Source organism: Barbus barbus (genome assembly GCF_936440315.1).
Source record: "Barbus barbus genome assembly, chromosome: 24".
NCBI classification, from domain to species: domain Eukaryota; kingdom Metazoa; phylum Chordata; class Actinopteri; order Cypriniformes; family Cyprinidae; genus Barbus; species Barbus barbus.
In genome coordinates this window covers 23,074,869-23,219,047 of record NC_136752.1, presented here as the reverse complement: position 1 = coordinate 23,219,047, position 144,179 = coordinate 23,074,869, and the positions used below count along the sequence as shown (strand labels likewise).

At 35.9% G+C, this 144,179-nt stretch overlaps 7 protein-coding genes and 1 pseudogene across 17 annotated transcripts in view; 4 read left to right on the top strand and 4 right to left on the bottom strand.

The window, feature by feature from the left end:
• The window catches only part of LOC306844313 (multifunctional protein CAD-like), a 23,720-nt gene extending 13,999 nt beyond the window's left edge, over positions 1–9,721 (top strand). The window contains exons 27-44 of one of the 2 annotated variants that reach the window (XM_079376329.1): positions 1,259–1,340; positions 1,430–1,596; positions 2,206–2,370; positions 2,601–2,732; positions 2,863–3,064; positions 3,483–3,673; positions 3,765–3,905; positions 4,197–4,286; positions 4,454–4,610; positions 5,462–5,500; positions 5,808–5,974; positions 6,074–6,148; positions 7,521–7,733; positions 8,082–8,207; positions 8,395–8,550; positions 8,641–8,742; positions 8,827–8,921; positions 9,053–9,707. In XM_079376329.1, coding sequence (XP_079232455.1) covers positions 1,259–1,340; positions 1,430–1,596; positions 2,206–2,370; positions 2,601–2,732; positions 2,863–3,064; positions 3,483–3,673; positions 3,765–3,905; positions 4,197–4,286; positions 4,454–4,610; positions 5,462–5,500; positions 5,808–5,974; positions 6,074–6,148; positions 7,521–7,733; positions 8,082–8,207; positions 8,395–8,550; positions 8,641–8,742; positions 8,827–8,921; positions 9,053–9,152 — 2,400 coding nt within the window. In that variant the 3' untranslated portion in view covers positions 9,153–9,707. Of the gene's footprint in view, positions 1–1,258; positions 1,341–1,429; positions 1,597–2,205; positions 2,371–2,600; positions 2,733–2,862; positions 3,065–3,482; positions 3,674–3,764; positions 3,906–4,196; positions 4,287–4,453; positions 4,611–5,461; positions 5,501–5,807; positions 5,975–6,073; positions 6,149–7,520; positions 7,734–8,081; positions 8,208–8,394; positions 8,551–8,640; positions 8,743–8,826; positions 8,922–9,052 lie in introns of both variants that reach the window. The other variant, XM_079376330.1, reaches the window with a different exon arrangement.
• Positions 9,722–10,459: 738 nt separating this feature from the next.
• Positions 10,460–25,329, top strand: LOC306844312 (dnaJ homolog subfamily C member 5-like). Of its 6 annotated transcripts, none has more exons than XR_013781905.1 (7): positions 10,715–10,881; positions 15,058–15,191; positions 15,892–16,105; positions 16,853–17,012; positions 19,167–19,249; positions 21,428–21,739; positions 24,797–25,329. XR_013781905.1 is itself a non-coding variant. In XM_079376327.1 (7 exons), the coding sequence occupies exons 2-5, from the start codon at positions 15,067–15,069 to the stop codon at positions 19,244–19,246; spliced, it is 579 nt and encodes a 192-aa protein (XP_079232453.1). In that variant the 5' UTR covers positions 10,715–10,881; positions 15,058–15,066; the 3' UTR covers positions 19,247–19,249; positions 20,616–20,654; positions 21,428–23,462. The 6 variants fall into 6 exon arrangements, 4 of the variants coding, with proteins under 4 accessions (XP_079232451.1, XP_079232453.1, XP_079232452.1 ...); XM_079376327.1 differs by lacking the exon at positions 24,797–25,329 and adding an exon at positions 20,616–20,654 and having other exon boundaries at positions 21,428–23,462; XR_013781906.1 differs by lacking the exon at positions 19,167–19,249 and having other exon boundaries at positions 24,797–25,228.
• A 2,768-nt stretch (positions 25,330–28,097) lies between these two features.
• Positions 28,098–46,261, top strand: LOC306844305 (tripartite motif-containing protein 54-like). Its single transcript, XM_079376317.1, has 9 exons — positions 28,098–28,384; positions 29,546–29,712; positions 31,518–31,692; positions 33,972–34,067; positions 34,855–35,088; positions 39,149–39,171; positions 42,942–43,066; positions 43,190–43,296; positions 46,106–46,261. Exons 1-8 carry the CDS (start codon positions 28,217–28,219, stop codon positions 43,276–43,278), a joined length of 1,077 nt encoding a protein of 358 aa, XP_079232443.1. The 5' UTR covers positions 28,098–28,216; the 3' UTR covers positions 43,279–43,296; positions 46,106–46,261.
• A 2,167-nt stretch (positions 46,262–48,428) lies between these two features.
• LOC306844294 (UI) lies at positions 48,429–48,866 on the bottom strand (the record flags this gene model as incomplete). The annotated part of the gene is made up of 1 exon (XM_079376302.1): positions 48,429–48,866. One exon carries the CDS (start codon positions 48,864–48,866, stop codon positions 48,429–48,431), a length of 438 nt encoding a protein of 145 aa, XP_079232428.1.
• Positions 48,867–50,540: 1,674 nt separating this feature from the next.
• Positions 50,541–73,464, bottom strand: LOC306844293 (mitochondrial inner membrane protein Mpv17). 2 transcript variants are annotated; one of them, XM_079376300.1, is made up of 8 exons: positions 73,227–73,464; positions 71,720–71,802; positions 64,199–64,314; positions 62,246–62,338; positions 59,704–59,799; positions 52,857–52,889; positions 52,693–52,745; positions 50,541–52,172 (listed from the first exon to the last, which is right to left on the bottom strand). In XM_079376300.1, the coding sequence occupies exons 2-8, from the start codon at positions 71,790–71,792 to the stop codon at positions 52,103–52,105; spliced, it is 534 nt and encodes a 177-aa protein (XP_079232426.1). In that variant the 5' UTR covers positions 71,793–71,802; positions 73,227–73,464; the 3' UTR covers positions 50,541–52,102. The 2 variants fall into 2 exon arrangements, with proteins under 2 accessions (XP_079232426.1, XP_079232427.1); XM_079376301.1 differs by lacking the exon at positions 62,246–62,338 and having other exon boundaries at positions 73,227–73,360.
• A 276-nt stretch (positions 73,465–73,740) lies between these two features.
• On the bottom strand, positions 73,741–103,611 carry LOC306844362 (uridine-cytidine kinase-like 1; annotated as a pseudogene). Its single transcript, XR_013785986.1, has 15 exons — positions 103,495–103,611; positions 101,424–101,620; positions 98,958–99,064; positions 98,317–98,487; positions 95,971–96,042; positions 90,239–90,428; positions 89,202–89,263; positions 85,418–85,437; positions 83,997–84,095; positions 80,038–80,131; positions 79,730–79,792; positions 79,020–79,142; positions 78,124–78,231; positions 77,304–77,460; positions 73,741–75,534 (listed from the first exon to the last, which is right to left on the bottom strand). The product of XR_013785986.1 is annotated as a uridine-cytidine kinase-like 1 (transcript).
• A 987-nt stretch (positions 103,612–104,598) lies between these two features.
• Positions 104,599–113,574, top strand: LOC306843437 (proton-coupled zinc antiporter SLC30A2-like; the record flags this gene model as incomplete). Its single annotated transcript, XM_079374943.1, has 8 exons — positions 104,599–104,678; positions 107,887–108,095; positions 109,800–109,946; positions 110,370–110,523; positions 110,908–111,127; positions 112,113–112,218; positions 112,511–112,645; positions 113,429–113,574. The coding sequence occupies 8 exons, from the start codon at positions 104,599–104,601 to the stop codon at positions 113,572–113,574; spliced, it is 1,197 nt and encodes a 398-aa protein (XP_079231069.1).
• A 4,152-nt stretch (positions 113,575–117,726) lies between these two features.
• LOC306843861 (general transcription factor 3C polypeptide 2-like) lies at positions 117,727–137,357 on the bottom strand. Of its 3 annotated transcripts, none has more exons than XM_079375556.1 (19): positions 137,181–137,357; positions 136,449–136,613; positions 136,047–136,266; positions 135,414–135,705; positions 135,226–135,299; positions 135,042–135,119; positions 134,863–134,961; positions 133,711–133,938; positions 133,477–133,588; positions 133,259–133,370; positions 127,904–127,935; positions 127,171–127,300; positions 126,914–127,058; positions 125,153–125,314; positions 124,979–125,066; positions 124,781–124,900; positions 124,530–124,700; positions 120,849–120,956; positions 117,727–119,467 (listed from the first exon to the last, which is right to left on the bottom strand). In XM_079375556.1, exons 2-19 carry the CDS (start codon positions 136,573–136,575, stop codon positions 119,237–119,239), a joined length of 2,529 nt encoding a protein of 842 aa, XP_079231682.1. In that variant the 5' UTR covers positions 136,576–136,613; positions 137,181–137,357; the 3' UTR covers positions 117,727–119,236. The 3 variants fall into 3 exon arrangements, with proteins under 3 accessions (XP_079231682.1, XP_079231681.1, XP_079231683.1); XM_079375555.1 differs by having other exon boundaries at positions 118,088–119,467; positions 135,226–135,302; XM_079375557.1 differs by having other exon boundaries at positions 118,088–119,467; positions 137,084–137,328.
• Between the last annotated feature and the right edge of the window lie 6,822 nt (positions 137,358–144,179).

Below are 144,179 nucleotides of genomic sequence, written 5' to 3'. Positions count from 1 at the left end.
TGTGGATGTCATTCCTGAACCGGCCTGGGCCTGGCTAAGCACTCCAACTGCAGCAGGGCTGACATCGGGGATTCCATGACTAATGAAATGGGGGCAACTGCATCCCCCTCTAATGTCGCCCGTGTCAATGCTATATGATTGCCGATACATACCTGCATCCACTTGATCTGAACAAATTACCATAGACCTCAATATATGCCGGCAGAAATACTAGAACCAAGGCATTATCTCGCAGGCTACAAACCAAATCACACTTTCATGTTTGTCGTAATTACATCTATGTCAATAACCCAAATACATCTTTAGAACAAACACACATATATATGCACTCTATACGCAATTCTTTTGTGTATTGTCTAAAATTCTGCTAGAGCTCCTAAGGTGGTTCTAGAGCTCCTGCTAGAGCATGGCTGAAGGGCCACTGTCCTGCAGAGTTTATCTCCAGATCTAATCAAAATAAATTATATACGGCCGAACACTGCTTCAATAAAAAATAATCAGCATTACAACTGCAAAAGATTGTTGTTAGTTGGGTTTTATTAGATTTTCTGAAAAACCTTTAAAACAAGTAATCATCATTGTAATTGCATATACAGTACTGTTTTTCACATCATACAGTAAGAGCTCTTAAACTGAGCACACATTTCCTGTTCTAAACATTTAAACCTATTGTCCAACACGCCAAAACTAGGTTATTATCAATAGTAATGCATTTTAACAGTGTTATATAAAAAAAAAAAACCCAAAAAAAACATTTTTTTAAATGCAAGCGTTATGGATGTTTACAGTTACAGGTTATTTTTACATTTAAAAATACAGGTAACATTTTTATTTATTTATTGTCTAGCTTGCTAGCTAGATTCAGACATCAAGTCCCTGCTGTTCTGGACAGAAAAAATGTGTTTCCTGTATGAAACATTTAAAATGACAGATGCTTTTCCTGTGTGTGGTACTACATGCTTTTGGCAAGCTGCTTTTTTTCAGTGGCTTTCAAAAAATAGTGAGGACAGAATCGAATCGGAATTAAGAGAGGAAGCACTCCTAAAGCTAGTTTCAGTTTAAGGTATAAAACAAGTCCATGCCCCATTTGGTGGATGTTCTGGGAAGTGCAAGGTTTTTTTTCTCTCTCCTCGAAGATACTGGTCTGACTAGTCTTGTGCCATTTCGTGGTCCTTGTTATACCTCAGTTTTGGCCACATCTGTTTATGCTGTTGTACCTCTAAAAATCTGAAGATTGTAATGTATGTGGGCTTGGCAGGCGCTGGGGCAAATTGGTCATGCACCTCATGTAAAGACTCATATAGACAGCATGACCTCGCAGAAACTCATCCGTTTACCTGGTGAGTATGGCCACATCCTTCCAGATGTAATTGAGTTGTCAGAACAAATTACATTGAGATTGATTCCATTTCTTCTTGTATGTCTAAAGGTTTAATTGATGTCCATGTGCATCTGCGGGAGCCTGGTGCCACCTATAAAGAGGACTTCTCCTCGGGCACAGCTGCTGCCCTGGCTGGAGGAATCACTATGGTGTGTGCCATGCCCAATACCAACCCTGCCATCATTGACCCCAGCTCCTTTGCTATGGCACAGAAGGTAACGTCAACAAATTACATATTGGCTTGGTTTTTTACATGAAATCAAATAGGGAAGTTGCAGTGGTGTAAAGCAAATTTGCGGAGCCCCCCGGGAGGGTATGTCGCAATATTGGAAATTTCTGTTTTAAACCATGAAGGCAAGCTAATGATAACACTCAAGCATCTTGCAAATTTTGTGCAAGAGTTATGCCGGTGAACATTTTAACTTCGGTTAACTCACTATACAGAAAGTGAAAGTAAAAACTGACAGAGCTTTCGGCATGTGACGCTGCATTAACTACGTCAACATGCTGATAACTGTAGGTATTTCTCTTGTGTACATAGTGGAACAAAGAGAAGAAACGGGTTTATAAAGTTGTTTTTGAAAGTGGTTACTTGAAATAAACCTGCTCTTTTCACTAATGACTGCAGTGTTAATAAATTTAATTATAGGATGAAATTCATTGTAGAGTAGACCTGCTTTAAAATAATTTAAACATTTTCAATGAGTAGTAAGCTAACAGCCTAATCTTTTATTATTCTCATCAGTTATGCGCTATATTCGCTAAGCCACTGGGAAGTTGTTTATGGACTTTTTTTTCTTCTTTTCTGTCATGAATATGTCTAGCTTGCCAAGGCTGGGTGCCGCTGTGATTATGCTCTTTTTGTGGGGGCGTCATCAGACAATGCTACACTTCTTCCATCCATTGCAAGCTCTACAGCTGGTCTGAAGATGTACTTGAATGACACGTACTCTACTTTGAAAATGGACAATGTTTCTCTGTGGATGGAGGTAAGGAAACAACAAGGTATACAACAAATACAACTCTTTTAATTTATTTTGTAATTAAATGGGGTTTATTTTAAGTAGATTTTAAATAAAAAATTTAAAGTTACTTTTTTTTTTTTTTTATATACATTCATTTGTATTTAAAAAAAAAATTTAACATTTATTTTCAATGATGCAATTTATCACATTTTAGTGTCATGATAGAATTTGATTACCATTTTATTTCCATGCAGCACTTTGAAAAGTGGCCAAAGCACTTGCCCATTGTGGCACATGCAGAAAAACAGACAGTGGCTGCAGTCTTGATGGTGGCGCAGCTGTATCAGCGACACGTTCATATCTGCCATGTTGCCAAGAAAGAAGAGGTAAGAATCCTTGTTCCATGTCGTGGTCTAATAACTGCATTTTATTTTATCTTCATGGTAAATCCTCCATCCGGTTTCTTTACATGTTCCTGTGATTTGTGACTAACTAAAATCATGCATTGTTTCTCAGATTCTGATCATTCGTGCTGCTAAACAAAAGGGCATCCAGGTGACATGTGAAGTGGCACCCCACCATCTCTTCCTGTGTGAAGATAATGTGCCTGTCATTGGAAACGGCAGGGCGCAAGTGCGACCCATGCTTGGTACACGTGAGGACATGGAGGCATTGTGGGAAAATCTAGACATCATTGACTGTTTCGCAACAGACCACGGTAATAATGGGATCAAATATCTCTGTTGAGCCTCACCTCCGTTTAAAAATGCATCTAATTTTGTTTGCCTGACAAACAAGTGTACAAACCGGTTTAAAAATCCCTAATTTGAGACCCAAATTGTCAACTTAAGTTTCTGCTTGAGTTTCAAGATGCATCCAAACTTTATACAGAACTTCAGCCTCTTCTTTCCTGCTATGGCATATATTTTCTAAATGATTGGTCAGACATGCGTGCTGTGCCTGACCAAAAAAAGACTTTAATGCAGTCCTACAAGATGATCTCATATAGTAAAAGTATATGAAATTATTCATTTCTTAAAAAAACAAAACAACTGACACCAAACCTAAATGGCCACATCTGAGCAGTTCTTGGAAGCTTTTATTTATTCATTAGTTTGTTTGTTTTTAACTTCCAGCTCCTCACTCAGTAGAGGAGAAAAACTCTGAGAATCCACCTCCAGGTTACCCGGGTCTGGAGACTATGCTGCCTCTGCTGCTCACGGCTGTCAGCGAGGGTCGCCTTACCATTGATGACATCATCAAGAGGCTCTATGAAAACCCCAGTAAAATATTCTCTCTTCCTGCTCAAGAAGACACTTATGTAGAGGTATATCAGTTTTGACAAAGTTCAGATGGTGAATGGCTGCCTAAAAATTTAAAATGTTTTCAGATTTCAAAATTATACTTGAATTTTCCAGGTGGACTTGGAGCAAGAGTGGACTATTCCAAAGCACATGCAATTCACCAAGTCAAAGTGGACGCCATTTGAGGGCATGAAAGTGAAAGGAAAAGTCATGAGGGTGGTACTCAGAGGAGAGGTGGCCTATATTGATGGACAGGTAAAGATCTGATCTGGAAACCCTTTTTTTTTTTTTTTACTTTTTTGGGGGGGGGGGGTTGAATAGTTGGAACATTTATTTGAAATAGAATTTTTTTTGATCAATGTAAAAGTCTTTACTGTCAATTTTGATCACTTTAATGCATCCTCGCTGACAAAAAATACCTTTGAACAGTAGGGAATGTGGTTTGGTACCTTTTCTCTCACATCTAATGAACCGCTTCCCAGCAAAAGGGGTCTGGAGCACGTTTGTCATTAATTTCAATGTTCAATCATTCCTCTTTCTCTTAAGGTATTGGTACCTCCAGGTTATGGCCAGGATGTGAAGTCATGGTCAACACCCCCGGCAGGAACAATCGAGGTGATAAAGGATGCTCCTAAGGTAATGCACTGATCCTTGGTTATAATCAAAAACCTGAACATTGTTAGCTAGTACACATTAGAAATCAGAAGTTGAACCATAAACGAAGTCAACCATCCATCCATTCTCCAAACGGCTGATCCTTTTTAGTTTCATTGGAAGCAAATAACCATGCTTGTCAATTACAGCGTGTGAGTGAGGCAATGACTCCTGAGCGCCCCCGTCAGGCAGCATCTGTTGATGTGGTCCGTAGCCGTGCCCCGAGTCCACGCCGTTCAGCTGGGGACGGACGCTTCATTCTCCCGCCTCGTATCCACTGCACGTCCGATCCTGGTCTGCCTCCAGGTACATAGAGTATTCCACAGAGCTTGTGCACGAGGTTATGTGCCAAATGAACCACTGTACTGGAAATAATCGGTTTATAGTTAAATTTAGGTATTTTTTTATTATTTTAATTAAGTTCAGTTGGATGTCAGCTTTTGTTTTGCTAGCATTAGTTGTTTGTTTGTTTGAGCTTGTATGTCCCTTGAACTTGCAAATGGTTCAGCTGAACCATTTGCTGGTCCAATATGATCATATCTCAAGCAAGGTATGTTTTTATATGCAGGTTTCAAAAGATCTACCATACAACGCCAAAAGGCATTGGGTAAAGTCCATGTGATGTGTATAGTTTTATCAAATCTGTATCCAAGTCTCATGATTCTGCAACTGTGTCTGTGAATTGAAAATTAATATCCATATTTTCAGTCTTCCTTATTTTCACTCGATCAAGGTCATTTAAACAATCTTTTTTGAGCATGTTTCTTAATTGAACAAACTTAAAACCTCCAGAACTAAATATTTCGAACCTTAAAATCAGCTAGGAAATAAAGAATAATGCAAAATACTGCTAAAACCTCATTTGAATAAAATGACTAAATTGGTGATTCTTATACATTACATATTGGGGTACGACAAATAGTTAAATCTGTGTATATACACTTTGTTGCTTTATAATAGTAATAAATTACATGATACAACTTTACACTCTTTGGAAATATTTTACCAAGTTTCAGATAACCAACTTTTAAACCCTTTTTTTGGAAAACTGCATTGACAATTATGATAAACATTTCTCTTTTTTTTAAATGTTAAAATTACAACTGTACAGTTACTAATGCATTGTTTTCAAACTTTGTGCCTCAATGTTTGAGCAGCTGAAGAGGAGGTGTCATTAAGAGCACCGTATGATACAGGTTTGACGTTTGTAGTGATGTTTACCAGAGCTTTGCCACCCTTACCTTCTGTTCTTTCTGCCAATCTGTGTTTGTTCCTGGATTCGTTTCATGGGCATATTTTAGTCTTAAGCATAATTGAAACAAGACATGACGGTCTGTTACCCTGTGCTGCCCATGCTTTGCATGCATGCTGTTACTTGTGATTCAGGTTGATCCCATGAGCTCTTATGCTATGTTCAGTTTATTGGCGTAAAGTCAGATTTACTGATACATGGCAGTGATGCATTGGTTGCTGATTGTGACTCTATTCTGCTTCCATTATCAGAATTGGCTCCCCCAATGGATACATATGCACACCCTCCTCCCCTGGCCAGGATCCTGTCACCTCAAGCTGGGCAGCAGCAGATCCTGCCCCACCCTCAGACCTCCCCACTGCTACATCCGCTGGTGGGCCAGCACGTCCTGTCTGTGCGCCAGTTCAGCAAGGAACAGGTGACACCATGTTATCTATCCTGTTGTCGAGCACAGGAATGTTGTATTTGTGTATTTACAGTGGCTCATCAGTCTTTCTTGTCTGTCTTGGGCTTTTAGATGTCACACTTGTTCAATGTGGCACATACTCTTCGTCTGATGGTGCAGAAAGAAAGACCCTTGGATATTTTGAAGGTATACTGAGTATTAGACTTTTTTTTTTTTTTTTTTTTTTTTTTTTTTTTTTAATATATACACACATCACTAGATATTTAAAAATAAAAATGTCTAATTAGTGAATTACTCTCGTTTCCGAATCTTGAGCTGGTTCTTCTCAAAGAATGTCAAAAAGGTTCAGATCAATTTCTTATGAGTTATTAGATTGAATCAGTTTAATGACTCTCGCTGACCGAATCATTCAGAGTGGTTATTGTCTTATTGAATCACAAGTCAATACTCTCTGGAATTGAAAACATTTACTGTGAGAACAAATGGTTCTGTCATAAGAAACTTTAAAATGTCATCAAAAGGTATTGTTTTTAAATGAACTACCGTTCAAAAGTTTGGGGTTAGTGAGATTACGTTGGATGGATGGATGGAGAAATAGAGAGATGGATGGATAGATAGTGTAGATAGACAGATATCAAATAAATGCTGCTCTTTTGAGCTTTGTAGTCATCAGAGATTCCTAAAAGTATAACACAAGTTTCCACAAAAATTTCAAAATATCAAGAAATTATGATCCACACTCATGAGAACGGTCTTCTTTTTCCGTTTTATTTAACGAACATCACCAATGGGGAAAAGACACAAACGTTTCGGCTGCCAAGCTTTCCTCAGTGTGTAAAGCAATTACATGTTTATCAGTTTTCAACATTGAAGAATATTAACTGCTTTTTAATAGCAACTCATGGCTGACAGGTTACAGCTTTGCATCATAGGAATTTTACATTTTAAAATATTTTATTTAAAATTCTAATATTTCATAAATACTGTTTATACTGTATTTTAATATAATAGATGATGCCTTAGTGAGCATTAACAAGATCTTGCAGACCTCAAACTTTTGAACAGTAGTGCGTGTATATAATCTACAAGAGTGAAAGCTAGGGTAAGTTGCCTGAAGGTAGATGGTGAGTCTCATACTAATTGAATGGACTTTGGAATGGAATTATGGATCCAGAATTCTTATTTGATAGTGTGGAATGAGCAAATTGGACCTTGATTCAACCTGTAGACCACAATACCTTTTAATTACTCCGATTCATTCTGTCCAATACTAGAATAGATGTCACTGGATGATTTATAGTTTATTACAGCCCACCTTGAGCATTCATTACATAAACCTCCCCAGCAGGAGTATTTAACTGCTCAAGTCAGCAGCAGTCGGGAGACAGGGTGTTGTTCAATCTGGCAGTGACGTGTCAGTTTGAAGTAGATCTCTGCCTCAATGGGCATCTGTGGCCTTTGGAAATGGAACCTGTTGTTGAAAGAGATCTCTTAAACATAGATGAATCAAGTTGTTTTAAACTCTTTCTTTAATTCCATTCTGCTCATCTTCTCCCAGGGTAAAGTCATGGCCTCCATGTTCTACGAGGTGAGCACTCGCACCAGCAGTTCATTTGCAGCAGCCGTGCACCGTCTGGGAGGGTCGGTGGTGCATTTCAGTGAGTCCACATCCTCCACTCAGAAGGGCGAGTCTCTGGCTGATTCCGTTCACACCATGAGCTGCTACGCTGATGTCATTGTTCTGCGCCACCCCATACCTGGAGCTGTAGAAGTGAGTCAAATGTTAATGCATTAATGCAAGTCATTACTCCAGTATTCATAAATGCTGTTTATTTGTAATAGAAAGCATTCGTAGTAGAAAACGGTAGTTTGTAACATCTTTATAACTTTTGATCAATTTAATGTATCCTTGATGAATAAAAGTATAAATGTTTCCCCAAAAAACCTTTTAAAGAGTAGACATGACTTCAAAATTTACCTCGCTTCCTCATAAATATCACATGGCTTTCTGTGTTTTTTTTCTTTTCCCATCAATAAAATTCATTTATACATGTTAGGGTTTGCTAAAACAACTTGGTTCTGAGCGTCAGTCTAAACAGAAAATGCTTCTGGTTTGTAGAGTGCAGCAAGGCATTGTCGGCGGCCAGTGATCAACGCTGGTGATGGGGTTGGAGAACATCCAACTCAGGCCCTTCTGGATATCTTTACAATCCGAGAGGAGCTGGGAACAGTCAATGGCATGACTGTGAGTACACTGGGGGAAAAGTATTGTCATCTTAAACTATCAGCTTGTTGGGATTTCCACTTGGAGCTGAAGTATGACATTTCTGTGCCACTAGCCTCTCCAAACAGAATGTTGCAGTGTTACTCCGGTTGCGATGCCCAGTTATGATTAGTCTTGTGTAATTTTTGGATCTTTTCTTAAATCTCAGATTACCATGGTAGGCGATCTGAAACATGGCCGCACTGTGCATTCTCTGGCTAGACTTCTCACTCAGTACAGGATCACCTTGCGCTACGTAGCCCCCAAGAACCTCAGCATGCCTGCCGAAATCATCGATTTTGTGGCCTCCAAAGGCATTAAACAGGTGTTTATATAGACCATACTTGAGTGCTTTTCATTTATTTGCATTGCTTTTTTTCTCTTAAATGTCTAAACGTCTCAACTATATCCACAGGAGGAGTTTAACAGCATTGAAGAGGCCCTTCCAGAGACTGATGTTCTGTACATGACCAGAATACAGAAGGAGCGTTTCGCCTCTGAAGAGGAGTACAAAGCGGTGAGAGATTTTGCTGAGAAGATCATGGCATCTGCTTTTGTCTTAAATATCAGCATATTATAAATGGTTTACTCTTTCTGACAGTGTTTCGGCCAGTTCATCCTCACCCCACATATCATGACGGGAGCCAAAAGGAAGATGGTTGTTATGCATCCTCTTCCCAGAGTCAACGAGATCAGGTTTGCTATTCTTAATTCAATACATTAAGATGAAATCTAATTTTAAGCAGGCAAAGTAGGACGTTACATGAACTGGAGTATTATATACAGGTTTTTGTTTGCAGTCTTTCCTAATCGTATTTTGTTTTTAGTGTGGAAGTGGACACGGATCCTCGGGCTGCTTACTTCCGACAGGCTGAGAACGGGATGTATATTCGGATGGCACTGCTGGCTACCGTGCTGGGTCGGTGAAAGGACCATCGTAGTCTATTCTTGGACATTTGGCAGTAAAGGGAAATATTTTGTTAGCAACATTGATTCCATGACTGGTGTTTATTCTATGTACTCTCCATATAGATCCAGCAGGTGAGATGAAGTACCCAGATTTAATGTTTCTTTCAGTACTGACTGCAAAAAAATTCCATATATTGAGCATTAAAGCAACCATCATGCAGTGTGGTTAAACTAGTTTCATCCTAAATATCTGAGATAATTACATTTTAATGTAGCACTTGAAAATGGCAGGTTGCTCAGTCATTGCTCTTCATTTCACTTCAGCAAAATTTAGCAAACAGTTATACAATAAACAATTGTACTACATCACTAACTGTTATAGTATTAATGTAAATGCTGTATTTTTTTGTGCATTTACAACCAATACAGACATTTGAACATTCCAGTAGGGGACCAGACTTTTGTAACTCAATCTAGTTTGTGCGAATACTAGTGCAGATACGGTATGGTAGGAAGATTGTTCTTCATTACAGAGTAAAACTTTTGTAATTTGTAGTTTTAGACAATAAAAAAAAAAATGCAATCTCAGATCTTTCTCTGCTTTTTCATATCTGTGTCATTCTGTGTACTGGTACAAATGAAGGGAGAGAATATCAATAAATCACCTGATCTGTTGATTGGTGGTAAAATGGAATAAATTAACTCTTTTACTCAGTTTTCTACACTATTTATTTTTTGGTGATGTTGTCCAGGGGGGCTGTTTCATAAAACAAGTTTACCAAACAAGCCAGGCTTATTTCTGACTTCTTTTGAATCAAATCAACTGACAATAATTCAGACTAACTGGAATAAACCTGGTTTATTTGGTAAACTTGTTTTATGAAACAGGCCCCTGTACTAATTAAAATGCATAATGAAAATAAGTGCAAGAACACAAATGATGTCTGTCAAATTGGGAAGAAAATGGGTAGTGTTGCTTTAGGAACTGTCAGGATCTTGTGTTCTTGCAGTTTACATCTTGTCTAATGCTTAAAAGTAAAATTGAGACTTTACACTATCCCCAAACTCAAAAGAGAGTTCATTACAAAATCATAAATGAGCATAAATTGCAATACAATAATTTTCACTTTCATTTTATATCATTTAATTTTTTTATTGCAACTATTAAGTTGTGTAAATAAACCGAAACCCACTATTCTTAAAAAATAAAACAAAATACGCAATTACTAAACTAGGTGCTTCAAACTTTTATTTTGAAAAACGGAATTAAACTACATACAGCCTGATTTTTTTTATGTGATATTTACTCCGTATAATTGTAAATCATAAATTCAACTCTTGCTGCGTATGTGCGGTGCGTTTAATGTGTATTTTTGCCTTGACTAATCGTAACCATTTATTCGTGATAGAATCGGTCCGGAGTCATTTGCGTTGATCAAAGTCAAAGCATCGATTACGCCCAATGGCATTCTACGGTAATAATCATTAAATGAGAGTCGACTCTGCTAAAGAATCAATTCTAATGAATCAATCGTGCCCTACGCACCCTCTTTCAAGGGAGTCGAACATGTTGGCGATTCAGTTCAAAGAGTCGACTCCAATAATCGAACGCGTCCTCGGAGCGCTCTACGCTTTCAAGGGAGGACGTGCAGCGAAAGCAATGAGGAGCTATATCTAAAGAACCAATAGGCTGAGTCCTCTATGATTCGGCCACAATTGATTATATCACATTACCACCCAGTTCAAGGTGAGTTTAAATCGACCGTGTTTAAATTCCCGGCTCAAATTCAACGGAAATCTGTAATCGTGGCTAGGCGTGCTAATGCTAACTGCCTAGTCAGCCGTTTGCTTTATCGATAAAAGTAATTGCAAATTCTCAACGAACTCATAAACCAGTCAACATCGTGTGTGAATTTCATAATAGGTGTTTAATAAATGTAAATCCATTGAAGGTTATATATTCAAAGTGGTTTTGTTGTCACTAGATGTGAATTAGCCAATCGAGTCTTCTGCTTTCATCTCAGATCCGTCTAGATTTACCAATAATCCCGAATAAAGATGAATTAACTTCATGTTTACCTGTGTTAACTGAGCTTTAGAGATTGTTTGTAGTTGCTCTTGTCCAGGTCAAACCAAACAGGTCATGGTTAAACTGAGATTGAAGGAAAATACAGGGTCTGAAGGGGATATTAATCTGTATTGGATTAGGACTGGATTATAGTTTTGCAAGGACACACGCCCGTTACAACAGCCAACAAGTAGTGTAAATATGATGACTATGATAATACCTCAGATGCATATCCACGACAGGATAAAAGTAACCATTATCAATGGACACATCACGTCATAAGACATGCAGCGAACTGGAGTTAACGCGTTTTTCTTCAACTATATGTGTTTGTTGCAAGAGGTCCTCGCTGCAGCCTGTAGCACGATGATTTTTGGATGTTTGACGCGCATGCGCTGTATAGGTCTCGAATAAATTCATATTTTTATTTACATTTAATCATTTTGCAGACGCTTTTATCCAAAGCGACTTATTCTAAGTGAAGTCTAACGCAGTACATGTAGCAAGGGATTTTGACCTACATTGCAATACTTTGTAAAAACTTTAATGCCTAAATTCATCATGATGTTTTGTCTTTACTGGCTACTTAAGTTTTTTTTTTTTCATTTCATATGTTACCGCCAGGATGCCCACATCAGTGCTGTATCCATTATTATAAGGATACGATAAGCACTGTAACATGATATGAAGAGTTTATTTGCAAAATTCCGTTTTTTATTATATTTTTGTTAATTAGCTGTTTTTTTACCTAGTCACAATAACCAACTGCAGTTTGATTGAGATTAATTGCAATGCACAATGAAGAAACATGATTTCTGAGAAAATTTTAAAAACGGAGTTATGTGTTTGCAAATGAACTCTTCATATGCAGACACTGCACTGTAAATAGCTAATTATAAAGATATCTTTATAAGAAAATATGTCTTTTTGATTATATCCGTCATGTTTATTTACATTTAATTGGGGATGTTAAATTAATGCCCATCCATTTTGTTTATTTAGATTTTATATTATTCTACTATAGCTATTACAAACATTTTCAATAGGCTAATAATAATAAAAAAACAACATTATATTTATATTAAGACTTTACCTCGCTAATAAGGCCTCAGTCAGGTATAATAAATGTTTTATTAGTTGCTTTTCACACATCGTCTGATACAAAACACTCAAAAAAAAGTATCCATAGAGAGAGAGAGAGAGAGAGAGCTCATTAGGTCTATCTATCTCCAGGGATTTCACTTGCATATGAATAACACACAAAAAAATAGAAATGGTCGTCTTTGTGTTAATATATCTTGTAATATACCATGTGTGTATTTATTTGTAGGACATAGGATTGACTGTAAAAACCCGGTAGCCTATAACCCGGGATAACGGGTCTGGCTAATGGAACCTCGACTGACAGGATTGTTTTTCTTCGTTTTATTTTTATATGATATAAAAAAGATGTCTGCGTATTTTAGTAGGCCTATAACTTTTATACTCTGTCACGTAGGCCTACAGCACAGAGAGTGAGAGCGAAAAATAATATTTGATTCATGAAAAAATTATTGAGAGAACTATACGACTATTATGGAGAAATAAAGACAATAGAACCCATATTTTCATAAAGAACAAACTAAATTGTAATTAGTAGATTTGTATTTCCAAAACGAATCAAACTGATCAAATATAACTCCTTCATTCAAAACTATGCTATACGTGCTTAAATAAAGTTTGAATAGCCTGCACTACTGGTTTAAAATCACAGTATACTATAATTTGTGTAAGCCTATGAAACACACCTGTATATCTCGTAATTCATTTACATTTAATACTAGCTTTAATGTCAGCCCCACTTTGCACGAGCATTAAAATCCAATACTGCGCATGCGCGTCAAACATCCACTACATATTGGATCTGATCCAGTATGTCATCGTGCTACAGGCTGCAGCGAAGACAGACTCGTTTGTTGACAAGTGCATAGAAACTATTGACGTAGAACTGTTGTGAAAGCCAAGGAAGTTAAGCAAAGGATATGGCTATTTCTAATAACTAGTGTTTTCTTCGTCTTTTTGACCGGCTGTTTTGAGAAGTATCATCGTTTTTGAGACATGTCATCAAGGTTGGACAAGAAGGCACATGCTTACCTGGTCTTTGAGAGGGGAAGTAATGATTTACTCCTAGTGCTGTTTGAGTTTGACAGATCGACCATTTATCGGAAGCCACTCTAGAAAGAATCAAGTGCAAATGAAATTGAAATCCGTATTTTTTATGTTTTGATTAAATCACCCACTGGTCCTTTTAAAAGACCCACAATGGTGCTAAAGTAATGTTAAAATAAAAACATTTGAAGTGTTTTAAATGCCTTAATTCCAAGGCATTTTTCATTTATGTTTGAGTGCAAAATACAGTAATATTGTGAAATATTATTACAAATTAAAATCACTGTTTTCTATTTGAATATATGTTTAAATGTAATTTATTTCTGTGATGGAAAAGCTGTATTTTCATCAGACATTAATCCAGTCTTCAGTGTCACATAATCCTTCAGGAATCATTTTAATATGCTGATTTGGTGTTATGTTAAACATATTTTAGTGGAAACCATGATACATTTTTTGTAACATTATAAATATCTTTACTGCCGAATAAAAGTATTCAGCTTTTTATTAGGACCTCAAAGCAGTCTTCAAACATCTGGCAGAATTATGAAAATCATGTTATTATATTAGCTACCTTGGCTTGTAAAGAGCTTGTTGTTCAGTTTCTAACAATTTTGTGCTGCCCAGTAAGCTTCATGAGGTTTGAATCGGCGGTTGTGTCAGCTTCATCATGTCAGACTGCTTCGTTTTAGGAGCACTGAGCCAGTTATCATCATCTGGAAGAAAGTGAACTGTGTGATTAGTGTGCTTTCTCATTAGACGTGACACAGCCGCTAGATTCATCTGAAATACATTGAATGTGGAGTTCAGCTTGGGATAAGCTTACAGCTCGATGAACATAGGTTCATCTGAAACTCACACAGCTGCAGTCTTAAACGAGTGATTGTTTGGCTTTCTAGTGTAGTGGGTTCTTTAATGAAGATGTGAATCTGTCTTATGATTGTTTTAGCAGCCTGTGATACCTCTGGCAGTGTGATCATCTGTTAACTGCCTCCAACCTTTTCTTGAATGAATGAATTGAATTATGTCAAGCTTCAAAAGTCACTTTGGCTTAGGAGTTTGGAACAGGGAAAGATGGAATAGTGCAGCACTAGGGTTTTTAGTGTAAAATCCAATTATTTACTAAAGAAACATTTGTAAGACTGTATAAAGAATGAGTTATGTCTGTAATGGCAAAGCTGAAATTTCAGCAGTCTTTAAACATTGGTTATTATTATCAATGTTGAAAACGGTTGTGCTGCTTAATGTCTTTGTGGACACCATGAAACATTTTTTTCAGGATTCTTTGAGGAGTAGAAAGTTAAAAAGAACAGCATTTATTTGAGAGAGAAATCTTTTCTTACATTTCAAATGTCAAAGGATAAGGAATGTGTGCAACGTTTAAACTTGAGAATTATTAATTGCAGAATAGGGGTCTCATTGCATGAGAGGAAACATCTCATAAAAGTTTTCTCTGTAGTGTTGATCATTTCCTGATGGAAACTGCACCTGTTTTTTCAACATTAACACAGGATTCACCTTCGCCACACCTTGTGTTCGCACAGTGTGTTGTTAAACTAGAGTTTAGTGCTTTCTGCTTGCTTTGGCTGTGTACATTGTTCTATATGTCAATAATGTGATGCTGAGTTCTTTGAAGAGCAGCTCCCATTGGACGCTTTTTCGCTTAAATATGCAAATGCATAATTGTCTCTTTTTCCTGTTCTCCAGCATTGAATCATGGCAGACGCCAAGCCGCCCTCTGACAGGCCTCAGAGGAAGATGTCCACTACAGGGGACAGTTTATACAAGGTGCTGGGACTGGAGAAAGGGGCCACAGCAGAGGACATTAAAAAAGCTTACAGGTACACTAAACACTGTCACATTAACTTGCAGTTATTCAGATTTCTGTTTAAACCTGTTTATAAAAATAAACAATAAAAATAAAAATAACCTGTTTATAAAAATTCTAGACTGCATTTACCAGTGCTGCTATGAGACTGCCAATTATTGCACTGTGTGCCGCAATTATTGCACTATAATATCAAAATTTACCATTTATTTTAGTATGTCAATATTATAATAATTTTTTTAATATTTATTACAGTATTACTTTATACAACTGATTTAAAAATAATAGTACTAAATTGTTTTCTTTATTTATTATTTGTTCTTATTTAATTAAAAAATTAAACATAAATTGTAATTACAATTAGCAAAAATTGTATAGAAATTAATCAATTATTTTAACATGTTTCATGTTCAGCATTGTATTATTTCTAAATCCAACCAAAATATTTGTATTTACGTATAAGCAGTTAGAGCTTTCCTAGATTCTTATAAAACTTCTCAAAAATTCTGACTACTTCCATTATATGTGTATAATGAGATGATTAATCAAATTGTGCTTTTGTATACCATAGTTCTGCAAAATAAAAAACATGTATTTCATTGTTTTTTTCCCTTCATTTTAAAAAATATATATTTTGCATAACCATGATATTCAAAATTTGATTCATCATTTCAACGGAGTTGTAAGGACTCACAAAATTCTTTGTTTTACAGAAAACTGGCTCTGAAATTCCATCCAGACAAGAATCCAGACAACCCTGAAGCAGCAGAAAAGTTCAAAGAAATCAACAATGCCAACTCAATCCTCACCGATGAGACCAAACGTAAGATCTACGATGAATATGGCTCCATGGGGCTCTACGTGTCCGAGCAGTTTGGAGAAGAGAGTGTCAAATACTACTTCCTCATGTCAAAGTGGTGGTTCAAGGTGAGACCTCATTTACCTATAAATAGCTTTAATATGCATCAGTAAATAAAGGCTCTATGTTACCGATTGTCCTTACTCTGACATTCTGAAGGGATGTTAACTTACCCACAGATTCCGTTTTGATGAAATAAGGAATTACGTAGTTTTGCTTGGTATGAAGGTCTTTTTTTTAATCTGTTTATGAAGTATTATTAGAAAGATGATCAAATATAAACCGTGTTTAGCGCTGTAGGTCCTTGGTGGGTTTCTGTCACTAGAAGTGATGAGTGGGCAATGGAAATTGAATTGAGAATAGAGCAGAATGATTGCAGAAGGAAATTGGTGTCACCCCAATCTGCTCCGATAATCTGAACAGAACATACATTATTAAGCGAGCTTTGTTCTCTTTTAGATGCTACATTTTGAATTTACTTTACAAATGATAGTGGCTTTTGATCCACATGTGATCATTTTCTCAAATAGGCTGAATGCAGAAAGCAAGACAGCTGAGCCTGCTTAAAGTGCATCAGCCTGTTTTGATCTACAAAGCTATAAATAAATGCTGATGTGCTTTGTTTTTGCCAATCATTTCCCTTGTGTTTCACCTTCGGGTCTTTCAAACAGCTCCTCGAACTTCCTAGCGTGACAAATATTGTAACTTACTAGTAGCCAGTTGTAGCATGTTGCAAACTTCTCCTGTCACTGTGGCATTAAACATGTGCCTTTCCGAGAGAGACGTCTCTGATCTGAGGTCTGTCTTTACCACAGGCTACGGTCATGTGCTGTGCCGTTTTCTCCTGTTGCTGCTGCTGTTGCTGCTGCTGTTTCTGCTGTGGAAAGTGCAAACCATCAGAGGAGGATGAGAACTACCAGTACGTGGACCCAGAAGACCTGGAGGCCCAGATCAAAGCAGAGCAGGATGGAGGAGGTGAGCCATAAATTGGTTAAGAAGGGGTGTGTGTTTTTGCCTTGATCTGAATTGCCATTGTATCAAATGAATTGACCTGTATCTGAATTGTAGAACTGCAAGTTAATACTTTCTGATATTTGTGCTCTGTATTACTATTTATGTACACTGCCAGTCAAAGGTTTTTTTGTTTCTTCTCTCGCTCGTCAAAGCTGCATTTATTTGATTATAAATACAGTAAAAACTAATATTTTGAAATATTAAAATTTAAAACAACTTTTCTCTATTTGAATATATTTTTAAAATATAATTTATTGATTTGATGGCAAAGCTGAATTTTCACCAGCCATTACTCCAGTCTTCAGCAGTACATGATCTTTCAGAAATCATTTTAACATGATGATTTGATGGTCACAAAATTATTATTTTTTTAATTGGTAACACTTTATTTTTAGCCTTTATGTATAATGCCTTATAAAGGGTAATTAAAGGGTATAATGCATTTTAATTATTCATGTGCATTGTAATACATTATATCTAATTATAATAGAATTTAAAATACATAGGGTAAGTATTATAATGTATTAACTGTGGTTACAAATAATCATGAGATTGTACAATGCATTATAATGTGCATTACAAGGCATAAATAATGCATTAAGACTGCTTTTATAATGCATTATACATAAAGGCTTCAAGTAAAGTGTTATCAGCATTTCTTATTGTTATCCCTGTTGGAAGTTGTGCTGCCTAATATTTTTGCATTTATTTAAAATAGAAATCTTTTGTAAAGATTATAAATGTCTTTTGATCAGTATAATGCACCATCATTGCTAAATAAAAGTTTTTTATTTATCTGCTCCCAAACGTTTGAGTAGTAGTGGATCATTTAGGCTAACCTTTTTAAATATATAAAACTCTTAGGCAGACATCATTGAAAGTAATAACTTGCAGTTATATAGTTAAATACACTTGATCCATTTATTAATATCTAGCACTGCTGGCCATATAACGCCTTTATTTTACAAGGGAATACAAGGTCGGCTTTGTTAAAATCAACGCTGAAGCCTCAGCCGCAGTTGAGAAGGTGTCTCATCTCGGTAGAGACACGTGATGTTGCTCAGGTGGCATGAACAGCAGGAACAAATTTAACAGATGAAGGAAAAACACTAAACATGCAGCTATTTATAACTCTGATTCTGTATAGATGTCAGTGCTTTAGTTGGGTCGCCCTCTGAGATTGTTTATTATATTTGCTCATACTTGAGGTTAGGGATTTCAACATCATAAATTAAAAAAATAATAATTTAAAGAACAAGTGTGATCAGTTCTGATGGTAAAAATGTGCTTTTTTATACTATAAGTCCTTTTAAATATTAGATAAATATCACTGAGGACATGTTTTGTAGTCTAAAAAGAAGAATTGCCTCAGATTCATATCAAATTGAGTAGTCAGAAACACCTATCATCTTCAAATGTTGCTGTACAGCATTTTATATTAATGGTCCATATCTGTATTCTGGTCTAATCTAGTTTTTGAAATGACTTGAAGGTGTATGCAGTTTATCTTCATGTTCAACACTGAAATTAATAATGTCAAATAAGACGGGACTCATTTCACTTGTCTGTCCTTGGCCATTTCCCTGATAGACATTTTGAGCGTTCAAGTGATGTATGCATCAGTCATCTAGGACATTGGGTATTGAGCACCTCTTGTCTTCCTGATCCTAATATAGCTTTTATATTATTTATGGAGTGCAAGCACAAGGTGTTTGGTCAATTTTGTTGTGTCTAAATTTAGCACTGGCAAATGTATAACAGTCAAGTTGAGTAGACAAGAAATACTGGCATATTTTTTTACATATTCTTTTATTCTTAAAGATGCCAACTAGGTATAGTGTTGTCTATACCAACTAGGTATAGTATTTGAAAGTGTCGTCTTTTATATTTATGAATATTATTACAATATAGCCTTTGTAAATTGCACAGGTATTGACCTTAATGTGTAGTAAGTGCAACCTAAGTGAATGTAAATGATGTTTACATGGTTGAAGCTCAATTTTAAAGGTATAAATCAATTTTTTGGCCATTCTAAGAGCTGTGGAAGAATACATTACAATAAAATCTTTCATGTGACCTGTAATATAAGATGATGGTTTCCCTTTTACTCAACAGGTGAAACAATAGTTATTGTCCAGCCTATACCTAGTCCTGGTCCAGAAATCTGCAGCGACTCTATACCGGATACAAAATGACTTGTAAGGTTCTGAATGTTCATCGACAGCATGAGTCACTTCATTGTGATTGTCTAACTACACAACCCTGTGTTTGTCTGTGATTCAACCACATTGTCTTTCACTAACATTTGGATTACTGTGCAGCATTTGCTCTAAGGAAGACTGAGTTAGTCATTGGATATGGTTTTCAGACTTTTATTAAGACCCAGCCTCTTGGCAACCTCACTAAGGCTTATTAAACGGTGCTAGTATCTTCACAGCTCATTAAGTAGATCAAATGTTTTCCTTATTAAGGAACTTCATGCACTGAAAGACTATGCAATGAACTGAAACCCAAAGCCAGTGACCTGCGTTACAGATCTTGAGATCTCAAGTTGTGTTTGCTTTACTAGGCCCATGCATGAACCTAATGCTTTGCATGTGCGTGCTGTGGATGTCCTTGTTTTGCATGTTGTCAGGCCAAGCCTTTTTCTGCCAAGTACTTTGAACCTCCTGTAGGTTTTGGAGTTTGTTGACCAGGAGGTGGAAGGACACCATCTGACCCTGTAGTTTATGATTGAGCCAGACCACACAGTTGAGACGTTAATAACTTCATAATATGTAATAAATCAGTAATAATAACATAATTGTTTGTATTTATTATTAAAAATATAATTGTAAAAAATAAATTAGAAATGTAAATATTAAAGAAATGGATATTTTTATTCAGAAAGGATGCATTTTTGTAAAGACATTTACATTCTTGCAAAGAATAAATGCTGTTCTTTTGAACTTTGATAATAAGAAATCAGATCAGCATATTAGAATAATATCTGAAGGATCATGTGGCACTGAAGTAATGGCTGAATTTTAAACTGTAGTGTGTATATATATATATGCAATGCAGTTTTAAGTAGATCTTTATTTAGATTAGGAATTTAGTCCAATAAAAAGAACAAGCTACACAAGGTAAATACATTGTTACTTTTGTTTTATTTATTATTACATACAAAAAATTTGTTTTATTATCCAGCATTAAAACCGTTATGTTAGAGGATGTTAGAAGGCCAGTGAGTGTGAGGATGAGTCAGCAGGAAATGGGATTTCTGTTGAGAAGGTTGCGTCAGCAAGAAGCAAATCTGTCAAAGCAGCTGCATCTCATCGATATAAATGCAATCAACACAGGCTGTCTCATACAGAGGCACCGCTGGCCTGTCATATAGCCATCTGTTCAGCAAATTCAACTTCATCTCACTTCACTCCTCTATTTTACCATCCCGCTACTGTTTTTTCTTTTTTCTTTATCTCCCTTTTTTGCATTTTTAGTGTATAGCTAGGATATAAAGAATAAATTCATTAAGAAATCCTCTATTTTCATTCTTTGCTACACATGGATGCTGTCTGTTAGTGGGGCGGTGATTCAGAAGAGCTGCATCAGGGAAGGGAGGTATGTTTCTTAGAACAGAGCTTTTACCACCTTTGGCCTTATTCCAAGGAAACAACATCTGATATGCTTCACTATAGAGAACAGTGTAGGCCTAGTGTGCATATCTCCTGCTAGGAAATCCCACATATCCCTCAGACCATCAAAACCTACTGGCAGTGCATCTCCAGTAAAACTGCATGTTCTGTACCTTTGGCTGTCTAATCCGCAAAAGTGATCATGCTTCATGCAAATGAAAGGCAAATAGAGTCTGTGTTTATCTGCTTGAATGCATGCCGCACACAATTTACTTCAACTTTATAGTACTGGTAGACCGATTTGCCAGCTGATATTTGGCCATTTTGAGCTTATCTTCCTTCCACTTGGATGTTGAGCAAAAGTGGTAGTTCTCTCTTGTGGTTTTAAAAATGACCAGCAATCATGCCAATGGATAATGCAAATTTTCTTTTTAACAATAGGCTATAGTTTATAAATAAAGTGTGTGTATGTGTATGTGTGTGTGTGTGTGTATATATATATATATATATATATATATATATATATATATATATATATATATATATATATATATATATATAAAATTATTTATAATTTTTATTTTTTTACTACAATTATGTGATATCTATTTTATCACCTACTCTGATCTTCACATTGCCCAAAACTCATTGGTCGACCATTGCTTTGTAGTTTTGCTAAAGCCATTAAAGTCATGATATTTAGATCCTAATTCTGTCCTTTATTATTTTATTTATTTTTCTATCCTTTTTTTTTTGTAGGCTCAAATGTCCTTATTATGATCCAGCCCAGTTCCACCGTCAACACCTCAGAGTCCACGCATTTCGCAGCCAGCCAGTCCACATACAACACGCAGAAATGAGCTACCTGCCTGGTCCTGGTCCCGGTCATTACAGAGGGGGTCCTGCTGATGGACTCTAAGGCCCCTGATGTAGTGTGCTGACGGCAGGGCATCACGGCACCAGGACTAAACAGTGCCACTGCGCCATACCCTGACTTTGACCCACTGGAATCGAGTGGCAGTTTGCCAAAAGACAAGGAAGCCTCTACCAATCTCATCTGTGTCTCCATTGGTGTGTATGTATGACTGTTCGTATATATAACTACACGTTCATTTCAAAATAATATAGCTATGAGACTTTTGCCACTGGGCAATGCTCCAGGTGGGAAGTGGGTTTTACTTTTGGGGTGTTTCTTTTTGGTTCTGGCTATTTATTTAATTTTTTTACTTTTTTTTTTCTTTTTTTTTATGTGTTAGAAGCATGGTCGTGAGTGGAATGATCATGTGAGTGCATGCAAAGCAATAACAGCATGCCACTACTATACAGCATAGAAACGTGCAAGAACCCCTCCCACTTATCTTCATCCAAATGCGGAGCCACAACATGGCACCTTTTTTTTTTGTTTGCTTCTTTAGATGGCAGTGTTTTCCGTTCTCAAGTTTACAGTCATCTGTTACATTTGCATTATATTGCATTTCATTTAAGATCAAATTGGTCAATCATACGCAAATGACAAGACATGGCTGCGTAATAACTTTTTCTGCCCAAAGCGAAGGTAGACGCCTCAAACGTCAGCTGACGTGCCGTGTGCAATGGTCATATATTTCCCTAAAATCATAACACTTGAATATGCTGGTGAAAGTTGTTTTTCTATGCACTTTTTGCCACTACCTTCATTGGAGGCTTCTAATGCAAATCAAATGGCTTCAGCCCTTACAACTACTTCTACTGCGAAAGCAAGAAAATCTGCAAATGTGAAGTTGTTCAAAGGGGCTGAAATGGGATCAACCCTATTTTTGGTGAACGCTAAGCCAAATCGAGTAAACCTATGCTTTCTTTGTGCTCTTAGGACATATGATGACAAAACGCAAATATTTTTAATGATCTTATTTATTTTTAATATCAGAATTGAGATTAATGTGTATGACATGTTCTGAGAGAAACGATGTGAACACTGTGTAAACTTGATTTCAAAATTTGGATCTGCAAGAGCCTCATGATTTTAGCAATAAGGAAATGCCCGTTGTGTTAAATGTGAAGGAATATTCAATAGTCAGGTTACTGTTAGAAACACTATATTAGAGTCAGTACATTAGATGCCAAATGTTTTCCCTGTAAATTGTTGTTCCAAATGCAATATTATATATATGGATTGTACACCATTTTGTTTCTGTGTGCAAATTGAAATGTATGTAATAATTTGAAGTAGTATATGGTCACCTGTCTGTTCTGGTTGTCATTTTGGGGGGCATTTTCTTATAGCCAAGAAGTTTTCTTTTATTCCGTAAAAACTGGATGGTACTTTCAGAGAATAAACTTGCCAAAAGAAAAATAGATAAAGCCAGACATTCATTAGAAAGCATTGGGATATGATCTGCTTCCAAACCAACTGTTACTTTATTTAAGAATTAAAAAAAAAACATTTCCATTGGTACATTTCCATGCTCACTGGATCACTTAATTTAATTGCACAAGGCCCATTTCTGCAATCAACAGTTTACTTTTTTGGCACTTGTTTGGGGTGCAAATGATAACTATGATTTTAAAGCATTTGAGAGGTTTTGGCCTCTTCAGCAGTGCACATATTAAGTTTTATGATGCTAATAACCTGTTTGATGAGGGGGGAAAAGCCCAATCTGGTCTGAATTTACCAACAGCCAAAAATGAGCTTAGAACCACAGTACTACATTGCTACTTTCCTCCTGATTTTATTCAACATGGTTCGTAATGCATCACAAATTTCATTGTCTGTTTATATTATTGAGTCTGAATTAATTCAATAAATGGGGATTTGTAAAAATTTGCATTTGAGTGATTCTTATCTGCAATTGCATGAAGGTTACATTTGTAAATTTACTACCATATCGACAGGACATTCAGGTTTTAATTTTTTGATTAGTAAAACTGGTCTGTTCGGAGTTGAATTGGTAGCTCAGGCCTGCTATGGTTAACATCACACTGCAGCTTCATGTGCTATAGTTGTACCCATAAGCTTGTAATCAGCTTAGCGTACAACTCCATACGCTCATTAACAGCGCGGTCAAAATACTTAATCAGAAGTGCACAGTCAGATTTATTCATGGTGATGGTCATGTGGAAAGATTTGATTTCAATGTGTGATGACACGACAGCTGTCGGTCTAATTATTTGGCAAATTTTCTGGACGTGTGGGGAAGGTCTGCTCGTTAAAATATAAGAGCCTGTGCTAATTTGTAAATACGGTCTGGATGCAACCCCATTATCTAAGGCTGCATTCATAATATTTAGCATGACCTAGAGTGTTTTTTTGCTTTTCTATAAGCTACAATAACAATATTAAAGGGATAGTTCAAAGTATTATTTACTCAACTTTGTAATTTCAAACCTTTATGCATTTCTTTTATCTGAGGAACATGAAAGAAGACATTTTGAAGAATGTTTGTAACCTAAAAGTTATGGTTACCATTGATTTCCATTGTATAAAATGGAAATACGATCTATTCCATTTAATTAGATAAGTAATCAAGTGAAGGTGGACAGTGAACAGTAATAATGATCATTGGAAATGAAGCTTCAAACTGATTTGACCTTACACATTTGATGTCACACATATAAGAAGTCTTAAATTGATTTTAAAATTTGAATGATGCACAATACATTGCATAACTGCCAACCTCCAACATTTAGTTTCATAACAGTATTTTTTGAGTTTCATTTATTACAGCAGTCAGGACTCTGGCTCGCGAGCCATAGTTGTTTCTGGATGTTTTTTGGTCATTTTTAACATTATGTTGACTGCTTAATTAGCCGCCTGTGTCAGACTATTAATAGCTAACTTTAGCTATATCGCTAGTAAGCTGTGAAAGCTGAGACTTTATAAGAAATCAAAGTTTAAAAGGATTTTTATCAAGTTTTAACTTGTATTGTAGTTTATATCATAAACTAAATTGTGTTACGAGCACTATATGTACAGTGAGCACTTTGACAAGACCGTGTCAGACTGTCAGGATTAGAGATGGAGCTAAAGCATCTGTCTTTAATTTCACTACTCATTTACAAAGAGTAAGTTTATCCACTAGATTATAAGGATTTCATAGCTTATCATAAAACTGTGGACTGATTATATATATTTTTTTTTTTTTTTTTTAGCCAACTGCAAACAGGACAACGCAAGCCTCGAGGAGATCTGAAGAAAGCCTGTACTCTGCATTTCCAAGAGACTAAACCTCCACAGCCTAATGTTGTATTTGTACTAGTTAAAGCCCAGAACAGCCCTGAATGAATGGCCAGAATGACCCTGATCGTATTCAAACCACACTCTCTCCCCGGAACAGACTTCCAGGAGCATTTTTAACCTTTGTTTAACCTCAATCAAACAAGAGAAAGAAAAAAGTGTCAAAGGTTTCTATTTATGTTTACATTTGAGCAATGTAGCCAATCAAAGACATAGTGTTGATTTCTTGTAGGTAATGGCCAGTTTAATTAAGAGGCATTTAAGAGATGTGAATGATGTAAATAAGAGATTCATTTTGTAACAGAAATAGGACAAAATGGTAAGTAGTCACATAAACACAGTTGATGTAAGCCCCGTGTAAACACTGTGCATTGTTCTTCACTCATTCATTATCTAATACAAACACATGAAGGGGTCATGAACTGAGAAATAAAAATTCCCTTGATATATAAGAGGTCATTGTGCTATCAAAACATTCTGCAAGTTTCAGGACGCAAAACTTTCTCAGTCTAAAAACAGCTTATATTGAAGCCAATCTACCAAAACGACAGGTTTTGGAATGTGCCACTTTATGACGTAATAGTGTGGTTAAACACTGCCTTTGCAGAAGATGATCAACACTTGCTTGTATGTCTCTGCCTGTTTAGCCCCGCCCACCGATTCATGCACATAGTAGGTAAATGACAAATTCTACACACAAACCAAACAATAAACTTTATTTGTAATCAAGTGCCAGACCCCGTCAGTAAGAACCTCGTCCTTTGTTCACTTCATTTTACTTCAGATTTGTTTACAAACAAGACATAATTCGATGCAGGATTTTCAGAAAGACATGATGCTGTGCTGAGCTGACTATATTGGATCCGACAGTAATGTCGCACCACACAAGTGTGAGTAACTATTTCCAGTACTTGATCACTATTGCTTTGTCTCTTATTACAGATCGTTTGATATGTATTTATGTGTTTTTAACCTAAAACACAACAGCGTCCATCTAGGAAGGACGTAGGCAGTCAAACATACACAACTATTAGCCAATCATACCAGTGGATGTTGACTTCCAAGTCTAAAATCCACCATGCCAATTCAAATGGAGTGTTCCAAAAAGGGGGGCCAAAACAGGAAAGAAAATTCTAAATAATGGGGTTTAATGTAAAAATCTTGATAACATTATACAGGTACATCTCAACAAATTTGAATATTGTGAAAAAGTTCATTTTTTTGTAACTTATTTTAAAAAGTGAAACATTAATATATTCTAGATTCATAACATGTAAAGTAAAACATTTAAAAAGTTTGTTTTAATTTTGATGATTAGAGATTACAGCTCATGAAAGTCAAAAATCAGTATCTCAAAATATTAGAATATTTCCTAAGATCAATCAAAAAAAGGATTTGCCAAATAGAAAAGTTCAAGTATGTTCATTTATGCACTCAATACTTTGTCGGGGCTCCTTTAGCACAAAAATCCCAGCATCAGCGAGGAATGGCATGGAAGCGATCAGCCTGTGGCACTGCTGAGGCAATATTGAGCCTTCAGCTCGTCTGGATTGTTGGATCGACTGTTTCTCATCTTTCTCTTGAAAATATCCCATAGATTCCATATGGGGTTCAGGTCAGGCATGTTGGCTGGCCAATCAAGCACAGTAATATCATGGTCAGCAAAGCACTTGGAAGTGGTTTTGGCACTGTGGGCAGGTGCTAAAGTCCTGCTGGAAAAGGAAATCAGCATCTCCATAAAGCTTGTCAGCAGATGGAAGCATAAAGCGCTCCAAAATCTCCTGGTAGACGGCTGCATTGACTTTGGACTTGATCAAACACAATGGACCAACACCAGCAGACGTCACGGCACCCCAAATCATCACTGACTTTGGAAACCTCACACTGGACTTCAAGCAGCTTGGATTCTGTGCCTCTCCAGTCTTCCTCCAGACTCCAGACCTTGAATTCCAAATGAAATGCAAAATTTACTTTTATCTGAAAAGAGGACTTTGGAGCACTGAGCAACAGTCCAGTTCTTTTTCTCCGTAGCCCAGGTAAGATGCTTCTGACGTCGTTTCTGTTTCAGAAGTGGCTTGGTAGCCCTTTTCCTGAAGGCGTCGGAGCGTGGTGACTCTTGATGCACTGACTCCAGCTTCAGTCCAGTCCCAAGTGTTTGAATCGGCTTTGCGTGACAGTAATCTCAAGCTTGCGGTCTTCCCTGTTGCTTGTGCACCTTTTCCTACCCAATTTCTTCCTTCCAGTCAACTTTGCATTTAAAATGCTTTGATACAGCACTCCTTGAACATCCACCCCTTTCAGTAATGACCCTCTGTGACTTACCCTCTTTGTGGAGGGTGTCAATGATTGTCTTCTGGATCATTGCCAAGTCAGCAGTCTTCCCCATTATTGTGGTTTCAAAGAGCAAAAGATACCTCAAATTTATACTGTAGGGATGGTCATTTAAGGAAGCTCAAATATAAATATTTTGAGATACTGATTTTTGACTTTCATGAGCTGTAAGCTCTAATCATCAAAATTAAAACAAAAAAACTTTTGAAATGTTTTACTTTACATGTAATGAATCTAGAATATATGAAAGTTTCACTTTTTGAAATAATTCACAAAAAATTACTTTTTCACGATATTAAATTTTTTTTAGATGTACCTGTAAGTGGACCTCAGAGAACAGTATAACAAAAACAACAAAGGCAGTTCATGACCACTTTAAAATAATATTACACAATTTTTACTGTGGGTCTTTTGGAAAAATGCATTAACAAAAAATGATTTTAAAAAAGGCTCTTTGGTCAAAAAAGGTTTCCGACCTCTGATTTAGTATATGGAATATGTGAACATTTGGTTTGCAGGTATTCTATTATTTTATGCCATCCAGTGACAGAACTCGTGTGTTCAATGCACTTAGATTTTGTTTTAAGTGTCTTATGTCATCGGCGCCAGCTCAGGCTCATGGGCCGGTTGTCCCACTAGCCTTTGAGCCGCACACACCAGCTGCTCTGTCTCCTCTTGCCAGTCCATCCCACTTTCTGCTCAAGTTACCAGAGATAACACAGCACAGAGGAATCTGTCCTCCTACCCCTCTCTCTCACTTGGTCCCGGGCCCCTGAGATAGAGCACTAAGTGGGGACTTTTAGTGATATCAGGGGGTGTGCAGTTTGGACAGTAACCCAAGCCAGTTCAAACAGCCCAAATATATCCACTCTGTGGTTTATATCCACAGTCACTCTGTGGTTGGGGATCGAGTGGGCATCTGGATAAAGACTGGCGCTAGAGTAAAGGCCAAAGAATAACAGAAGGAAAGAAAGTTTATAATCTTTGTTTTATCTTTGTCTGGGATGAACTTCACTTTGGGATTTAAACCAGCGATGGGAGACTCAAGTTCAGTGGAGAACTTAGAGAAACAGCTCATTTGCCCCATATGTCTGGAGATATTCACCAAGCCTGTGGTCATCTTACCCTGCCAGCATAATCTCTGCAGGAAGTGTGCCAATGATGTTTACCAGGTATCGGTTCATTCCTAATATAGTGTGGAAGTGTACTGTTTTTCAGGTTGAACAATCATTCTCTTTGCAGCATCCAGAAACTTCATTAACATAGAACTGTTCAGTTTGTAGTCCTAAAACCTGGAAGATAATCAACATTTTCAAGCCATCCATTCCCTCTAGAATTCATAATGTTTTTTTGGAATAGCAGTTTAGCTTTTATGAGTAAAATAAGTTCTGTGGTTAAAATAACTTGAAGAGAGTTTCACATTTTGTTCTACAACATATGTTTCCTCAGATTAGCTTAAATGTAATTGCTTACAACAAATACAGCAACCATAACAAACTACATCTACCATAAGGATGTAAGTTCTTATGAATTGTGCAACTGTTGCATTCATCATGTACAAACTTGTTAGCATCAGGTTTTTAAAAATGATTAAGACATTCCGTGAAGGTATTGAGAACAGCATGATTGCATAGTGGTACAAACAGCAAAATCTGTCCGTTAACATGAACCGTCCGCTGCACAGCCAAACAAATCCAAGAACCTAACCGGGACTAGCTGTATGTTGACACGGAACGAATGTTGATAATAGTTATCGTATGCCCTGTTTGGGCTTTATTTGGGTTTATTAAACTTACTGAAGCTATTTTTAGAAGCTCTACATACAATATTTCTCAACCTAATTTACTTTAAAAGGCATTTTATGAGCTGAATTCTGAATTGTGAGAATGAAACATGACCTCAGAGGCCCACAGCAACTGTCAAATAGAGATTAATGATCCATTTAGCCGTTCTTATTTATGCCAAATCTCTTTTACCTTGCTCCTCTGAGGATATGACATCTCATCATCAAGAAGTTGTTCAGCTTTCAATGGAGCCATTAATATTCCCTCTGAGTGGAGTGGATGCCATTGGGCCAGACTTTAACATGATTGAGCGCTGCTATCCATCCATCCATAATAATTTGCATCTTTTACTTTCAACAATTACCCGAAGACAACTGACAGACAAATTATAGTTTGCTGGGCAGAAGTGTCCATTCGTTCACCCATTAATTGGCCACAAGTATTGCCTTTAACAGCAGGCCTGCTCTTTTCTTTATTACATAACAATATAAGTTTATTTTATTATTAACTACTTTTTTTTATTTCATATTTTATCCTTCAATGGTTCAGGCCTCCAACCCTCTTTGGCAAACCCGGGGCCCTGTATCTACAGGGGGACGTTTCCGCTGCCCATCTTGTCGTCACGAGGTGGTATTGGACCGGCACGGTGTATATGGCCTTCAGAGGAACCTGCTAGTGGAGAATATCATTGATATCTACCAATCAGAATCTACCAGGTTAGTTTCAAATTGGATGCCTCTCCAAAGCGCTGTTTTCTGGACCTGTTCCACACACAGAGAACAAGCATTTCTGTTCTGGAAGAGCTGATATGAATGAAAAGCTATTTGTTGTACATACTTCAAAGCAGTCTTCTCTGTATAGAGATCCAGCAATGCCCTGAGCTCCACAAAAAGACACTGTATGCCAACAGATTTTAATTGTGTTTCAAAAGTCTTGTGACACACCACTACCCGACACTTGTTCTGTTTCATCAATGAGGCTTAAATTCTGTGTAGTGACACAAATATGTGATTTATCCGTGTGTGGGAGATTTTCTGCCACGTCACGTAAACGCAACATAGACATGGGACCTGAGGCTCTGGTGACTGCTCCAATCCTTTGCCAAACCACTAAATATAACTAGGACGCTTTATCCCTGTGGCAATAAACAATGTGTCATGAGACCTTCCATGAAAAATATACGTAATTGGGTATAATAAGATAGATAGACTTTGAGGTCTTTTGTAACAAACGCTCAGGTGCTTTTCATGAATACGTAATGTTACATGGTTATTAGGGTCTTTGACAAAAAGCAGGTCACCTGAATGTAGAGGTTGTTTCAAAGACACAAAAGATCAAGTGTGCGTGTATTATACAACTCTATATTTATAAGAAAAATTTAAATAGTATTGAAATTAAAAGTGACTGTATTTCCTTATTTAATATACCTTCCCCGTACATTATTTTAAAGAAAAATAGTTTGTCTTTGCAAACTTTCATCTAACCCGTTCTTTCTTTCTTTCTTTCTTTCTTTCTTTCTTTCTTTCTTTCTTTCTTTCTTTCTTTCTTTCTTTGTATTCTGATCTCAGCTATGTCTTGTCTTCTTTTTAAGTATAAATCATTTGAGGAAAATGCCCATGGGCTAAGAAAAATAAATCTTATGCTATTTTAAGTAAATCTGTTTTGGTTTATCATTGTTATTCATTAAAAACAAGACAAAAATGCTTATTTTACAAATATTATTGTAAATAGGCTCTGTTCTAGTATGAATTTTCCCTTCACTTTTTTATTTATTTAGGTTTCACTCTGAAATACATTACATTTTAGAAGTAAAATGTCTTATATTTATATATTTTAAGGTATTTCAAGAATATTTTCAGACATAATTTTTTATTAAATATATATTATAAAAAATATAATTTATATCCAAAAATATATCCATAAGATTTACGTTTTGAGATCACTTAAAATGGTTTTCTATATAACTGCCTTGTCAGCAGATACCCACTGGATGGCAGTCTTTCATAAACAGTCTTTATTTTGAACCAGCCTGCTGCCAACACAATGCACATACAAACCATCTCTTTCCACTTGACAAGACAGATGCTTGTTGAAAAGCTCTGTGTGAGTAATGTATTCATTTTAGGACAGAATATCATATTAGTTGCATCAATCACTTTTAAATGCAGTATCTGGTGTAAATGCCTTTAACATCAAATTTTTGCATCTGCTCCCTTTATAGTGAGTCACCTCAGGGGAAGTGATATTGTACCTCTTCAGTCACAAAGAAAGAATGCTGGTTGTGTGTAGTTTATCACTGCATACACATTTAGACGGGTATAAGAATGTCATTCGCCATTCCAAGTTGAATTGTGAATGCCTTTTAAAATTTGAATTTCAATTGAGGTAGCCAAAAGGACGTGGAATTCTAATTCAGATTTTAGGTCATTAAAAAATTACTGTAGTTTTATATATAGTTTATATGTGGTATGACGTAACCTTTACATCATACCATAAATCTATTTCTGTTTTGACTCTACAGGCCACTCCTGCCCAAAACAGAGCAACAGCAGCTGATGTGTGACCAGCATGAAGAGGAGAAGATCAACATCTACTGCCTCACCTGTGAGACACCAACATGCTCCATGTGCAAAGTGTTCGGGGCTCACAAGGACTGTGATGTGGCTCCGCTGCCAGACGTCTACAAGAGACAGAAGGTAGAGGATTCGTACAGTGTCTTCATCAACCAGACAATTTTGTTTTACTTTGTTTGTTTGGTGTAAATGACCTCAGAAAAAAATCACAGGCTGCTCAGAGGCTGTGGTTTTTGACGCTGTGAACCAGACAGATGTGTGTATAACACATTGCCCAGCAGGTTTCACACATTTCAAGGAGCTCAATCTCACCTAACTTCTCTAGCATCAACACCCACCCACGTGAACACATATACAGACCACCAGCAGCCCTGGCTTCTGCCTTAACCAACAGCTGCCTTATCTAGACTGTCCTTCCTTTTTCAGATTCAACAAACAAGATTTTTACATTTTCAAAAGAGATTAATCATGTAAATTATTCAAAGTCAAGTTTAAAGGAATAGTTCATCCAAAAATAAAAATGTACTCATCCTCAGGCCACCCAGTATGTTTCTTCATCTGAACCGATTTGGAGCAATTTAGCATTACGTTACTTGCTCACCAATGGATCCTCTGTAGTGAATGGGTGCCAGACGTCTGATAAATACATCACAATAATCTGCAAGTAATCCACACAACTCCAGTCCATCAATTAACTTGTGAAGCTGCGTGTTTGCAGGAAACAAATCCATTATTAAGATATTTTTAGTTTCAAACCATTGCTTCCGGCTAAACATGAGTCCTCTCTCCAAAATATAGCTTTTTCCAGTGAAAAGCTAATCTCATCTGAAGCAGGAGAGAAATCTATGCATGACTGTTTACAAGTGAAAACTGTCTAAAACAGTTTTAAATAGATATATCAGTGGATTTTGAAGTAAGAGGACAGTAGGGGATGAACGTTTTCACTTGAGGAAGTGTTATTTTGAATTATGGACTTGTAAGTTGAAATGCCTTGATGGATTTGCTTCATATAAACATGCAGCTTTTTGTTTTATAAGACATTAATTGATGGACTGGAGTCATGTGGATTACTTGTGGATTATTGTGATGTTTTTATCCACTGTTTGAACTCTCATTCTGACGGCACCCATTCACTGCAGAGGATCCATTGGCGACTAAGTGATGTAATGTTACATTTTTCCAGACCTGTTCCAATGAAAAAACAAAATCATCTACATCTTGGATAGCCTAAGGTTTTTATGGGGTGAAACTATTCCTTTAAAAGAGTCCTCCCCCCTCTCTATGAAATTCAATCAAACTACAGTATTAATAACACACTTATCAACAAACCACACAATCTGAGGTGTCATTCACGTCTGTAGCACAAATGATGCGGGGTGAATCACGTTTAATCCTCAGGGTTAAAAGTTTTTTGACATCACTAACCCTAAGTGTAAGCAATTGCAATGAGTTTTAGGAAGCACCAATAATTACACGTCACAGAACAGACAATATGTCTTAAAATAGGTCCAAGATACTTATGTGTAAGAAAATAGACCAGGTGAAATTAACAGGACAAATGCGTTTCATGATGCACAAAAAACATGTAGCATCACAGTAACTTTCTCACTTTCCGATGCATTCTTGACCTCATGGTATTGAGATCTTGACCTCCTGCACCTCTTGTGGTATGGCTAGTAATGAAGGTCTTCGTACCAGGGTGCAACTGGCCCTGAGAAATGAGTCACTCCTCCCTGTTGTGTTTGAGTCATTGCAGCTTCTTCTGGTCTTTACTTTTTTGTCTCTCATTTTTGTCCTCCGTAACTGCCTGTTCTCAGCTCTCTCGCTCCCTTCAGCAACTACCAGATGAACAATGACTAAACCTACCAGCCTTTCCCAATAGAAAACCATGTGCATGGTGGACACCATATGTTGATCTGTTATTTGCAGCATTCCTATGCTGAAGGTCAGTTCTCATTGAAGGAAATAGGTACTTCTTACAGTACATCTCCTTCTGTGGCTCTTGATTTTTTGAGGTACTGTACCTGAATGATGTAACGCTCCAGGGTCGTAGGGTGGCTGATGCCCGAACCGGGTCCCAAAGAGCCATAATCTCTGCCAGGTGGCTATGATGACATTTTCTCTTTTAGTCATGGCCCACTATAAACAGTGAATCACTCATTTCAAATGCAAATCATCAAAGTTTGATCAGTCATGACTGGTAACATTCTTACAATCTCTGTCTTTAGTTCACATGCTGTTCTCTTGTTTGTAAGTGTGGTTCTCACAAGTGGCATAGCCAAGTCTGACATGGCTTTCTTGTGAAAGATTACAAGTTGAGCGCATTGGTCATTTGTGTTGTCTTTTTTTCTTTTTATGAGGTCCTGTCACATTTAGGTATGTTCTACTCTGTTTTGTCTCAGACAGAGCTAAGTGATGCCATAGCCATCTTGGTGGCCGGAAATGACAGAACGCAGGCCCTGATCTCACAGATGGAGGATATTTGTAAGACAGTCAAGGTGAGAAAGAAATGGTACACTAAACCACAACAATTATGATATTGTGTGAAAGGACTTGGTGATATATTGAATATTCATAATATAGTCATTATATTTATTGCATTAAATATTTTGAGTCTGCTTGGCTGCAATGGCTCTTAAGTTATAATGATGGATCCTCTGATTCACAATTTTTAGCCATTTCAGACCAAATACATAGATTACATCAACATATATATCAAATACAGTCCAGAGTCAAGCCAAGTCAAGCATCATTTTAAAGCACATGTTCGTCACATCTGTAGTTGGTCCAAAGTGCTTGAATATGAAATAGAATCAGAAAAAGAGAAGGAAGTATACAATCAATCAAAGTAAATATACATACAATACATCCATCAATCCATCTAAAACACAACTAGAGGATAATTTTGGGATCAAAATTGAGGAATTAGTTTTTTTTTTTTTTTTTTAGGAAATATAATTTTTATTCAGCAAGGATACATTAAACTTATCAAAAAAGACACAAAATGACATAATGTTACAGAAGACTTATATTTGAAATAAATGCTACTCTTTTGAACTTTCTATTCATTCTTTCTATTTTATTCTGTGTGTGTATATGTATATGTACGTACATATATGTGTATTTTATTTTGCTCAGCCTTAGCCAATGATGATAAAATATTATATTTAAAAATTGTAAATAGTCTAACCTTTCAAAAAATATTTAAATATATTTTAGAAGCTATTGGTGATTTAAATGTAACACTTAATTAAAACTAAAACAGTCACTGGTAATCCTTTGTAGGAAAATGGTCACCGGCAGATGCAGTACATCTCGGATAAGTTTGGTGAACTTTACGCCATCCTAGAAGACCGCAAAAGGGAACTAATAGAGACTGTCGGCCGTGAGCAGGACCAAAAACTGGGCCATGTGCGCTCCCTTATCCGTCGCCACGGAGATCACTTGGAGATGTCCGTCAAACTTGTAGAAACAGCTATCCAGTCCATGGAAGAACCTCAAATGGCTTTGTTCCTGCAGGTACAACAAGTACTCCTCCATGGCACTGGTGCCATGATGCCAGGAGTAGTTATTACACTCTTACAAAATTAAGGATTCAAAAAGGCAGTGATATGGCTAGGAACTATACTCTCATTCCGGCGTAATAATCAAGGAACTTTGCTGCCGTACCATGGGTGCAGCAGGCGGAGTGATATTACGCAATGCCTGAAAGTAGTCTCCAGCTATATCATAACTAGTTACCTAGCTCGGGACATAATATCATATCACAATATCATTGCGCCTGCTGCACCCATGGTAAGGCAGCAAAGTTCTTTGATTATTACACCGGAATGATATAGTTCCTAGCCATATCGGCCTAGAAAATTGCAACTTTTCATTTTCCGTCAGTCTTAGTACACAATGTAACTACAGAAGAGTCAAGTTATAAATAGGAAAAATGTAGAAACTCTTTGGTCATTTTTGTGCAAGATGCTAACGGTCTAATCAGATTCTATGATCTATGCTAAGCTACGCTAAAAATGCTACCGCCAGACCCGGAGATCGGCTGAATGGATTCGAAAATGAAAAGCCCTTTCCACCACCAATTAGGGGAAGTCGTGGCCTAATGGTCAGAGAGTTGGACTCGTAATCCAAAGGTTGCGGGTTCGAGTCTCGGGCCGGCAGGAATTGTAGGTGGGGGGAGTGAATGTACAGCGCTTTCTCCACCCTCAATACCACGACTGAGGTGCCCTTGAGCAAGGCACTGAACCCCCAACTGCTCCCCGGGCGCTGCAGCATAAAATGGCTGCCCACTGCTCCGGGTGTATGTTCACGGTGTGTGTGTGTTCACTGCTGTGTGTGTGCACGTTGGATGGGTTAAATGCAGAGCACGAATTCCGAGTATGGGTCACCATACTTGGCAGTATGTCACTTCACCAATGTGCAGCATCCACGGCAGCCATATTGCGCCAGAACGCCCACCACACACCAGCTTATTGGTGGAGAGGAGAGAGAGTGATGAAGCCAATCAGTGTATGGGGATGATTAGGAGGCCATGATGGTCAGAGGCCAATGGGGAAATTTGGCCAGGATGCCGGGGTTACACCCCTACTCTTTTTCGAAGGACATCCTGGGATTTTTAATGACCACAGAGAGTCAGGACCTCGGTTTAACGTCTCATCCGAAGGACGGACGAACAACCGCCCAATAAAGCATTACAATAGTCTAACCTTGAGGTCATAAACGCATGAATTAGCATTTCTGCATTTGACGTTGAGAGCATAGGTTGCAAATCACTATCTGTGTTTCTGAAATGAATGAGGGTGCTTGCCATCTTCTATTCTGACATATCATATTTTGTCCAGTCCATAGTTATAATTATCACAATGTCATTGCGATTTCGGGAGAATATGCGGCTGTCACTTCCGAAAGTTTGTTGCAAGTACGCCACATTGGTCCTCTTAGCAGCATGAAAAACTAATCTTTTATTCAAATTCTGAATGGAGAATAGGCTATAGCTATACAGCAAAGAAAGCACACAAAGTGCGCTTCCTTAAAAAGCTGTCAGTCATTTCAGTTTATCGCAATCTCTAATTCCGCTATAATCAATGAATCTGTCAACACAGCACAATTAATCTCTTGTTTACATCACCTACACTTTGTTCTTTATAATCAGAGGATTCATGTCGCGAGCTTCCAGAACTCTGGACTGAACAAGAACACTCGGGCTCTGAGCGGTGAGTGAATTCTGACTCACTAAAACTCCTCTGATTGGCCATTGCGTTATAGAAATCAACAGATAGGTCTCTGATTTGCTACAATGTACAACGCCCGCAAAAACAGAGCGCAAACACAAATACACATTTGATTCTGACCTGAGGCAGTTGCCGGTAACTTTCGTTTTGTTGTTTATGTTGTTTAGTTGCTTCTTTCCTGAGTCTTGAACTGCTTACATACGTTTTCCTTAAATCATCCTGGCGACCCATTTTTTAAGTCTTGAGACCCACCTGAGGGTCGCGACCCAGGGTTTGAAAACCACTGTTCTAGGTTATTACATGTGGGGTTTATAGGTCCGATAATTAACACCTCTGTTTTTTCAGAATTTAGCAGTAAGAAGTTATTCGTCATCCAGTTTTTTATATCGACTATGCATTCCGTTAGTTTCTCAATTTAGTGTGTTTCACCGGGCCGTGAAGAAATATAGTGCTGAGTATCATCAGCATAACAGTGAAAGCTAACAACATGTCTCCTGATAATATCTCCCAAGGGTAACATGTAAAGCTTGAAAAGTAACGGCCCTAGTACTGAGCCTTGAGGTACTCCATACTGCACTTGTGATCGATATGATACCTCTTCATTCACTGCTACGAACTGATGGCGGTCAGATAAGTACAATTTGAACCATGCTAAGGTACTTCCACTAATGCCAACAAAGTGTTCTAGCCTATTTAAAAGAATGTTGTGGTCGATAGTGTTGAACGCAGCGCTAAGATCCAGTAGAACTAATAAAGAGGTACAACCACGATCAGATGATAGTCTCAGTACTATGATACGGTCTAAATCCTGACTGGAATTCCTCACAGATACCATTTTTCTCTAAGAAGGAATATAATTTTAGGATACTACCTTTTCTAGTATCTTTGACAGAAAAGGGAGATTTGAGATCGGTCTGTAATTAACTAGATCTTTGGGGTCAAGTTGTGGTTTTTTAATGAGAGGCTTAATAACAGCCAATTTGAAGGTTTTTGGGACATATCCTAATGACAATGATGAATTAATAATAGCCAAAAGAGGATCTATGACTTCTGGAAGCAGCTCTTTTAATAGTTTAGATGGAATAGGATCTAACATACATGTTGTTGGTTTAGATGATTTAACATGTTTATACAATTCTATGCGTCGTCAAATTATGTCGCTTAGCGTTTAGAAGTATTTGGTCTGTGTTGCATTCATATTTAATTCGAACTGCACCAGAGTTTGTTTGGAAGCGGACCGAGACCTATCTTTTTGTGTATCACTTAGAAAAGTAGCACACATTTCCTTAACAAGCCGCATGATTTGAGCTATCATTTATATATGATGTTTTATTAACAAAGTTTGGGAGGAGCACGTCAGATACTTAGCCTAATTAACACAGGAGGTTCGCACTCAAGTTAATCAATGCACGGCTATAAATACAGCTGACATACCTCTATTCATTCGACGGTTAATCAGCATCCCTCCACCACCCCTTCTCCACTCAAGAGGTATCACTAGAGTTCTCATCACACTATGGGGGGGTACTCTGGGTTCGGGCCATTCCTGAGCCTGGAACCCTTCCCCGGGACAGCCCGCCAAATACGCATTACTTTACTCGTGCTAAATATATGTAAGTGTGAACTCGTGAACTGAATAGTACACTAAAGCTGAATACTTAAAAGTATCTAGATTTTCAGCATCAAAGTAGTTCGCAAAGCTATTACCGTGTCTCGAATGGTCACTTTCTATGTCTAACTTGCTCAAACCTCTGGTGGCAGTGATCGATAGCAGTACAGGTGCTTGTGAACATCTGACGTGGTCTTATTGAGCTATGTGGAGCTAATGCTGCAACACCTCACCGGGGATGCTGGCAGCAGAGCTTGTCGCTTTTAGAGCCCCTCCAGAGAGGCTTGATGCAAATGATCCAGCCTTTACATATGCTGTTTGCTGATTGACACCGGGCCTGTTGCTACATTTCAAGCATCCTTTAATGACAACGCCCTGGGGGGGCTGATATTGATTAGCAGAACCTCACGCAGCTGGAGACCCCTGTCCTTTGACTAGTGGCTCAAACGGTCAATACTTCACCACGGCCTGCAGAAAGAGACTTTAAACGAAGATGATGGAGAGGTGTAATTGTTTTTTGAAACAGCTTTCAATATAAAGTGCAGCACTGCTATTTTTTAACTAGCACTTCTCAACGCAAACAGAGTGTCAAAATAAGCTGCATAAAAAGTGCCAGTGATTTAGTATGTACCCTTTTTTGTGTACGCAGTGAAACTCTGATGAAGAGGACTGCAGGTTTTATGTTTTAAGCTGCTGCTAGTCCTAAAATGAGTGTTCTTCTTTGCTGTGTTCACAGAGTGCAAAGGAAGTGTTCAAGAAGTAAGTCAGCTGTGAGTGATGTGTTTAAGAGTGTCTTAAAGGGATAGTTCACACAAAAAATAATTTTCCCATCCTTACGTCATTCCAAACCTGTGACTTTCTTAATGACAGAATTTTTTTAATTTTTATGTGAACTGCCCCTTTAAACTAAACCATATTCAGCATGTGTGCTTCATCAATAACTGATGCCTCCTAAAGACTAACAATCATGATTAATAACCTCACAGGCAATGACTAAACCAACTTCCCACCCAAACAACCCACTGTATTATGCATTGCTTCATAACTTTCATCTGCCTCAGTATTGTGGGAAATATTCTGTATTGTAGGTTTTGAAATCCCTTATGCAACAATAATTTATTTTCTGCTCACTTCTGAATTTAGTTGAGCTCCAAATGCTTATTGTGTAGACTCATTGAACAGGTTTTGTGAATAAATTCATAATTTCACTGAATTGAAACATTTCACTAACCCTCCTAATTTTGAGGTTGGTTGGATATTTTTGAAAGGCTCCTCTAATGCTCAACTGTCTGCATTTTTTGATAAACAAAAAAAAATGATCATAAAAATGTTTTAGAAACAAATGTCTTTACTGTCACTTTTGACGCATTAATCTAATGCGTCCTTGCTGAATAAAAGTATTAATTAAAAAAAGAAAATAAATAAAATCAAATAACAAAGAAAAGAAAAATATACAAACTCTGTATATTTTTTATACTGTAGTGTATGTCAAAAGAAATTGAAGACTAAAATACAATATCCCTCACTGATAGGTATTGGGCTTTTTAAGGATTTATTCCATATTTGACCCCTTTTAACCGAGCTATTTTTCTCTGACAGTCTTTCCAATATATCACTGTTGACTAGTTAATATTTACTCTTATCATGACCTTGACAAGCAATATTTCAACTCTGTTACAGGAAAAATCAATGCAGATTTATACATATGTATGTGTGTGTGTGTGTATACAGTGCCCTCCATAAGTATTGGAACAGTAAAGACAAAATTGCTCTGTTGGCTGTGGAGTCAAGACATTTGCAAATATGATTAAAAGATGAATATGAGACAAAATTACAGAATGTCACATTTTATTATTAGCTGTTTCAACACATAGATGTTTTACCAAATAAAAAGAACTGCACTTTTAGAGTTCATCCCACTCAATGATGTGAGCATAAGTATTGGGACAGTTGAACATAAGGCAGATGTAAGAGATTAAAAGCTATTATTTAGTTGCAGATCCCTTGTGCACAATCACAGCAGTGAGTCTGTGACCCATAGACATCACCAGACTCTTGGTCTCATCCTTTGAAATACTTTTCCCAGCCTTTAATGCAGCCAATTCAAATTGTTGCTTTTTTGGGGAGTTTCTGCCTTTACTCTCCTCTTCAGCTGGTGAAATTCATGTTCAGTCGGATTTAAATCTGGAGATTGACTTGGGCAATCTAAGACTTTCCATTTCTTTGCCCTTATAAATTCCTTGACTGAACTGGCAGGGTGTTTTGGGTCATTGTCCTGATGCAATATGAAGCACTTCCCAATGAATCTGGTGGCATTTTCTTGAATATTGGTGGCAAGATGGTTTTGTACCCTTCCAAATTCATTCTGCTACTGTCATCATACATTAAGTCATCAGTAAATTTGAGAGGGCCTGTTCCAGAGGCAGTCATGCATGCCCATGCCATGACACCACCTCCACCATGCTTTACAGATGAGGCTGTATACTTGGGATCATTTGCAGTTCCCTTTTTTCTCCACATTTTTGGTTTCCCATCATTTAGATAAAGTCTCATCGGTCCATAAACACGGTTCCAAAACTCTTCTGGCTCACCTTCGTGCTTTTTTGCAAACTCTAATCTTGCCTTTCTATTTTTGGTGCTGGTCAGAGGTTTGCATCTTGCTGTGTAGCATCTGTAATTCTGTGTCAAAGTCTCCTGAGGACAGTAGATTGTCAGAGCATCACCCCAGCTTTCTGGAAGTTGTTGTTGATTTTACAGACACATCTTTTAGGGTTCATTTTCACAGCTTTTATGATTTGTCTGTCATCAACTACTGTTGTTTTTTCAGCTGATCAGGTAGTTGTTGGTTGCTGGTGTCGTTGGTGGTTTCCAAACTGTTGATTTCTCCATGCCTTTGTTTTTGCTATAGCTCTAATTGTCTTCCTCTTTTCTTTTAGCATCCAAATTGCTTGCTTTTCTCTCAAAGTCAGCTCCCTCATCTTCATCCTGGTTTGTGTGTGTCATCATCGAATGAAAGATTCAGAATACAGAAGTAATGGATATAACTGAAGAATTGATATATTCTTCAGTTAATATATGCTTTTAATATCTGAAGAATTAATGCAACAGGACACAGAAATGATCTGATGACTTAGAAAGACCTGTGAGGCAACTGTTCCAATACTTATGCTCACATCAGATAGAGGGATGAACTCTAAAAGTGCTGAACTTCTTAGCTGGTAAAACATCTATGAGTTGAATCACCCAATAATAAAATGTGACATTCTGTAGTTTTGTCTCATATTCATCTTTTAATCATATTTGTAAATGTCTTGACTCCACAGCCAACAGAGCAATTTTGTCTTTACTGTTCCAATACTTTTGGAGGGCACTGTATATTTATTTATATATATATATATATGTATATATATATATATATATATATATATATATATATATATATGGGTAGTTGTCGTATCAGTGTGTCCTATGGTGTGACACCAAAAATGTAAAAAAATTATTAAATAACCTCTAACATTGAAGATAAACCTCTTTCATGCTATTTGTAACTCTAAGAATGAAGATACATTTTTCTCATTTTATTTGTATGTTAAGTTTTCACACCATAGGACACAGTCCAGTTTTTATTTGTGAACTACCCATATACAAAAATATAATTTTTCTTTCAAACTGTAAATGTCATTTTTTGAGGCACATTTATCTATTCAAATTATAGCTATAAATATTGGTGGTAATAGTTGAAGAATCAGCTATTGGAAAAACTTAATAGTTGAGCACAAATCTGAATGTTATGGAGTTCTCCCTTGTAGTCACTGGTTTACTGGTTTCTTTGGTAACTGTGAGCCTGACAAGGGGAAATGTGTTTTGAAAGTTGAAAGTTCAGCATTAACTTTATAGCATGCAGTGCTGGGTAGTAACTGATTATATGTAATCTGGATTATGTAATCAGATTCCAAAACTAAGAATTTGTAATTAGATTATATTGCATTTTAAAATGCTCATAATCAGATTACAGTTATATTTTAATGGATTACACTATTACAAATTATTCACATAATGGCAGTAAATTATTCAGAATTTATGAATTATGTCAACACATTACTGACTACAAATATCAACATGTAACATATTACAATTTGTAAGTAATCCACCCAGCTCTGATCACAGGTGTGTCCTTCTGTAAATGCAAGCTTTCCATTTATGCCGCTAGACAAACATGTTGCCTCCAAGAAGTAACTTTCTTGTTTGTAGAATGAAACTTTATGCAGTCTGTGCAATAACATATGCATCAACATTCATCACATTTTTCCCCAAACCTCTAAGTGTTTAGAAAAATGCTTACGCTTACAACACTGTCTAGCTGTGTCTTATATTTCATGCTTGCCTCCACCTGCGGAGACGTCGCATGATGTCTCGTGCACCTGCGTCACGAGCAGCCGCAGGGAGACGGAGGAACGGGACCTAACGTTATCCGTCACTTTTATATTTGTCCGAGTTCCGCCGTGACTTCACCGCTCTGTCCTTGACAGGATCACAGACACTGCCAAGGCTTCCAACATTGAGCGGACGGAGGCGGGCTACGAGAGCATGGCCCACTTCATCATCAACACGGAGGATGTGGCCGGCATGCTGAGAGGCATCGACTTCCAAACAGGTAACGGCTTCACAGGTATGACGACACCATCTTTGTCACATATACATTCATGTCTATTTGCATCTGTAAGTTGAAGTTGCGTTGCGGTATATTTAGAAAATGAAGCATGTACTTTTGCTGCAGGTGAAGATGGGGAAGACAGCGGTGATGAAGCCCCTGAAGACCTGACCACCTCACCTGGTCAGACTGGTGAATCAGGGAGACGCATATAAGTTATTTTTAAACCCAAGGTAAGTTTCAAAGAGCATGTTTCCTTAAAGGAACGGTTCACTCCAAAATGAAAATTCATTTAGTCACCTTGTTCCAAATCTGTCTGTCTTCTGTAGAATCAAACACCAATGGAGCCCAGTGACTTCTATTGTATGGACAAAAAAAAAAAGAAGTCCTTTAAGGGGTTTAGACTTTTCTTTGTACTTCTTTACGTTCTAACTTGTATTTATGCACATGATGGTCTGAAAACTATTTTGAACTGAACTCTAAAGCCTGCTGTATCATATTTGATACACCAATGTCTAAGGCCCCTAAATGATCCATACTTAGCCTTATTGTACACAATCTGTTACACACTTTCTGTCATCTGTTTATAGATTTTTAGCAAGTACAAGGCCTTTTAGTATAATTCTGAAAACATCCACCTTCTGGTGCATGTGTCTTTTAGCTGTAAAACCCTGCTGTGAAATCTACTGATTTTTATTAAGTAAATGTAAGAATAATTTGAATATTGTTAGTAATATTTAAAGATGAACACTTACTGGACTGAAGCAAGTCGGTTTACTTGATTATCCACAAGTTATTTCTTTTATAGAAAATTCCTGTTAAAATGTGAGTATCAAATATTATGCATCAGGTTTTTGAGTAAGGTTTTTAATTGCAAATCTCTCAATCATCATTGCGTCATATTATATGTCGTGCCCCCCACAATACAAACTACAGAGCTTTGATCATAAAATTAAACATTTAAATATCCTCTTACTAAGATATTATTTGGAGATAAAGAGTGATGACTGATTTATATATGTTTTATGGAAGTAGTCTGTTATTCTTTTTTGAAAATCTTATTGATTCACATTACAAGCTATCAGAATTTGGACTTACTTTTTGGCAATATAAATATCAGCAACAGCACCAAATTACATATTTTTGCTCAGTTTCGGCGTTACCCTTTTTAATCCTTAATTATGAGCTTCATATTCTCCTTTATCATAGTATACGAGGCATAAAAAACCTTATGTATCAAATGTGATACTTAACAAAAAAACATGCAAACCTTTTTAATTAAAAAAAGATTATTTCATATGTCAAACTTTACAGGGTTAAACTATTACTGTGCAGACGTCCCATCCTGATGACGTGATGATTCTTGGCAACATTGACACTCATTGTGTTATTGAGTACACTCATCTCCCAACAAACCCTATTAAATATTCGCTGACTAAAGCCTCTGTAAAGCCACCAGAAACACTCAGATCTGTTTTATTCTCTTTTATAGACATGAAATACTTTGGACATACTGTATGGGGACACTTAAGTCACACTTAAAAATGTAAAAACAGTTTAGGCCTTAGGTGTATATAACAAAAATAGGACATTATTTGAAAGAAATGTAGCAAAACATACTTTTGAAGTAAAAGATTTCACAAAAGTTTGTTTTAAATAATAAAACAGTAGAGGGTTGTTCAAAACTAAATGTATTAAATAAAATTTCAACATTAAGGGTCACCAAAGGATGTAGAGCTCCAAAATGAACAAAAAACATCTTAAAATTATTTCTTCAAAGAGAATCTTGTCAAAATGCATTGATTTAAATTTCAATATCTTCATCACTCTTTTCAAGCTTTCATATGGCTTTAGTGAACTAGAGTGCATAAGTAGACCAAATAGACTACATTTGGTGTGATTTATTATTTAGTTAGTTACTCAACAGCCCCTGATCACCATTCACTTTCATTATGTATTTTATCATTTTTGTTTATCTTCATAATGAAGTAAATCATATTTTGGACAACATGTGGGCGAGTAAACATACAAAACTTAGGAACCAAGGTGTAAAAGTTGTTTCTAAGAGGCATACTACAAACAGGGCTTAACTTGGAAAATAGCATTTGCTCAAAAGACATTTCCTGTTCTTTGAACGGTGGGTATCCTGTCTTGCAGGGGCATCCCCACCTGTGCATGCTTTCTTTAAATAACCGTTCCTTTTACTTCATTTTAAAGGTCAGAAACCTCGGTTAATCAGGGTAGCGAGCGCCAGGACAGCATGCAGCTTTCTCTCTGGTCCTTTAGTGATCTGATAGGACCGTGTGTCTGTACAGTAAGAGCAGTGTTGAAAACAGGGCTAAATCGCAGTGGCAGGCCCTCGGCTTCCGACGGTCCGTCCGCCCCCACCTGTGCTCGAGCCGTGAGTCTACATCTACCCATTACTTAATAACCACTCGTCTCTGTGCCACCAGCTAGGATATATGGCAGTGCAGATATATGACATGTGCTCACCTTGTCACTCGTGCTGTCAGCCCACTGATCAATTCATGGAGGGAAAGAGAGCGAGAGAGTCATTTGGTGAAGCAGGATTCGGTCTGGGTATGAGCTCAACAACACATGGAGTGCTTCCACTCGGAATGAGGATGGATATTATTTTGAGGACGTGGTGCGTCACAAGCTGACGTACCGGCCGTCGCGTAATTTAAAGATGTAATTCTTCCTAGAATAAGATTATTTTTTTGGGTGTCAGAAGCAGGATGGAGAGCCAATCTGCGGGATGAGACTTGTTTAACAGTTACTTGATCTTAATATATCATGTAGAGTTTCCTTTCTTCGTTTTATGCTTAAATGGCTTTAGATATGAAAAACAAACAGTTTACGTAACATGCAGTTTCGCACAATGGCACTTCCTAAGAAATGAGTGTTCAGTCAACATACATTCTTGCCAATGCAAAGCACACACTGTCCTCTCCCACTTGCCCCATTTATGACTAAAATAGACTCGGTGTAAGTGGAAGATTATAGAAGACTTAACTCATATATTGTATTTTTCATTTCCAGGGTATTTCCTGTGCTGACTTGAGAGAGACTATAAGGAGGAGGTTTTCTTTAATCCTTTCAACATGGCAAGAGCTTCTTTCATCTGGTATTTTGTGGTCGTAAAACTCTGAGCTATAGTTCAGTAAGAGGAATTAAACATTTCTTCATAGCTTCTACAGCCTGGATGTTTAAAACTGCTATTTTTTGGTCCTTTTTTATCTTAAAATGAGCTGAGAACTTAGGAAATCAGAAAACATTAGTGGTTTGTCCAAATATATATATATATATATGCAAATTACCATTCAAAGAGGTTAGTAATTTTTTAAAAATGTTTTTGAAAGTCTCTTATGCTCACCAAGATTGCATTTATTTGATTAAAAATACAGTAAAATTATCATATTGTGAAATATTACAGTTTATAAATAATTTTCTATTTTAATATATTTTAGTGTAATTTAAATAGCTGTATATAAATATAAAAACTGAATTTAATCTTTAAGAATAGAAAGTCCAAAAGAAAAGCATTTTTTAGTCAATGTAAAAGTGTTTAATAAAAGTATTTAATGCTTCCTTGATGAATATATTTAAAATGATACTTTTAGCAAATAAAATCTTATTACTAAAATCGTATTCATCAAACTTTGAATGGTAGTGAATATATATATATATATATTTGGATGTTTATTTTTTTGGCAATTTGTTTGTTTGTAGCTTTATAGTTTATTTTTTACTTTCAAATAAAGATGCTTCATATTTTCATTAAAAGTGGTGAATGATTTGTATGACAGACAGGCTAATAATTCTACATTTATCTGCGAATACCTTAAGATGTCTTATTTAAAAATAATGATAAATCACTACCTAGATCAACTAGTGGACTCGCATGTAAAAAAGCTTTTTGGATTAATACTGTTACAGCCATTCATTTCATTACATGCATGTAACATTTCAAAAGAACGCACAGTAATTTCCATAGTGGCATCTCATCTGTTTTTATGTTCTGTGTGACGTTAACACCTGTGTAAATGTCAGTGATGCTGGCTTCCTATAAACCCGTGTCTGCTGTGATCATTACCACTTTTAATGGGTGATAATGAGGTTTACATGTTTGCAGTTACTTGTAAAAGGCATATAGTCTCATTTATTTCTGCAGATTCATGTTCAAAATACAAAGTCATGTTTATGCATTTAGATGCAATATATATGTAATTTACATAATGATAAGCAATATACAATGTACAGTATATCTCAAGCACTTTGTAATATTGTCCAACATTATTGTCACAAAACGTGGGTAAGCCTCTTGGTTGAAGTGCTACAGATCATTGTTTCCCACCATGTGAGGAGAACGTACTTTTGCACTTAGTATACAGTGAGCATCTGGCATTATAATATTGGTAATATTACCAAAGTATAGCATTTTTATGTCATGAGAACACTCCCGTTGGCAAAGTGAGAGGATGCAACCAAACCAGCCAAACAGAAATTAGTCTTAATAATGGCCTTCTTTTACTTCATTGCGAATAACTTAATTAGCAGGATTTGTAATGCTTTAGTAATACTTCTTCCATTTATACATTTGAAAAAGAGGGGTTTCACAGCAATGACTTAGAAGAACCTTCTAAACCTTTCAGTGACCAGTTCTAAAAAGAACCTTTTCTTTCTTAGTATGAAGAACATTGGAATAATCTAAAGAGCCTCTATAAAGGTTCCATGGATGTTAAACATTCTGATGCCAATTAAGAACCTTTGTTTTTAAAGAGTGTAACTCAAGTAGGAGGCCAATAACTGTAAACACTCAAAGGGCACAAGTCAATTGTAGATTGATTCTTTTCTCGATTTGGTTACACGTGGACCACCCTGACTGATCATTTGCCGTGGGCAGAGGTCCTGGTAGGTCTGTTGTTACGTGTGCATGTGGTTCCTGGTTCTAAAATGGTCCAGAGGTGATGGAGACAGCAGCAGGTCACCAGAAACTCTTCTGGTGAACAGATAGATGCCACTCTTAAAAATAAAGGTTCCACACAACCCTGATGCCACAAGTGAACCTTTTAGAAGAACTTTTTTTTTCTGTAGTTCTTCAAGTTGGAACGCAGAGACCATCAGATAGCCTGATCTGAAGAACCTTTTTTTTTCATTTCCAAAGAACCTCAGCCAACTCAAGAACGAGAAGGAGGTTCTTTGCAGTGGCAAGGAACCACTGAAGAACCTTTATTTCTAAGAGTGTGGGTCAGCAGGAGGCATCGGTGAATGTCATATGCTTTAGCGAGAGTTTGGGGATGTGAAAGAGTGCATTGAGCTTGTTCTTTACTCGCCGATCGAAAGCATCATCGTGGAGCTACAGCTACTTCCCAACCTCATCTAGATATTTGCGGTTCAGTCCCGCCTGTTCCCTTTGATTCTCGATCCGCGCCATTTCGATCATGTTTCTCAGCAGGTGGAAGGTGAGGTCGATGGAGATCGGAGGATCGTCGTTCCGTTTGGAAAACTCCGTCAGCTCCTCTAAGCTGTTGTCCTCGTAAGGAGAGCGCAGCTGCGCCGTGGGGAAGTGCGGGAGATGCAGGACACCCCCTGCCTTCTGCGCTCCGAGGTTTCTTTGCAAATACTGAAGGAGTTTTTCGCCCACGAGGTAGGACACGGCGTCGTCTCCTGCCCTGTTTAACAGCACGTCGTCTAGCTGGCTGTTCATGAGGCTCAGGTAGCGGGGTCGACAGGTGCTCAGCGGGATGTGGGTGGTCAGTAAGACTGAAGTTATGAGCAGGACCAAAGGGACGGGCTTCATGCTGGACACAGCAGCGCGCTTCCTGAGGAAAAAGCCAGGTGTGTTACTACAGCGGCGCGCGGTCAAATCAAACCAAAAGTTTAGGACACAACTACACTGCAAAAGTTTGGAAGTGTTCATTTAAAATACAAACTGAGTTATTTTTATATTTTGTAAAATCAAGTTTATATAGGCTACAGGCCTAGTGGTGATATAAATGACAAAATTCAGATGAAACTTTTTAAATTAAGTAGGCTTCATATATTTAGTAAACACAAATATAAAAGTGCTAATAAAAATGACAAAATTGAGTTGTTTCGGATATTTTGTTCAATTAAGTAAAAGCTATTCACTGTGTAATGTTTTTTTTTAAAATCGTGTATATAAATAAAAAAGTAGCCTAAATGTATATGTATTTTTTGTAAATATTACTAAATAGTGCTAATATAAATGACAAGCTCCGAGATAAAAGTAGTTGTTTTATAAATGAAAACTTTATTTGAATAAGTATAAAAGTGCTAATATAAATTTACAGGATTTTATTACAGAAATGTTATTTTGATTTATTCGAGTAAAAAAATGTACCAAAAGTACTAGTATAAATAATAAAATGAACAAATACAAATATTTTTTTAAAATTATTAATATTAGTTACTAAATTAAAATTGGCTGTTTTAATTAAACATTAGATTAATGTACATATAAATAGACTTTGTGTAACATTAAATTACTGATATAAAAATAATGTCAGTACATATATAAATCGTGCATCAGCTAAGAATTTGCATCTGAACTTATAAAGCAAATAAACTATTGAATAAAAGTAAAACACAAACATGATCACTGTTCTGCGGTTAAATAACTATATCATGCCACTACCGTAATAAATAATAAATAGGCTAACATTTTTTTTTTTATAAAAATGCGTAAAAATAAACAACTGAATTGAGACTTATCGACCTTAATAGCGAAATAACCCGAATCTTGAAATCAGACGCCATATACTCCTGACTGAACAATCAGCTCACTCGAACAATAATGACAGACCTGTTCAATATCAACACAAAATCTCATGCTCGCATCTAAGCTTGAATGGCCTCAGTCAAGAAGTTGAAAGCAAGTCATATAAGGTAACTTACTCGGTCGTCTTCTGTTGCTTCAAAAGTACTTGTAAGGAAGAGTTTGCAGACAGACTGGAGTGGAGCTCCTGGAGCTCAATGGTTATATACATCACACACCGCTCCATTGACGTCAGTCGAGCTGCATAAACTGCTTGTAAATGAGGCAATTCTGAACTGAAACGAAGAGTGGAGTAAAGGAGCTGTACATCTGAAGGACAACGTGAGACGTTTCTTTATCTCTCCAAAGTTTCAATCAGAAAACATCAGCTTGATGTTGTTGCAAAGTCCTTGTTCAAAGACAATATAGCCAAAGTTGTAACAGGCAGGTAATCCGTTAATGTTTTTATTGGCCCTTTGACTGTTAAATCATTTGTTTATAAATGCACCTGAGCAAAATGAGCTAAGGAGCTGCCTTCGTGATGGACTTCTGCATGGATGCTCATCTGTGGTCTGGAGGAGAGCAGAAGGGGACACGAAAGCCTCCGTCTCTGTCCAAGGTGCTGAAATTCTTCAGGACGCAGCCAGAAATCATTCATGGGCTGCCTCATTGACTGCAACAATAATGGGAACTGTAAACGTTGTACATTTGTCTTTATTAAATGATTTCGGTTCCATACACTTCAATATGGCTGTGGTTTGTTATTAGGTACACAAAAATCATTTGAAAATAATCTATATATGAGCTAAATTCACAGTATTAGAAGTAATTTGAGAACGTCAAGTTATAATACACCATGTCATGTAATCATGTATTAAAATGCTTTCTGACTGTAAATTATAACATGTTTTAAAAAAATGCATTCAACAGCCAGATCCAGAGGTTTAGTCACTGTTGACTATTGTTTCTGGCTGGCTGTCAATTCCCCAGAGTGATGAAGCATTAGCTGGACATACTGAGATATTTATATAAGCCTGACACGCTCTCGAAGGAAAATCCTAAATATAGCTTTACCTTCCTGCTCAGTGTGAAGAAACAAATATATATAGAGAGCCTAATAGCAGTAGGTGTGATTAGATTTTTTTTGGAAGGATGTCAGCTAGCAGACACACCACTAGTTATCCAGTGACAGCTTTGTCCAGTCAAAGAGCTGATCTGCAGACTGAAGCTGTGAATTGCAGTCAAGCTGAGGAACAGCCGCCCTACATCCTATTGGCAAGGGCAGCAAAGAACGGACTATTGGTTCAACACTGTGCTAGAAAAAATCTGTAAATTCACGCCAAGATTTCAATGTCAGCTGTTTCCTTTGAAATATAGATCATCTACACCAATTTCACCAGAGCCCATAAATGTGCTAAAGCACATGACATAATGGAAAGTTAATAATGGGTTAACAAGATTCAGACATAGAAATGGAAAAATAAGACATATTTGATAGATTTACCGTCTTAGATAAAATGCTTCCAAGAGATTCAGCTACGAGTCATGTTTTTAAGAAGAACATAGGGCCTAGATTATGGAAAGGCTTGCTACTTGAAATTAAAGAGTCACTGCTAATAAATCTAGTTTTGAAGCTTTGTTGTAAATAGTTGTTTTCTTTGGCTTTTAATTTAGGGTGTTGATGTGTTGTTTTAACGTGATGCATTCTTTTAGTATTTATCACTTAAAGTAACTGTAAAATGCATGCAAGGAACTGAAGGGTCTGGCATCTGTGAAATATGTATTTTATACACATTATTGTATTGTGTTAATCAATGCAATGCCCTAGTAGAAGATGCAACACTTCTGTCAATCACATGTTCCTGAACTTAATTAGTGACCACAGAAGACAACAAAAATGACTCAAAATGCAGTCACATTCTGTAACAAACAGGCCTGCTGTTTTTAGTGATCAACACACCATAATTCACCATCTAAACACGGGTAAATACAGGCATATAAATCAAATGTATAGAATTCTTTACAGAATCTATAAACACAAGTATTACAATAGGGTTATTTGTAAAGGTTAATAAAATGTCAGAGGTCTGAATTACGTTACTGTGAGCTTTGACCTTTGTTGTGTAAACTTCATCTGTAAGATTTGTGCGCCTTTGTGTGAGTCTGTTACTACATTTATTTAATAGAGATCAACTGTTAAAAAACTACAAACAAAAATGTTCCCATGTGTGAGGTAGTGGTCAATCTGGAACATCTCATTAAATCTTATTGACTTTCCAAGAGAGGTAAGAGTTCCAGGCAACAGCCACGACCTGAACAACAGCCAATCTGAAAAACACAAGCATGAACATATTACTGTATTAGAAATCATATGAATGTGACCAAATATCACATTCATGCCAACACATAAATACAGAAAACAATACAAATCCAGATGGTTTCCAGGTGTGTGCGTGCGTGTATAGATATAGATACAGATCCACAGACTGACTAGTTGTTAATCCCAGTGTGGAAATTCAGGTGCCAGAAAGCAGTAACATCAAACAATGCACACACACACACAAAAATCTTTTTTAAAAACTCCCAACAGTCAAAATGAAAATGAGAGCCTAATTAAAAGATTTCAAAAGTTTCTCAGCTTCGTTCCCTTTAATAAGCTTTCATAATGCTGCTGCGGTGCCACACACTGTGTTGCACAGGCACGTCCTGCACGTTCTTTTCCCAGTGACGCCCTTAAATCTCCAGCACTGCTGGATTAGTGCCCTGCTGCAATGGATGCATTATCATTATCAATGATCACTTGACTTTTGAGGCTAAAAAGGTTGTTTTTTTTAAACCAGAGCTTTACCTGTGGTGGAGAGGGATGAAATAAAAATTGGCGATCTGCACCGGAGGCCAAAGCTGGAGAAATGAAGAGACGTTGAATTAAATAGAACATTACTGAATGAAGTGGAGAGAAAAAAAAAAAGGAAAAAAAAAAAAGAGTGTCAAGCACAGCACGAAAACACTTACATAGTAATTGGAGATCAAGGCATCCGTGTAGTCCTATTGAGATATGGAAAATGCAGAGTAAATATTCTTTTTTAATAATAATTTAATGAATATTATTTTTATATATAAAACCATCCACAACACCCATTGTGGCAGAAAACACACATTTTATTCAGAAAACAGTATAAAAAGCTTAGTTCTAATGAATTATTTTCAGGCAAAGTTTCATAACTAGTCTTTGAACTGAACATAATGAAATATGTGAAGCGTTTCTGACCCTGCTGCTTGTTCTGACCAATGTTCCTTGTAATATTTTGAGCAAATTGACATTTCTTCAAGCATAAGCTGAAGGACTATGTGATCACCTTAATACCAAATTTGGAAAAATACCAACATTGGAGTTTGGAGTAATAGCTGCTGAAAATTCTTACATCACAGGAATAAATCACATTTTAAAATAAAATAGAAAACAGTTACTTTAAATTGTAATATTTCACAAACAACATCACTGTTTATACTGTATCATTTATATTTTAATGCAGCCGTAAAAAAATGTACTACTATATATCTATATATATATATTTGCACTGTGAAATTGATTAATTGCAAAATAAAAGTTTGAGTTCACGTAATATACGTGACCCTGGACCACAAAACCAGTCTTAAGTGGCAAGGCTGTATTTGTAGCAATAGCCAAAAATACATTGTATGGGTCAGAATCATAGATTTTTCTTTTATGCCAAAAATCATTAGCATATTAACTAAAGATCATGTTCCATGAACATATTTTGTAAATTTTCTACTGTAAATATATAAATTTTTTATTTTTGATTAGTAAGGACTTCTTTTGGACAACTTCAAAGGCAATTTCTCAATATTTTTATTTTTTTGCACCCTCAGATTCCAGATATTTATATAGTTGTATCTCGGCCAAATATTGTCATATAACAAACCATACATCAATGGAAAGCTTATTTATTCAGCTTTTAGATGATGTATAAATCTCAATTTAAAAAAAACAAAACACTTATGACTGGTTTTGTGGTCCACGGTAACGTGTGTGTATTGTGCATATTTTTAAGTATATATATATATATATATATATATATATATATATATAAAAATACACACCCACTTACATGTACAGTCGTGGTCAGAATTATTGGCACCCTTGGTAAATATGACCAAAGAAGGCTGTGAAAATTAATCTGCATTATTAATCCTTTTGATCTTTTATTTTAAAAATTCACAAAAATCTAACCTTTCATTGGGGAATAAACATTTTAAACAAACCAGTTTAACTGCTCTAAATTTTCTCCTATAATGCCTGATGAGGTTAAAGAACACCTGACGAGATCAGAGACCATTCCTTCATCCAGAATCACTCCTTTAGATTCCGTATAGAGTTCAGGTCAGAGGACTGGAATGGCCAGCAGAAGCTTGGTTTTGTGCTCAGTGACCCATTTTTGTGTTGTTTTTGAGGTTTGTGTTTGGATTATTGTCCGGTTGGAAGATCCAAACATGGCCCATTATAAGATTTCTAACAGAGTCAGTCACTTATTGATTTTTTATCTGTTGGTATTTGATAGAATCCATGATGCCATATATCTAAACAAGATGTCCAGGACCTCCAGCAGAAATAGAAGCCCACAACATTAAAAATACAGCAGTATATTTCATTGTACACATGGGGTACTTTTTATCCCTGTGTTCACCAAACACATCTTGAGTGTTTGCGGTTAAAAAGCAAATTTTTTTAGTTTCATCTGACCATAGAAGCCAGTCCCATTTGAACTTCCAGTCGTGTCTGACAACTGAATATGCTGGAGTTTGTTTTTGGATGAGCTAGGAGAATTTTTCTCGAAACCCTCCCAAACAACATGTGATGATGTAGGGGCTGTTTGACAATATATTTTTTAAAGGTTTTCTGACCCTGAGACTCAATTATTTTCTGCAATTCTCCAGCTGTGGTCCTTGGAAAGTCTTTAGCCACTCAAACTCTCCTTCTCACCGTGCATTAGGATGATATAGATATGCCTCTTCCAGGCAGTTTCGTAACTTTTATGTTGATTCTTTATTCTTTATAATAATTAATAATTTTAAATTATTTCTCTGATGGTGGAAATGGGAATTTTCACTGCTCTAGCTCTTTTCTTAAAGCCACTTCACTAATTTGTGAAGCTCAATTATCTTTTGCTGCACATCAGAAATATATTCTTTGGCTTTTCACATTGTGATGGATGATTAAGAGAATTTGGACTTTGTTTTTCCTCATATTTATATTTCTGTGAAACAGGAAGCCATGGCTGGATAATTTCATGTTCAAAATCACCTGGAGTCCTCGAAATTGTAAATATGAATATACTTCAGAGATATTTTACTCATAAGAATTTCTAGGGTAACCAATAATTGTGTCTAGCGTGTATTTGAGAAAAACATTTATTTCATAATGAGATATTCCCCCATTTTCAATTGTTTTAGTTTAATGAAAGGTTAGATTTTTGTGTAAAAAAAAAAAAAAAAAGATCAAAAGCATTAATAATGCAGGTTTTTTCAGAGAGCCTTCTTTGATCATATTTATCAAGGGTGCCAATAATTCTGACCACGACTGTATATATTTAAGAAATATATGTAGTATACATTTATATTTTTGTATAATGCACAACCTATATAAATATGAATATATACACACCACACACACACACACACGTGAATATTTCTTAAATATATAAATGTATGTATGTTTTGGATGCGATTAATCATGATTTATATATGAAGAGTTTATTTGCACAAACAGATAACAAACTCCGTTTTTGAAAATTTTCAAAAATCATGTTTTTTTAAAATTATGTTATCATATTTAATTGTGCTTTATTGTGTTAGTTAGCTGTATTTTTTAGTTATTTTTTACATAATCAAAATAACCCAACAGCAGTTTGATTGAGATTAATTGGAATGCACAATGAAAAATTGATTATTGAAAATAGTTAAAAAACAGAGTTATCTGTTTTTGCAAATGAACTCTTCAAATATAAAATGTCTTCACTCTGAGTGGTTACAAGTTCTTTTTTCCTCATCGTTTAAAGACCCAAAAGAGCTTGTTACCTGTTCATTCATGCTTTCATCATGTCATGATTAATGATGCTGGTACCTAAATCCAGCCTAAAGGGCTCCACTCAGACAGAGAGCGTGCGCTGTAAAAGCTCCACAGCTCTGTCCCACTGCATCAAGCGCAAGTCAACACCCTTCTTTCCCTGGTGCCATATAAAAATCAAGTCATCTGTAACACGAGGGCCCTTTCCCTGCTAGTGCCATCTTTTGAAAGGTCAACTTAGTGAGATTGAGTGTGTAAAAGAAGCCAGTATTAGAAACTTGTGCTCTTTCTGTTTGTACTCTTTCCCTTAACAGTTTCTTATTAAGAATGAACAAGGCACTGGCCACCTGAGGTGAAAATACTGCGGGGCCGAGACGCCATTATATTGTTTCTCCTGAGCTTGACGTCACAGGAGTTTAGCCCCTCAGGAACAGAGAACGTTTGATTTTTTTTTGGACCGTTTTGAATACACAAAGACACAGAACACAACAGGGATGGTAATATGCTATATCTTTAGAAGTGAGCAACATCAAAGACCAGCCAAATCCTGAATGCCCTGGAAACAGCCCACAGGTAAAAAGCTGCAGGCAACTGTTAACAATGATCAAACCAGAGGTTCAGAACCATGCCGAAGACTTAAATGCAATGACAAATATGACCGTGATCTTTCTGTTATAGCACCAGGTTATAAAGTGTCAAATGGCTCATGAGGAGAACAATAATTTCCAGATGAGTTGTTGGTTCTAATCTGGGCTTTTCTGCAAACTAATGCGCACTTAACCTTTCAATCTGACATCAACAGTGGGGCGCCTCTCCAGACTAACACCTGATGATGGTGATGTTGCACTTGGCGTTATTTGTTAAAGTAGTCAGTGGGGAGATGGCATTTAACCTGACTCCACAGACTCAGTGTACAAGTGTACCGGTGACACTTGTATAAAGTGTAGGTAAAGTTATGTTGAATTAATGCAGATTTGCGGTGTATTTTTACGAAACAACGCATTGTATAAATGTATAACATATGTTATAAAGTAAATATGACTAATATTACTTTTTTTCCCTTAAGGATGCATGTAATTTTCTGTTTTAAATTGAAAAACATTTTAAAAAAGTTTTTTTTTTTGCAGTTCAATTTGGTGAAATTACACACTTTACTTTTAAACTGAACTGAAAAAAAAAAACATCACAATAAAAATGATTTGTTTTTGATAAGCTATTATTTAGGTCACAGGACAATTTTCTTTAATTTCAGGTCAGAATTTCAGTTTCATATCAAAATAAAAGAAAAAAGAAAGAAAGAGAGAAAGAAAAAAAAAGGAAAAAGAAAACAGAAAAGTAACAAACAACAAATGTAAAAAGTAAAAAAAAAGACAAAGAAATAAAAAAATATTTATCTTAATCTTAAATCTAATATTTAAACAAAAGAATGAAGAAAAACGAAAGAAAGAAAAAAGAAAGAATCAAAAAAGAAAGTAAAAACTAAAAAAAGAAAGAAATACAATAGGGAAAAATAAAATAGAAAAGAAACAAAAGGAAAGGAGAATAAAACAAGAATAATTAAGAACAAGGAATAGAAAATAACAGAAAAATGTGCAATAAGAAAAAAGATAAAGAAAGCAATAATTTTTTTTTTTTTTAAATAATCAAAAAGTAAAGAAAGTAAAAAAAAAAGAATAAAAAAAAGTAAAAAACTAAAAAAGTGAAAAAGAGAAAAGAAAGAAAAAGAAAGGAGAGGAAAAGAAATAAAATAAAAAGAGCAGTATAGTAAAAGTAATTAAAGTCATATAAAAAAAGAAAGAAAAAATACATACTGATCTTTCTATAATGGTATTGGCATCATCCATTGAAAAATCCAGATGAGGTGAAGGTGTCTTTTCATTTAGCAGGTGCATTTGTTCTAAAGCAACATTCAGTTCAGCAAGCGAAGTGCAGTTTCCCTGGAGACACCCTCTGGGTTAAGTGCCTCAGACACAATCAGAATACCAGTTCACACATGAACTGTCCAATTCACAGGCCATTCCAACCTGAGATCAAACCCATGACCTTTCCATTGCTCCATCAGAGCCTTAACCAATAATAAGCATCAAAACGCTGCCATTCCAGCAGCAGAGCGTCGTTTAGTTCTGTTTTAAAGGGCATTACTGCGAGCAGCATCCGAACTGTGATCTGTCACTCTTGCCCCACCAACTGCTTGACCTATAGTCATTATAAACAAAGGTAGAAGCCGTCCATGACACGCCAAGAGTTTTAATCAGCACCAGAGAACCAAAAACAGCCCTACTAATAACCAACAGGTACATGTTTTAATGCATCGGAGGGGGATTCTTTAAGTGGAGTCGCAGAGTAGCAACACTAAAGGAGTTTTTAGTGATTGGCTTTCAGCTCACATTTCTTCTGTTTGGGTTAATGAGCGCATTTATTATTAGCTTTCTGTCTTTTCTGACATTTAGGTGACTGACCTTTCAGTCTCATTTTAACTCCGACACCTTTCCTACATAAATAATTGATGGCACCACTCGGAGACAATGCTGCGTCAACCATTGTTCCTACAAGCCCATGAGTCACTCCTTGCAGCTCTCCGTCCCTTCATCCCTCCATCAGCGGAAATACCCTTCAATTATGGAGTGCCAATATAAGGGTTTCAATATATGTACTTTGGCAGCAAGTGCACTCTGTGATCAAAAACACCTTTACACCTGAAAATATCTTTGGTAACTCTTTACTTAAAAGTCTTTATTTATAATGCATTCTAAAGGGTTATTAAAGGATATAATGCATTATAATTATTCATAATGTGCACTGTAATGCATTATATCTTAATCTTATCTCATAAATAATTCTAACCAAATTTAAAATGCATAGTGTAACAATGAATTGATAAGTTTTATAATGTATTAACTGTGGTTACAATTATTTATGGGACTGTACAATGCATGATAAGGTGCATTTATGCACAATTAATGCATTAAAAATACTTTTATAATGCATTATACATAAAGGCTTTAAGTGAAGTGTTACCGAATCTTTTCTTGCCAATCTGTTTATGCAACTTAAATCTCTCTTTGGGAGGAGTTTTGGCATTTAATTTAGCATTAATAAGAATTATTGTTATTTTATTTTACATTTACATTTAGTAGATGCTTTTATCCAAAGCGACTTACAAATGAGGACAATAGCAGCAATCAAAACCAACAATAGAGCAATAATATGTAAGTGCTGCGACAAGTCTCAGTTAGCCTAAGCAAGGTTTTTTATGTAATAAATAAAAAGAAAACAAGTAGATAGAAAATAAAAAATGAACAGGGAACACTAGTGTTAGAGGAACTTTTTCAAAAGAATAGAACAAAAAAATAGAGAATTCTAGTGTTAGATGGCCATTTTTATGATAAAAAAAAGAAAACAAGTAGTTAGGGTAGAAAATAGAAATAGAATAGAGAATGCAAGTGTTCGAGCATCAAGTGTTTTTTAACAAAACAATAACAATAATTAATACTACAAAATATTGAATATTTTATCTCATATTATATTTTATATTTTTAATTAATTACTATATTGATTATTCTGTATTTATTAGTAATTTTAATTATATTTGTATTTATTATTATATCAATGCTGGAGGAAGAAAAAAATATATAATAATAAAAAAACTATTAATATAATAATGTTGTAGTCATTCCAATACAAGGCTAAATTAGCATTTTCATTTTAGGTTTTGTGAAAAAAAACGTAATACTACTCTTTTATTTTGTCACAAGGTTTGTGATGAAAACTGACCCTCTTGAGTTTGGTCACATTCTCTTCCACAGTCAGTCCATTGAGCGCTCCAGATATTCCCAGAAAAGCCCCCAAGAAACACGGAGCAAAGCCCACCTGTGGATATACAAATATCTGATTAGAACACTTATCTACTTTATAGAAACCTTCTCATTCATTTTTAAATGACATATAAATGTACATGATGAATCAAGTTTAATGTTCATAATAAACAAATGGGGAAAGTCGTGGCCTAATGGTTAGAGAGTCGGACTAGTAATCCAGAGGTTGCAGGATCGAGTCTCGGGCCGGCAGGGATTGTAGGTGGGGGGAGTGAATGTCCAGCGCTCTCTCCACCCTCAATACCACGACTGAGGTGCCCTTGAGCAAGGCACCGAACCCCCAACTGCTCCCCAGGTGCCGCAGCATAAATGACTGCCCACTGCTCCGGGTGTGTGTTCACTGCTGTGTGTGCGCACTTTGGATGGGTTAAATGCAGAGCATGAATTCCGAGTATGAGTCACCATACTTTGTTGTATGTCACTTTCACTTCTTAAATACCATTATACATCTAATCCAGCCTAATTGTTAATTTATAGACTACTGCCTCACATATTCACATCTGATGAAATATACATAGCACATGTTGAAAGCTATCAAGGACACAATGAGGGACTGATGCATCCATTTATTATTAGCAGACTAGATCACTGGAATTCCATCCTGTGTGGTTTTCCACAGGACATCCCAAAAAGATTTATTGCAGAAACCAATCAAAAATGTGTCAAGCAAGTCAAAGTGTCCTTTGACTTTTGAGTACAAAGTATACAATTCTTTATGCTTTATAGGTTGAAATATGATTTTATGATTTTATTAAGTTTAATTTGCAAGTGACAGAAAAACATTTACTTATTTTAAAGTGTCTTTGATACAGCGTAATTATACATTTGTACACTGAGTAATATTATTAACTACATGTATTTACTCTACTGTTAGGGTTAGGATGTAATTATGCATATTTTATTTGTTATTACGATTTGTAAGTCCATGTAGTATTACCACATTTTGTTGTGGAAAAATACCTTGGGAACGCATGCAAAGTGGTATAAGGAGTGAAATAAAGCAGTGGACATGCCGACAGTACCTGCCACTTGACCGTGGGAATCTTTTTTGTAAAATACTATTAATCAATCATGCTTAATAGCTAATTGAAATATTCACTTACTTAACATCTGAGGACCTCTTTAAGGTTTAAACAGCTGTTGTAATCCTCTCAATAAAACAAAATTAAATATCTACAGATGAAAGCAACCACACACACAACTTGTCGCTGGCTAAACTGGCTTTTAGAAATTTAGAAAGTGGGTCTCTAAAAATAGCCCTAGAATCTCTTTACTGAACAAATGTGGGAGAGCAAGCTGGCGTTGGAAGCGCTGTTGTTTGGGTGTAATCCGGTGATGGGGAGAGGGCCTGTCTTGCGTGCCTTTGTCCGCTTCATCCTGTACATTCATTCCACCAATCATGTAAACAATGACTTATGCAAACACTCATTTGTTTGACTGCCTATCAGAGGATGGATTACTTAACATGCATGAAGGGAGAGCTCGGATGGGATACCCAAAAGGGATAAAACACGTAACAACAGCAATAAATAGAAGCTCCTAAAGCACTTTACATGTGTCTGCATACTCAACAAAGACACGACAGTCAGCTCTAGGGACAACTTTCCATGTGTGTATTTATAACTAAAGATATTTTGTAACATCCCGAATATTGAGGTCTGACTTTATTTTTGGTGTTTCATTTTAATTTTATTAATACTGTTGTGGAGAGATGATGTGATGTGGAGAAGAGGGAGAACAGCATGGGAAAATGACGCAGGCCAGATCTGAACTCAGATCATCTGAATGAGCATCAGCGATGCCATGGCAGAAGTATTTAAAGGGATAGTTCACCCACAAATAAGAATTCTGTCATTAATAACTCACCCTCATGTTGCTCCAAACCCATAAGGCCTTCATTTTTGTAACACAAATTAAGATATTTTTGATGAAATCTGAGAGCTTTCTGACCCTGCATAGACAGCATTTGATCTACCGCGTTCAAGGCCCAGAAAGGTAGTAAGGACATAGTCCATGTGACATCAGAGGTTCAAACGTCATTTTACGAAGCTACAAGAATACTTTTTGTGCACAAAGAAAACAAAAAGAACAACTTTATTCAACAATTTCTTCTCTTCCAGTCAGTCTCTGCCACCATTCACGAGAGTACCACAACGCATATATATTGAATTCTTTTGGGGATTGTGTATATATTTACATTTATGCATTTGGCAGACGCTTTTATAAAAAAGCGACTTACACTGCATTCAAGTTACAGTTCTTTAAATTTTTATCATCTCTTTTATCAGCTTTTTTTTTATCTCTTTTTTTTATATATATAAACTGAAAGTGACGTTTTGGCCTATAATACACAAATCCATAGAAATTCTGAAAAAAATGAATACCATGTAGTTCTTACACGCACAAAAAATAATTACTGCAATACATTGCGCATGGCTCACCTGGTCAACAAGCATTTTCTTCAGAGCTGCACCACCAGTACCACCAGTAACAAGTTTGTCCAGCACCTTGTACCATCCACCGACCACTGGACCCTTCAAAACACAGAAAACTTCACTAAACTCATCTCAAATATGTGTAGTACTTCAAACACTTCAGTAAACAATCATGAACACGAACCCAGAATCTTGAGGCCGTGCCAGTGGTTTCATTTGTTCATGATGTGATTATGGAAACAGCAGGATGTAATTAGCTCCAATCCTCTGTGAATTAATGAGCTTTCTTTTTGTTTCCCAGTGTGGTTTCAGTCTGGGCCTGATTAGCAAACTGATCAATAAATGTGTCAAACAGTGACTCCCGGGGGTGTTCCAGTCAACAATGACAACTGAATTCTTTGGTAAATCTCTCTTTTAATGCAATTATAATTTGCGCTTTAGCAGCATCAATGTAAAATCACCCACCAATGGCAAATTATGCATATGGGCGTCTTTAACAAACAGCTGTGCGCTTGTTTGAGAAGACGCTTGTCATTTTTCAATGTACAGTGAATATATAGCAGCTCTATACTGTCTTTCTGCATTCTTTCCTGTCCTTTTAGCAAAACAAAAGATGCCATATGACACATTAAATGATTAATACTGAGCTTCTGCTTAATTCGGTTGACTGGGCAATAAGAACTGTCTATAACCCTACACCACCAATATAAAACAGGCACGTCAGAAATGCAACATAATTATAGCTCAATGGACAGGAGATGCAGGACACATTTCACCTGAAGTTCTGACCTGTGGTTCAGTCTTTTGTTCTAACAGCAGTGAAACAGATTTTACTGAACTAATAATAACGACTAAGGTCTGATGTTTAAAAGGCTGAATCGAGTGTGCTCAGGCTTGTAAAAGCTTTGAATCATACAGGCCATTTGCAGATTAGACCTCAAGTCATTTGGACAGTACTAGTGCATTAGTGCTTTGAGTGTGTGTGTGTGTGTGTGTGTGTGTGAGGAAGGGAAGAGCTGGGTGCTCAATATATCAATCACTGTGCAACTTCATTACCTGTTCCAACAAATGACACTCTACACACGTGATCTGTGATGGTCATTACACAACAGACCTTTACACATTTTAATTCACTGATATTTTGCAACAAATTTTTTTTCTATTTTGCCTTTTTGAAATTGTATTATTATCCAAAAGCAAAGAGCCAAGGGTTTGCTAGTTTACATGGGGAGTTGGTAAAACCCAATCTGATTTCATCTGCAAAAAAAAGCTATTTTCATTCCTAGGTTGAAATATCAAGCCCTTAGGAGAATGAAAAAAATCTCATGATTTCCTCAAATGTGCAAGTTTTTTGTAGCTTTAAATCTTTTACATTGTCATACACCACTGTTCAAAAAAGGATACAAAAGAATAAAAAATAAATATAAATTCAGGATGCATCAAAATGACAGAAAAGACATTCATAATTTACAAAAAAATATTTTTCAAATAAATGTTATTCTTTTGAGCTTTCTATTCATCACCCAGGAAAATGTATTAAAATTTGTTAATAAAAGATACTGTTCTTGAGCACCAGATCAGCATATTAGAATGATTTCTGAAGGATCATGTGACTGGGGACTGGAGTAATGATGCTGAATATTCAGCTTTGCCATCTCAGAAAACAAAATTACCTTTAAAAATATATTAAAATATTAAGTTAAGTTATTTTAAATTCTAATAAGATTTTGCTATATTTACTGTATTTTTGATCAAAGAAATGCGCCCTTGGTGAGCATAAAGGGCTTCTCTCAAAAACATAAAAAATCTTACCAACCTAAAAATTTTGAACAATAGTGTATGTCAGATAACTGCGTCAGAAAGGGTCCTATATTTAAATTACATCAGTCCAAAGTAACAAAGCTGGAGGACCTCAGTAGAAACTCATATGCAAATGGAACAGTATAACAGGAGACTTACGACAAAGAAGAAGCCAATGCTCATCATCTTGGCGGTGCGTTTCACGCTGTGATTGGCCAGTCCACGACGCTCAATCAGCTGCTGGGAGAGGACATCACCCACACCCACCAGAGTGCCTGGAAGAGAGGGAGTAAAAATGAGTGAGGGAGGGAGAGAGAAAGAGACAGAGAGAGTGCGCTAGTCAGGCATCTGTTTGTCCCCAATGCCCAGCGTGAAGACTCACACACAGGTAACCACGCCAGGGGCAACTGACAAGAAACACTCACTCAGATTTTTGCCGCCCCATTCACTACCTACTGACAGAGATACGATGAGATGTGCCATATAAGGTCTTGGGTTGATCTACTCTGTGAGGATAACAAATATTGACTTTGTGACCTTGACGCTATCAATCACACAACCTTCCCAAAAAAATGTTTAATTAGTACTATTATTCAGCAAAAAATGCAAGTAATCCAAAATCACAGGAAAGACATTTATGGCATTACAAAATATTTATATTTCAAGTAAATGCTGTTCTGATTTTTCAAGAAATATCAAGGAATTATCAAAGAATGAAAACAAAATAAACAGCACAACTGTTTTCAACATAGATAACAATAAGAAATGTTTCTTGAGCACTAAATCAGCATATTAGAATGATTTCTGAAGGCTCATGTGACACTGAAGACTAGAAACATCTGCTGAAATGTAGCTTTACCTTAACAGCAATACATTTTGAAACATATTCAACAGTTATTTTAAACTGTAATAAAATTTCACAATATTACCTTGATGTGCATAAGAGACTTATGCAAAAAATATCTTACAGACTCCAAATTTTGCATGGTGTTGTGCGTAATCTTTTTTTTTTGTTTGATTCTTTAATTTTTTTCTTAAATTTTTCTACAATGTTTCAAACACTTTTTCATTACTAAATGTATAAAAACAACAGCAGAGGACTCAAAGATTTAAGAAAGACTTTAAGAAATCCATCTAGTCACCCCACAATGACCTTTAAATGTCACATTGTAAATTTCACATTGCATTGAGACCCCCTTATGAACACCACAGGGGGCTGTTTCCTAATAGCAGGGACAGATGTTATCCTGTAAAACACGATTAGTCAGACAAGCCATGCAACACATTTCTGAGAACACTATGGAAACATTTTAAGGTAGAAAGTAAAGCCAAACTCTTATTCATTCATCAAAACCAATTTCAAACATTCCATGATGTGCCTTGACAGAGATGCAAGGTGTTAAAAAATACAATTGCATCATATAAAGCACATTTGGAGCAAAAAATATTTTTTTGATAGACAAAACAGCGTAATAGCTTTATTTACATTTTTCATAAGTTCAATTCTATTAATTTTGACATTCCAACCTTTAATCACATAATTAGACATTTATTTAAAATACTAGACTTTAGCAAAAGCAAAAAGAATTTGGTAAAAACACAAAATTATCTATATTCTATATCCATATCTATATTCACACAGAGGACATCTTAATGAAGAAACCATAAAAACCCATCTTTCAAAATTATTACATTTTAAAAACAACAATAACCCAAACTAAGAGTGGAATAATCAAAGAGTTTCAATATTTGTTAATGAAAAAATTATTTAATAAATTTTAACAACTACAACACAAAATGCATCCCATAACAAAGTTGTTTTAAAAGTTCACACATTCCTTAATCGCATTGGTAAGAAATTATGGACATGGTATATTTAATAATACTATACTATTGGCATATTATAGTACTTAATTTTATAGAACTGAAATGGCATATTTTAGCACCAAAATAAATACAGTAATGTATATAAAATAAAAGAACAGGAAGACAAAAGAAGGGAACAATGTAAAAACAAACAAAACTACCCTAAACTAAAAACAAATATATTAGGCATCAACTGGCGCTCTAAAAAACAAGGCCAAACAAAGCACATAAGATATCTTCAACTATTCTGATGCAATAGAACCTCAGTCAGGTGAATAAACTTCTGATAAGTGAGGACATTGTTCAAAACATATGGCGAGCTGGACAGAAGCCGCTATTGTTCACAGCATGCCATAGCAGGAGGGCGGTGTGAGATGAAATGCCTCAGAGAGGAGGATGCTGGGAACTCTGGTCTCTCTCCAGCAGGTTGTTAACGGGCACAGCGGGGTGATCCACCAACAGAAAGACTGTGTCACGCACTCACTCAACCCCACACAAACACAGAGGGTGTAGCCTTTTCTGATCTGTGAGAGAAACGTGCTGCAAGACTCTCCGATTGCATTTTACGAACTACGACGACTTCTGAGCGTCGTCCTTGTGCTTCACCACAAACACTGACACAGTGACTCAGTGCTATGACATGACTAAGTGTACACAGGCACTGGACTGATGGTACCAGCAGTGGGTTTGTGAGACTAACACTGCTTCTAGATGATCTGTTTCTTCAGAAATACCACTGAGTACACAGAAAGCCCTGAGTAAGCCGCAAGTTTGCAAACCTTTGAAGTTAAGATGAGATAATAAAGATTTTCTGCATTTCACAGAGGTACAATAGAATGAAAATTACAGATGGACACATTGGTATCAGCCAATACTTACAAGGTTTTAAATAAGATATTGGAGGCCTCTGTAATCTGGCCATATTTTATCAGCATTTCCCCCGTGTTTCTACATCAACACCCCTGATTTCTAAACACAGGCAGTGTCTGTTACTCATTATGTTTCACCTTGACTGGCAAAATTGCAGGATCCTTAAAAAAAATTCTTCTGCAGACAAATACAGAACTGCCAGGGAGAAGAAATGGAGCCACACCACACATAAAAAATTGCAACTGCAACTGCCTTTAAATTTAGAGGACAGCTGCTTCCTCGCACTTACCCAAATATCATGGTTTACAAAGGACATTCTGCCTTAACGACAGAGCCCGGCGAAGCAACGTAGCCCCTTTTAAGTGACCTAACCTTTTCATAAAATGTCAAAGAAAGACTAATCCAGTAAATAGCAGATTGGAAAAAGCCAGGAACCTTTGCCATGCTTTTACTGGGTCATCTTATCAAAACAGCACCAGCTTATTGAGCATGGTAGGCAGAACCAGGCAGACAGGAGGGCTGAGTGAGAGCTAACAGCATGTTGTGAGGTGATAATAAACACTTATGTTTTCCACTTCTTGGTTCAACTTGACGTTAACAGGTTGAGACGCACCGAAGAGTAAACTCTTAAAACATCTGTTAAGAACAGACTGTCCTAAGAAGACCCTTTTACATTTGCTTTCATCTTTGGACTCTGAAAACAGGTGGTTGAAAGTTATATTCTGTCTCTGATTACAATGACAATTACAATTTATTCCCATGATGGCAATGTTGAGTTTCCTTCTGTCAATAATGCTATTAACAATGTTGAAAATAGCTGTGTTGCACACAAAAATGAACATTTGCTTTAAATTTACTCACCATCAGTGAATGGGTGCCGTCAGAATGAGAGTCCAAACAGCTGGAAAAAACATAATAATCTACACAGTAGATTATTACTACAAAGTAATCGACACAACCATAATCTATCAATTAACATCTTATGAAGTGTAAAACTGCATATTTGTAATAAACAAATTCATTATAAAGGATGCATTGGTGAGCAAGTGATATAATGCTAAATTTCCCCAAATCTGTTCCGATAAAGAAACAAAATCATCTACAGTTTGGATGATCTGATGGGGGGTAAATTTTCAGTAAATGTTCATTTTTGGGTAAACAATTCCTTTAATACTTTTTTGTGCAAACGATGATATGTTTTTAGTATACTATAATGAATAGAAATTTCTAAATAACTAAACTTATTTGAAATAGAATTTTTTTCTACCCAAATCCATCTTTGGACCCAAAACCATGAAAAATAGGAGCTTAAAAGTTATATTCCAGGTCTCTGATTACAATGAACAAGAAAACAGCCGTTTCAGATGAACAAAAACGTCAATTTATCTATATTCACAAAGACGACGACTCCATCCAACCATAAACATGGTTGTTTGTCATTATGCTGTGCCAAATAAAATGCAATTTACCACACACTCAGGTGCAATCTGCCCCGTACCTCGTGCCAACTGGAGTATGGCACTCATCTATGCTAAATGCATCTTGAAATATGCTGATGTCAGCACAATACTTCCCACCGTCTGTCCTTGAGGGAGTCTCCAGGGAAGAACAGCCCTGATTGACGCATCTTGCGCTTAACGAAATTATCTGTGATCAATTTGGCAGGAATCTATCTGCAGCCAGCACGTTCTCCACAGGGACCAGCGGGCAGACTCTGGCAACCCAACCCATTTAGCTGATGAGACTGGTGTGACATGGCTTACCTGCGTTACAGTAAACGCATTCAAGCCTCATTCGTTCAGATTTGCCCTCTTTGGATGACATTGATTTTTTTGGTTCTACATTTAGCTCAGATTATGGGGTTAATGCATCGTTAATGACTTGAAAACGGAAATGTAGTGCCTTCATCCCCTCCATTCATTCATTTATTCATTCGCTCATTAATCTCTTCCTCTTCACATCTCTACCTGTTATAAATAAATCCATTTATCACTTCAACCAAATGCATCAGTTAAAGATGAAGGGTGCAATTTCTGCACCACTAGTGGCAAAAAACAGAATTGCAAAAATAATGGATACTTTCTTATCACCCTGTATTGTGCTGCAAAGTGGATTTCACAGACAATTCATCAATTATATTAAGATTACAAATCTTAATGTAAGTTCAGTCCAAGTGAACATCAACATCACTTCACAAGAGGTGGTGAGTTTGGCTAAAATAAACAGTGAAAAGCTTTTGATTATAATAATTCATCACAGTTTGCATACAGTTGTTAGTGGGTATAAAGTGTGCATACACTTTTATTATTATGTTTTTAAATGAACAACTACTATTTTTCAGCAAGAAATAAAATCAGGGTGCTAGCATTCATAATTGTATTTTGTGTTAGACTCAGAGAGTAAGGACCTTTTGTAAGAAACTATTTGGCTTTTCATTTTTTTGTATCTCTCTGATTGAATGGCATCAATAAAAATAGTTAAACGTAAAAATAAAATTAGCAAGAAATAAAATGCTGCTCTTTTTAAAATTTAAAATGTAAAAATTGTCACTTTCCATAAAAAAAAAACACAAGCAGCAAAATGTTTTCAAGATTAATACTAATAGAAACATTTCTTGAGCACCAAAACGGCATATTAAAATGATTTCTGAAGGATCATGTGACACTGAAGACTGGAGAAATTATGCTGAAAATTCAGCTTTGCCATCACAGAAATAAATTACATTAAAAATGTATTAAAAGCAATATTATTCACAATATTACTGTTATTTTTTTATTAAATAAATGCAGCCTTTGTGAGTATAAGAGATTTCTTTCCAAAACATAAAAAAACACACACCAAACGTTTGAATGATAAAGTACATCTAATAAAACTAAATAAGATTTATTTTCAAATTAAACATCCCAACAGATGTTTAGCACTCAATTAGGCCTTTCAAATATGACAGATTAATATATTAATTAAATGTTTCATATTAAATGTATAATAATAAATGACTCTATAATTAAACTATAAAACAATGACTCTTTTCAAATATTTTTTAAACAAACAACTCCCCTGTCTGCCATTGGTTGGACAAATAGATAGCTACACCCTAAACTCACCCCATTGGTTAGGATGGTCAAACGCCCTACAAATAGTTGCCTCTTTATATTAAACTGGCAAATGAAAAAGTAGACCCAGTTTAACTTTGGGGGGAAAAAACACACTTAATCCTGAACTTCCAGTTCACTGAAGTTTTTCCACCTTCCCTGAGAATGCCAAGTTTTATTGCATTCAATTTATTTGAAGGTAAGATCACGTCCCTCGCTCTGCGAATAAGCGCTGGACCACCTCACTAAGAAAACATCCAGTTATTATTTAATTTTGAAATAACCCTGCTTCCCTCTCCTTTAAAGCATCTTGCTGTCTAATATTAAACCTATACCCATAGGGATAAAGTTTCTAAAAAAAGTCCTCTTCCTCATGTGGAAAACAAAGCCGATGAATCATAGCTCATGTCTGTAATCTTGATTACATAAACTTGCATCCTCAACCGCTCAGCGACATGAGGCCACTGGTGATTTTAAGCATTTTGGCCAAGTTGTCAGTGCCAGTCTAGCCAAGTACTAATTAATCCTAATGCTACAGTTTGCATGACTCACAATACACCCAGCCGCTTATTTAAGAAGGCTCATTGATTAACAATAAAGTGCACTCTCATTCACTCATTTTGTTAAACAAAATGTGAAAAGATTCCCATGAAATGGGTCTGATTAGTTAATGCACAGCAGTAATCACATGACATTAAAGCTAAAGTGTGTAATTTCAGCCCCACTGGCATCACCAAATGGAACTGCGAAATTAGTGATTGTTTTCAAATAGACTTAAATAGACCCTGTGCCTGCTGTTGCTTAGAAAAAAAACAGTTAAATCTCAGTTTTAACTACAAAATTAGAATTCTAAGTTATTCATAACAAAACTTTTCCCCAAATTGCTTGAAAGATTTAGTATGTTTCCATAGTACATTAAACTCTGACCTCTAAAGATAAATGATTCCTCATGATATGAACACTTAAATCCAGACATCATCATCTGTGTTTGGACAAAAAGAAAGTCTTCAGCAGAACAACTTAATGAGACTTTCATTAATATGTTGTTTTGTGCTTCCATCTTCTGGTAGAATGGTGTAATTGCAGGAAAAACTAATTTTATTTACCAAATAAAAATCAAATGTCTTGAGGTCATAGATAATGTGAGCATTCCTGGTTCACTGTGAGTTAAAATTTACATTTAATAACATTTAAATTTATTTAGTATGGTCAAATGATTAATCGCGATTAATCGCATCCAAAATAAAAGTTTTTGTTTGCATAATATGTGTGTGTTCTGTGTATATTTATTATATATATATATATATAAATACACACACATGCATGCATACATTTAGAAAATATTTACATGTATTTACAGCTCTATATTTATATTATAAATAAACATATTTAATATATAAACATAACATATTTTTCTGAAATATATACATGCATGTGTGTATATTTATATATGCATAATAAATATACATAGCACACATACATAATGTAAACAAAACTAAACTAAAACTAAATTTAATGCAACAGTTAAAATAACCAAAACAACATCCTGAAATAGACTTGCCCCCCTTAATCTATACTCCCACCCTGTAAAACCCACAGTGACAAAGTTCAAGCAAACAGCTAAGCAGTTTGTTGCTGAGAAGGGCTTTCCATTGTTTATTATGTGGTTGATCTATTATTGACGCTCAAAAACAATCTTGCTGTTTAGAAGTGATTATGCTAACAGGAAAGATAAATATTTAATCAATAGCATCTAATATTGAGTTGACCTAAAGGGAATTGGGAACATCAACTACAGGGTAAAAAAAAAAAGTGGTGGAGGGCTTGAGGGTGGAGAGTTTGTTGCTCTTACCAGCAGTTATAATCTGCACTGTCCATGGATGTTTGGCCATCAGCGCCTGATAAGATCTCCAAAGGCCTGCCATGTGACAAAGTCTAAAAAAGACACAGGAATATTAAAATTACTGCCATGAAAACTGCTGCAAAGATAGAAAAATATCTGACAATGGCTAATAATTAGTATGTAGCAAGAATAATTTCAATGTCAGATTATCATTGCACTTAGTTATTGATAGATAAATGGTCAAACTTTATTTTTACATTTTTATCAACAAATGCTAACCAATATTGAATCCCAAACTTGTTACTGACTAGTTTATTAAGCAAGATTTGCTTATGTACTTACATATGATTCACTAAAAATGATTCAGAAGAGCCGTTCATTCAGGATTCCGACTACACTGGCCACGATATGCGTACGATTCATTTAAAAAGAACCGGTTCGTAAGATTCATTTATTTGGGAATGGGACTACAATGGTCGCGCTGTCTGCTTTTATTTACAAAGAAGAATCGATTCAGTGGAATCGCTCATTTGGAATTTTTTAGATAACATTAGATTAGATTCAACCTTATTTTATTTATCAGACTACACTGATACCGAGTTTTTGATTCATGTTTCAGTTTTAAGGTGCTTTATTGGCTTACCAACTATTTTTACATTCGTACTATTAAAGCACTCTGCATTCAGTTAAAGCGGTGCAAAATGACAAAAAAGAAAATCAGAAAGAACTTTAATTGCCATGTATGTTTACACTCACAAAGAATGTGCCTTCGAGACAGGAATTTCCAGTGAAAAAGTAGATTGCATTAAAAAAAGTAATTATATATATATATATATATATATAAAGTATATATTAATTAAACATGCAAGGGAAATATTCTGATTCTCTGAAAAACAAACTGTTTTAAAGGGAGGTAGTAAAATCTGACAGGGTAGCACAAATCAACAGAACACCGGCTCATAAGAGTCATTCATTTGGAACTCAATTTTTGATTCATTAGAAGAATCGGTTCATATGAGTCATTTTGCATTGTACTGTATATTTTGCTGTCAAGTTTGCAGTTTAATCTGTCAAATTTTAATAAGTTAAAGGGATATTTCGCCTCCAGTTGCTGGTCCCCATTGACTTGCATAGTGTTTTATTTTCCATACTATGGAAGTAAAAGGGGACCAGCAACTGAAGGTGAACTATTGTGATTTTAAGGTTCAGTTGCACTCGCACAGTCAGTGATGAGAGTCTCGCGCTTTCAATCATGATGAATTTCCAACTAAAACGTTTTTTTTGTTTTACACAACCGGATAAGGACAATTCTGTTTCTCCCAACGCAGACATACAAGAATCTGTCATCCACTATACACATTTATTTTCCTTTAATTAATCCAATTTGTCTCGTTGACTTCTCTCAGTGCCTATATAACAAGGTTACGCAACTAAAATTACTTTATTTTATAACTCGTGCATTTTATAAGTTTTTAACCCGTACGGAGACTTATGTAATACAGAAGCGTAGTCCTACCTTGTCACGCAAAGAGAAGTGATACAGTGCGTTAAAGAGATGTTGATCAATTAAAGCGGTAACTTATAACTGCTGCTTTCAGAGACTCCAAAGTCAAAGAGGAAGTGACTGAAGTTTAAACTCATTCAGTCCTGTTTGAACTTGTGTCAGGACAACTTGAGAGAAGTTTGACATAATTCATTTTACCCCACTCAACAATTTAACATGCTTGAGATAGTGTGAAGCACAGAGCAAACGCTTCAAAGCCCAACGAAATATTTCAAAATAAAAGTCCAACTCGAGACTTTAACTATTGGAAAATATTTTGGTGTTTATTTGAAAGTTTAAAACCCTCTTAAATGAAAATAATAATTTGAATAATTATAATTACCCCCGTAAATAATTGTGTACCTGGAATTCATTTTCAAAAATGAAGGAAATACTCTTTGGCTAGACTAATAAAATTGACTGGACGTACACTTACATTTTTGCAATGTTTAAAGGGAGAAAAAAAAAGAAAGAATTAAGACAGACTTAGGCACAAAATATTTTATTGCGTTATTTATACGTACAGAAAAAAAATTTCAATAGAAGTGGAATGGCTTACAACACTGGAGGTCAGTTTGAAGCTGGTAAACAGATAACCCAGGGAAATCATACATATACAAAATAATTACAGAATACATCTCTGGAGAAAGAGAGAGAACTTAAGAGAAATATTTTTCCCTTATAATAATGCATATTGCTGCTAATGTAAAGTCTGAAATCCATTATTGAGATTTGATTCAGAATAACATAAGCAGGCCATAAAAACTCTGTACAAAGAATAAAAACAAACCACGTCAGCTCCAACTAGAAAACAAACATACAAATAAAAATAAGACATATGTAAATATTTCATTATTTTATTTTGTCAAGCGGGACCAAATAGACAAAGTAATTTTTTTAATAAATGCCATTGAAAAAATGTGCAACCCTCCCCTTTAGGTGAGAATGTAAACAAATCATTTGATTACCTAAATTTAAGTGCATCTCAGGTTGCTGTATGTGCATTTTGGCACTATTACTCTGATCAGGTTTATTAAAAAATGCATTAGATGACACGTAACAGTGGAAGTTCAGGAGAAGCACATATTTTACTCTCACTTTTGGTTTAATTTCTGCTAAAAGACCTCCATAATGTTCTTCAGTAATTGTTGGCAAATCAATCTGTTGTTGCCTCTCCTCAATCAGGCATGGCAGATAAACCAATGAAAAATAAATATACCTTATCTACATTTTAAAATTCAAGTATATAACAAAATGACAAACCTGATTGTGTTCCCCTCAGTTGCACTGTAGTGCTAAATACTAAAACCAATGATGAGGAAAATTATTCCTTTGGACTTAAAACTGAATTTTATATTAACAAAAGTCCCTTTTCAATACTTAATAAATTCCACCCATTTTTACACATCTATCAAGTAGACTGATACATAGATTGGCACTTCACAACTGTATCGCCTTCAAGACAAAAATGCCAAAACAACAAAGTAAATGTAGACTAAGCAACAGATGTGTTGTTTATGAGTAGAACTACAGCATTGCAGTAAACAATGTTGTTTGACCCAAATCCTATTTTGTGCTTGGGCTACTATTAAAGGTAGTAACATTTACGCACATTTTTAGCAAGGCTGCAGTATTAAAAGCAGGTTAAATTGAAGCAGGCGTATGGAAATGGTGCTTTCACTTAGTGTAAGATGTCAATTTGGTCAAGCACACCAAAAACACACGTATGCCATAAATGCTATACAAAGCAAATTAAGTCAAGACAACATGAAATCAGCTAACAAACATTGAATAAGTTCTGTGTTTGCAATCAATTATATATACTGTTGTATACAGTATAAACTGTATACTCATACTACTGAAAAACAGTAAAAGGGAGTTTGGTAGTATGCCATTGTAAACACACCCATGAAGAAACTGCGGTGTGCCCTTATTATTCCACTCTTATCAGTTCAAGTATTAATGAAAAATTCTCAAATTGTGATGGTCATGTGGGCACTTCAAGGAAAGCTAATGAGCAGGAATCTCCTATGTTTGGGGGTCCGTTGATGCTTTGACCTTTATTTGTAGCATGTAGTATTGCAAGATCGAGAGCAAGAGGCGGCTAAGACTTATGCTTATATAGGGCAGGGCAATGGGTCCACAATCATATATGAGATTAATGCATGCAGATATAGTCGCTCACATACAGGTCTTAATGAAATTCAGTAGTCCATCCCCTCATCACTTTCATACCAGTCTGAAGGAGCATCAGTCCCAAAGTAACGGTCCCCAAAATTACCTGCAAAACAATTGCTTTCGATTACGATATACTGTGTGCCTTTTTTGGGGGATTTTGTTAAAGGAGCAGTTAACCCAAAAATTTGAATTTGCTGAAACTCACATTTGGGCCATCCAAGATGAGTTTGTTTCTTCACTGAAACAGAATTGGAGAAGTTTGCTGACAAATGGATGCTCTGCAGTGAATGGGTGCCGTCAGAATTAAGGCCTTTCCACACTGAGCGCGAAAAAGCGAAACGAATTTCGGACACGACGACGCGCTGGAATCAAACAACAGCTTCCTATGGATGCTTCCAGACAGACCGCGAACATTCGCGCACCGAATTATTTTTTTTTTCGTACAGTCCGACGAATCTTTTCAGTTTAGCAAAGCGAAAACATGGGCCGTCCAATAAGATTTGAGCTAGGATCACGTGACTAGAGCAGCTGCTGTTGCACGAAAGGGTGAGAATGGTGGCGCTGTTTCAAAATCCAGTGTAAACAAACAAAGAAGAAGAGTATCTGGGGGATAAGAGAGTGGATGTTGAGTTCTTGTTATCGTTGGTATTTGAGAACAGATTTATTCTCGCATGTTCTTCATACAGAATATAATTTCTAATAATTCTCCACTGAATCATGTGATCTGTTGAGCACCGTCCGTTTTCTTCCACGTGCGCGAGTGTTATGAGTCGTTCACTCTAGATCTTCCGTATTAAAAAATAAAATAGAGTGAAACATTTTTCTACACATGAAATATGAATGTAAATACATGATTATGAGGATATATTTTCTGTATGTGTTTTGTATGCAGCTCATGGTATTTTTTATAGCAATAAAGGATGCTTATGACTAATATTAACAGTGTAGCGTTATTAAACATACAAAGAGTGCATGTGTCTGCTTATTATTATAGAATCAAAATCAACTATAAATCATAATCCGAAGTCATTACAAGCACTCGATGATGGTTTAAAGTGGGTAAGCAAATACATTAATAATTAAATACATTTTCAAGTGTAGCTTGATGCTAATTGTACTTCTAATTATATTTTAGGATGTAGCCTATTCTTGTAAGCATTATAGATAGCTTGTGTTTCTGGTGTAGAACCAAACTTTGTTTATCTTAATTTAGATGTTAAATCCATATACGCAGATACATATCTGAGGAACAATGCATAGTTGTTCGGCGCCCCCTAGCATGCAGGAGTGAATTAGCACAAGGCGAACATTCGTTTCGCGCTCTGTGTGAAAGTAACGTTCGCGGGCGTTTCGCCTCGCTTTTTCGCATCGCGCTCAATGTGGAAAGGCCATTAGAGTTCAAAAAGCTGATAAAAACATGACAATAATCCACAAGTAATCCACATAGATCCAGTTAATCAATTTTAGCTTCATACCATTGCTTCCAGCTAAAATACAAGCCCTCTCTATTCATAATACTGCTTTCTCATCTCTGAATCGGGAGAGAAATATGCACAGATCAATCACCAGTTACTAGAGAAAACCACTCAAAACAGTTTTACATATGTTGGTGGATTTTGATGTGGAAGGACAACAGGGAATGGATTTTTTCAGGGATTATGGATTATTGTGATGTTTTTATCATCTGTTTGGATTCTCATTCTGACGGCACCCATGCACTGAAGAGTGTCCACTGGTGAGCAAGTGATGTAATGCTACATTTCTCCAAATCTATTCCGATAAAGAAACAAAGTCATCTAAATCTTGGATGGTCTGAAGTTGAGTACGTTTTAATTTTTGTGTGAACTATTCCTTTAATTAAACTGCTCTTACCAATCCCTGGAATGATGTGAAATTCATCGTTGACGTTCTTGTCCACGGCAGTGGTGATGATGCGCACTTTGGGAAAGGCATAGGCCACTGAGTGGACGCCCATCTCCGCCATGAGCAGAGAGAGCAGGAAGATCTTATCCTCCTGGACATCATGATCCTGGAACAGACGAGTTTGTGAATCACCCTGATTTAAACCTGTCTGAGCACTAGCTAATGTAGATATCAAGGTCTGGAAAAACAATATATAAAAATAAACAATAAATAGATAAATAAATATAAAATAATGAAATATAAAGTATATCACCAAGTTAGAATGGTGTCTGTAATGCAATGAAACATTATTGAAATAAATTAATAATTTTGTATGTAATTGTAACGTTATATAATATAATATAGAGTATAAATTTAATAAACACCTGGAGGAACCATAAAGTGCAACGCATCTATATATTTCCAAGTAGCCATGTTGTTAACAGATAGAAGTACTGAACCAAGGCCAGAGAGACAACCATATCTTATGTGAACTTTGCTTCAAAAAAAGAGCAATTTGGTTAGGATTGTTTTTTTTGCAAGAGAGGTCAAAGGTCATGTAGAAATGTGGGTGTTATCTGAAACAGACCTTACAAGACAAGATCAGTTCCAGGGCTCCTATCACTCGTATTACAGATTCAGCATAGTGAGATGTTGACATTTAGTTTACACATCTTAAAAGGATCCAAAATCTACTCCACAATGGCCAGAAAGTATAAAAAGAAATGTGCACAATTGGTCAACTTACTTCAAATGAAATAAATAGGACCTGTCTGCTAAGGTGACTTACAAGCAAGACTCTGACAGCCATAAGAGCTGCTGCTCCTGTAGACACAGTGCTATCCATCAGGATAACATAGTCCTCACTGATGTCCTTGGGCAGACGAAGGTAATGGAGCTGAGGAGGAAATTAGACCGTAATAAGACAAATTCATAGACTAAGCAATGATTTATATAACAATACTGTGCAGAAAACACTAAACTTCAAAATCAGATATATATTTATTTAACTGAAACAGACAGTCTGAACTAATTTCTGTAAATAAAGTTAATCAAATTTGTGTCAATTTATATCGCTGCAAAATCGGTACAAAATATTAGAAATATATATTTTAACACACTGTCATAAACCGTGTTATTTTTTGCTGAGAAAAAAAACTATAAGCATACTACAAAAATGACCAAAAATTAAAGCGAAAATATAATATTAATAAGCACATAACAAAATTGCTAAAACTTAAATAGAACTGATAATATATAACTAAAAGCTAATTTAAAATACTGAATAAATGATATAATAGTACATATAAAAATACTAAAATAACACTAGTCGTAAGCAGTACAAAACTGCACTTAATGCAATGTGAACATACAGCTAGAGGGAGCTGTACGCAATACTCTTACAAAAAAAATACCTGCAAACCGACATCAATCAGAACAGAGCTGTTGAGTTTATCATGTGCATCATGACACATGTTATATGTCAGGTGAGAAGAGGCACAGATATCAAATCTGGCAAAGTACAACGGTGAAACAGACCGTGACCTGACTAGTAGGCAAAGAGTAAATCATACGTGCCATCTCACCAAGGCTGAGAGCACAAGGAAACATGACAACACGGACAACTTTTTGATCAGAGCTTGTTTATAGATGTGTCTGTCAGTTGAATGGGTGAAGATGTGATACCTCAGGCTCTCCTGTGTCATGATTAGTCTGAATGAGGATCTTTCCGAGCCGAATGTCCTTACAAACAGCCATCAAGGCCTGTTCCATGGTCTCTCCTGCCCGTAGAATGGACACACCAGTGATCTATCAAACGAACAAACAAGGAGCACAGCTGTAAAGTCCTGCCATACGGATAATAGCGATACCTATGGAGACGTGTTTCTGCCATGGAATTAAAAAAAATAATGTAACTGTGATTATTTCACAATACAGACTTTTTTCAATACAGTTTATTTCTCACAATTCAAACTTTTTCCTCAGAAAACGGGGGGGTTGTGAGATGTAAACTTGGAATTTACGAGAAAATCTGAATTAAAATTAAATTAAATTAAAATGAAAATGTTATTGCAAACTTATTACAGTTTGACTTTTTTCTCACAACTCTGCATTTGTATCTTGCAATTATTTTCCTTAGAATTGTGAGAAAAAAAGTGTGAATAGTGAGATATAAACAGAATTGTGAGAAAAAGTCTGAATTGCAAGATACAAATGCAGAATTGTGAGAAAAAAAGTCAAACTGTAATAAGTTTGCAATAATATTTTAAATTATTATTTTTTAATTCTGTGGTGAATACAGGCTTCCATAGAAAGATAACTAACCTGACCAGGCAAAAAAAAAAGAAAAAAAGAAAAAAAGCACTTAACACATTTTAATCTTTCAATAAACAAACCCTTTTCCCACTCAGCCTCTTCCCTTCATATACAGTTCCTTGAGGAGTTTCAACAGACACCGGCTAAAAAGAGAAGACGAAATAAGAATCAATGATCAATAAAAAAAAAAGAAAAATTACATAAAACAAGTGCTATAATCTTGAATGAAGACTTGCTTCACTTCGCACAATAAAAATTTAATTTGTCCATGGCCCCCATGGCAAGCTGCTTGACACTCGCATGTATCACTGTATTATGACCAATAACCAGAGCTCATAACATCAAGTAAAAAAAAATCGTAGTTGGTCATTAATGGCAGTCCACTCACCTTCAGCGGCAGGAAGGACAGGGCATGCTCTATGAGAAGCCTCATTAATCTTTTTGAATAGAAAATAAATTCATCCCGACTGGTTTCTTTATTCCTGAGGGCACAGGGGACACAGTCAATAATACACAACGGAGATGATGTGGGTTTTGGAAGAGAGTATGATACTGTGCACAGAAACCACTGGTCTGAGAGTTTAGATAAAGTGAGAAAACAATCCTTATTTTATTTTAATTACCCAATTACAAATCAGTGGCCCAAAAACTACAAACACAACTCAATGTTCTTTAACAGAAATTATGGTAAACATATACAGTATTGTAATATATACAGTGCCCTCCATAAGTATTGGAACAGCAAAGACAAAATTGCTCTGTTGGCTGTGGAGTCAAGACATTTGAAAATATGACTAAAAGATAAATGAGACAAAACTACAGAATGTCACATTTTATTATTGGGTTATTCAACACATGTTTTACCAGTTAAGAAGTTCAGCACTTTTAGAGTTCATCCCACTCATTGATGTGAGCATAAGTATTGGGACAGTTGAACATAAGGCAGATATAAAAGATTAAAAGCTATTATTTAGTTGCAGATCCCTTGCGCACAATCACAGCAGTGAGTCTGTGACCCATAGACATCACCAGACTCTTGGTCTCATGCTTTGAAATACTTTTCCCAGCCTTTAATGCAGCCAATCCCAATTGTTGCTTGTTTTGGGGAGTTTCTGCCTTTACTCTCCTCTTCAGCTGGTGAAATTCATGTTCAATCAGATTTAAATCTGGAGATTGACTTGGGCAATCTAAGACTTTACATTTCTTTGCCCTTATAAATTCCTTGACTGAACTGGCAGGGTGTTTTGGGTCATTGTCCTGATGCAATATGAAGCACTTCCAAATGAATCTGGTGGCATTTTCTTGAATATTGGTAGGCAAGATGGTTTTGTACATTAAGATGGTTTTGACATTAAGTCATACAGCCATACATGCCCATGCCATGACACCACCTCCACCATGCTTTACAGATGAGGCTGTATACTTGGGATCATTTGCAGTTCCCTTGTTTTCGCCACATTTTTGCTTTCCCATCACTTAGATAAAGGTTCATCTTTGTCTCATCGGTCCATAAACACAGTTCCAAAACTCTTCTGGCTCACCTTTGTGCTTTTTTGCAAACTCTAATCTTGCCTTTCTATTTTTGGTGCTGGTCAGAGGTTTGCATCTTGCTGTGTAGCATCTGTAATTCTGTGTCAAAGTCTCCTGAGGACAGTAGATTGTCAGAGCATCACCCCAGCTTTCTGGAAGTTGTTGGTGATTTTACAGACATGTCTTTTAGGGTTCATTTTCACAGCTTTTATGATTTGTCTGTCATCAACTACTGTTGTTTTCTCAGCCGATCAGGAAATTGTTAGTTGCTGGTGTCGCTGGTGGTTTCCAAACTCTTGATTTCTCCATGCCTTTGTTTTTGCTATAGCTCTAATTGTCTTCCTCTTTTCTTTTAGCATCCAAATTGTTTGCTTTTCTCTCAAAGTCAGCTCCCTCATCTTCATCCTGGTTTGTGTGTCATCATTGAATGCAAGATTCAGAATACAGAAGTAATGGATATAACTGATATGACACATTCCCTGCTTTTAATATCTGAAGAATTAATGCAACAGGACACAGCTGATCACTTAGAAAGACCCGTGAGGCAACTGTTCCACTACTTATGCTCACATCAGGGGGATGAAACTCTAAAAGTGCTGAACTTCTTAGCTGGTAAAACATCTATGAGTTGAATCACCCAATAATAAAATGAGACATTCTGTAGTTTTGTCTCATATTCATCTTTTAATCATATTTGTAAATGTCTTGACTCCACAACCAACAGAGCAATTTTGTCTTTACTGTTCCAATACTTTTGGAAGGCACTGTATATTTTTTTATCTGAGCTGCAAGCAAGCAGTTCGCTAACGTGCTGATATGACAGTGAAATTATGCCAATTTGTCGTTCTATTATGTTGTCTGTTAGGTCCATATTAAACATGCAGGACAGTATAATTTACAACACATGATTCTTATCAGCATATTCTTTTAAATGAATCACTCAAAAAGATTCATAAAAATATTGAATCCAACAGATGGATCCTTAACTGAATGAACTGAATCAACACCAGTCACACTTACTGAGCTGCAAATTCTTACTTTTAGTAAAATGTCTAACACAAAATAAATGTGTTTTGTAATAAGTAGCATTTGTGAATAGATACACACATCTACAGCAGTTTTTTATCAAAATAAATTATATTCAATTATGTTTTAATATAAAAAACATTAAACCATAAATTGAATCTTTAAAAATTTAAATGTGTTAAATGTAGAAAAAAGTAAGTAAATGCACTACCAAGTTTCAGGTCAGTTCTTAAAAGGGTCATATGATGCGATTTCAAGTTTTCCTTTCTCTTTGGAGTGTTACAAGCTGTTCGTGCATAGAGGAGATCCCTAAAGTTGCAAAGACTAAAGTCTCAAACCCAAAGAGATATTCTCTATAAAAGTTAAGACTAGTCCACACCCACCTAAAACGGCTCATTCAAATACGACCCCACATGTCTACGTCACAATGTTCACGTGAAAGAAGGCATGGTTTCAGTAACCGCAGTAGTGTTGATGCAGCCATGTCAGGGAGACGCTGTGTGTTTCTATGCGAAAGCACAAGCTCTTTATTTGGCCTTCCGAAAGTAGATGCAATTAGGAATCATTGGTTAAGATTTGTTTACAACACAACCTAAATGTTTGAATTTGTGCAATGCATTTTATGGACGACAGTTGCGTGAACCTAGTAGAGTACAAGGGCTGGCTGTACACAAAGGGTATTTCTAAAAAAGGGTCAATTCCGACTTTGCGATGACAATCTGGCGCTTCTGAATCAGCGACTGTAAGTATGTTTTGTTATGAGTTCAAGTATTTGCTATTGACTGTTCAAGTCAAGTCTCTGTTCCCCTTTCGTGCTTGAACTGATCAAACTTGAAAGCTGAAGCTCGCGATTATGATAAGGGGCGTTACATTTCCGATGAGTGCTTGTAGTGTTCGGCCAATCACAATGCACTGGGTCAGTTGGCCAATCAGAGCAGACTGCACTTGTTGGAAGGAGGAGCTTTTTGGAAAACGACGCGTTTGAGAGAGGCGGGGCATAGAGGAGCTACAATAATGTACAGTATTTGAAAAATAATGTGTTTTTTGAACATTAAAACATGTCAACATATTCTGTTACACCAAATACACAAAATAATGATCTTTAAAATAGCATCATATGACCCCTTTAAGGTTTTAAGTCACCAAGCCTGCATTTATTTGATCAAAATTATAAGAACTGTAATATTGTGAAATATTATTATAATTTAAAATTGATTTCTACTTTAAAATGTAATTTATGCCTTTGCTGGTGTAACATTGCTGATTATTATGAATTGAGATGAACGTTAAAACAGCTATGTTGTTGCAGTTTTTCAGGATTCTTTGATGAACAAAGTATAAAAAACAGCATTTGTTTGTTTTTCAATTAAATGCATCATTGCTGAATAAAAGTATTGAATACTTTTGAATGGTAGTGGAAATAAATCAGTAAAATGTTACAGTAAAAAAAACAAAAAAAACAATAGTGTGTGTGGTAATTAAGTATTTAAGTATTCATAACAACAGCCATTTCAGTAGCCATTACTCCAGTCATCAGTGTCAAAATGATCCTTCAGAAATCATTCTAATATATTCCTTATCAATATCAAAGTTGAAAACAGCTGCTTAATATTTTCTTTTGATCAGTTTAATGTGTCCATGCTGAATAAAATAATTTCTTTACATGGTAGAGCTTGTTTTGATTTTTTTCTTTGAACGGTAGTGCAAAAAAATAACAAAAAAAAACTTTACAATAAAAACACCAATAGTGTGTGTGTGTAAAAAGTATTCATAACAGCAGTGAGGTCATACCTGATAATAGTGTGCATTCCTCTGACCTGTGGGGTGCTCTCCATGACACTCAGGGTTTTGGGTAAAGGTTGACCCTGATGGGCAGATGCCAGGGCTGATCTATATAGCACATGGATATGAGACGTAAACATTCCACAAGTTGCACACAAAACCAAACTTTTTGTTCATGGAAAATAGACAAATATAACATTATTTGACTTTTTCCCAGTGCGAATATGGTTTGAAGAGCTGATGTGAGTTTGAAGTGTTATGGTAGCAGGTCAAGATAGAGTCAAGGCCCATTCACTTCAAGTCAGGATTTCCATTATGAATACATTTTAAAATAAAACAATTGCATAATTTACACAAATGAACCACTTTCATCCCAAAAACAAACCTCCCTGACCAATAAGATATTGACTTGGGTTATGTGTTGACAACCTGTTAATATCGTAGGGTTCTACATACAAGTGTGTGCATCATCAGCGTGAACTATCAGACTTGGTGTGAACAGGCCTTTAAATTAGAAGTAGACAGAAGTGAGGGTTTTGCAACTAAAGATCTGATGCACAAGCATTAAAGAAACGGCTCTCCTAAAAATTACAATTGTCATTTCATTCCAAACATGTATGACTTTCTTTCAGACCAAAAAAAAACCTTAGGCATGATGCTTTTTCACATTGTAAAAAACTCTTTTTGCATATCACAGAAGAAAGAAAAAAGTCATACTTGAGGCAGTGTAAATGACAGTTCTAATTTTAGGGTAAACCATTTCTTTAAACAGTGAAACAATGTGATATTAAATAAAACTAACAAGATGGTTATGGACTCTGAACTCTGTTCGTTTATAATATTGTAATTGTGAAAATCTAAGCAAAGACTGAGAGAGTCACCACTGCCCTCTATAGTGTACAACCTACATTATTGACTGATTTGAGACATTTAATATATTTGGCTGCTAAATGTCCTTCATTGTGGCTGCCTGTTTCCCCAATCTTCAGCCATGTGTGTGTCCGTGTCCTAACCAGTGTGACGCGACAAGCACTTTGCCTAAAACACTCCACAGCATGACATGATGACAACTAATCAGAAGGATATGTACACAGATTTTGGACCAATCAGATTTCTACCTATGCAAGACCACAAAAATAAAAACCGAGTAATGGACAAAATGTCTTGTCGCTGGTTAGGACACTGTGATGAACTGACAGTGTGAATGTTATTAGCTCACTCTGAAAGTTAAACATACACAAGCTTTAAAAAAAATAAAACAATAATAGTAGTAAAAAAAAAAAAAAAAAAAAAAAAAGAGCAGAACGTGTTTTATCAAGTAAGGAAGGATTTCGGAAGAAGAAGAAAAATGAGAACAATAAACAAATAAAATGAAGAAAACAGAACAGAAAAAAAAGAAAAGGTGAGAGGATGCAATAATTTATCCTCACATATCCCAGCGGAGTTTCCTCTGCAGAAGGAATAAATGGTCATTGGGAGACAATGATGATGAGACAGAGAAAAGAGAGGGGGAGGGGGAGAAAAGAACAGGACCTGATTAAAGTCTATACAGAACAGACGGACACATCACAGCCAAGATGAGCTCGGGTCTGGGTAGTATGTCAGTGGTTTTCAGCTGAGGTGCTGTTGCCAGTCTAAAATGATAAAAAGAGAACAAATGTCTCAATACTGAGTTTCTCAATTCTGCATTATCAGAGGATTTCACAGGCTGCACAGTATCTGAAGAGCAAAACCACTGAAATAGGCCCATCCCTGTGTTAGCAACAGCATCAAAATAACACAGTGGAGGCGGAGACAAAAGGTACACAGTGAAGCTATGGTGTTTTTTGGCTCGCAAAGCTTATTTATAAATATATTCTGTCTTCACATCAATTTCGTGCAATTCATTCAGGTCCTTAATATTGCGTCCACTCAAACGTTTTGCTTTGTAGATAATTTCGGCCAAAATATTAAAATTAAAATCAAAATAAGCACTACCGTTCAAAGAAATTAATACTTTTACTCACAAGGACAGATCACAGATCAAATCAGCACAACTGTTTTTAAAATTGATAATATATGACCCTGGACCACAAAACCAGTCTTAAGTCGCTGGGATATATTTGTAGCAATAGCCAAAAATACATTGTTTGGGTCAAAATTATAAATTTTTCCTTTTATGCCAAAATTCATTAGGATATTAAGTAAAGATCATGTTCCATGAAGATATTTTGTAAATTTCTTACCGTAAATATATCAAAACTTCATTTTTGATTAGTAATATGCATTGCTAAGAGCTTCATTTAGACAACTTTAAAGGTGATTTTCTCATTTTTATTATACAATATTTGCACCCTCAGATTCCAGATTTTCAAATTGTTGTATCTCGGCCAAATATTGTCCTACCATATAGCAATGGAAAGCTTATTTATTCAGCATTTAAAAAATTGACACGTAAGACTGGTTTTGTGGTCCAGGGTCACATATTAGAATGCTTTCTAAAGAATTACATAAGCATTTAAAATAGAAAAATAGTTATTTTAAATTGCAATAATATTTCACACTATTACTAGTTTTTTTTCAGCAAATAGATGCAGTCTTGCTGAGCATAAGAGACTGTACCATAAAAATCATACCACCCCCCAAAACTTTTGAACGGTAGTGTATTAGCTGTTTAAATTACAGCTGTGACTTTGGACCAATGAAATTTGAATGTGGGCGGGACTGTGCATCCATTTATACTGCCTTAACAACACTAAACATTCAATTTGTTTAGTGTAGACTATAGCCAGAGCTACGCTTTTGTCTCCATTTGCATCTCTGCAGGTTTGAGGAAAAGAGAGGAGAGATGAAGCACAGGTTTAAAGAATCAAGGAAAGAGATATGGAAGGAAATGAGGGGAAAAGCAGCCATACCTCACTGTGATTTCACGCTGGGATGGTTAGAGCAATCGGTTGAAGGTTTAGCAAGTATTTCATTACAAACACACATAGGGAGGAGAGGAATAAAAAAAGAAAAGAAAAAAAGACAAACTCATGAAATGAGATATCCACTCAGAAAAGCCATTCCAAACAGTCAGCCCTCACCCTCTCCATGGTATACTGGGACAATATTTCATGGCACTATCAGCTACCCTTACTCCCTATATTTAACCCGATACAATCACATTCTTGCAGTTTTACACAATATACATTATGCTTCTCATATTTCCATCACTAAAAAGACTATGTTTCAGCCTGATTTAAAAGTCTTTATCAGTGCCACTGTTTAACTGTGGAATCATGGGGTTGTTTAGATACCACATATATAGACACTACATTTTCCCTTGCTTTAGTCACAACAGGTTTTTTTTTTTTTTCATTTTAATTAAAATAGGGAGGGGCGGTTTTAAATTGGTTCAAATCTTTCCTAACAAATAGAACTTTCTCAGTTAAAATAGGAAATTTCTCTTCCTCTTTACGCAAGCTAACCTGTGGTGTACCTCAGGGGTCTGTTCATGCACCTACTCTCTTTTCTCTCTATCTACTTCCCTTGGGGTCCATCTTTCTTTCCATTGTTACGCTGATGATATGCAAATCTATCTGCCTTTGACCACGGAAAAAAGCATGTTCTTAATAGTTTATCAGCGTGTCATGGCTCCTGGCTCTCAAAAAATTGTTTTTGGCCCCTCTGAAACTAGAACAAAATATACCTAATCTTGAGTTCATAAATTTTATTGATTGTGTTTCTTGTGTATCTATATTGTAATTATTGTACAGCACTTTGGTCGGCTGGCGGCCGTTAGTAAATGTGCTTTAGAAATAAACTTGAACTTGAACTAAATTCTTTTTTTCTTTTTAAATAAATAAATAAAAGTAAAAAAGTGTTTGAATTAGGGAAAATCTTCTGAATTAATAAATAAAATATATAATTCATTTTAAAAGTAATACATTTATTAATTAATATATTAACAATTTGTTATGTTATAATAGTAATATGTATGTGTATACACACACACACACGATTCAATAATATTTTAAATAAATAAATAAGTAAATAAGGTAGATAGCTTTAATGTAATTATCATTTAAATTAATCAATTTCTTAAACCAAGTTCAAATGTAATTGGCTGCTACCTAATCCGTCATGTTAGCAAGTACAAGGTTTATCTTTTTTCTCTCATAAAGCAAAAAATATCAATACCATCATTACCATCACACAAAATATTAAAAACCCACACATCACACGTTATACAAAACAAAGTTTCAAAAGTGCCCCTAATTGAGGTATCGTTATGAAAAAAAAAAAAAAAAAAAAAAACTGCAGTACTTTGAAGATTTTTCAGTCAAAGTACTCACTGGGCCTAACACCGAAAATCTTTCAAATCTGACCTCTGTGATGAGAAAGCCAATGTGCCCTGTGGCTTTAGAGCATGATATCTTTTGCACAAAAGCAGACGGTTCATTAATCCTAAAGATCATTCCTCACTTTGACTGATCGAGTGAAAAAAGAAAAGTATTTTCCATCTCAGGATAATTCATGACTTTATTCAGCCAGCCAGGCACAGAAAATGATTACATTTCAAAGAGGCTCTAAACCTTTTTTGTGGAATACATCTGTCAGCAATGCATGCACATAAACCTCACTCAGCAAACGTTCATTAGTGTTAACATCTTTGTCTTTCTAGTAATTACCTTGGTAGGCAACATGAAATCAAAACTGACTACACATTTGCTTGTCTCCTGGTTTCTCAGCATATTGTCTGAATCATCAGAGCATATTATTCCAAAGAAAAAAAAGCGGATCACGTTAAATTGACAATCGGGATGGATCATTTTATGGTATGAAATGCCCACAGATCCAATCAATTCCCAATGGAAATGTCATCATTTCAATCTTAATTTTTTTATGAATATTGTGCTAGAAATTACATTTGCAAATTAATTTTATAATACTATAAAGGAGAAAATGGACTGTAAAATAAATATCAAGATTACTGGCCTTGCCTTTTCATGTTTGAACCAATGCGCATACCATTTAAAACTAAATATCTTGTGTCGTATGACCACCAGAGGGCAAAATACTTTACATTTAAATACATGCATGCAACATTTGTGTGCATATTAAGAGCATGTGGTTTATCTAGCAGGAATACAGCATGCACGTTGGCCATTCTCAGCACTTCATTATGCACAGACCAACTAATCATCCTCTCTGTCAAACAGATGAGAATGAGGAAGCATTTTTATTACATACCTTTTCCAGCTGACTGTGAACATGCTGAACAATCAGATCCAAGGCTACGAAGTTTTCTCCACCTGGAGAAACAATGGAAGGGGACTGTTATAATATAGCACATAATTCCATAATTTTGAGTAGAAAAAAATCTGAATAAACTAGAGAGCTTTCAGAGTAATTGTTTACTGCCGTACCAGCATTAAAAAGGGATAGTTCACCCAAAAATGAAAATTCTGTCATCATTTACTCACCCTCAAGTAGTTCCAAACCTGTATGAATTTCTTTGTTCTGCAGAACACAAAGGAAGATATTTTGAAGAAAGTTTGTAACCAGGCTGTTTTGGGCCACCATTGACTTCCACAGTAGGAAAAAAAATACTATGGAAGTCAATGGTGTGGTGGTTTCCCACATTCTTCAGAATATCTTCCTTTGTGTTCAGCAAAACGAAGACATTCATACAGGCTTGGAACTACCTGAGGGCGAGTAAATGATGACAATTTTAATTTTTAGGTGAACTATCCCTTTAAGGGCTATTACAACTGTATAAGTTCTTTCAGTTATTTATACAGAAATGTTAAAAAAATTCCCAGGTGAAACATTGAATCATCCATTAATGAAATTTCTGAATATAAACGTTGCTTAACAATATTATATTATCTTATAATTAGTGCTGTCTAAATGATTAATCGCATCCAAAATAAAAGTTTTTGTTTACATAATATATGAGTGTTCAGTGTTTATTTATTATGTATATAGAAATACACAAACATGCATGTATACATTTAAGAAAAATATGTTATGTTTCTATATTAAATATATTTATATATAATATAAAATATAATAATATATACATGTAAATATTTTCAAAATATATACTGTATGTGTGTATTTATATATACATAATAAATAAACATACGATTTATGCGATTAATCGCGATTAATGATTTGACAGCACTACTTATAATATATAAGACAGACAGTCCAGTAAAATATGCTTAATAGTCTGATATCTTACAAAATGTTTGGCAGTTTTGACATTTTCCAACTTCACATACCTCTTGGGACCACAATATCTGCAACCTGCACAGTGGGTTCGATGTACTGCTCAAACGCTGGCTTGACAAATTTGTTGTACTGTTTAATGACACCTGCAATGTCACGCCCTCTATTCGTGATGTCCCTCTTTAGGCGCCTGACTAGCCGGATGTCTGAGTCTGTGTCTACAAACACCTTCATGTCTAGGAGCTGAAGCACACAAAAACAGAAATACAACTAAATGTCAAAAAACTGAAAACGTGATACATTAGGGCTGCAACAAACAAATATTTTGACAATTACAATGACAAATGCAACCAAGTCACATTTGAATATTTTGAAGGGCTTAATATAAAGTGCTTAATATACAGTGTTGGAGAAAGTTACTTTTAAAAGTAATGCATTACAATATTGCGTTACTCCCTAAAAAAGTAACTAATCACGTTACTTAGCTACTTTTTATGGTAAGTAATGTGTTACGTTACTTTTGCGTTACTTTTTAAATATGAGCAGGGCTTGATTGTTTTTAGTGAAGTGACATACTGCCAAGTATGGTGACCCATACTCAGAATTTGTGCTCTGCATTTAACCCATCCAACGTGCACGCACACACAGCAGTGAACACACACCAGGGCTCCAAACTGCGACTAAAATGGTCGCATTTGCGACCAAAAATATTGATTTGCGAGTGAAGTTTTTGCTGAGGTCGCCACTGGCGACTATATATAATTTGCATGAAAGGACTTTTTTCCCGATTGTTTTGCGCTCACATCTTTTGTTATGTTCACGTATTAAACTTACATAAGACGATGCGCATCAAAGTTTTACTGGAAAAGAGTTTCAAACAGTCCTCGTCTCTGCCCCACACAGTCTGCTGAACGCAGTGAGAGAGACCTGAAAGAGCCTGTTTACACCTGGTCACTTCATGCATTTTCTCTGATCGGATATCTATATGATTTGTTAAAACGTTTCCCCATTTACACTTGGCCACATAAATGTGTCTTCGCAAAACGGATATAAATCCGTTCTTCAATTCCCGCTTCATATGCAAATATAACGGAGTTCACGTCAATGAAAGCAATGGATAATTTTATTAATTATCAGCTAATTTCAATATCAAGAGAGCGCGCGGCATCAGCACTGGAAAGATAGGCTAGTCTCGCTACTTTTAATGAAGAAGATTGTGTGTTGAGCGTCTGCGACTTACTTTCAGGTTCATTCAGTTTGCGCGTCGCTTGCTGAAGAAATACTCCGCTACTCATCCGCGGTGATGCGTGTTGCATTGCGCTGTCATATCTGACTATAACATGCCATATAGCCTATAAAACGCTCTCACACATCTATTATTTTAATATTATGGGAGGAGTAAAATTACCATATGTGGTTTCAACAACCAGATGCATTTACACTTGTCCGGTCGATCTTCTTATCGAGATCTTAGTCTATATGCTGTGTTCTGTTAATGCATGGATTTCCTGTTATTTGAAGCGCACTTGCCATCCAGTAATCGCAAAAAGCTTTGTGCTGTCTTACTTTTTAATAAACAAAGTATCAGCTTTAAAATGCTACGAAATTCAAATGATGCGGTTTGGGTGCTCTTTAATGCGGACCACAAGCGCACACTTTCGGTAATATAAACACCAGTACCCCGCGTCCACACGGTCCGTGTATGCGTCCGGATCGCGCGAGCGGAGAGTATCGCACTTAATGCTCAGGCGCGATCTCTTTAGCACCTCAGTTAAAGCAGCAAGTGAACCCATTATATATTTCGATTTACTACTATAGTATGAAATGAACATGATCAAAAGGTAGGCAATAAGAAAGCCTATAGTACAACTTACTGAAATGTTTTATGTAAAAGCTCATTGTTTCAAACTGAGGAAATGTATAAAGCTTGTAAACATTGCATTGTAATACATTTACCTCAGAATAACCACTCAGTGTCCATAAACTCATCAGTCAGCTAGAAAAATAACTATAAAGAGGAGCGTTTTGCTATATTCATGCGCTGTTGCATATTAATATTTTTACTTATTCTGTTGTACATGATTCAACTCCTCCTATAAAATTGCATTTTACTAATGAAGAAAAACAGACTGAATGTGTGAAAGACGTGACAACATTTATAGGATGCACTGCACTCAGTGGCCAAGTGATGCTTATGGTCCATGGTACAGATTCTGTGTAACGAACAATTCTTTGTGACTGTATATTTCAAGTTGTAAAAGACATTTAATTCACACATTAAGTGAACCTTAGTCCCCCTGTCGACCTGATCATCTACAAGATGGATTAAAATGCTGATAAAGCCTAGAAAAGATAAGACATAAACACATGACAAAATGATTGAAATGTTAAAATAGGGGGGAAAAATAAAATGATAATAATAAAATAAACCACTTTTATTCTGTGGCACCTAAAAAAATAATTTGGCGCCTAAGTTTTTCTTTTATAGGAGCCAATGGCTCCTTACTCGATTTTTTTGTCTGGAGCCCTGCACACACACCCGGAGCAGTGGGCAGCCATTTATGCTGCGGCGCCCGGGGAACAGTTGGGGGTTCGGTGCCTTGCTCAAGGGCACCTCAGCCGTGGTATTGAGGGTGGAGAGAGCGCTGGACATTCACTCCCCCACCACCTACAATCCCTGCCGGCCGGAGACTCGAACCCGCAACCTTTGGATTACGAGTCCGACTCTCTAACCATTAGGCCACGACTTCCCCAGCATATTTTAATACAAGAAGTTCTAATTATAGCAAATGTAAAAGCACTTTCACACCAAAAAGTGTAATGAATAAACCTCAGGCTGAAGGAACAGTATATTCACGTCTGTACAGTAGAACGCAGGAGAAGAAGGTTCAACACGCTCTTCAGCAATAAAAAAAACAATGAAGCACAATTGCTAGTTTATCTAAAGTCTTTTTTTTTTCTTAGTATGGTTGAACTGGATCATCAAAAGGTCAGCAGCAAAGACATTGGTTAATATAATAGGATTAGATACATTTGTGTTGTTTAACATTTAATCATTGCAGGTTTGCATCATATTCTGAGTTTGCATTTCACCGTTTTAATTCATTTTGATGAATACTAAATCTGTTTTTTGCGAGTGGGATGAATTAATGCACATTCACATTTAGTATAGGACTACAGTAACAGCACTGTTCACGCAGCGCACTGTCAGTCAATAAATGGGGAAAAAAGTAACTCTTTTTTGAAAAAGTAACTCAGATATTTTCTTGTAAATTAAAATTTACTAGTTACTTGAAAAAATGAATATTAGTACGTAACTCGCGTTACTTGTAATGTGTTAACACTGTTAATATATAAATGCACACACATTTTTCTGCTGTAGTTTTTTTGTGGTGTCTGGAGCTTCTCTTTAGGATTATGAGTAGTGTACAATACCATTTAAAAGTTTGAGGTCACTAAGATTTGCCCCTTAACTAAATAAAAATAAGGATGTATTCAGTTGTTTAAAAGTGACTGTAAAGACATTTATACCCCTGGTTTCACAGACAAGGCTTAAGCCTAATCCTAGACTAAAATGTAAGTCTGAGCTGTTTCAACTGAAATAAACGTGCACTGACTGATCTTAAAATATATCAGTGCCTTTGTTTTGTCTCAAGATGCACACCAGTAATGTTTTTTCCTAAGCATGTTTATAAAAATTACTTAAATGTCCTAATTGAACTATGGCCTAATCCTGGCTTAGTCTAAGCCATGTTTGTGAAACCGGGCCATAATGTTACAAAAGATTTCTACTTAAAATAAATGCTGTTCTTTTGAACCATATATTAATCCAAATAGCTACGAAAAAATGCATCATGGTTTCAAAAAAAAAAAAAAAATTTTTTTTCAACGTTGATAATATTAAGAATTGTTTCTTGAGTAGCAAATCAGCATATTAGAATGATTCTGAAGGATCACGTGACACTTAGGACTGAAGTAAAGATGGTGAAAACTCAGATTTGCCATCACAGGAATAAATTACAATTTAAAACATTAAAATGACTATTTTAAAACGTAATATTTTACACTTTTAATGCATTTTCGCCTTTATGAGCATAAGAAACATCTTTAAAAAACATAAATAAATAAAAAAACTGATTCACCAGCCCCAAACTTCAGAAAAGTAATGTAGTTCTTCATCTAGAATTTGCTGCTTAACTACAATATTTGAGAAGGAAAGAAAAACAGAAGCATATACCATTGATTAATAACCCTCATTATTCTCCAGCTGAAATTGATGAAATCTTGCAGGGTAGACACAAACTGTCCAGGACCTACTACTGTTTCTCCTCGACGGTTCCTGTTACTGAAAACACGTATCAGATCTCTCAACAGAGCGAACAGAGAGGAAATATTAAAAAAGCTGCTCAGCAAAGGGGAAGTCAGGATCAATCAAAGCAATGTAATGTAGCATGACGCCAACTAGCCAAGATGTACCGCTGGTGCTGACACTGATGCTGAAAATGGATATCATTCAGTGAGCCTACATGATATGGCAAAGGCATTAAATTTCAGGGTAACGATAAACAATCCAACACCCTTAAACAGCAGTGCCAGCAGCCCTGCCAACACGATGAGGCATAACTTATAAGACTTTGTGTGCAGGCGTGCAAGAAACACACATGAATGGGGTGAATGGTCAAGTGTATATCAAGTTTTAAAGGACAGGAAGTCATAGCTCATGCTTCCTGAAATGAAAACGGAGGTGAGCTGTCACAGTATTCACAAAGACCTACAATGAGAAAGAGTTAAACTGAAAACCCTGATCCATTCATTAGCCGAATGACGTCTACCGTTTGTTGAGTTTCATTCGTTCTGCGGCACATCTGCTGCACGTTGCTCGTAAATCACGCCAGAATTAACTGCTTTGCCAATGCGTACACAATAACTCCCATTTTAATTTGTATAGATTTCCGGACACCTCGCGCAGGGAAGAATCGAAACCCGGCAATGGGAACCGTTAATGCAGGCGTGGATAAACACCGCCTATTCACTTCCTGTGGCTGCTCTTCACCTTCACCATTAGAGAGAGAGAAGAATCCGTCATCTTCATTGTGTGAGGAAAACAAAAGGATGCAGGAGGAAAAGAACACAAGGAGAGGACAGACTTCTTGTGCCGTTTCAATGGGACCAGGCTTTAGGAACAAGATTTTACATATCTATTCTTCATCCAGAGATGCATTTGTTCCTTTAAATAATAGAAGAGACAACTAGAACTCCTTATCTAGCTAATCATTAACCAGTATTCATGTATATGAGAGAGACAGAGATGCTCGGACAAAACATTTTTTTTTCCAACATCAAAAACCATCCTGCATGCTTTCAATTTAAATCCCTATTTTTTTTGTAAGATTTTCCATAATATAAGCTACTCAGATCTTTTTTTTTTTTTTTTTTTACAATTTTCTTCAGTCTAGACACAGTAGAGCACAGCAATCTAATATAACTAATCTGTGAGAATATAAAATAGATAATATTCCCTGCCTTCTCTTCCTATCATTACAAAGCTATCTTTCTATCTTTTGACCTTATCTTTTACACCTTATCTTGACCTTATATTTTTCCTCTCTGCTTTATGACTCTCATGATACTCTTCTATATTTCAGGCTATGAAGCTTTCCATTATTCTTCCTCTCTTTCTATCTTTTACTGAAAGCCCTTTGTGATATTATAAACCACAGTTAAAGCTGATAGCTGAGACTTTTTTATAATGTCCAGTGTGACAAGTTTAATATATGAGGCTTACCTTTAAAAGCTCCTTGTTGGCAAAAGCCAAGATTCCCTCAAATATCACAACGTTGGCCCCATAGACAGTTTTCTGAAGAGAGGAACATAAACAGAGAATATTAAAGGACCAGGGGGGAAAAAAACACCATAGGAAAATGTGATGTTACAGTCTAACCTAAAATAAAATAATGAATTACCAGAAAAAGTAAAAATGCATTGATGAAATAGTCAATTAATTAATTATAGCATATAAAGAATTAATTTCTTCAAAAAAACCTCTTTAAACTAGACAAAAACAATGTACACAAAGTGCCCAGAAAATGCCTTAAACTATTTTCCACTTCAAATATGATGTTAATAAACGGAGGCAGTGTAGGAAGAGACTGTGGAAGTGTGCGGTGATGCATTTCCTCCATGCTCCCCTGCTTCAGAATGAGGGGAACCCTGATGGTGTCATGATCCCATTAAGACAGATGCACTACCATGAGGCTTCCCGTCAATGGCCTCTCATTCGGGAATTGATCAGCAGCACAAGTGGCCTGTATACGCCACAGAGCCAGAGATCTCCCTTTATCGCTCACTAACATTACAACCCATTTAAATACAGAGGAAAAATGTGATCTTCCTTAAATTTTAGGAAGATAATAAAAGCAGTGCAGCTCCTAAAGAATCATAAATACCATGTCTAAAGTAACTGTAGTTACTGCTACTGCTTTATTTCAGGCATGAAATTGCAAATTGCCTATAAAGAATAAAAGCAACCATAAACATTGTTCTCAGTTAAGAATGCAAGAGTGTAATTTGACAGCTATATAAGAGTGTTGGGTTTTGGAGTTAAATTAAATCTATAAAGAGATAATAACAGTTATAATATTTAGTAAATTAATCTAACATTAATTCACAGTAAAAAACAGTCCCTCCAGGATTTTTTTTTGTGATTTTTCCTAGCCGTACGTATGGGAAGCCAAACAACTGCTGAGGGCGGAAACTATGGCAATACAGGGCTGTCAATCAACCCCCATGGCCCGGCCCCACACAATGTGACGCCACACTGCATGAGAATCAAAACAGCAGGCCTAGTGAGGCTGACTTGGTTTAAAGGGGATTAAAAAATTAGGATTTTTATCATTGTAGGGTGGTGTGTTCACACACTGCCAACACACATTTATGTCCAAACACCATGTAAAAGTGGATTTTGCATAATAGGTGCCCTTTAAAGGTCTTTGCACACTTTGAGTCTGAAATACTAGTCCGAAATTTTTGCACGTTAAAAGATAAATAAAATAAATACAACCTCATGTTGTCAATCATGTTTACACACTGCCTCCGGAGGTTTCGTCCGTCATAAAAAAAGAAAACGCTTGTGTGCAGCTCATTTGCATTTAAAGCGATACACTCCAAATGAGCTCTTTTTTAGACACACCCCAAAAATTACATTTTCCAGCTGTTGGGTATTTTGGGCTGAAACTTCACAGACACATTCTGGGGACACCCAAGACGAATATTACATCTTGTAAAAAGGGGCATAATAGGTGCCCTTTAAGGTCATTGCACACTGAGTCTGAAATTTTCGCACGTTGAAAAACTAAATAAATAAATAATGACTTCACGTTGTGTCAATCACATTTACACACTACCTCCAAAACTTTCGTCTGTCATAAAACAAATTCGGACTGGGTTCGATTTTTGCGTTTTTCGCATCCGTAGCAAGCATTTTGTGAGGTGTTTTGACAATTCAGAGCCACTGTACAAGCGAACGAAATCCAGAATTGTGATTGTCAAGTTCATCTACTTAATCTCGCAACACAAAACACTGTAAAGATCCTTGCACACTAAGTTCACATAAATTGGTGAAATTTGGTAACAAAAATGTGGCTCTAGTATCGCCAGCAAAGCATCAAACTGCCACTGACATCCTGAAGTAAACTTAATCGCCCGTGATAATCCCACTGCTCCTTCATCCTCAATGCTTGAAGACTCCATTTAGTACCGTTTTGTGAATTTTTTCGCAACGGATTAAATTAATACACATCGATCGGACTCAGTGTGCAAGGTTTCTGTGCATGACAAATTTTTAGGATAACAAATACGAAAAATGCATACGAACATTTCAGACTCGGTGTGCAATGACCTTTACTCTAGAGTATTTTTCTATGCTAAAAATATACGCCAACTGTAAGTAAACTGTTTGTAGGTTTATTTCCCCTGAGACCCAATGTTTCGAGCATCCAAATTATTTTTGCAATTTTGCTTTGGTAAAGCTAGGGATGCAGAAACTACATAGCTTTATTCTGGAGGAAAAAAAACAAGGTAGTAAGCCATCTATACAGGCTCATGCAAACTAACCAGACAATCACATGCTTACCCACTCCTTGCGACGATTGTGACTGGTAAAGTCGTACACTGGCACTTTGATGCTTTTGCCCTTTTTCAGTTTTCTCAACACAGTTACCAGCAGCTCAAAATCAAAGGCATCAGGATGATCAAAGTTGTACTCGTTTCTTGCTGCCAACTCCTGCTCCTCTTTACTCAAAACCTGCAAGACGGGAATAAAAAAAGAGAGTTGAAATAAGATTACACAGTGAACATTACACTTGTTCAGTGGTGCAGAAATGTAGAGCTTGACAATAAAAAGGGGTACTTTTCAATGAACATGCCCTGTAGACTTCCCACCATAGAGAGAAACAGACTGACTGAACCACTTAATTAGACCACTAATAAGCTGGAGGATATGCCATTAAATCAAATAAGGATTGATGAGTAGATCCTATAGGGTTTCAGCACATCCAATGGGGCAAGAGGAAAATATATTAATGCTTCAATGATTACATGAAGAAGTTCCATTTGAAGCACTTAACTGGTACAGTGGTCTGCAAATGCAACTAGGAGCAATAATACCACTGATGAAAATGATTTGGAGTGAAATTCCTCACTTAAACAGGAAGGACAGGAAGTTCAAAGCAGATGTATTCAGGGTGAGTCTTCTTTAACTCGATTGTGAAGTACCTTGTAGAAAGAGTCCATAGAGAGCAGAACAACCCAAGGAACATCAAGAGCCTCTATGATCTTATTGGCCACAGTGGTTTTCCCAGAGGCACTTCCTCCACAGAGACCTGCAGTACACAACAGAAGCTGCAGCTTTTTCAAAATGCACAAAGTCAATATTTGCAAACTTCTATTTGTCACGACAATCATAAATTTTGCAGCTATGTTAAAGTAACATTTGAAAGGTTAAGCAATGTACACATAAGACAAAGTATTCATTTTTATTAAGGTTTAAAAAAATAACAAGGTTTTAGATTTGATTTACATTGTGATTTACAATATTACATCAGAACCACCGAATAATATAATATAATATAATATATAACAGATCAATAGATTCAATAGTTACCAGAATCCATTCAATCAGAAAATACCCACAAAAAGCATTGGAAAATTTGCAATATTCAATGCATTAATTATGACAGACACATAGACATAATTAACATTAACATGAATTTAGCCATGAATTTTATCAAGGTAAAGTTTTCATTAAAAAGTGGCTGTTAAATAAATCCCCAAATATACATGGAAAAAAAATAACAATACGGTTACAGATTCGTTGCAATTTACAATATTACTTCAGAGCCACTCACTCAAAATATTATAATATGTTATAATAAATAAAGCTCATATATAAAGGTTATTAAATTCTTTTCAACCTTAAAAGTAAAAAGGGATATATCCAAAAATAAAAAGTCTGCTCATCAGACAAGAAAAACGGATTATACAACTCATCTAACTGTAAAGCCAGTCACGCGAGGCATTATGCTGACCACTACATTTTCAGATTCTAAAGTTTTAAGTATCAGATAGGTCTCCAGACAAAAAGGCCATAAAGAAACACCATATAAAATAAGATGCACCACCAGTGGGAACAACAAAAAGCGTCTTGTTATAATATGGACTAAAGTTACTTAAAACTGCTTCAGTGTTGTTACGTCCTCTCTCGCCGCCCTGTTCCTATGACCTTTGTTAAAGGAAGATCAGTCCACTTGGGTGGATTTATTAGTTTCTCTCTGACTGAGCGAGCAGGGACGACAGCCACATCACACTTCTTTTTTTTTTTTTTTTTTTTCACAGGAATAATTGACTGGAGCACATCCAAGTGTGAAATTGTAACCCATACGACAGGCTCTTTGCGAGTAATGGATTGCATACTAATGACCTCAGAGCTCAGTCCTGGCAGAGCTCATATTCTCACACACAAAAAATAAAAGTGTAAGCCTTCAGGCATTCAATACAAAAAGTTTCACAAAAGATTTAAACCTTGCTTTAAGATATATAAACTTCTGGACCCAAATTCATGAAAAATCTTAGCGCTAAGAGTTGCTCCTAGTAACAAAATTCTAAGAAAATTATTGGAAATGTGGGTGTTTCCTCTTAAAAATTAAAGAAAAGATCCTTGTACAGAGAAAAGTAATTCAGAAAGCATCTTAATCCTTAAAAGTGGTCTTAATGTCCAAAATTGTTAGGAGTACGGAAGAGGACTTTTAAGAGGCTTAAGAGTTTCTTTAGCAGTGGAGAAAATGGACGAAACCTGAAGAGGGAGAAGAAATGTGTTGCACACAATGCATGACAGTGAGTTAATAAGACGCTACACATTAAATCGAGAAGGGATCGTGTTTGTGACCGATCTTATTAGAGACACGCTAACATCTACGAAACCGCGCAGGAATGCCATAGCGCCAGAAATGGAAATAATCACTACATTAACATATTTAGCAACTGGAAAAATGCAACTATGCAGCAGTGATGATTTGGGTCTGTCAAAACCTTCTATAAGCAAAGTGATCACACAAAGAATTACAGCACTTTCAGAACCTTAAAAAAATAAAGAATATATATGTGAGAGACAGACAAAAATTGCACCTGTAATTTCAAAGTGAAGGCTTATAACAGACCCTACTCTTAAAAGCGCCCTTTCATTTCCTTCTTGGACAACCAACCAATCACAGTCTTCAAAAGACTGTCATAGATAGCAACGGGGTCAGCCCCGCCTCCTCACTGAGATAAAAGTTTTTGTCTTTTCCTCGCTCACAGTTGCTCTCAGATTGGTCCTGAATCACTTTTAATTAAGCTAAGTCTTAAGCTAATTTCAAAACATTTTTAATAAAACCTTTTTAACTGTAGTGCATAGTTCATGCCTCAAATGTAGAGAAAGCAATGTCAATATTCTGCAAATATATAATAAAATCATTTATTCTGTATTAGTCTTTTTTTTTATTCAATTACTGTCCAATTTACTAATCTCTTAGTCTCTAAATAATAAAGTATTAATACAATATGAAACCTTAAATATATCCACTTAACTTTCTTGATAAACATCTTATTGTGCAACGTTTTCATAAGCTGGTAATAATTCACTGTGCTTTTCATAACAAGACTGATTTGTAGTGATCAAATAGAAGGCATGCATGTATGTTGTACCTATCACAAAAGCTTCTTTAAAGGTGGTCCCAGTAACATTGTACCAGGGTGGACGTCCTGCGGTGTAGATTGTCCTCTTATTCGTCCTCAGAAGTGGAGGCTCTGTTTTGCTTTGGCTGGTGGTCCGTTTCCGTGGGGACAGCGAAGGGGTCAGGGGACATCTGTGTGTCATAAGGCCATCAAGAGAATCCTCGCCACTACCACAAAAATAAATAAATAAATAAATGCACGTTAAACACAATAGGATTAGCTTAAAGAGCCACAGCCATTTAGGAAACAGAATATGCAAAAAAAAATTTATGTCACACAGGCTCCATTAACAATCATCAATAACTGATCGATTATCAATGAACAGAGCGAAAGGTAAGTGTGAGTGTCCATACTGCCATCAGACATGCCTTTGAAATCATGAACGGCCCCATCTGACCCGAGCATAGCTATTAAACACTGTTTCATAGAGAGCTTGAGGGAATCTGGGTCTTTATGATGCCCTCAGAAAGAGCTGCTCATATGATGCTTTCTGTTAGTGTGGGAGAGGGACTAAGACCTTTCTTTATATCCTGTCCAGGAAGCCACACATCTGCTCAGTCAAACCTGGAGCCTCATTTGAGTAAGGCTCTCATCACATGGACAGACACTGGACACTCACTGACGCTAATGAATCATCAATGTGAAGTACAGTCCATTACACAATGGCAGTGCTGAAAAGGTCAGGATGTTTGCTTTGACTCACAGACTAGGCTTACATGCATTAAGCATAGTTCACATGAAATTCTATTGTCGGTGGTGTGATGTGTTGCACACATTTTGCTGATTCTTTGGATTTTTTAAAGGAATACAAGGAATATTAGAAATGTTGTGAAGCAGTAATGGAAATATGTATTTTAACTTAATATACACAACTAATCAAAAGTTTCGAGTAATTATGATTTTAAATGTTTTTGAAAGACATATCTAATGCTCATCAAGGCTGCATTTATTTGACAAAATTAAAGCAACATTGTGAAATATTATTACAATTAATAATAACTGCTTTCTGTTTTAAAATATTTTTCTCTTGTGATGGCAAAGCTGATTTTTTTTTTTCTGCAGCCATTACTCCAGTCTTCAGTGTCACATGATCATTCTAATACTCAAGTGCTCAATACAATATGCAAAAAAAAAAAAATCATAATAATTTTAAGATTTAATATACACCCACGATATTGTCAAAAGTATTGGGACACCTCCTTCTAATGAACAGGTTTGACTACTTTAGTAATTTCCATGAGCAAAAACCTTAATGTTTAAGCATATAATGATATTCTAGGGAATTGTGTGCTTCTAATTTTATAGCAACAGTTTGGACAAAAATTAATTATTGATTTAAATGTAATTTAATTGCTTTAAATGTAGACCTTGAGCCAAAAACTCATCACCAAACACCAAAGACTTGGGTACAGTCATTTTAGAAAATTCAGCCTTGCCATCACATGACTAAATTAAATTTCATAATATTACTGTTTTACTGTATTTTTTTTTATCAAATAAAACGCAGTGTTGGCGAACGTAAGAAATCATAAACATAAAAATGTTAATTGCTCCAAACGTTTGACATTTAGTGTATACGATATTTCTGTCACACACACACACACACACACACACACACACACACACACACACTGAAACATTATGCTCAATTACCTTTAATATAAACAACAGAGTTCAGCAATGTTTTTTGCTTTTTGACAACAAAAGTGGACAATATGAACTATTAGCATTACAAATATGTAATACTGTCGTATATATATTAGATCAGGAAACTGCTTTAAATGTAAATGCAATACAGTCCCTCGTCATATGGCTTTTGCCACGCCAGCAGCTCCAGAAACACAAGCGCGTCTGTTCTGCTCATTCTGTATGCTCTAGAGCTAAACCTGTCCAAATAAGACCAACAGTAGCAGATAAACTGTGTAAACACTCGCGTCGATTGACTCTGATCAACCCGACACTGCCATTTATTTATTAACGGGATCACGTATTAATCACACCAGCACGTTAGCAGAGCTCGAGGGGAACTCGATCCACTCACCTGTCGGATCTAGACATCGATGAATCATCCTCTTCTCCTTCTTTCTGTTGCACCTGAACATCACTTTGGCTCACTGTCATCGCCATGTTTGTGTGCCGCTAACGAGCGGAAACGCATGTCCGGAAGTGCGTTTGCGTCATGCTTGCGGTGGCGCCTGGCGCGTAGTAATACGAATGAGCTTTGCTTTTTTTTTTTGCTTTTTTATATATATATATATATATATATATATATATATATATATATATATAATGCTACATATTACTATTGTATTTAACCGTTTTTGTTATTTTGTTTAATTACGTTTCTTTATAATATATACTTATGTATTTTCGAAAAAATAATTAAATCTGAGGGAGGTGTGTGTGTAAACTGCTAAATTCTAATAGGCTACAATTAGTCCAAAAATTTTATTTGAATGTTAAGAGATCAATTCTCTCACTTTCTTTACATTTTATTTTAGCTTAAGCGTTTAAAACAATGTCTGTGTGAGACGGTTTGTGTGCGTCATGACGTCCTTTCTACATTTTTGTAGGCCAAAACGCCTCGAACTGACCAGCAGTTGTTTTACATAAATGTACACCCCTTTGCAGCACATGATTTGTTCCAAACACTAGGCAGACTTCATTCGCGTAAAACATGCGCGGCCGCCTTTTACCAATCCTACTACAGCGAAGGATTAGCTCATAATTATTAACTATGTCCTGGTGATGCTGCTTGGTAGCTCTCCAATGGCGAACGACTTGCTTTTGAATATTACATTTCTAATGAAGACGTTGCTTTTATAAGCCCACCTTTAGCTCATGAATATGAATAACCATGCCTTGTCCATAATAAGATTCGTGCACGAGTTGACCGGACTCTTCTGCACCAGATGCATCCGATCTCACCCACAGCCAAGTTTGCCCTCCGCATACAGCATCGGAATTACTGACTGCACGCTTGTTTTCTCTTGTCCGTGGATCTGATGCATTGAGTGCTTTCACTCATTTCTTGAATCCTTCGAAAATGGCTTGGAAGAATTATTATTTTGCCGTCTAATTAAAAACGCATATTTTTGTTTAGTATTAATTCGTTTTTCACTGGTCACTGAAGCTGCACAGGACCATGGATCCTCCACCGTCTTCAGAGAAATCCCATCTCATCAACGAAAGAAATGCCAAAATATACTCCTTAAAACTTAACAGGTAAAAATATATTAATCTATTTCAATTATATAATAATAATTTGGGAGATATTAGTGTGATTCAAAAATGCATGGTCTGGAAATTGGTGCACAATTAATGATCAGAATTATAAAATTGATCTGTATGTAGCATTGTATGGAGAATCAAACATAAATTATTATTATTAATAATAATAATAATAATAATAAAATGGCAGTTTAAAATAGTTAGGCTAGGTCTTATTGAAAATATCTAAATCTTTCCAAAATTCTCTCGACATTACAGATCTGTCAGACTTAAATTATAATGTGCATTTGTTAAGCACGCAGTGCGTGAGATGTTTAATTATAAATCACAATAAATCTATGCTTGAGTTCATTTTGGACAGCCTTTTTGAGCAATGGCCTCAGGGAAGTTTAGTGTGCGGAAGAATAGTCTACATAGCATGGCTTCCATATGGGCTAAGTTTTCATTGTGTTTCTTACAGTAATAAAAATCAGATGAAAAACATAATTGTTATCAAACTCAGACCCTTTCTCTTCCTCTGCACTCCCTACTAAAATGATCCTAAAGCAAGCAGGTGATATAACGGGTTCAGCACCATGGACAGATTCACTTCTGTTGTTAATATTAACGTGAACTCAGAAATGATAACATATACATGTTAAAAAAATGTTTATGAATATTTAAATATTATGCTCACAATTACTCATAATTATAAGCAGCGTCCTGGTGGTAATACATTTTTCGTCAGAAGACGAAATGTTTATTTTTTAGAATTTTGGCTCATTATTAGGCATAAATAATAGATAAATTCGAGTACTGGCACGTAACGAAATTTATCATTTATCATGAATAATACGAAAATATGACAATTACACACAAAAAAGAAGGTGAAAATATGTTTTCAATGCAAAGGCAGATGGGTGGAAATACTCTTGTTAATATTGTGACTTAACACACATAATTTTAACACACAATTTTTTTTTTTACCAAGGCTATATAAAATAGCTTTTACATTTTTGTGGACTTTAGCATGATATGGAGGAGCAGTACGATTATGTTACGTTTAAAATGCGTAAATATAGAAGATTTCATCGCAGTTTTATTCTGAACATATCTAAAACTGCGCGATAAAATGAGTAAAAGCCAGGCAATAGTTATCATCACTATAATATAACACTTGCTCAATATAACTTATATTGCCTTAGAAATCAATTTGAAGCTGTGTGCAGTGAATTGCATTGAACAGGCTGCTGTTTCCATTAGATGGATTGTGGCCTTGAGTGAAAATTCAGGATGAATTTAGATGGATGAAAGCTGAAAAACAAATAAAGGATCACTTATCTGCTTAGCTTGGTGACATATTACATTAACAAAAAGGTATTTTCAAAAATAGTACGTATGATAAATCAGCAGGTCACCTGAACAAATTTCGAAGGACATGGTACAAGGGCACCTAAGAAGTATGTGCTATCCAGAATTAAGTGTTGTTACTCAGACAGTGGGTATTCTGTTTAATAGAGATATGTTTTATCAACTCATCAGTGCATAAGACATATGCACATTCACAGTTCTGTCTATGGACATTTTTTATTTTTATTACTGTTGTTATTTACAATTTATTGTCTATTCTCTTCATTATTAGTGTTTTTATTACCTTAATTATATCTTGTCTGCACTATGTTTGTACTTCTGTACTGGAAGCTCCTAACACCAAGACAAATTCCTTGTGTGTGTATAAACACACTTGACAATAAAGCTCTTTCTGTTTCTAATTCTGATTCTGAAGCAGGACCCCGATGTAATGCTCTACTGCACTGCCACAAGATCGACAGCATGTTTCAGCCGAAAACCTTCTGCCAAACTGTAAACATCTCCATATGCACCTTACCACTAAAGAGCATTTCATGCATTCAGAGGAAATAGTGTTAGATTAGAGGAGGGACATACACTCTTATTGTTTAGAACATACTATAAAAGCTGTTAAACCTGCACGCCAGCTGCGGTTGCCAGAAATTCACTGTAAAATAAATAAATAAATAAAAATACGGTGACGTTTCAAGCAAGATGTTAAAGGCTACTAATATACTTTCGAAAATATCGACAACTATTGGTTGTCATCCAGCATTATAATAATAAAATTAAAAAACACAAATTTACAGTAGCATAGGCTAAATGACTCCTCCAGGAATGAATGTAAATTGACAAATGAAACCCAAAACACCGGTAAAACTATACACATAAAATAAACATAAAATGTTATAAAAAAATAAACAGACTAATATATAAGATTACAAAATAAGACGAAACGTAACTTAATGTATCGGCTAATATATGAATTTAGGAAGTGTAAAAAATAAGGTGCGTTTTTTATATTCCTTTTCAAAATTGGGAACAGATTTTTTATTTTTTTTTAAATGATTAGTGTTTCCATTCACATCTCTCATGCAAATAAATCTCTGCACACTTCCTAATTTCAGCACTATTACATACTGCAAATGAATTCGGATTATGAAGTCAATAAGTACAGTAAAGGCTCAGTTTCAGTGTTAGGAGATAAGAAAAAAAGAGTATGTATGTAGTCTTGCTGGTCTATGTCTGCACAAAAGAAAAAAAAAACAAACAAAAAAAACTCATGCAGTGTATCATGTCTGTGTCCCGGTGGGGTGATTAAACAGACGCCGTGTTCCACTTGACTGCCTCCGTTCAGCAGCAGCGCTCGTGCGCGCGTGATGCAGTACTCTGGTTATCTCATGCGCACCGAGATTGCGCTCTCCGCCCCATTAGCCCCATCATAGCGTCTCTATCATCAACACACAACACAGAAGGGCCAAAACCGACCATGTCAGTAGATTTAAACTCAGACTGATCTGTGTCCTCATTGTGTATTTACGCACAATATTTTCCTCTACAAAGCACTTATACATAATATTTTTATATATAATTATATTATATATAAAATATAATAAAAAATATAAATTAAAATTTATTTATTTATTTATATACACACACACACACACACACACACACACACACACACACACATATATCTGTTAGGAATGCTGGGTCCCAGCATTTTGGGCCACAGGTGATTTACATGATATGATGTTTGCACATTTTATTTCTATAACTCCCTGATAAGACAGAACCAAAAACAGGTATTATAGTGTCTGTGTGATGGCTGATTTATAATGGTGTCACTGCACATTATGTGTTGTTCTCACAGTGAATTCTCAGGTTCCAAAGAATGTTCTCCAAACTTGCCTTTGGGAAATGGCGATATGGCTGGTGCTATCGAGCTGAAGAGGCCCGTTGGAACACATTGCCATGGAAAAAAAACAGCATTCGATGAGAGCCATGAGAAACTCATAGCAAAGAAGAAACTGTACATCGCCTCCATAGTCTGTCTGATTTTCATGATTGGAGAAGTTATAGGTAAGAATACTGTGCCTTTTTGGAAAAAGTATAGAGTTTACTAATATGATGAAGTCAGAATTTTTGAAGAATTAGCATAAATCTAACATGACTTTTCATAAATGTAACTGCATTAAAAGCACATCAAAGTTAAGGCAATGTTTTACCACTGAGTAGTTCACACAAAAATGAAAAGTTGTTGAAAATTTACATACCCTCAGGCCATCCAAGATGTAGATGACTTTATTTCTTCATCGGAACAGATTTGGAGCATTATGGTACTTGCTCACCAATGCATCCCCTGCAGTGAATGGGTGCCGTCAGAATGAGAGTCCAAACATCCGATAAAAACATCACAATAATGCACGTAATCCACACCACTCCAGTAATAAACAAATCCATCCATTGCTTTCTCAAGTGAAAAAGTCTACTCGTCTGAATCAGGAGGGAAATATGCACAGATCAAGCACCGGTAACAAGTGAACCGGTTACAACAGTTCAAAACCATTCTAAACTGATATGTTGGAGAGATTTTGATGTGAAAGGACAACAGGTGATGGACTTCTTCACCAGATGAAACGTTATTATTATTGATTATGGACTCATTTTGGCCAGAAGCAATGTTTTAAAATTTAAATCAAACATGCAGCTTACTTCAAAAGACATTAATTGATGGACATGTGGATTACTTCTGGATTATTGTGATGATTTTATCAGCTGTTTGGACCCTCATTCTGACAACCCCCATTCACTGCAGAGGATCCATTGATGAGCAAGTGACGTAATGCTACATTTCTTCAAATTTGTAACTATATATATATATATATATACACTAGTAGTATATAAAACGACAATGCAAGCCATTTATTTTGCTTTGTCTTTGAATGCCAAAGTTGTTCTCCTCACAATAAATGCTCTGATTGCATTTCTCAAGCAAGCAATTTGTCATTGTAGCACAATATTACTTGAAAAATGCTGGCTCAAAACCAGTCCTTGACTCATATTAAATGTGATAGCATTAAGCAGGCTTTTTTTCGTTTTGTTCAGCCTGTACAGCACCTTTTTAGTTCAAGTCAGCATTCACAATCCAAGTACACTTTAAAAATAATTATGAGTCATTCTTTCTTTTAAACTACAAATGATTTATGAATTGAAGTGACATGGGGTCAAGTATGGTGATCCATACTCGAAATTTGTGCTCTGCATTTAACCCATCCAAGTACACACTTCACACCCGGAGCAGCAACCATATTGCTGTGGCACCCAGGAAGCAGTTGGGGGTTTGGTGCCTTGCTCAAGGGTCTCACCTCAGTTGTGGTATTGAGGGTGCAAGAGAGCGCTGGTTATTCACTCCCCCCACTGACAATTCCTGCCAGATCTGAGACTCGAACCCACAACCTTCAAGTTACAAGTCCAACTCGCTAACCATTAGGCCATGACTGCCCAAACGCCACGACTGTGTTATGCTGTGCAAGCTTTCTCTAAAGCCATTTGTGCCTGACTTCAAAACTGTTTTCAGAGAAAAATAAAATATTTAATAAAAAAGTAATTTCATAATGAATAACATTTATGGTGAATACTCTATTGTGGATTATAAAAGCAAATGATCTCTAGCTACATGCCTAAAAATAAAGATTCTTCTTTGGCATCTCTGTGAAAACTCTTTATTTTTAAGAGTGTATCTCTCCAATAGTTATTTATTTGTCTGCTGTTCTTGTGATGCAGGTGGTTATCTAGCCCACAGCTTGGCCATTATGACCGATGCAGCCCACCTTCTGACAGATTTTGGCAGTATGATGGTCAGTCTTTTCTCCTTGTGGATCTCCTCAAGACCACCAACCAAGATAATGAACTTTGGCTGGCACAGATCAGGTTAGTCCATTCCAGAGTGTCCATCTCCATCCTATCAAATAAATTGTACATTCATTGTTGAAGTTGAAAATGGTAAATCTAAATCATGCATTTCAATGAAGAAATTAAAAAAAAAAAATTTTTGCTCACTTTCATGATGTTCCTAACCCATATGTTGTTTTTTTCCATGTACTCAAGGAGAAAATTAAGTTCATAGTGAACACATTTATCTGTCAAGCACCAAAATCAGCATAAAAATATCACAGAAAAAAATCAATACATTATTGTTGTGCTATATTCTACACCTTTTGAAGTTCTGGGATAGCTTTGGATGAGAAGCAGACTGAAATTTAAGTCATTACTATTCTTTAAAGCAGATTTTAAGACTTTGCTACATCCAGCTGTGATGCCAAACCATATTTGTCTCAAATGAACGTCTCACAGAGATTCTGGGAGCTCTGATATCTGTGATGTCCATCTGGATCGTGACTGGGGTGCTGGTGTATCTTGCCATTGAGAGGGTTGTAAAAAATGATTACGAAATCGAAGGCTATGTGATGCTCATCACCTCAGGTTGTGCAGTCGTGGTCAACATCATGTGAGTAGACGGACACTGGAATTATAAGAAGCTAAAGTTGTAATAGTAAGTTTTGGTATAATTATGTTGGCTTGACAAATCTATAGAAGATGCTGCTGCTGCTGCTGCTTCTTCTGAGACCAGTGTTAGCAACACACTAAAACATGCAATATGCTAAATCATGCTAGAAGTTTATTTCACACTTTCAGACAAGGCTTTGTCTAAATTTGTCATCAAACTTTATGTAGTTTTGTTATATAGAATCTCAAATATTAGAAATAAAATCAGAACTCCGATATTTAATGAGCAATTGTGGAATGTACAGATATTTGAAAAAATGAAACAGTAAAACTAAAATTTTGTTAAACTGATATGCTTTTGTGTGCATTATTGTTTATATTCCAGAATGGTCTACATTCTACACCATTCCACAACCTTCCACAGTCACGGTTCAGGCTACCACAAGATTGATGAGAACGGGATGAGCCCTGTCAGCCATGGCCACTCCCACAGCCTCCTGGGTAATCATGGGAACACCAGTGTCAGAGCAGCATTTATTCATGTTTTGGGGGATCTCTTACAGAGCTTTGGAGTGATGGTGGCCGCCATCATTATCTACTTCAGGGTAAATGAACACTGACATAAAGAATTATCCTAAAAATGTGTCTTACCTCTTTTAAACCCTTAACAATGGCATTCGGTCCAAATAACTTCCACGTGCCAATGAATCAGAATAAACTGTGTTGTTAAAGGATTTTAAATTTGTTTCCTTTGCAGGCAGTATTTTTTTTTAGAATAGTGTTCTCTGATGAATCATGCAGAGTAAGAGTAATTTATAAATGTCAGTTATATTATTTTAATTGTTTTGTCTTATTTAATGGGATGAGAAAGTTTAATGAAATATATGAATATTTACTGTATATTTATTCATTATTTTGAAAAAGAAAATAAACTAATTATTTACACTTATGTCCAAAAGTCAGTTTTTTTTAGATTTTTTGAAAGACAAATACTTTTAATCAGTACAATGCATTAAGACATTAAATATATTAAAGTAAAACCAGTATAGACATTTCTAATATTAAAAAAGTTTTCTATTTCCATTATATTTAAATGCTGTTCTTTTTAATCTTATATTCTGATAAAGAATGTATCACAGTCTCTACTAAATAATTAACTGTTTTCAACATTGATAAGAAATCAGGAAATCAGAATGATTTCTGAAGCATTATGTGACATTTCAGCTTTGGCATCACAGGAATAAATTCCATTTTAAAATATACGGAAATAATAAAAGTTACTTTCAGTTGTTTTTTCTCAATATTACTCTTTTTACTGTATTTTGATCAAATAAATGCAGCCTTATTGAACATCATAACCCTTTAAAAATCTTACTGACCCTCAATTTTTGGACAGTAGCGTATATGCTTTTTTTAGGTAATCAAATTCAATTCTCTTGGAAAGGAAGAGGACGTGAATTCTTTTCACAACTCTTGAAAGCACTCTTCTGACATTTGTAGTCTAATTCAATTTGACACTTTGCGAAGAACCATCTGATTTTGTTCTTTAATGCATCAGTACCCTCTTTCTCTCTCCACCTTCTAACGCAGCCAGAATACAAAGTAGCCGATCCCATTTGTACTTTCCTCTTCTCCGTGTTTGTCCTGGGCACCACAATTACCATCCTGAGAGATGTCTTCCGCATTCTCATGGAGGGTAAATTTTCTCATTTAATAATTTAACTAGTTACCTTATTCTCAATCACTTAAAATATGCATGCAATGTCAGTATATTTTTTGTTGCATAATACATGTTTAATTTTTTGCATTTAAAGGCGAAGTGAAAACAACAGAGCCCCCCCCCCCAAATAAAATACATGAAATAAAAATAAAATAAACATTAAAATGAAAAAGAAAATGACACACATCCCTTTTAAATACAAACTATGAGTTTCTCAGAAAGGTTTCCCTCTATCCTTGTAAACTCAGTGCCATGTGTCTGTGTTCAGGGGCACCCAAAGGAATAGAGTTTAATTCAGTGAAGGAGGTTCTACTGTCTCTGAAAGCAGTGAAGGCCATGCATAGCCTACATCTATGGGCTCTCACCATTGGCCAGAGTCTGCTGTCTGTTCACATAGCTATTGGTAAGTTTATTAAATAACACCTGCTTCACATCATGGTTATACTGGGATTCTTTAACTGTTCATTTGTCTTGTTAAAAGCTATGTTAAAGGTGTCCTTTTTGTGCCTCATTCGTGTCATCTTAGGACATGTTATTTAGTACATCATTTTTTATATATTATTTAAAATAAAAATAAACATTCGTGTAAAATTAAACATTTTTAAATTAAATATTTAAAAGATTTGCATTATTTTGTCATTTTTTTTATTATGATTTAAACATTACAGCATTTATATTTTTAAAATAGGAATATTAAATTTCAATTTACATGTCTCCATTACCATTACATTCGTTTTTTACTGTCTTTTATTTATTATACAAATTAAGAAGTTTTTGACCCTGTGGTTCAAATTGAATGTAATATTTTACTATTTATTTATTTATTATTATTAGTTGATTACATTTACAGTATATTGGGTCAAGGTCAATTATTTTATTTTTTTATGAGTGTGGGAAGGGGGAATATGGAAGCCCAAAAAAAAGTCAATTTTTTTTTATTCAGTGGCGGAAACAGGCTTCCATAGGGGAATGAGTTGACACATATCATGGAATTAAATGCAAATGTAATTCTTGAATTCCCAATTTTCTAGGCACTTACAATTTCTATGTACAAATGGCAAATGAGAATGACCCTAAATCCTTTTGCATTTCATGTTTTCATTCGTTTTAAAATGTAAAAATATATGAACTTTAATGTGCAGAATCATCTATTTAGGCTAAACCGTGTTTTTCCTCCCCATTTTAGAGGAGAATGCTGACCCTCACAGTGTCTTAAAGGAAGCCACTGAACTCCTTCAGACCAAATTTGGCTTTTACTGCACAACCATTCAAGTGGAGCCTTATTGCGAGGACATGATCCACTGCGCCCAGTGCCAGGACCCTATGGACTAAGTTCTCCAAGCGCATCGGTGAGAGGTGGCTGCCTGTATAAAATGTATGCACACATATTAAGCTTCATTGAGGGTCCAAGCCAGAAATGGAAACACTGTGCAAATGCATCATCTACATATCATTACGAATATGTACATGCCAAATGCACTTTTATCAATTAAGGAAATAAAAAATGAGATTTCACACTGTGCCATCTTAAAAGTGCATCTTCAGCATCAAAAATGCATTGGTTTATGGGAGGAATAGCTTTAAAATTATGTGTTGATGTTTAGTTTTACATACTGTATGCAAAGATAAACTGAATTGAACAGTAGCACATAAATATGAGGCCTGGAGACATCACTGTGAGCCTTTTTATTGTGACTTTGCAAGGTTTTTCTCGGCTGGCTGGCATCGTACATTACAGCAGAAGTGTACTGTAATTGCTTGTCTGTGGTCTTGGGAGGGTAAAAGATGGGTATTGACATGACTTCCTTAAAAACAATTAAAATAGGGTTTATTATGCCCCAGCCCGCCTTGTGTCCGCTGTCAGCATGGTTCTGTAATCAATGTGAATGTCCACCAAACTGCAGCATGTTGTTGTAGGGCTTAAAAAGAGATTGTGTTCAAATGTAATTATGGATTTTGTTGGCGATCTCTCACTAATGTCTTGTCTCATGGTACAATACTATTTGCAAAAGCAAGCGGGTGATTAACTCTGTTCTTCCTCACTGGCTGCGATAGTGAAGGTGCTGTTGTGGTTTTCATGTGGCTTTGAAAGAACAGTGGAGACCAAATGGCTGATGAATGAAACTAAGAGTGATATTAAAGGTGAAGTGTGTAACAATCCAGAAATTAGAATAAGTAAAACATTTGTGGGATATCCCAACAAATTCATTAGTGGTGAAGCAGAATTTTCAGCAGCCAATCTCTTGGATTGGATCTCTGTATCCAATCTTCAAAGGAATAAATTGCATTTTAAAATATTAATAAATAGCATAATTAAAATAGAAAAGTTTTTTTTTTTTTTACTGTTTTCATTTCCACTGTATCAACATTTCCCTGAATCATTATTTGATCAGACTGTCAAAAGTTATATAAAATGCAATTTTATACCATATTTATATAAGTGGATGCCACTTGCTGATTTATACATGCAGTGTAGTACTAACATCCTAATTAACAAATTTCTGGATGTATAGAATATTTTGATGGACTACATTTGTATGCTGTATACAACCGAGCACTGTACTGTTTTCCAGCATTAATGCAATTAAATTGACCTTCCATCCAATGTGATGAACAAAGTGGTAGCAATATCAACTATCATTTTTATAATTTTTGCCTCATTATTTGAACAAACTGATGAAAATAAAGATATTTGTACACACCAATTGATTAAAACCGTAGAACATACAGTACATACATAGTAATCGTAAATACAATTACATTCTAAGCATAGTTTGAACAACAACAAAAAAAAAGGAGTGGAAGAAAAAAAGTGTTTGGACTTAATTTTGCCGTCTTAGATGGCGCTAGTAGTGGCACAGAAATGACACACTTCACCTTGCTAGGATGCTGTTGTGGGTCAGTCTGGTTTCTCAAAGTCAAGCATGCTTCACACCCTCCATACTCTCATGTCTTCAGGCTCTGTCCAGCTGTGGTCTGCGGTGACACACACACACACACACGTTTTGCACAGGACTTCTATCTCTGATCTCAGTGCCGCCACACTGCCGCAATGACTCTATGACATTCCAGCAAGTGGTGCAACACGTTTCTCATGTCTCTGTAGTTCAACACTGAGGTCATAGCAGTAACATACAATAATGAAGCACATGATTTCTGAATGTCTTTTAAAAAACATTTTCCATTTAAACCACTGTTTTCTTTTAATTCTTACTTTGGTAACAACTTTTAGAGCCCCTAAATGTGCACTAATGTTCATTTACATTATATGTGAAGATTTTATATAAATAGAACACAGAATATGATTTTAGACTAATAAAAGACACACTTGACAGATGATTATTGTGTTTTAAAGCTTGTGTGTGCTGATAAAATGTAGCCATTGTGATCTGTTGTGGTGTTGTGAAAGAGTTTTAAGGGTTTGCTTTGCATGGTTGCTTTGTTTTTTTTTAAGTGGCTGTGATTCAAATGGCCAGTCATCATAAATGATCGACGTAAGGACCTCGCAATCTCACTGAAATTCATTAAAATCTATATTTTGTCTATTTGTTTTGATAAAATGAATATATATTTTAAATGTGAATATCACAGTCATTTATACAACAAGAGAGAGCGCGAACAAAATGATAATATGAAAGGACCAATGCATAAGCAGTATATTTTTGATAATGTTGGGCTCTGCATTAAAATTTTTACTTTTAGAGGGACCACAGTGACAATTTCTGTGATTAGGAGAGCCATTCCTGTTATGCTGTACATTTAACTATTTCTATTAAAGGGATTAGCTGCTAAATATGTATATAGATATATATATATATATAGCCATTGCTAGGGATTAAAGGGTTAGTTCACCCCATAATAAAAATTCTGTCATTAATTACTCACCCTCATGTCGTTCCAAACCCGTAAGACCTTAGTTCATCTTCGGAACACAAATTAAGATGATTTTGATGAAATCGGAGAGCTATCTGACCCTCCATTTACAGCAACACAACTGAAATGTTCCCAGGTCCAGAAACGTAGTAAATACATCGGTAAAATAGTCATGTGACATCAGTGGCTCAACTTCAGTTTTGCGACGCTACGAGAGTAATTTTTTTCTGATTAGGCTACTTGAAATACGTTCGGAGGTACTCTCCAAAATGGCAGAAGACATAACTCGGGGGAGAAGAATGGTTGAGTAAATTATGTTGTTTTTTTCTTTGCGCAAAACAATTACTCTCGTAGCGTCGCAAAACTGAAGTTGAGCCACTTATAACATGAATGAAATTTCATTGTCAATGGTCAATAGAGATGAAGCACCACTTAACAGAGTAGTTTTCTGTTGGTCAGCAAGTGAATTTGTGTGACCTCAGGTGAAACGTCATTTGCACGATATTCCTAACGACTGGATTCGCCCGCGAAATTTCATTGAGCAACAGTATTATAAATTATTTTCTAAAACTGTCTTCTAAATTAATCAAATCTATCGCGAATAGGCTACTGACCGCTTTCCCTGTTTTTCACTTCCTGTATGATGAGATTAGCTTTTGTGAAAGGCTCTAATTAAAGGGAAAACCTATAAATTGATTATTAAAATAACGGACACGAAATATTTCCTTATAAATAGCCCTTTCTCCATACGAAAAGCATTTAAAAATAAAACTAATATGATTCCCATCTTAACAAATTATGAGTATATTTTATTTAATAGGATTAAAATACATGTACTGAAAATGTACTGCATAACAGGAGTACCTGTTCATATGCTTCAGATTTTAAGGGTTTTTAATTAAAATGTTGTTCCAGGACCAGCAAAAGATTTTGATCCAGGAACATGTCTTCTTACTTGCATTTTTAAACATAAGGTTGTAACCTTACATCTCTTGAAAATAATCAGATATTCCTCAATTAAAGTAAAATACATAGGATTCACATTAGTCATACAACAAGAGAGTGGAAAAACCTCATAGTATTATTTACTAGAATAAGTCGGACACTTAGTTTGAATATTGCACACACAGCGTCACAACTCAAAATGTAAGATGAATATGACAAATCCAAAATCAATTTCATATGCAGGTGCACTAAACCTAATGGAAGGTTCAAAACTGAATAGCAGAGCGTGAGAGGGTACAGCATCGGTCATGTTTTTGACATGTTCTGCATTTTGTGTCATGAACTGAAAAACATTAATGTTGTTCCGTGGAAACCGTAAATAATCTAGATGATTATTTTTGTCGTGCCTCAGATTTGTGTATGTGTACAGTATAAAAATGCTTCTTGTATAAACTTATCTGTCTATAAAAGTCCTGTGTAAATGTTTTATCCTTTATGTGACTACATAAAGCCCCTATATAACCAGATGGATATTTAATTTTTACATGCTTTTAATTTTATATCTGTCACATAATGTGTATGATTTTTGTAATCTGTAATAAAATCATGCAAATCAACCTTTTGCAGTGTCTCTCACAAGAATAATTATACCATGTTCTAATAATTAGTGGTAAACAAGAAAGCAATTTTATCTAAAATGACGAAACAATACAAATACACATTTCTGTACCTATTAACAATTCAGTAAACAGTACAAAAGAAATATAATTTATGAGTAAGTATGAATATTTACTTTTAAAACAGCCAAAAACTACTAACCATATCTTGAGCCTCACAGTCAGATAGATATATTTAAATTAACACTCTAAATTGAAATCCATTATAATAAGCTTCCTTATTTAATCTTATCTGACAGACCACAGCAGCATTAATCTTTAATCTGACTGACACCTCTCCAGATTCTCATCACTGGAGTCAATTACATTCACTCAGACAACACTGAGATCATGAATTATGAGGCGGGTATCAAGGTGCATCTGATTTTAATGTCAGAAAGCTATTGGTTCAGGCACAACATTAACTCACATGCAGGCTGCAGTTATCAGCGGAGTCCATGATGCCCTTACAAATGTGGCTAGACCTGAGTAAGAAGAATGTAAAAGAGCTAATAAAGACTTGCAAAAAGTAGGAATAACAATAATGTACAAGAAAGTTCAAGATACAGAATTAAAGGAATCGTTCTGCCAAAAATGAACATTTCGACTACTTACCCTCATGTCTTTCCATACCTGTATGATTTTATTCCTTCTGAGGTGCACAAAAGGAGACATGTTCACGAATGTAACAGCCACACTTTTCCATTTTAAGAAAGTGAAAATCTGGGCTCCAAAGCTTCAAAATGACAAAAAATTTCAGAAAACAAATCAAAACTATGAAGTACACAGAACACTGCATTACTTGTTCTAACTGAACATAAAACAGGCCCAGATTTAGGTTAATTATAATCTTCTCATCATACTCGCTATGCTGCACTGTGATTGGACATGTAGTTGTCAATGATTGGTTAACTTGCAATGATACTTTAATATATATAGACGAGGACAATAATTTACATATGGAATGGAAAAATATTGTTTTCATGTTCCACAGAAGAAATAAAGTCAGGTCTGAAATGACATGGTGATGATGTTTATTTTTAGTGTGACTGTTCCTTTAAAATAAACATTTAGGGTAAGCAGCTAGAGCTAAAGGGAAAATCGAATCAGATCCAATCGAATGTTTTCTCACTAAATGTCAAGATGGATTTATTTGATCATTATATAGCACTGAACTGGAACAGGAGGAAATGACACAGATATAAGTGTTGATGATTTCATTCTCCACACATACTTTGGAAAGGACAATGTATTAAGATAAAGATACTTAACTAAAAATAACAAACAGACTTTCTGTCTGAGCTTCACAACGGTGCATTCAAAAGATTTTCCTCTCTGTACAGCACTAATACTAATAAAACAAAACTCACAAAAATATAAAACCAGGCACATACAGAGGCTTGTATCAAAATAGTTTTCCTTCTTTCAATATAAGTTAAGGATAAAAAGTGTGTGTCATCAGTCTTCTAAAAAGGACAGTCTCAGCCTATTATGACAGCACAGTCCATTTGAGGATAGAGCTAAGAGGCTGTGGGGGTGGAGACTAGTGCACTTGTGCTGTGACGGACAGCTGTTGCAGAGTCATCGGGCTCCTGAGACTGGAACATGGCGCTGAACTGGGCTTGAGCTTCACGCAACTGCTTGAGCATCACGGAGCAGCTCAGTCCACGTGCACAGTTCACACGCACCAAACCCGACTGCCCGCCTGACAGAATCCAGTTATACGCATCCATGTTTGGGTTAAAACGGACCTGAGAGAGGATAAAAGCAGATTTTCTAAAGTAGATGGTTTGATTCATTGATTCAAATCATTCACTTCACTTTAGTGGCGAGTAGCTTGCATTTGGCACTTGATTAATGTTCATTTTGGCCCCTGTGTGTAAAATATATATATAGTCTGAACCTTCCTCCTTGATCACAATTCTCCTTTATGATGTTCTTGAATGAAAGTTTGATCTTCAAACTTTTAGATATATCTTACATGGCATTTTACAACAAAATAGATAAAGAATAATTTAAAAACAAAAGAATAAAAATGAAAAACTATCTATCTATCTATCTATCTATCTATCTATCTATCTATCTATCTATCTATCTATCTATCTATCTATCTATCCATCATTTTAACAATTAAACTATCTATATGACAATGAAAATATATGCATGTATGTGTACTGTATATATTTAATGTGTATATATAAATTCACACATGTACAAATATAGTATATACACGCAAACACACTCAATTATTTCTTAAATATGTGTGTGTGTGTGTGTATATATATATATATATATATATATATATATATATATATATAAATAAATAAATAAATAAATAAATAAATATACACCGTACACACACACACGTTAACAAACTTTTATACTTTTTATATGATATACATACACATATATTATAAATATATTATAAAATATTTTCATATTTTACTAATTATATCAGCATAAAATAAAGAGGACAATTGAAATCTAATCAAAACTGAATTTGTAGTAGAATTTTGTAGCACAGGAACTACAAATGTACTTTATACAGAGAAATAACTAATCATTACATCAATCAAATGCAAGTGGACATTTCTTACAATCCCTCTAACTATTCCTTGTTGTGTCTTATTCAGAAAAATTCACGTTCTCAATCTACACAGGCTGCTTTTCCTGCTCTCCTCCCATCATCCACTCTAGATCCAGAGTGACATTTTCCTAATTTTACAGGCCATTAGCTTCCATCCATCTTCTTGCTTAACTCTCAGCAAACCACCCACTCTTTCACTGGCCTGTGCAAATACAGCAGTGCACTGACTCTGCTACACACAACTATAGCTTATCTAAAACCAGTAACAATACAGCTAATACAGGTTCAGTCTACACAAGGTGATTGTTGATGGATCACCTTATGGGGAACATATTTAGAACCAAAATCTTATATTACATGGTGAAAGTACGAAAAATTCTCCACGGATTTCAGATGTTGTCCTGACATTAAACAACCTGGAAATCTGCATGCCAGCTGCATCTGATTCTTATTTCACAGCTCTACTACACTGATAGGGTGCTGCAGGTGTCAGTGAGGGCCTCAGCTGGGCTTGTAAACTGCTGTATAGATAAATGCAATCTTACCTTGTAGAGCGCGCTCAATGGCATCTGGTCCACTTTAGCAACACCTTTGATCTCATCCTGGTGCAGGTGCTTCATCATGGCCCGATTTTCACTCTTAGCAAAGTTCCCCTGAGAGAAAAAAAAAAGAGAAGAAAATCAAACAAACAAAAAACAAGGTGTGAATACCCGCTCCAGAATTTAGCAAGCACTAGATAAGTAGGCATAGCTTTACTGTTCCCACGCTTGTATTGTGGGTATCATCGACTACTTCACATTACAATCCATGTCACGTTCAAAATGTCACAATCTCATAATTAGATCGCTACTGAAACCCAGCCCATCTAGTTTCAATCTATCATCTCGCAGTTTGATTTACTATTGCACATTACAGTGCATCACTGTTCACAAAGCAACAGAAAAAAGACTGTCATTCTGGATTGGAGCTAAATATGAAAGAGTATGAAAGAGTAACAAGTGCATTGTAGAAATGAAGTTACTATGACAGTGTAAGACTTAAAAATAATGACTTAAAGTTCTGTCATTTCCTCACACAAAGCTAGAGCAACAATTAATTAATACACCAATATTAAAATTCTAGATACAATTATTTTCATATTATGGCAGATTAACAATAAATGGCTAGTTAGAATATATTAACATTATGTTAATATTCTGTCTAAAACTAATCACAATATTTAAAAATGTACAGGATGGAAAAGATTTGCGATAATGTAAATGTAAAATAGAAAATAGGTGTAAGTGTGTGTGTGTGTATATATAATATATAATTATGATGTAAGTATATTAAATACATTTGCTATACACTCCAAGTCAAAGGTTTTTGTATTTGATTTAAAGCAGAGCAAAAACAGTAAGATTTTGAAAAAAAATTCACAATATTACTGCTTTTGCTGTATTTTGGATCAAATAAATGCAGGCTTGGTGAGTTCAAAAATTTTGTTCAAAAACGTTTGATTGGTAGTGTATATATATCATAACATGCCATAAACACCATATTTAGTACTGTCCTGAATAAAGATATTTAACAAAATATGTCTATATGAAGTCCACAAGACAAAATAATAGCTGATTTTACAAAAATTACCCCATTTAAAATTATACATACGCTTGATTATTAATACTGTGTGCCATTACTTTTGTGATGGTTGAGGCCCCAGAAGGAAACACAATTCATTACGGGGAAGTCGTGGCCTAATGGTTAGAGAGTCGGACTCGTAATCCAAAGGTTGCGGGTTCGAGTCTCGGGCCGGCAGGGATTGTAGGTGGGGGGAGTGAATGTCCAGCGCTCTCTCCACCCTCAATACCACGACTGAGGTGCCCTTGAGCAAGGCACCGAACCCCCAACTGGGTGCCGCAGCATAAATGGCTGCCCACTGCTCCGGGTGTGTGTTCACGGTGTGTGTGTGCACACTGCTGTGTGTGTGCACGTTGGATGGGTTAAATGCAGAGCACGAATTCCGAGTATGGGTCACCATACTTGGCAGTATGTCACTTCACTTCTCTTATGGGGGTGAAAACTTTTGAACAGAATGAAGTAAGTATCTTTTTTTTCATTTAGTTCTGCCCTTCAGGAGCTACAGAAGATCCTTACATGTTTCCCAGAAGACAAAATAAGTACAATTTAACAATCCCTCACCCTCTCTTAATACTTTAGTGACTGTTTGTATATTCATCGGTGACTGTTCTCATTCCCTGACAATTGAACCCATACCCTTGGCATTGCTAGTGTCCTACGCTACTATTATTAATGCACTGAAAAAGAACCAAATACAGCAGTTAATCCAACAGTGGTCACAGTCCCATGGTATCATTCAGACTACTGTTCTTTTAATGTGTGTGTGCAGGAATGACTGAGGAAAGTTCAATTAGCAAAACTCAAACGGCTCTGTTTCCGAAAAGAATAGTAAGCTTAAGTAGATTGTACCACCACTGGCACCAATGGTTTCTATGATCAACTTAGCTCACAATGCTTTAGAGAATCACAGCCCTAGCCAGTTCCACACCGTGGCCTCAAAGTGGACATGTGCAGTGTGATGTGGATGGACGCACGGATGGGGGTGGAGCGCTGGAGCGTGAGAAGGCAGAACAGATGGAGCAGCATCTCTGTGATGGGGGGTAGGCCTCCAGGCGGGCATGACTTTAAATTAATGAAGGGTGCAGAACTTAATCAACATATAACACATCTGATGCAGGATGAGTCTCATAGGGATACGAGAGAGAGGGGTGCCACTACGCTAACATGCAGACTCTCCTCCACTCGCTCAGGTCACGGTGTGCTGGGAAAATAACTAAGCCAATAAATCCAATCCTGCCACGGCACCTGCACAGTCCGTGTAATGATCTGTGCAATAGGCTGCAGTACATCGCTATCACACACAGCTTATACACACACTACCGCTATCATATTCACACATTAATGAGGCCACTAATGTTTTTTTACATGGTCTTGCAAACACATACATACAAATCAATGTTGTACACACAAAAACATACAAAAAATCAGGGGGGTATCAACCATTATAACTGCAGTGGACACGTCCCTCACACTTCAAGCAATTTACAACCGTTGTTGTTGAGAATTAAAGGGATAGTTCAACCAAAAATTAAAATTCTGTCATGATGTACTTACCCTAATGCCATTCCAACCCTTTGGTTAATCTACTAAACACAAATTATAATATTTTTAATGACACTTGAGAGGTTTCTGTCCCTCCATTGAAAGTCTAAGTAAATAAAACTAAAATACCCCAAAAAAGGTGAAAATCTGAAAATCTATATGAATCAGATGGTCTTGTGAAGAGATAATCACTTTATATGATGAACAGATTTATTTTAGGATTTCATTTACATGTAAATAATGATTGACACAAATACATAATGTAAATAGGAGTTCGTGTTTACAAATCTCATTGTTTTTTGTGTATCCCATACAAGATGTATATGTGTTTATATGTTAAAAGCTTAAATATTATAAAGCAATCATATATTTTCAGAAGACTTGTTTTATATGGCATGCTTCATATGGATTCTTTTTTACAAGCCTTTATGAACTTTTTGGATTCCTTTAAGATCTGGTATTTCAATGGACATACAGAAGCCACTTAGGTTTAATTAAAAACATCTTAATTTGTGGTTTGACGATTAACCAAAGGCTATGGGTTTGGAATGGCATGAGGGTGAGTAAACGATGACAGAATTTAGAATTTTGGGCGAACAAGTGCAAAGTCACATAAGACGACACCTCCGAGTAACCCTAATATGACTAGCGCCAGCCCGCTTTTCAACAAATCAGTAGCTCAAACTTTAGAGCATGGCAATAGCATGATTCCCAGGGAAACAAGAACTGACAAAATGTAAACATGTGCCTTGAATGCAGTGTAAGTTGCTTTGGATAAAGGTTTGTCTGGCAAATGCATTATATAATTAATATTCATGAGCCTGCCTGCCTGCCTGATAATGTGTGCAGTGCACCACATTACTATTTTTTTTATTTTTTATTTTGTCGGAGCTCTGGTAAAAATGAAAGGAAGGTGATTATGTGGCAACAAAAAATCAATACTCTCAAAATCTGATTTCCTACATCATTTCCCAAGCACAGAAACCTTGTCATGAAGAAAAACTGCTCGACGATGATGGAATTAAATAATGACTGCACAAAAGTCATCTTTTTGAGTTTCTCACCAGGTCCAAATCATGAAAGTGGAGATAGTACTTTCTGATTGCTCCTTTGTAACTCAGTGGCTCCTTCCTAGGATTAATTGCCGCATTTTCCACTTCCTCCTCTTCCTCCTGTTCATTATCTCCAAGCCTCTGACCAGGTTGAAACTGAACCATGTCAGTCCTGTACACCGACTACGTGGGTTAAGCAAAATAGTCAATATTAATTCAAGGTTTGCGTATGTGGAAATTCAGATAGCGATAAAGAAACATACATATCTCCGTCGTCTAATAGTGCTGGGGTCCATGTACATTTCAGGAAGCAAACTAAATAAACAATCTCCTCCATTGTCCACAATGGCAAAAGTATTTATCCAATCAGACATAGAAAGGCTCTGAAAAAGTTATTTTGTCATTATTAAACCATTTTTCAATACTAAACCATGCAGAGATGTTATGAAATGTTTACATACCCAAATAGTAGCTTTTCTAGGACACACAAAGTAAGGCTTGATTCCAAGGTAACCTGAATTAAAATAGTGAACCCCATGTTGTCCAAACCTACACAGTGCAAAGGAATATGATTGTTTAATAAAAATATAAACATGTTGACTGACTTAAAATGTCTAAATATCATATAGACTAACGTGGTAAAGCAACACTCTTGAGCCATCAGGATGCCGCTCCAAAATAGGGGCCAGTACACTTCAGGGGACAAGCAGCGCTTTACTGCCAAAAGAGGCATGTAGGTTTTTCTCACGTCCCACATTTTTGCCATGCGGTCATCTCCGACTGTCACCAACAAGTTACTGCCAACAACAGCACACAACAATAGCAGATAAAAACATTATGTACTGTAATTCATGCTTTTTTTCATACCTCATCACAACTGCAGATAAATCAATATTTTACAGAACATTCAAAAATAACATTCCCATAATGTTTGTGCAATTGTGAAAATGGATGTTGTCTCTTATGTTTTTTTTTTTTACTTTCAACATGGAGATCAAACTAGCAAGCTTCTAGTTACCACTCCACCACACCATCCCCCCCAAAAAAGAGTGACCAAGGCTGCTGTGAGCTAGCGTCCTGTCATTGAGATTAGTATATGATGCAATCTGGGAGGAAATTATGTCAATTCAGTGTCTGTACTTCTCGTCTTTACATCTGGACAGTATAAAGGCAGAAGAGACAGCTGATCCCCCTGCCAACCCTCTTGCTTAAACGCTTGAAATTTGCTGCATGCGTACAAATTGCAACCCTTCAGAGCAATACATTTACATTTATTCATTTAGCTGACGCTTTTATCCAAAGCGACTTACAATTGCTATATATGTCAGAGGTCGCACGCCTCTGGAGCAACTAGGGGTTAAGTGTCTTGCTCAGGGACACATTGGTGTCTCACAGTGGATTCGAACCCGGGTCTCTCACACCAAAGGCATGTGTATTATCCACTGCACCATCGCCACCCCAATAAAACACGGAGACTGTTTTGCTTTTTCTGAGGTTGAGGTATATCTGAATTCTACATTTTGGAGTCTAAAGAAATTTTTTTTTTTTCCCAAACACAAGAAATCTCCTCTTGATTTCACTAGCCCCCTGTGGTGAGTGAGATAGGGTGTCATTTTCCAAATGAACTTCTCTAATGCCACTTACAAGAGTTCCTTATAAGGTCACAGTGCTTTAAATGTAAGTGCTAAGAGCAGGCTGCTGAAACTACTGATGCTGAAACAACACATGATTGGAATGGTAATGCATTTGATCTAGACTGCTTCTCTGTTACTAAATGAGAAAACTCCATGGGTGTGCTGTATCATATCATGAATATCATACAGCTAATGTCATACATGAAGATTTAAATACACTACAAATATCAATGAAATGAATGATACTAAACACTACAATTAAATATATCAGGCATAACAAAATGTGTTGGCATGAAATATTTTCACAGTCAAGAATCTCCTTTAACAAACGTACACTTCTGTTTAAAAGTTCCAAATAACTATGATTTTTAAATGGGTTTGAAATAGGTCTCTTGTTCTCATCAGGCTGCAGAGTAATATTTTGAAATATGATCAAAATCTGCTTTCTATTTGAATATATTTGATAATATATAATTTATTCCAGTGACAGTAAAGCTGATTTTTTTTAGCATTACTTCAGTCTTTAGTGCCACATGATCCTTCAGAAATCACTTTAATATGCTGATTTGGTGCTTATTATGAATGTTGAAAGGAGTTATTCTGCTCAATATTTTTGTTCCAGGATTCTCTCATAAACAGAAAGTTCAAAAGAAGATCATATTTAAAATAGAAATCTTTAATCCCAATCAAAAAAAAAATAATAAAAAATTGTAGTCTTGTCTAATCCAACATACAGTATGATGCTAGACTGATGGTCCTCACCTTGAGGCTTTGCACCAGCACAGGGTCCGGATGTTTTCGTCATGAGCATAGAAACAGTGGTAAGGGTAGAGATAAACACCTCCATCTGGAGACTTGACTTTCAGTAGTGTAGACTTACTAACAAGATCCCATAAACCAACCAGACCTGAAAAAGAAAACGTGAAGTGACTGCAGTATGCATATAAACCAATCTATTTACAATTAGCAATTCTGTTTAGAAGAACATAGAGGCCTATAGACAAAACATATGAAATCACCATCATAGAAGCCAGCAGCCAAGAGGTTATGTGGTTTGACATGGAGCCAATCCATAGCAAAACACAGACCACTTTGACCTTTATGATCTGCCTGGTTAGAGCCCATCTTCAAAGTCAGAACCTTCTTCACCTGCAAAAACACTTCACAATAAAACTGACTAGAACACATCCATCTGTAAAGATAAAGAATTATATTCAAATATATATATAAATTGCATAAATAGTTTATATAATCTTTCAATCTATATGCACTATTTATAGTATGTAATTAATATGAATAAATAATTCAAAATAAAGGTTTTCCATGATAATCGCAATGTAACATTTGCTTAATAGTCAAGTTGTTTGGTTCTGGCATTATCTAAAAAAAAGTCTGCATTAATCCTCCTCTCTGCGCTTAACATTTCATTTGAGGAGCCCTTTCTACCATGACAGCTAATTTCTAAAAGATCATTTCTCGTATGTGTGAAAATGTTACGTAGACAGCCCATAAAACAGCCCAGAGGAGCCCTACTGAGAACAGTTCTAGTGAAAAGTCACCTCAACTGTGAAATTGAGCTATAGTGAAAATTACACGTCAGATTCAAGCAAACATTCCAATGATATCTTGCAATTCAAATCAGATGCTTTAGGTCTAATGCAGTGAATGTGTAATATGTCCTTTATTGAAACAAAGACTGAGGTCTTATCTGTGAGAATACGAGGCATGCTAGCAGAGTGGATATTGACCTACCCGGCATATCAGCGGTGCTTGGCTGGTTTCTCCTATTGGAAAACACATAAATGTGTTCAATGCCGTGCACTTATAGATAGGAGCATTACTAGTCAACACATGACTGCATTTATCAAAAAAACAATCAAAGGAACAAGGATCAAATGACGTGCTTATTTGAAATAAAGTAAAGTGTAAATAAGCAGCAGTTTAGCTTAATGTCATAATTTAAAGGGGTCATACACAGTACATTCTAATACCTTAGTTTTTTTGCATCAGAGTCATGATTTAGCTTATGACCATTTTCCACTCTCTCTCTTGGACCATTAGAATTAAATGGGCTGTTTTTGCTACTATTGCTAGTAAGACTTTTTTTATGTACATGCAAAATGCTTCACATGCAAAATGAGTAAGAGCACATTACTGAATAGAACTAACAGATTTCCCTAATTAAAACCAATTTAACACAATCAGTACTACAAACACTGCAAAATCTGGAAGTTTGAATCAGATGTCTGTGTATATCTGTATGGCTGTAGTTGTTGGGCTTTAAATATGGATTCATATTCTCAATAAACCAACAATATGAAACAAAAGTGAAGTGCTAGAGGTGGTGAATCGAGTCACGTGTATGAAAGTGTGAGAGACTTTGGACAGACACTGTGTGTGTACAGACAGAGCGTGCGTATGAGTGTGCAAAAGTGATAAATAGCCGCGCGGCTTTGGGGCGGAGTTGTACAGAGTGGTGAAGGGTCGATCAGATCAATAAAGCATCGCACCTCTGATCCACTCATTCTGGCAGCGTGGCAGACAGCCCTCATCAGGGGCCTTTTCTCTGGGCTGACTAAGGTCTTTTTGATTGACAGGCCCGGAGGAAACGGGTGTCAGGTATTCGGCTGAAATTCATAGCCTCAAACACTAACAACTGTGTAGCGATGCATCTTTTTTGTCATTTCAATTATAGATCCTTGTCTTATGAAAACAAGCCAGTAAATTATCTCCATTGAGAAGGGAGGAGTCTGCGTCTCTCTCGTCACCTTTTTACATGACACCCTTTCACTTCAGAGAAAACCCATTTATAATTATCTACCATAAAACCTCCAGACCTGAGAACATAATGGGAAGTGGGAATGTAGTTAACTGTTTTATCACTAGTCTTTTGAAACGTGTCGTATAATTTCTACCGTGGGACCTTTTCAATCAATAAACAAACCAATAATCAATCTACAGTAAGAAAATGTGAATGCGGTGATTTGAATCAGTGAATATATTACAGTGATTTGCATGAAATTAGAAGAAAAAATAAATGAACAAAAACCTAAAGAAAAAATTAAACAAAGACAACAAAATCAAAAATAGCAACTAAACAATAAATAAATATTGAAAACAAACAAAAAGGATCAAATCAAAGCAAAAGTAAAACAAACAAAAGCTGAACAACAATAAAAAATAAACAAAATGTTCCTTTACATTTATATGCACAATAAATATTAACAAAATATAAATAAAGTCTAAACAAAAACAAAATAAAAGATAAATAAAAAGCAATACAAAAAATAAAACTACATAAGCAAACAACTAATTACAATAAAATAGCATTCAATTAAATAAAACAAACTAAAACAGCAATGCAAAACTAAATTAAAAAGACAACTAAAAGTAACATTAAAAATGAACAAAAAGATCAAAACAAAAAAGTAAAACAAAGTTAAAAAACAATACAAAAATAAAAACATTCCTTTACATTTACAAATAATAACAAAAATACATTAATAAATAAAAACCTTAAAAAATGAAAAAAGGCAATAAAAACTAAAAAAAGTATTAAAAGACTAAATAAAATACATAAACTATTACCAATAAAACAAAATTAAATAAAAACAAAAACTAAAATATATAAATGAAAATGAACAAAAATTTAACAAAAGAACAACAACAACAACAAAAAAAGATGGCCGTTTATATGCACAATTTCTCTCTAATACACTCTCTGCACCACACACATGCTATAAAAGCCAAAGAGCAGGTCTGAGGTCGGTGAGAATGATCGTATGCTCAGTAATGAAGGTTAATTCCCTGAGTGTGGAAAGAGTTCTTGGCCAGAGCTCATTGCCGGGTCACTGACCAAAGACTTCAGGAGAGTGAGTCCAGCAAGAACCACAAACAGCCTGTCAACAGGAAACGGTTTCTGAGCCCATCCCAGGGCCAGTGTGGAGATGTTAAACTGGTGAAGTGTGAGAAGCAATTTCTGTGGTAATATCAGGAGAATACAGTGGGAATACAAAGTGTAGTGAGAGAAAGAATAGCGTTTGAAAGGTCATACAGCATTTTTTTAGTTGGACAATATCCAGCCTATCATTAAAAAAAACCTCATGAACATTCAACCAGGATTTCTTTCTCTTAAATTCCCCTTTTAAGACTCCACTAAGAATTGACACTAACAGCTCCAGTCCTTTGAGAGAAAAAGATTTTTAAAGAAAGCATTTGTTACGTCCGAACAGCTCCTTCTGGCCTCAGGAAAGTGTAATTAGGAAAACATTAAAGCTTAGAGTAGGATCAATGAATTAGAAGCTCACAAACAGAGAGAATAAGACACTGGCAGCACTGAAGAAAAGAGATGGCTCATTAATGAGCGAGGGCAGCTGGTTTCTTATCGCTACTGGAGCAGGGCCTGACTCTACCACACAGAGGGCCCCAGAGGGACCAGAAGGATGGACCGTATTACTACTCAATAACTAGAGAAGTCTAGCACAAAAGCTGAATGTCTGAATGATAAATAGTGAGGATGGCAATGAAATGGCCCTTGTTTGCTAGTGTATTAAGGGCAGTGGAAAGTTTACTCATACTGTGTTATGAGGATGAGGATGTGAATGACAGTATTTACAAGTGTCCAGGATTACAAAAAAAAAAAAAAAAGTTTAATGCCATGATATTTCCAGGTTTTCCATGATCATTCTTGACAAAACATATTTAATAAGATTATTTTTAATAAAATTACACCTTATTCAAATATTAAGTTATTACATTTTATTGAAATTATTATTATTTCATTTAATTATATGTTCAAATAATACTATATTTAAATTACTTGTGTAATAGAATAGAAAGTTAAAAGGAACAGCATTTTCTGCTGTCTTAAGTTACTGTCAGTAAATTTAATGCTGAATAAAAGTATTATCTTTAAAAAAAAGGAAAAGAAAAACTTTACTGTACCTTAAACTTTTAAACGGATATTGTATAATAAATAAAATGATTTGTATTTTTATAAAATTACATTTTGTTCAAATTTTATAATGCTTTTCAAATATTCAATTTCATTCAAAAATGTATTTACTTTTATATTAATATTTATTTATATAATATAATAATAATATATATTATTAAATAATATATAATTATATTTCATTTATATTAATATGAATTAGTATGACTAGAACATTATTAACAAACCAAGAACATTGCAACCACAATTTTTCATTACTCTATCTTAAAATAACGTATTATAATAACGTATTAATAACAATGATTTTACCGCAGGTAAAGGGTGCTGTTAGGCAGAACATAAAGAAGAAATGTTTCCATGATTTTTAAACAAGACAGCTACACAAGTTACAAATTAGGTTTCAGTGTTATAATGGAAAAAGTTAATGGTTCGCTTCTTACTTTTCAACTTGCAGCTTTGATCTTTAACCAGTACTCTACATCACTCAGTATAAATAAATGATCTGCTCTTGAGATATGATGGATTGGTAGACTCTACGCTCAATCAATTAAATTATGATGTGAATTCATCATGTTAACCCAAGGCTGGCATCTGGATCTAGTCAGTAAACTCAGCAGTAGCAGATCAATGCTAGAGGGAGAATGCTACACACACACAGACACTAGTCTGTCTCTCTCTCTTACTGTCATCATTCAGGATTGTCAGAAGGCTCTTTATAGTTCAACCAAGCCTGTGCTGTGGTACCTGTAGAAAAGCTATCCGTTAGCATTCCCATTTAATGTATGTAATCTGAATTCTGCAACATCAAAAGCAGCATAATATAACAAAATGCTAGCCATTTACATGCTTCTTGCCAAGAATTTCATTTAGTCAGAATACTCTGATATGTTTGAATGGTCATTGGAAAAATACCATTTTTGCTTGCAGAACAGTCAATAGCTCATAAAGCAGACTCAACTAGGAGGCGAGATCAGTATAACTGTAGATAAGCAGCATTTCAAAAGGGGGGGGGTGCACTAATCAAACGGCTGAAGGCAGTGAAACTCAAATAGGCACTAGACCCTCCCTGCTTTTTTCGAGCTCTCTCACTGTGACCGTGATGAATGAGAAGCCCTGGGAGGATAATCTTTTTCAAACACACACACACGCACACACTACAGATAATGTGTGTTTAAGAGAATGAAAGAAAAGAGGAAAACAGGGAATGATGCGGCGGATGGCAGGTCATCAGTCTGTTCCCAGCACTCCCTGAGGAGAGGCCATTATGAGCTCCCTTGGGACAATCAGCCAACGCTGACCATTTTTTCAGAGCATAAGGCCCTGAGATGTGCAATGAAATAAATTAAAATCCCCACATCCACATCTATGTGCCTGAATAGCTTCAAAAAATATTTGTTTGAAATCCTGTTGTAAAATACTAAAGCTGTTATTGTTCTTGGTATTATCATTTGATTTGATCAGTTAATTTTTTCATTCACTAATAAAAATGCTAATTATTATGATTATTTTAATAAATGTTAAATACTTTATTATTATATAATACTTACTAAACAAAAAATAATAATAAACACAGATAATGCAGATAATCAATCTTCTGAACAATTCAGTGTGTTCTGTTTTAAACTATGTTTTCCAGTATTTGTGAAAATTAAGCAAATACATCACACAAGATAGATTAGCATTTGTTTAGTGGTAATGGGAAAATGCATTATAGGACTTGGTTTGAGGCTCTTCTGTCTTGTGCTGCCCTCTTCTGGAAGGACCAACACATTGCATATGGATTCACTGGGAGTTACCGACCACATTCCAGCAGAGCAACGCTTCCAACCCTGCTCCTGCAGAGCTACCATTCCACAGACATCAGGTCCAACCCTGCTCCGACACACTGCTGAACAGCTTGATTATCTGGTTTAGGTGTGTGTGGGATTAGAGCTAAACTCTACAAGAAGGTGGCTTTCCAGGAGCAAGATTGGACATCACTGTTCTATAAAGCCTCATGTGTCAAAGAAACAGAGAGAGTGAAAATAGTCATGAAAAACTAAACTTTGACTGTCTTTGGAACAACCATTTCAAGTGGACCTGAATACTAAAAAAAAAAAAAAAAATTAACCCCACTAAAGAAATAAGCAGCACAGGTTATGCAGTTTCTTCACCTTTATCCTGATGGTGTGCTGCAAGGGTTTCTGGGTGTGGAAGACTGTAGACACCAATGGTTCCATTAGAGAAAGCTGCTGCTAGAAGACCTAATCTAGGCATCTGTGGAGCCTGAGAAAAACAAAAATACATTTACACGAATGGAAACAGCTGTTTACTAAAAATTTACCATTTTCTCCTCATGAATCTTCTTAGACTTTTTCCTGTCATTTCTTACCTTTCTGCTGGTAGAAGGCAGCTCCCACACTCCCGCAGGACACCATCTAATATTCCAGATGCATCCATCATCTATCGCCAAAGCATATGCTAGATGAGGAGCAGTTGAAGGCCTGAAGTGTGTGTGTGTGTGTGTGTGGGGGGGGGGGGGGGGGGGGGGCAGATCAGAAATGACCAATTTATTGTAAAACCCAACCTTACCTTTTAAAGCCGATCTGTAAGTGTCTTATCTCACCTGCTTTTGCACTGAAGGTCTCCGATGTCCCATAGCTGCAGTAAGACAGGGCCTGTGTGCAGCTTATTGATTTTGTGTTTGTCATCCATGCCTTTGTGGCAGTAGATGGCGGCATACTGTCTTTTTGCCGCCCCGTCAGGACATGGACACCACTCCAAGGACCGGACAGGACCCCCCACAAAGAACAGAGCATCCCAGCGCTCAGAATGATGTGCCAATGATTCAAACCTGCAGATTAGCATACACCATTCCATATGAGTAGACTTACACTACTGTTCAAATTTTTTATTATGCATTATTCAGATTTTCATTTAAAATAAATGCTCTTTTGAAGATTCCATTCTTTTAAGAAACCTGACAAAATTGTCTCAGTTTCCACAAAAATATTATGCAGTGCAATTGTTTTTAACACTGATAATAATAATAATAAGAAAGTTTCTTGAGCAACAAATCAGCATATTAGAATGATTTCTGAAGGATCATGTGACATGGAAGACTGGAGTAAAACATTTAACATTTTAAAATATATTTATAATATTTCATAACATTACTGGTTTTAATGTATTTTTTATCAAATAAATACAGCCTTGGTGAGCATAAAAGACAAATCTTGCCAACCCCAAACTTTTGAATAGTAATGCACTTTGCAATTTCCTTAAAAATAAAAAAATAAAAAAAACTGATAAGTTGTTAATCTACTAGCTGAATTTTTCCCAAATCGAGGTATGAACTGCATATGATTAATTTTACAATTATTTTAAAGTAAATAAACATGCATACATTTTTCATTTGTTGAAACAATTAACTATGAACTGCAGGGAACCATGAATTTTACTATTAAACATGCAAATGTTTTGTTAAATTATTCCAATATTAACTCTCAGTGAGTACTTCATGCAAATATTTTAGGACAACAGGGTTCAACTGACAAAAAAAAGTTTGTGAATCCCTGTACTAGCTGAAATTAATTGTAATATATTTCATATATTAATAACTGCAACAATCACACTGTGTAACAAACATTTGTACAGAAGAGACAATGACAGCAACTGTCACAGTGTCATTCATTTCCTTACTAGTAACCAACTGGTCAGTGTTAGCGGGAATCAGATTAGTGCAAACTTATGATATGTTAAACTAATGATATCTTACCTCTTCACCGTTTGCAGTTTGATCTGTCCCTTGATGCTTTCCCGTGTAAAGGTAAAAGAAGCAGATTCTTTCTCTTGGGGTAAATATTTTTCAGCCTCACTGTTAATTGAAACAAAATTAATTAATATTAATATTAAGATTTCTCAAATTCCATCAATAATATTTAGCTACACTAATACCTCTTAGACAGGAAATGCCAATCTTTGGCAGAAGGAATCCACTCTGGAAATACCCAGGGGGAAAAGTTTTCATCCCGGCTAGCAAGAGCATTTGGTGCAAGAAGGACAAGCATTATGAAGATAAAAGTGATACAGATACTATGAACTGTTCAAATTTACGTCTTTAGAAAAGTGGATGGCTTACAATTTTTTGGTCCTACTAAAACAGTTCCAAACAGGCTCCATGACATTGTTAGCCAATCCATTTGGAAGAAGACACTGCTGTTGAGCAAAAAACAATTAAAAAATTGAACAACACAGATATGGAAATTAATGTCAAAATCATCCAACAACGCAAAAAGTTGAATGAATATCTGATTATAAACTACTCGCATAATTTCCTCTGGGTGGTCTGGGTAATCTGCGCTCTACGTTCAAGATGAAGTCTGGCTCTGAATCTTCTTCAGCTTCGCTCTCTGCCCCTTCGTCTTTTCCTGGGGAAAAGTCCTCATCGTCATCCGGGTCGCTTTCATAATCTGGGGTTTTTCTTTTGGTCCCCCTTCCCCTTGTGGTTTTCTTTTTTTGGTCAGTGCCATCCGCTTCACCAGACTTGGACGTTTCTTTAATTGAGGATTTTGATGGAGCACCAAGATCCTTGGCGAGGTTGTGAAGATAATCTAAAGCACTAATCAAGAAAATTGGATTATTAACAACATCATTATAAAGTTTTCACTAGATCACTTTGTGGAACAACCTGAGTTCAAGTCCTGATCAGAACATGTCATCTGATCATTGATTATTCTGAAGAAAGACGACTCACTCTGGTGCAGGACTGCAATGCATTGCTTTCAACAGATCTAATAAATATTGTGATTTAGAAACTGAATAATAGTAATGTCTCCCAAACATATGTTAACCGCGCAAGAGCTTTTTTTTGTATGACCAGTTTTAATGCAAGTGATTAAAACTGGTACATTTTGCATACAGCATGCATATTGGGAAATTGCATACAGCTGGAGAACATACACTTTAGCAGCTCTCCTCTTGGGCCGACCACTAGAAGTGAGTTCAGAAGTATCAGAGACTGCTGAAATGTCATGTTGTGGTGGAGTCTGTGGAATGATCTCCTTTCTTCTCCTTTTGGCGGGAGTCTTTGCCTTTGGTCCTTGCTTCTTTTGGGTTTCCTCTGTATTAAGTGGGTTTTCCTGATCCACACCTGGGAGACCCTTAGAGCTAGGTATTTGTCCTGTATTATAAAAAGTGCTATATAAATAACGGTGACTTGACTAAGAACGTCAAAGTTTCAAAGAACGATGTGGGAATAGATATATTTCTGATTGGACAGACATTTAAAAAAAAAAATAGTAAAAAGGACAAAACTAAAATAGTATCTTAATGTAGCACTGGCTCCATCTTCTGGGACTTCACCTGAATCCTGAGCCGCTCCTTTACTCTTATGGTTAATCTGTGCTGGTTGGTCATCTGTGACTTTTTCACATGGCAGACCCATTTTTTCACCTTCCTGCTCACCCAACTTTAGGGCAGCAGCTGCCATGAATACCTGTTCTTCCACAGAACTGCTGCCTGTCCAGTCTATAAGTACAGAATAATGTTGATTTTACACACAAATCCGTATACACATGGATTATCTTAAATAATATAAGTTTTCGTGATATTACAAAGTCAAAAGACACATATCTAACACCCAAGGTATTATCACCCTTGGTACTTTTGGTGTACTTGGAATAATTCAGTAGTAAATCCGCGCATGCGCAAAATAGCGCTGACAGGCGGCTTGCCTACAGCACAGTGAGATTACAGTTTTATTAAACAATAATTAAATCTCCTGCGCGCAAAATAAATTAATTTTACTTTGTATAAAGCTTCCACTCAACATAAAACTGTTTTTAAAAAATATATATATATATATAAAGTTACTACGTTGAGAGATGTTCCTACTGAAGATCAGTCTTTTCTAAAATACAACTTGATAATAGTCTCAAAAGACTTGCTTCTACTCTAGGAAAGCACAGGAAAGACATGGGCTTTTTCTCTTTACTGACGCGTTTTAACAGTGGCTCAGGCTGATCGTCCCCTCTATCCTTCAACACACAGCAGAAGGTTCACGCGGGTTCGAATCCAACTCAATCAAAGACTCACCGCAGCCAGATACAATGTGTCCGATGCCGGTTTACATCAACATGCTAATATTCAGTTGAGCTGTACAGAAATTTGCTGATTTCCACGAAACTCTTGGGCTAAAGCATTTTTGACATCAGTTTGCCGTCGCCGCCATGTTTTAACACTCGCCTATGACCTCGCGTGCTCACTACCGCCCCCTATCCAGCACTGCCGCCGGAGTAGCTTTTAAATCTGTGCGTAATCCCTCCTGACCACGAGGTGGTATCAATGTGGTCAAGCAGAGTACAGCACCTTATTATCACATGCATGCACAAAAATAATATACACACTCTCCTCCCATTCTCTCCCTTAGATGATCTTTAAATGTTAATTTACGCTTAACAAAAAATGCCCTTAGGTTGTGTAATCTTTTGGAGGTGTATTTTGTCGTGTAATATTCTTTCATCTTTTTATTTTTATTTAAAGCTAAAAAATTCTATAATGTATAATAATAATCATCGTATTTAATATAACGTTAAAAATAAATTAAAGTATTAATTAAAAATTATTAATAGCGCATTTCATGTTTAGTATTGAATTGACATTGAAAACTGTACACAAAACTGTCATTGCTGAACACACATCAAATCAAATAAACACAAAACTAAAAAACAAACATTTACTGACGATTTTTTGAACGTTGTTCACATTCACAATATTGAAGAGGATATATTTAACATATGTAGGCTATTGCATTCGTGTGCATGTATATTTAAATGTAATTTCATGTATTGTTGGCAGAAAGAAATGTGAATTTGTCAACAAAAAAAAAAGGAACAAAGACCTCAACAGACTAACCCATTTCATGGATTGTAATACAAATCAAGACAACAGTTTACGTTTTCCAGGTTGAATGACATGTTTCCTGTAGACCTCAAAATAAATTCACAATTGTTTGCACATGTTTATTTACATTAAAGGCAAAGTCTGTTTAAGTCTGTCTAAATATGTAGTAATTGCATTGTCTTCTGGTCCATATCCTTTCCTTAGGAAGGTGTGCTAGACACTGATTAATGTAACAAAAATACTATACATGTTTATATATTTTGCTATTGTATTGTGGAGTGACACTTTCATAAACTTTTCTATGCTCCTCTGATTATATAATGGTACATATTACAATATCATAGCACAACATCAGTGATCAGCGATAATAATAAGCCTAATACTCATAAGTAAGGTTGTATAGATCATAACACAGTCTCGGAGAAGTGGATTATGTTTCACCTGAAATGTGAGGCAAATGTTGGATCACAATAATTAGGAACCACAGTTTCCACAAATCCCTTCACTTGATTGGGATGTTCTTGGGATGTTTTATTCTGGACAGCAAGGGCAGTGACTGTAACATCAAGCGTATTTTGCAGTGTTAAAAATGTATTTATACCGATTTTATCATGCTCTGAAAATTCTTCAAAAAGAACACAAAGAGTGGCCTTCTCAGCTGCCAAACTCTTGCATCAGAACAGGGTGATCAACGCATCACCGTTTCCATTTAATAAACGTTTTGCACTGTTTTTTCGGAAGTACCCCCAGCTCTGCACATTTTATATGTCTCCCTCATCTATCACACCTGATTCAGCTCATCAGCTTAGTGGAGACTGCAAGACCTGAAGAGGGTGTGTCAGATATAGCAAAGAGTATAGAAGGTCTTTGGATATAGGGAGACATACAAAATGTGCAGAGCTGGGGGTACTCCAGGACAGGTTTGAGAACCACTTTCCTATAATTAGTTTTTTTAATTCAATATTGAAATCTGAAAAAAAATGAAAAAAACTGCTTTTTTGAAAAAACAATTTTTCGTTTGTTCAAACAGAACGAAAAATCATTCATTTCACTTAATTTTTTCGTTTTTATGTTCAGGGACAGAAAACGAATAAACAACTTGCATATTCAATCTCTACATGCATTACAACATAATAATAGTCCTTAAAAAACAAAACAAACAAAAAACCCATAATAACAATCCTCCGCTTCTACGGATTCTTAACGTGTTTTATTTCTACATTTTCTTTCTCTTCATCAAACAGCCAGATTAACGAATGGCTTGACACAAACGTACAGAGGCAGAGATACAATACGAATAAGGGACTTTGCCTGAGACGGAGAATGTGGCCATAAATTACAAGTAAAATGTTATTTCTTTATAGATTATATAACAACATCTTATATAATATAATTTGTTAGTATGCCAATAAGAAAAAAACAGACAAAACAGAACAAGAAGCATTATTTGAGAAAAGGGCCTGCGGCTGACTTAATTTACGATTTTTGTGAAAAAGGCTAATTTGTGCTCTGCATTTAACCCATCCTAAGTGCACACACACCCAGGGAGCAGTCGGGGGCTCGGTGTCTTGAGCAAGCTCAAAGCACCGAACCCCCAACTGCTCCCGGGGGCCCTCAGTCGTGGTATCGAGGGTGGAGAGAGCGCTGTACATTCACTCCCTCCACCTACAATTCCTAATGGACTAAGACTCGAACTCGTAACCTTTGGGTTACGAGTCCAAATCTCTGTCCATTAGGCCACGACTTCCCCTAGCTGTCAAGAGAAAATATTGTATATAGTTTTGTATGCCATCAGTTATGCATGCCATCGGTTAGCTGGCCAATACTTAATATAAATTAAATAAACTCTGCTTATTGTCTAAAACAGGGGAGCCCAAACTGGAGGGCCAGTGTCCTGCAGAGTTTAGATCCAACTTGTCTCAACACACCTGCCGCAAAGTTTCTTCTTCTTCTCTTGATTAATGGCGGATTGCAAACAACTTTTAGGTGGATACCGCCACCTACTGTACAAGAGTGTGTAGCATCATGTCATTTTAACTGTGCTCATTCTTCTCATTAACCCTGTGTCATTAATAAATTTAAATAATGCTTTCCTAGAGATCCTTATCCCCTCTCCTTCTGACCCTAATATCCCCATCATATATGAAAATTATTATATTCAGTAGCTTATCCTAGTTTTCTATAGGCTATTTAGTGCCAGTTTACCAGGAAGTGACGATTTTGTTCTCTTTGACTCGTTGGATGGAAACGGTGCTCGTTCGCAAATATTTTATGAGATATTCCAAATTTAATTCGCAACTTTGGATGGAAACCCGGCTAGTGTGCATAGATTCCTTGTCTGTCATTAAAAGCATACAGTCAATGACATCTGTCAGAGAAGACTTAGTGATAGAACTTTATCATAGTTTGTTAAGAATTCATAGGGGTGGAATAGATGTTCAGTTCCTCAGAGCAAGCAGACGAAACACAATAAATGCTGTCATTGCTTTCAGAGGCGCATTAATGCAGGGTGATGGAAACCCAGCTATCAGGTTTGACCTCTTCAACCCACTGTAGTGCAATGATGACTGACACAATTTCTGCCTTATATACCAATAACCGATCTGATATTCTTTTGGAAATATCAATTTTAAATTCTGGAATATGTATTCCAATTCCCACACATTCCTGTTTGTTCTTGGATCCATCTGTATACATTTTGAGGTAATTAGAATAACTGTTTCTTAGATACATGCTTGTTTTAAATCCCACTTAAATTCATTTACTTTCTCCATTGGCTGCTGATATAATGATAGCTTTTCAGCATGACATTTGCACTTATTTGTAAACATCATGTAACAGGATTTGCTTCTTGATATCTTAAACCCCCATTCATATAACCATTTTTCTACTTTCTTTATTGCCTTCCTTATATTCTCTGTCACATATTTCTCATTCCTTCCTCTCATCCATATAGCCCCATCATCCGCATATAACGCTGATTATAATGTTGATCATAATGTTGAATAAAACCGGGCTGATTGCGCTCCCCTGAGGGATACCATTGTTTACATGAAACTCCAGGGAAACCTCTGACCCAATTTTCACTCTAATTTGATAAAAAGTCCATTATCCAATTGTACATCCTTCCTCCAAAACCCATTCTACTTAGAGAAAGCATATGATAGTATGTGGAGGGATGGATTACTTATGAAACTATGTCAAAATATACTATTATCATCAACTATATATTTCATTTTCAATACCTTCTCCACCTCATTGCTTACTCGTATTAAAGCATCTGTTGTGGAATGTCCTTTTCGAAATCCACTTTATAGTTAGTAATCCTCTCTGTTCTAGTACATGCAATATCCTACAAACTATTATCCTCTCCATCCATTTGCATAAGTGGGGTGTTAGTGCTATGGGCCAATAATTACCTGGATTAGTTGGGTCTTTACCGGGTTTGTTAAATGGTAGAATGACTGCACTTTTCCAACAACTCAGAATCGTTCCCTTCTTCCAAATTTTATTGAAAAGTCTTTACTCTAATTTAAGTGATTCTATTGGTAACTGTCAAAACATGCCATAACAAAGCTGATCTTGACCTGGACTTGTATATCCAGTGTCTAGTAAAGCTATGTTGAGCTCAGTGATTGTAAAATCCACATCTAATGTTGATATACCATCCTCCCTCTTCAACTTCACATCCTTATTCTCTCCGAGTGTAAGATCTTTCAACTGCTTATGAATATCCATAAGGTGATCACTACTATACACTGACATAAATGGCTTACCTAACACCTCTGCTTTTTCTTTGTCAGACACTATCACCTTTTCCCCATCAATCAAACAGCTTTCTTTTTCCCACTCATTCTCCTAAACATAGACCATATATCCCCTACCTCAACTCCTCTGCCTATGGTGGAACAGAACTCTCTCCAACTTTTATTTTTATTAAACTTAATTGTCCTACGTGCCACTGCCCTTTTCCTTTGATATTCTAAAACATTCTCGTGCGATAGATTCTTCTTTCTCCACCAAGGAACCACTTTCTTCGTGCCCTTTGTTGTTCTTTTTGGAATACTCAAAATTGCTGCATTTAAAATATGTTCTGTTATTTGTTTTGTGCATTCCTCAATGTCTCCTTCTAATGTTACCAGATCCACACAACATTTTCTAAAATTTTCCCAGTCAGCTTTCTCGAAAGAACTAAGAACTGGAAAGTGGTCGCTTCCTAAGGTAGAATTACTCTTAATATACCAGTCACATGCATTTACCAGGTTATCTGATACCAAAGTAAGATCCAAACATGATGTATTACTCCTATTCACATCAATTCTTGTACCTTGTCCATTATTAATGCATAATAATGATCTTTCTTCCATCATTTCTTCTATTATGTTCCCATTATTATCTGTGATTGCTACACCATAAGCTGTTATGTGCATTAAAATCTCCACACCATATTTCTGTTCTATATACAGTATATACATATATTTTTTTACAAGGATTATAAAAATTGATCAACTTAATATGTCTCTCTTCTTTTGTACTATAGATCTCAACTATTCCACATTCAATATCTTCTTGGCAAGAAACCTTCCTATGTGTCAACCCATCCTTGAGAAATATAATACACCCTCCAACATTATGATCATTAGATCTATCATGTCTTATATAACCAAATCCTGGTATCACAAAATCTAGCTAAAGTTTCTTGTACTTGTACACATATTACATCAGGAACAACATCTAATTGATAAATTAACTTTCCGTTCTTTGTCAACAATGCATGTATCTGATCTGCTTTAATGTTGATCATATCGAGGGATTTCCCTGCTGCCTACAATAGCCTTAATTCTGTCACTTTTCTTTTTTAACAGCGTTGCAACATTTACAGTATGACAAATGAAGCTCACAAAGTTAACTTTCTTCACAATTATCATCGTCAACTTTACATTTGTGCTCACAACCATTCTGCATACAACCAGGAATCTGTATTTGTGTCTGATTAACTGATGTTGTATTTCTTTGTCCCATTTCACTGGACTTTTTGTCAATTGATCTTGTTTCTCTTATTTTCTTTAATGCTTCTGCATATGATACTTTAGTTCAAGTCTATTTGTATAGCGCTTTTTACTATATAAATCGTTGCAAAGCAGCTCTACAGGAAATTAAGTTTCCACAATATATTTATATATTGCAGAACCTTAATATATTTAACTTATGGCAAAATTTGGTAATTCTGTATGTTGTCTGAGCTTTGGCATCCTCTGAGGTCCTCTGAGGGGTTGGCATCATCTTTTCTCATGTGTTTGGTCATCTCAGATCATTTAAGGGTTGGATCCAGACCGAAGCTTCTGTAATTCCTAGTTACCACCGGATGTTAATCCCATGGCAGAAACAGAGAAACAAATAGAGACATAATTAGCGTAGCTGCTGTTCCATCTAAGCAAAAATTATTTGTTCAACCCAAGCTAAAGAATAACAATAATGTACATTTGATCAGATATAACTGCAGTACAAGATTATAAAATGCATTATGTGAATGCTTGTCTTTAATCTAGATTTAAACAGAGAAAGTGTATCTGAACACCGAACGTTATCAGGAAGGCTATTCCAGAATTTGGGAGCCAAATGTGAAAAAGCTCTACTTCCTTTAGTGGACTTTGCTCTCTGTACTGAATCTCATTTTTGACATCTTCCATTGACATACTCAATGGGACTCCTGAAATAACTCCTCTCATTTTTGACATTGTTCCCAGAATATGTGCCTTCATCCTCTCTCCTTGAAGTGAAGACATACTAAGAATTTTTTCATGTTGTTGTTTGCTGATTCCACGAATCAGTACTCTTTTATTGTTCATAAATCTTGCTAATTTAATTTCACTTATCTCCTTCTCAATCGCCCTGGTAAGTTTAACTGGGTGATGTCCACCATCCTTGTTGAACTCAATTATAACTTTCCAATCATTTCCTTGTACTTTCTCGATATTCTCAGATTTAATTTTCTCATATTGATTAGCTCTTTGTTTCTTGCTTGCGTTTCTCTATAGATTCGCTATGTTCCGACCAACTTATTCCTCTATTTCTTTCTCTCAAGGCTCGTTTCATTCTTGTAGATTTGGCCATCATCCAATCCATTTCATCCCCATCTGAACAATTTGACATGATGTTACATTCACAGTACAGTTTATGCAGATCTGCCAA

Excerpts from the sequence above, each read along its gene's own strand:
- LOC306844312 (XM_079376325.1), top strand. The coding sequence starts at position 15,067 with ATGGCAGACGCCAAGCCGCCCTCTGACAGGCCTCAGAGGAAGATGTCC. Across the intron at positions 15,192-15,891 it reads GACATTAAAAAAGCTTACAG|AAAACTGGCTCTGAAATTCC; the intron begins GTACACTAAACA and ends TTTGTTTTACAG. Across the intron at positions 17,013-21,427 it reads AGCAGAGCAGGATGGAGGAG|GCTCAAATGTCCTTATTATG; the intron begins GTGAGCCATAAA and ends TTTTTTTTGTAG.
- LOC306843861 (XM_079375555.1), bottom strand. The coding sequence starts at position 136,575 with ATGGCAGCTGCTGCCCTAAAGTTGGGTGAGCAGGAAGGTGAAAAAATG. Across the intron at positions 136,267-136,448 it reads AGGAGCGGCTCAGGATTCAG|GACAAATACCTAGCTCTAAG; the intron begins GTGAAGTCCCAG and ends TTTATAATACAG. Across the intron at positions 135,120-135,225 it reads TTTAGTAGGACCAAAAAATT|CCGGGATGAAAACTTTTCCC; the intron begins GTAAGCCATCCA and ends TGCTCTTGCTAG.
- LOC306844293 (XM_079376300.1), bottom strand. The coding sequence starts at position 71,792 with ATGGCAGGCCTTTGGAGATCTTATCAGGCGCTGATGGCCAAACATCCA. Across the intron at positions 62,339-64,198 it reads GCATTGGCTTCTTCTTTGTC|GGTCCAGTGGTCGGTGGATG; the intron begins GTAAGTCTCCTG and ends TGTGTTTTGAAG. Across the intron at positions 59,800-62,245 it reads AGAAAATGCTTGTTGACCAG|GTGGGCTTTGCTCCGTGTTT; the intron begins GTGAGCCATGCG and ends GTATATCCACAG.
- LOC306844305 (XM_079376317.1), top strand. The coding sequence starts at position 28,217 with ATGAACTTCACTTTGGGATTTAAACCAGCGATGGGAGACTCAAGTTCA. Across the intron at positions 29,713-31,517 it reads TACCAATCAGAATCTACCAG|GCCACTCCTGCCCAAAACAG; the intron begins GTTAGTTTCAAA and ends TTGACTCTACAG. Across the intron at positions 35,089-39,148 it reads AAATGGCTTTGTTCCTGCAG|AGTGCAAAGGAAGTGTTCAA; the intron begins GTACAACAAGTA and ends CTGTGTTCACAG.